This window comes from Castor canadensis, chromosome 2 (genome assembly GCF_047511655.1).
Source record: "Castor canadensis chromosome 2, mCasCan1.hap1v2, whole genome shotgun sequence".
In the NCBI taxonomy this organism is placed as follows: domain Eukaryota; kingdom Metazoa; phylum Chordata; class Mammalia; order Rodentia; family Castoridae; genus Castor; species Castor canadensis.
The window spans coordinates 173,398,464-173,532,677 of record NC_133387.1 but is presented as its reverse complement, the minus strand read 5'-3'; the positions used below and the strand labels follow the sequence as shown (position 1 = coordinate 173,532,677).

General features: G+C 39.7%; 4 protein-coding genes and 1 pseudogene across 9 annotated transcripts; 2 read left to right on the top strand and 3 right to left on the bottom strand.

Moving 5' to 3' along the window:
• The first annotated feature begins 31,790 nt into the window (after positions 1 to 31,790).
• LOC141421164 (small nucleolar RNA SNORA17) lies at positions 31,791 to 31,906 on the top strand (annotated as a pseudogene).
• A 16,421-nt stretch (positions 31,907 to 48,327) lies between these two features.
• Spa17 (sperm autoantigenic protein 17) lies at positions 48,328 to 60,766 on the bottom strand. Of its 2 annotated transcripts, none has more exons than XM_074056933.1 (5): positions 60,628 to 60,766; positions 59,333 to 59,534; positions 53,460 to 53,530; positions 50,983 to 51,069; positions 48,328 to 48,947 (listed from the first exon to the last, which is right to left on the bottom strand). In XM_074056933.1, exons 2-5 carry the CDS (start codon positions 59,505 to 59,507, stop codon positions 48,813 to 48,815), a joined length of 468 nt encoding a protein of 155 aa, XP_073913034.1. In that variant the 5' UTR covers positions 59,508 to 59,534; positions 60,628 to 60,766; the 3' UTR covers positions 48,328 to 48,812. The 2 variants fall into 2 exon arrangements, with proteins under 2 accessions (XP_073913034.1, XP_020013397.1); XM_020157808.2 differs by having other exon boundaries at positions 59,354 to 59,534.
• Positions 60,767 to 60,839: 73 nt separating this feature from the next.
• Siae (sialic acid acetylesterase) lies at positions 60,840 to 94,979 on the top strand. 2 transcript variants are annotated; one of them, XM_020157828.2, is made up of 10 exons: positions 60,840 to 60,966; positions 65,007 to 65,168; positions 72,776 to 72,951; positions 77,302 to 77,440; positions 80,936 to 81,113; positions 82,070 to 82,176; positions 82,753 to 82,886; positions 91,035 to 91,189; positions 92,168 to 92,363; positions 93,748 to 94,979. In XM_020157828.2, the coding sequence occupies exons 1-10, from the start codon at positions 60,903 to 60,905 to the stop codon at positions 93,964 to 93,966; spliced, it is 1,530 nt and encodes a 509-aa protein (XP_020013417.2). In that variant the 5' UTR covers positions 60,840 to 60,902; the 3' UTR covers positions 93,967 to 94,979. The 2 variants fall into 2 exon arrangements, with proteins under 2 accessions (XP_020013417.2, XP_020013418.2); XM_020157829.2 differs by lacking the exon at positions 65,007 to 65,168 and having other exon boundaries at positions 60,843 to 60,966.
• Tbrg1 (transforming growth factor beta regulator 1) lies at positions 88,465 to 108,002 on the bottom strand. Of its 4 annotated transcripts, none has more exons than XM_074066427.1 (10): positions 107,635 to 108,002; positions 105,576 to 105,646; positions 104,386 to 104,618; positions 103,363 to 103,499; positions 102,926 to 103,072; positions 100,268 to 100,365; positions 99,910 to 100,020; positions 98,985 to 99,127; positions 98,256 to 98,440; positions 88,465 to 88,604 (listed from the first exon to the last, which is right to left on the bottom strand). In XM_074066427.1, the coding sequence occupies exons 1-9, from the start codon at positions 107,782 to 107,784 to the stop codon at positions 98,298 to 98,300; spliced, it is 1,233 nt and encodes a 410-aa protein (XP_073922528.1). In that variant the 5' UTR covers positions 107,785 to 108,002; the 3' UTR covers positions 88,465 to 88,604; positions 98,256 to 98,297. The 4 variants fall into 4 exon arrangements, with proteins under 4 accessions (XP_073922528.1, XP_020013420.1, XP_020013419.1 ...); XM_020157831.2 differs by lacking the exon at positions 88,465 to 88,604 and adding an exon at positions 96,374 to 97,080; XM_020157830.2 differs by lacking the exon at positions 88,465 to 88,604 and having other exon boundaries at positions 98,087 to 98,440.
• A 3,422-nt stretch (positions 108,003 to 111,424) lies between these two features.
• Panx3 (pannexin 3) lies at positions 111,425 to 118,087 on the bottom strand. Its single transcript, XM_020157803.2, has 4 exons — positions 117,838 to 118,087; positions 116,351 to 116,493; positions 113,599 to 113,813; positions 111,425 to 112,263 (listed from the first exon to the last, which is right to left on the bottom strand). Exons 1-4 carry the CDS (start codon positions 118,016 to 118,018, stop codon positions 111,624 to 111,626), a joined length of 1,179 nt encoding a protein of 392 aa, XP_020013392.1. The 5' UTR covers positions 118,019 to 118,087; the 3' UTR covers positions 111,425 to 111,623.
• Positions 118,088 to 134,214: the final 16,127 nt, after the last annotated feature.

Here is a 134,214-nt window from a genome sequence, read left to right as displayed (position 1 = left end):
TCCCCACACTTCCACAACCTCTCTAGAGTCGCAAATATGGCTCCCTCTGACTTCCCTCCCCCTCAGTCCGCAAAGAAAATCTTCCCAAGAACGTGCGGCAGAGAAGTCCCCCATCGGTCCAGTTACCGAATGGAGAAAGCTGTTGGTATACAACCTGGTGATGGGCGCATACTGATACAAAAGCTCACAAGCCCCACACGTCCATAGAGATAATTCCCGGGGTTACGCGTGCCTTTCTTCCAACATACAGAGACTGCAGACACAGTCTGCAAAACAACTACACAGACCTTGTATGCACACCCTATGCAGATGCAGGTAAATGCAGATAGTTTGTGTTTTGGGAGCTGGCGTGTGTGTGTGTGTGTGTGTGTGTGTGCGCGCGCGCGCACACAATCACCCTACTCACGATGTCTGCATTACATGTCATTAGCTATATCTATCTAACCATTCATCATCTGTTTATCTATCTACTTATCTATGTATCTGCCCTGCACCAAATAAAATCATCTATACACGACACTTGTATGTATTTATATTTGAATACAGACTTGGAAGAAACACCCTTCCCCCTTCCCACTCCTTATACCAGACTCCCTAACCTTTTGATCCCCTATCTGAAGATAAGAATTAGCTCTTTGGAAGGAAAAAACCCCCAAAACAACAACAAACCCAATTCTAAACCCAAGTAGTGTAGGGAATTATTAATAATCAGGCCTTTGGGTCCATTGTGGGGAAGGATGTGGGTGGGCTTCGGGAGAGGCTGGGAAAGGGAGATACAGAAAGAGCATCTGGGAGGGTCAACTTGCCACTTTTGTGGTCACTGACCTCCCCTAGATTGTGAGGGTAGCAGAGCTGGCAGTGTGCCATGTTAGTGGCAGGTGAATCATCTCTGAGAAAACTATAAAAGTCCTTCTCAGCTAAGGTCCCAGAGGAGGGACAGCTGTTGTCCAGAGCAGAGGAAGGGACTGTGGCTCTGAGTGGAACAAAGGCCCCCAAAACAGCCCTGCAGTGGACCCACAGTCACTGGCCAGTCTTAGCATGGCTGTTACATGCTTCCTTTCCATTGAGTGTTTGGGCCACAGGCTTTCCTCACCAAAGGGAAAATGAGTGGGAGGGAAATGCCAGGGTCTACTCAGGATGGGGACAGGGTTAGCCAGCTTGGGGTCCCAAGCTGAGCTGGAGGCTGGCTGGGTTCCAGAGCTTGGGGTGTAAGGGTGTCTCTCCCATCATGTTTGGGACCCACCCACCCCTGTAACTGAAAATCTGTTCCCCAATCTGTCTCTGGCACATCTTCCATCCCCCACCTCCACCAAATAGCAAGATGTCCTGGGAACTAAGGCCTTTGCCTGGATCATGGACACATCTGGAGCCTTAGGTTGAGCCAATTTCCCTTGGGCTTTAACTCCAGAATCCATAAGAAAGAGGGAAGAAGGAAATCGAGGGACAAAGAGGATTCAGGCCTGGACTTTGCTCTTTTCCCTTCCCAAATTAGAGCTGAGGAATTCGGGATTTGGTGAGTTTGCAGTAAAGTCTCCCAAGTTGCTAGGCAACATCCCTCTGCAGGCTGTGCTGCCTCTGGGCCCTTCTTCCTGCTGGTCAGAGCTGAAAGGGGGGAGTGGTGGTACTTTACCACACCCTCCCTATACCCCCACACAGGCAGCACTGCCTTTCCCTCTTCTGAAAGACACCTTTGTGTGAGGTGAGGGTGTCTATGAACACTGGTGGACCCATGGGAGAACAAATACAGCAATTGTCAGTTCAGTCTGCAAAACAACCATTTACAACAGCCCACTTGAAGCACCCACGCAGAACTGGCCACAGTGCTTGCCCTGGGGGATGAGCAGGTTCTGAGGTGAGGAAACGACAGAGAAGAAGGCAAAGACCGGAATACAACAAACTCAAATACGCAGAGGTAAATGACGCATATGCATAGACACACATACAAAGGTGCATACTCAATCACTGCCCATACAGCCGCAGAGACACGCTCTGAGAAGACTGTTACACAGTGATGACTCCTCATGTTGGCTCCTCTTACTGCCTGAGAGCCAGAGCATACACTAAACCTGTTAAGAGATCACTCTTTTGGACTAGGTGGTTGGACTTTGTCAGCAAATTGAGCTGGTGGGATTCTGAGCCTGTGACTTATATAGATGAGCTAGGAAAAAGGTCCAGTACAGTATGATATCCCCAAGTCTGGCTCTGCAGGGCTCTGGTCTTTGACATATTGATGCCAGGTAATGCTACCCATGGTATCCTGCCAGCCTTAGCCAGCAGGTCAACTTTAGTTCCCTTTTAACCAGCTGAGTTTGGGCCCTATAGTCTTCCTTGACTCTTCCAATTTCAAAAACTCTCCTGCACATTTGCTAATCCCCTCAGCTACTGAAGGCTACAGGGCTGGAAAGGAAAAGAGCTCCGAAAGGAATGGGTTAGGAAGGGAGCTGGGGCATGTCAGGACGTGGGCTGGAGCCAGCAGAGAGGGCGGAGGTAAAGACTAGAAGCCAAGGCAGGCAGAAGAGGCAGAAGGTTAGACAAATGAGAGGATAAAAGATGGATTAGTGGTCCAATACAGATCTGTCTTGGGACAGATGGAAGGGGATTTGGAAAGGGTTGGTCCTAGTACATAGAAAGAAAAGCCATGGCATGTGACAGTGTATTTGCCAATACTTGTGGCTTCCCCTCCGAGGAGTGGGCACTCTCTGAACATAACATCCCAGCTCAAGCCCACAGAGGACTCCATTATGAGAAAGGGTGGTAAAGTGGGAGGCTTGTGCTTTTGGCGGAGCTGATCTGGGGGCTTCTTAGGTCAGGCTTTTACCCATTTGAGTGGAGGGAGTGGGGGTAGCAGGAAATTCAGTTTTCTCTGCAAATATTTCAGCTTTTCTGTAGTAGTATTTTTAGCAACCTGGTTGGCAGAGGAGGAGCCTGGGTACATTTTTAAAGGGGCCTGTGCCAGACTGGAGGGCTCTTTCCATCCTCACCCTACATGTCAGAAAGGAGAAGGGGAGAAAGCACATAGCTTAAAGAGTGCATTCAAACTTAAAAATCAAGTCTACTGGGCAGTAGGTGACCAATAAGTAATCTTTATCGATGGTGATTATCAGTCATTATGAGCATCATTACTGTTGGCAGATTATCAAGAATAAATATTTCTTGGACTTCTGCTGTGTGCTGAGTGCTATAGGGACACAATATAAAAGGATTGATATACTATGCAGTTGACTCTGCATATCCACAAGTCTGCATCTGTAGATTCAGTCAACTGTAAATTGAAAATATTCAGAGAAAAATGACACCTGGATTGAACATGTGTAGACTTTCTTTCTTGCAATTATTCCATAACACAGTATAACATCTATTTACATAGCATTTACATTGAATTAAGTATCATAAATAAGCTAGAGAAGATGTAAAGTATACAGGAGGATGTACGTAGGTTATATGCAAATATTATGCCATTTTATATAAGTGACTTGATCATCTGCAGATTTTGGTAACAGCTCAGGGTCCTGGAACCAGTCCCTCATGGACTGGTTCTTCAGTCTGTACTTGGCAAGACAGACTGAAGAACCAACAAAACTGAGTGAATACTAAGCTAAATTAGGGATGAAAGGGATTTATTTAATCCATTATTTAATATGATGCTTTAAAGGTCTGTGTGAGGACATATTAGTATTTGAATCCCCTTTTTTTTCTAAGGAGGAAACTGAGGTCTATACAGCTTTAAGTGACCTGTTATCTGTATGTTATTTGTCCTCAGTGAAATTTAGAAGCAGGATTCTGACTTTGAATTGTTACCTCTCTAAAATATCCCTAGCATTTGTCCTGGGCTTGATGTGATGGGCCACTTGGTAACAAATTAGTCATGGTCTCTTTTCTCTTTTTTTTTATAGTCTGATGAAAAAGGTACATATGTATATGTGTGTAGAAAATAAAAGTAATGAATGATAGGTGCCAGATAAATGATGCAGACAGTCGGGCACTGCTGGTCATGCCTGTAATCCTAGCTACTGAAGAGGCAGAGATCAGGAGAATCATGGTTCGAAGCCAGCCTGGGCAAATAGTTTGTGAGACCCTATCTAGAAAAAAACCCTTTACAAGACAAAGACTGACATAGTAGCTCAAGGTGTAGGCCCTGAGTTCAAGCTCCAGTATCACACACACACACACACACACACACACACACACACACACACAAATGCAGACAGTAAATGTCATAGGAGGGGAGGTGTGGGAAAAATGACTAGATGATCACAAAGGTTTTCTAGAGAAGAATGGCTTAAAGCATGACAGGATTCAGATAAGTGTAAGGGGCCAAGAATGGACAGAAGGACATTGGAGGCAGGGGCCATGCAGTACATTTGGTATCACTATGAGCTCATGCCACTCCAATCCAGAGGAGCCCTGAAGACGGCAATCCTGATCTCCTTCTTGCACACAAGATTCTGTGTTTAAAGCTGGGTACCCTGACTCCATCTATGCTGACATATTGGAACACATTAGGACCATGAGGTATACACCGAATGGTGCTCATGGCCATGGTGCTCAGCCCTTCTGTTCCTAAGAGCTCTGAAATGTACTGCTCTTTGGTCCTGTATGTGTGCCAGGTGTCTGCTTTCTTTCCCTCCACTCCCATTTTTTCTGAGTCTCAGTGTGGTGCAAAGTCCTAGATGTGGTTTGTTTCTTGTTCTTATATTGCCCAAAACATCAGATTATTCCATGCCTCTTTCCTTCCCTCAGTTTGTCTCTGCCCTTACCTCATGAGTAATGGCTCATTATGGCTGAGCAGGATGTATACTTGCTGGGCCTGCACACGTGCCTAAAACATTAGACCAACACGAGCATTTTTATAACAAGGTAATAAGCACTTAAATAATATTTGAATAGCAAACTCTAGAACCAACCTAATAGTAACTACCTCAGTTTGTGTCCAGGGAAATATCTGTTTTTATCAATTTTTACAAAAAGATTTACCTGAAGTATAATTTTTACCTTATTCCTTAGCCCATTTAAGGACCTTTGCTCTTTTTGTGGCTCAGCTGGACAGCCACACGAAAAAGTTCCTAGTTCAACTGGCAATATGTGTCTGGCTATCCAAGAGAGGCTCAGGCCATTGTCTTGTTTTTTACCTCAGGGAAGAAAGGGTGGGGACTCTTACCAGGAGATGGAGACTCTCTTAGAGTCATCCAGAGTGAGCATCTCTTGGCCTGTGTGTATGTGGTCAGTATCCCAGCCCCACACTTCTCCATGACCATGTTCTCTGAGAGTGTACAGTGGTCATTCTGATCTGACACACTGGTCAATGGCTATACACGTCACTTGGCATCTAGAGTTTATTACTTTGTATTAATACTTTTTAGAAATATTTTTTATTTTACTCAGACTTGTGCAAAAGTAAATAAAGCATTATGTAATGAACCCCGCTGTGCCCAACATTCATATTCAATGATTTTCAAGTTATCACCAAACTTGTTTAATCTATATCTCTTATGATTCTCTCATTAGCATTTTATTCATAATATTTAAGTATGTGTCTGAAATATAAAGATGTATTGGTCTTTATTTTTATAGCATATACTCATTAGTCTAGAAATTCTGTGGAAAGAAATGAGAATCTGGGGACCCAATGTACAGCATGTTGACATTTGCTAAGACAGTGGCTCTTAAGTGTGCTCCACACACTTACATGAAAAACGGTAACAGTAGCCGGGTGCTGGTGGCTTATGCCTATACTCTTAGATACTTATGAGGCTGATAGTGGAAGGACTGTTCAGTTCAAGGATAGCCCAGGCAAATACTTCACCAAACCTCATCTCCAAAAGAACCAGAGCAAAATGGGCTGGAGGTATGGCTCAAACAGTAGACTGCCTGCTTTGCAAGCATGAAGCCCTGAATTCAAACCCCAGTCCCACAAAAAAAAAAAAAAAAGAAGAAGGTAACTTTGTTGGGCTGGGGACTTGGGGACATGGCTCAAGTGGTACAACACCTGTGTGAGGCTAATTTCAAATTCCACTACTGAAAGAAAAAAATCTAACTGCATCTGGTGATATATGTGTTAATTAATTTTATTATCATAATAATCATTTTGCAATGTGATTATGTGTCAAATCATCACATTATACACCTCAAATATATACAATTTTTATTTGTCAACTATACCTCAATAAAGTTAGGCAAAATTTAAAATATTACAAAAAGGAATGAGAGTAGCCTTAGACACTGTTTGGGACATAGTAGATACTTGATAAATATTATTTGAGTAATTGAGTAAATATATGTCAAAGGGAAGTAAAGAGTAAAGAAAGTACATATTGCAGTGGGCCATGATTCTGTTAGGGGCCTAGTATGTCTTCAGCAAGAACTTAGAAGATAGGCCTTGTAGAAGGTGACAGCTTTTCACCTCTATGAGATCTGGTCTCAGGGCTTCCATTCAGAGAAGCTGAGACATAAAGATGTATTTCTCACAAGTCCATGCTGAGGTGGCCTCTTCTTGGGAGCAGCATGGAAGATAGAACAAACATGTCAAGGCCTGAAAGCCAGGAAGGAGCCTGGTCTGTTCCAGCTTAATGTTATTCTGTATTTCAGTTTTGACACTTCCTTCCTTTAGCTTGGTAAAGCAGCAGTTACTAACATATAAACTTATGTTAGTCTCATAAATCTAATCTATGAGAGGGGGGTGTCCAAGGTAGAGTTACACACTAGGTTCTGGGCAAGAGAGGCCAAGGTGAGGCAGCCAGATTGGTGGCCGTAGGCCATAGGTCTTAGTCACAAGAGGAAGCTGTCTCTCTTAGGCTTTGTGGTCCTGGTGCCCTGTCCCATTTGGAGATTCCCTTTCTAGTGCTAATCTTGGAGAGTTTTATTTTTATTTAAAAAATGCAGGACATTTCTTTCATGGCCTGGACATTGTTGGTTCCACTATCTCTTGAATAAGTTCATATATTAATGGCTTCTGCCTACCAGGGCAAGCCAGTTGCCTATTGGGTGGATAAAGACCAGCTATGGCTACCATTTATAAGGAATTAAGTGTCTAGTATGTATCACTTTCTTTAAACCAATCCACATCAGCTACCTGGCTGGAGATAGTGTTAATACTGTCTACTGAATTTTTATATGAGCTTCTCATAGTAAAAGTGTTGATAAGGAAAGGCCCTTATCCTTGAACTTCAGAGTAGGCATTGACAGAACTGTGCCCACTGATTGCCATCCAATAGGGCCATGATACAGGTGAGCAGATCAGAGCTCAGTCATTGTAGGGCCTAGATAGCAGGTCATCTGTAAGAGAAGCTTCCTCAAGAGTACCACTCAGCATGAAAGACATTTCACACACTGCTGGGATCAGATCATGACAGGAATTTAGTTACTTGGGAAAATGTCTTCCCCTATGCAAAAATGAGAACAATTTTATCCAAATAAAATCTAAGTTTGAGAGGAGATGTTTGTGCTACTTGACTTTTTTGGTTTTGTTTTATTTTCTGTCAAACTGAAATCCTGAAAAGTAAAGGATTATTAACCTCAGGCTTTTGTTATTCTGTAGTTTGGGTGCAACATTAAAGTTTAAGGAAGTATGTAATAATGGTTGTGTGTGTTGATATATTTGTGTTACTTTTGCTTTGCCTTCATCGGTTGTGTGTTGATGTAGGGTGAGAGGAAGGAGAGCTGGAACTTGACCTGATATTGGATTAGGTTGTTAGTGAAAATGTTTTTGCTCCTTAGAGAGAAGGCATGCTAGGCAAACCCATACTGCTTTTTGATTCCAAGGCATCGAGCTATTTCAGTAATCTTTCTATAGGTGTTCTGTGTTTATATGGACCCAGCAGACAAGAGTCAAAGTTCTGTGCTGTAGACACAACCCTATATAGTAGATGCTTTTCAAACAAGGAAGAGTATAAAGCTTCATCCTTGCAGAAGCTTTATAACACTTCCTGTTCTATTGGAAACATGGAACATTATGATTGCTACAAACACATCAGATCATGACAACAGGAAAGTGCCACATTTGGGATAGTATATGGGAATGTGTAGAACTTAAACTGTCATGCAGATGCTGTTGCTTACACAGACAATAACTATGCATTCTTTTTTTTTTTTTGGTTGCTAACATAACTGCAATTTTGTGGGTCAGTTGTGGGCCTAGATGTGATAATGGGTCACAGTCTAAGTCTGTTTCCACTTATTCACCTTTTATCACATTTAAGGCTGGTCACAAAACCCAGATATGACCAATGACCAGATTTCTGCTGAGAATTCTGGAAAAACTTGACTTCCAGAGAGGAGTGGGCAGATGAAGCTGGTATTGCCCTTCTTTTTTGCCTTGAGTACAGATCTGAAATCTGTGACCATGAAATAAAACATCAGCATGCTAAAGTCACGAGAACAAACCCCCACCTTACATATTTAAGCCACTGTCATTCAGGGTTTCTGTAAGACTTACATGAATGGAGTCCTAATATGCCATAATAATATGAAATGTTTTAGTGCATCAGATCAATGTATCTATCATTTTGACAAGATGGGGACCACATGTGCAAGTTGTTTCCAGGGATTCTTTGATGACAGATTCTAAAAAGTTCTAAGTAGGGACAGCTAGTAATTCAGATATGAGTTTATTCAATCTCATTCAGCCTTGAATTCCTAATTGATTGTTCTAGTTTTGCATTGCTTAATTGAAGGAACCAGTCATGCTCAAAGGCTTTGTCCTCCTAGTTGTCCTATGTCTAGAGTATGGGCTTGTTGTAACTAGAATTACTGACAATTAAGGGAAAATTCCTTTAAAAGAAAGATGAGGATTTGATGGGCTTGGGCATTTTACTTCTAGCCAAATGACAGAGCTGTATTAGATTTTAAAAAGTGATAGGTGAGGGTTGGGGATGTAACTTAGTGACAGAGCACCTGCTTAGCATGCACAAGACCCTTGGTTTGATCTCCAGAATGCAAAACAATACAAAATAAAACAAAAAGCCCCAGTGGGTGGTAGACTCTTAATTCCTTATAAATGGCAATGACAGGCTAGTCTTCATCAACCCAAATGGCTACTGGCTTGGCCTGGTAGGCAGAGGTTATTAATGTATGAACTTACTCAAGGAGCTGACCACCTAATGAGTAAATGTCCCTCCTCTTTAAGTAAAAATAAAGCTATCAAAGGTTAGTTTTGGGAGAAGACTGATTAAAGACAGAGCAGATGCCCATTTAGAGTCCCCTTAAACCTTTGGAACTTTCTCTGGGGATGGCTGTTCTCCTCCATCATTCCTGCTGACAGTACATGGTAGTCCATATGTAGTTGCCAATCTAGCTATTTGATATTTTGAAAGATTAATTAGAAACCCTTAGGACAAGGACTGTGTACTCATTCTTTGGCTAATGTAGGCGTGCTTTTCTCCCTTAAAATGGGCATTACTTTTTAACTACCAGATGGGAATGACTTGTACCCATCAAACAGAACCCTCTGGGTCATGGGAAAGACATATCTTCCTCCTCTTTTTATTGTACATCATTTTATCATTATAAGCCAGTACACACACACACACACACACACACACACACACACACACACACGCTTCTGAATTTATCTTAAAGATTCCACAAGTTTGGAAGGTCTCAAACCATTTTCCGGGGAGCAGTTCCTGTGCCAAGTATTTATTATGAGCATTTATTATGTGCCATCTGTTTTATACTAAGTGCATCTCGTGCTGCATGCATCAAGACTCTTGGTTGGAAGGGACAGAAACCTGACTTACATTAGCATAAGCATTGATTCACTGGAAGGGCAGAGGTAGAGCTTTAGGTATAACCAGATCCAGGAATGCAAAATCTTATTAAGACTTCTTTTTATCTCATCTCTGCTTTCTTCTGCATAATGCTGTCACCCCCATGACACAGGCCACTCTGAACTTAAACCATTGTAGCCTTGGGACCAAAGAGGAAATTTAACTCCTCAATCTCAATTTCATTTACAATGATTTAAAAATTCCCAGGGGAGGTCTCTGAAATCCAGACTTGGGTCAATCCAGACTTTGCACCAATCCTTGTGGCAAAGGAGAAGTATTATAAGTAACTTAGCTATGACACAATCATGTGATCAACTAGATTGTATGACTGGCAGTGTTCCCTAGGATCATTTGCTTAGAGTGGGAGAGGAAGAGTTCTACAAAAGAAAGTGGGGGTGGGGTTGGATAGGTTGATTAAAGAATATATGTCCATCCCAGGATATTATGTCATGTCATGCTCACCCTAATGCAATGAAGCAAATACTATTTATAGGTAAAGACCATGTAGGGAAACAGAAAAGCTAAGTAGCTTGAATAAGTTTACACAGCAGGAAGGCAGTAAAGCTGAGATTCCACTCAAGTCTATTTAACTTCAGAGCTATTCCAACTATCTGGCACCCCTCTTGCTTTGATGAATTTCTCCTCAATCTATCTGTCTTAGTGTCATAAAATCATCAATACAGAACACTGTTTACACTTCAGGCAACCATCTTCAACCCCTCTGTTGCCACCCCACTCCACCTCCCAGGAAAAGCCATCTTAGCATTGAAGGCCCTTCAGTCTCCTGTTTCTTTATGGAGTACTTAAGCAAAAGAGGGAATTTATTAGTCCACTTACCTGGGTTGGCATGGCTGGACCCAGGGCTTAGAATCACTTTAGGTCTTTGAAACCCAACCCCATCTTTAAGCAGAACTTCTTTTAGAGACTCTTTGTGCTAGATATACCCTCAGATAGGACCTCTGCATGGAATAGGTAAGAAGGCTGTTAACCCCAATCCTGTAAAAGTAAAAGAGACCATCTCTCTATGTATCCATATATGAAATTTTGTGAAAGGGTTCTGAGTACCCCTTCCTGGACATTTGCTTCCCATCACTATGACTGAAATAGTTAATTATAGGGAGGAAAGTCTTATTATGTCTCATGGTTTCAGAGGTTCATAGCAGAAGCTCATGGTGGAGGAGACTTGTTCATCTTGTGGAGACACGAAAGGTCTGGGGCCACAACATCCCCTTCAAGGGCACACCCCCAGTGTTCTAACTTCTTCTCAGTAGGCTCTACCTTCCAAGATTCTTCAACCTTCCAGTAATACCACAGTCTGGTGACCAAGCCTTTAATACATGGGCCATTGGAGGATATTCAAGATCTAAACTACAGTGCTGACTAACACTCTAAGACCACATGGACTCAAAAGAGCATCCTGGAAAGGATGCTGGAAGTCAAAAACATTCCACATCCCAAGGCCTAATAAGGTGGACTCATTGGAGAGTTTAGAGTTGTGGTTAGTTCTCTCCTTCCTGGTGTCCCCTGGCACTTGGAAAGTGGTTTTTGAGCATTTATCATACTTCCTAACCTTTGTTCTTTTCCTCATGAGGCTGTGAATGCCTGCGGAACCAGGGTTTGACCTTTCATTTTGACACCATAGCATCTAGCATAGTATCTGACGTGTAGTAGAAACTCAATAAATATTTATTGAATGAATGAATATGATATACTGCTGTGGTTTATATGGTTTACAGTGCTATTCTTAAAAATACAAGCATTCTCCAAAGCTCTGGTGTGCATCATAATAATAAAAATTACCATTTCAAGGACATTGTGTGATTTACCCAGTAAGTTATAAATACTTTGTCAAATTTTTTAAAAATCTATGCACCTCATTTTGTGCTATGTCTTATAAAACTTGCACTTTATGGGTATAGAGGAGAGTGAGGGAGGTTGCAGGAATGGAGGATGCAGGCAATATGGAGCCCCTGGTCTCATAGAAAGATGAGATAACCACAGCCATGAGCAAATCTTGCCAAGATGGTAGATATTAGGTTTTTCCATTCAAGCTGATGCTCAGGTGCTTCTTGGGAGAAAGTCCGGTGTCTGTTTGGGGTCCTCAGGAGGAACTTGGGGACATATTCAGAGCAGATTTGGAGGAGCGAAAAGGAGAGGAGCTCAAAAAAATGACATGTGTGGAAAGGTTAAAGGCACTGCAATGACTCAGTTTGAAGAAGAGAAGGCTGGGAGGAAACTGAATCATTTTCTTCAAGACAAAGAAGGGCTCTGGTTGGGGGATGATGGCCAGATGTCCTCTTTTGCCTCTGCATGCAGAGCAAGGGGAAATGGGCTTAGACCGGAGGCAGGGCTAAGATTAGAGAGCAGGAAGAACTTGGCAGTGAAAGATGTTGTATAACCTACTTTTTGAGACAACTTGGGGACTGAGGAGACTCCCACACTCCTGGTCTGGGCCCAGTGGACACATACGCAGGGCTGATCTGGCTGGCTGCGAACGGAGGAGGAGGAGGTCCTGTGGCTGCATCTCTCTCCCGTGTCCTCGATTTCCCGTTGGAAGTTAAGTTCCCAAATTTTGGAGCTGGCAAGGCAGCACCTCCCCCACCCACCATGCACTGCATCAATGTTCCTGGGCTGGGTAATAATGCCTGTCATTTCCTCTTCCCGGGGGAGTGGGGCTGCAACCGCCCTGACAGCCCCGAGGGATTGAAGGCAACTAAAAATAGTGCATTAAATATAATCTGTTGAGGGGCACATTTGCATTGCTTTTCTTTCCCCATTGCCTGTGTCTTCATCCTTCCTAGTGTGCCAGGCCTGGGTCTAGCTCTGGGCACTGAAAATCAGGTTTTGGGCACCGGCTGTTCTCATTTTGCAGTGGAAGGGTTCACCATACAAGAGATCCAAGGGAGAAAATCCATTAATGATGTAGTTGAGGGTCCTCAGGTATTTCCTACTACTCTTCCCCACTTGTCTCTGGGCCTCTGGGTCCTTCAGGGCCCTTTGGTGTAGGGAGAGGAGCTGGAAGTGGGGGAGGCGGTGCTGAAAAGGAGAGCCAGCCAGGGCTTTGTTCTCCCATCAGCCACTTCCGTCTGCTACACAATCTCTCTGAGGTTAAATATTAATTAAGAGCAGAATGACAGTGAGAACTGAGCAGTGTCACTTTCTGTCCCAACATAAATGCTAATTTCCTCGCAGGTATAAAGTGATTTTTGGAGTGGGATTGGCAGCCTGGGGAGAATTGCTGGGGAGGGGGAAGGAAGCAAGGAGAGATGGGTGGTGCCAGTGGCCCTGCATCAGAACTGTTAAGATAGATGAGGCAAGAAAGATCTGAGCTGGTATTTGAGAAGAAAGGCAAGGGCTTATCAGATTACAGAGGACATGGTCACAGCACAATTCTAGGCTCTCCTTGTGTTAACAGTAGTAGTCTAAGAAGTTGGGGGTAGCTCTAGTTTCCCCAACTTCCCTAAGGCAGGGTTCTTTTTCTTCTTGTGTTTCCATGCAAAGTTTTTATGATTTTATTTAATTTAAAACAGCATATAAAGCAATAGGGATAAAACAAATCACATATATGGCCAATATTTGAAACCAAGTCCCTTCAAACTGGTCTATAGACCAGATATCCCAATGCAGCTGATGGGGTCTTGTGACACCTATGAGACTGTCTTAGCAAAGTCCAGAATACACCCAGATCACCTGTGTGTTCCAGGGTAAGGCAGGATTCTGAAACTGGAGTCTACACACTGCTTTCACAGCTCATCAACTCTGGAAATTTGCAAAACTGTTTGCATACACATAACCAGTTTTTTGGGATATGTAGAGAGTTAATGGAATTCTAGCAGGGCTACACCATGGCTCAAGATGACTGCCAGAGCCTTAGCTGAACAGCTATACTCTAGGCAGGCAGCGGAAAAAGATGGACAGTGGGGGAGGTAAATAAGTCCCTTTACTAATGAGCTTTCCCAGAAGTCCACTTCCATCTTATTGTTCCCACCTACCTGCAAAAGAGACTGGAAAATATGACCCTTTAACTCACTATGTTGCAGCTCCATATAAAAACAGTATTTTTGTTAATACGAAAAAAAAAGGGGTGGGGGAGAGAATGGTAGATGACTAGGAATTTCTGCTGCAGTCTCTAGCTCACAAAAGGTCAAAAACCTCTGATATAGGCAGGGAAGGGAGTTATTGGGAGGGTGTCTATGCCCATTGTCCAGAAAAAGCTGGAAATGAAGAAACTTAGCATTGAGATGCCTGCTTTGGTTTATGGAGTCCCATTAGCCACTTCTGATATCATAATTGGTCTTCAGGAGCTGGTTATCCTAAGTGAGGCTGGCTCCAAAGAGGGCCTGGACATTTGAAAGGAGACTGAAAAAGAGTTGCTTATTGCATTAAGGAACATGGCCTTGCAGGGGGTTTTCTGGTATGTGTCTAGAAACAGCTTTGTTTAGTCTCTGATAATTGTCTTCTTTCTGGCAGCACTTTGCTCCTCACAGCCTGGTGGCTGAGGAAAGGCTGCATCAGGAAAGATGCAAATGGGGAAGGATCTGGGATGTGTGTGTGTGTGTGTGTGTGTGTGTGTGTGTGTGTGTGTGTTTGTGTGATGTCCCCCACAGGCTCATGTGCTGAATGAGTAGTCTCCAGCTGATGGCATTATTTTAGGAAGTTCTGGAAGATTTAACAGTTGGGTCCTAGCTGGAGGAAGTAGGTCACTGGGAGTGGTTGCTTGGGGTTATTTTGTTCCTGTCCCTTTTCTGTCCCTTTCTCTGCTACTTGAGCATCATGAGATGAACTGCCCTGCTCTGCCATGCCCCCTCTGCCATGATGGATTGACATCTCTGGAACTATGAGCCAAAATAAATAATTCCTCCCTTTAAATTGCTTATGCCAGACATTATGTCACAGTGATGATAAAAGTAATTCAAGTATTTGGTCACACTGATCCAAAAGTAGCTAATAGAGAAAATTGGTACCAGAAGTGGGGTCATTGCTGTAATTAAACCTACCTGCCTCACCATGTGTTTCAGTGGCCTTCAGAACTGGTTTGTGGGAAGATTTAGGAAAGTTTGAAGATGCAGTCTAGAGAAGCCTTAGAATGTAAGCAGAGGTTAATAGACACTTCTGGTGGGAGCCCAGAAGACCAAAATGCCAACAAGAATATAGACAGTGAAGGCCAGGCTCATAAGTTATGAGATGGAAATGAGGACTCTATTGGGAATTTGACAAGAGGCCATGCATGTTGCTTTCTGGCAAAGAATTTGTCTACATTTTGTCCATGTCCCAAAACTTTGAGTAAAGCTGAATTTAAAAGTAATGGATTAATCTGGTGGAGGAAATTTCAAGACAGCCTAGAATTTAGGCTGTGGCATGGTTATTACAGGGTACTTTTAGCCAGATTTACAATGAGAATCAGGAACAATAAGTGGAACAGAAGGATTTGAAAAACATTCAATCTGGCCATAAAAGAAGTGAGTTGAAGGAAGGTATGTGTGTTGAAGAGATAAATTTCATTAAAAAGAAGCCAAGCACTTTGCACAGGGACAATAGGAAAGATGCCAGATCCCACAAATGGCAAACTCCAGGGTATGAAATTGTAAACTCTTGAAAGACTTTGCCCTTGATATGAGAGAGCCCCTGGGACATCCTGCTCACATAAGACCAACAAGGGAAGTGGTTCCCTAAGTTCTGCCATTCAGGCTCTCAGAGACTGCTGCTGCTGTGGTCCAAGGGGACTCAGCTACTGCTTGATCAGGTGGCAGATCTCAGTGTCCTCTATGTGATACTAGTTTTGTAGGCATGCAGAATTCAAGTGTTGTGGGGTCATGGAGGCTTCCACCCAGATTTCAAAGGAAAGCTTGGGAGGGAAGCAATATGTGGCAGGCTCAGAGACCCTGCAGGCAGCCTTCAGATGGCTATGCATGAAGTTGTGAGAAAGAAACCTAAACTTTGATGGAGAACCCAAGATGGGGAATGTGGGATGTCTGCCAAGGAAAGTAGCAGGCAGTGCGTGGAGCCAGCCCAAGAGAGAAGCCATGTGGGTTGCAGCTAGCAAGGCCATAGGGATGGGAATGCCCAAGTCCTTTGGAACTCACATCATAACAGCACACACTCTAGATGTAGGGTGTGGAACTATAGGATTTAATGTTTGTAATCCTAAATTTCTGTCTTGCTTTGGTCCCATTCCTCCTTCTATGTCCCTGTCCCTCTCCTTTGGAATGGAAATGTTCGCTCTATGCCATTGTATCTTGAAAGTATGCAACTTTGGTTTTGATTTTACTGGGGTTCACAGGTAAGAGTTTACCTTGAGTCTCTTTACTTTGAGAAGAGACCAAATTTGGACTTTTGAACAATGTTGGAATCATTAAGCCTTGGGGACACTTGGAGATGGGCTAAATTCATTTTGCATTATGAGATGGTCATGAGCCTTTGGGGGTCAGAGGTGGAGTATTATGGTTTGAATATGAAATTCCCGCCACAAGCTCCCTATTTTGAAGGCATGGTGCCCAGCTGGTGGCACTATTTTTAGAGGTTCTGTAAACTTCAGAAGATAGACTCTCACTGAAGGAAATAGGTCACTGGGGATGGGTACTGAGGGGTGTCTTGTCCCTGGCCTCTTTCTGTTTCTTTCTCTACTTCCTGGCTGTTGAATAGCTCTGGTCCACATGCTCTCACTGCTGTGATGTTTTGCCTCACCATGGGCCCAGAATCAGCAGAGCCAAGGGACCATGGACTAAACCTTATAAAATTGTGAGCCAAAATAAATAATTTCTTCCTTTCAGTAGTTCTCAGGTATTTTGGTCACAGCAATATAAAAGTAGCTAATACAGTGAGGAGGGATGAACTTGCTGGCCAACTTGGTTAGGATTAGGGGGATGCAGGCATATCTAGGTCTTTGTACCTGTTTCATCTGATTGGAATGGTCATCCCATAATGGACTCTAAATCCTTCTCCAAGAGTCTACCACATGGTACAATCTGATTTTCTTGCCCATCCTTTCTTCCTCTGGTCCTGCCAAGGTCTTTTTGCTATTCTGTGATCCTTGACTTTTTTTTCTTACTTCTGTCTCCTTGGTACATCTCTTCATTACGATATTCATCACATTGTTCAAAACAATAGGATTCCCTTCCACCACAGGGCTAGAGCCCCTTAGTGGTACAGAAGTTTTCATGACCACCTATGCCATACAGCTCTTAGTCAGGCTCCATACATGCTGGGTAGGGATGGGCAAGTTTTAAAAAGTATTAATAAAAAAAAGTATTAATGAGCACCTACTGTAAGTATGCATCTACTATGAGCAAGATACTGTAGATAAAAGAGGGGAGTTAATATTAAAAATGACTTAGACATTGGCTTCCACAAGTTCAGTCTAGTGTGGGAGACAGAAGACTATATTACTGATTTTATAAAAAGGTAATGGTGAAACTAGGCATGATGGTGCACCCAGGTAATTCCAACACTTGAGAGGCTGAGGCAGGAGGATTGTGAATTTGAGGCCAGCCTTGGGTATAGTGTGACCCTGTCTCAAACACTCCCCCCCAAAAAAAACCAAACAAACAAAAACACCAAAACAAAATAAACAAGCAAAAAGTAATGGTGATAAGGTGCAGGGATCTTTAGAGCAGGGGAGAGAAAAATTAATAGAAAGGATCTGGAAAGGTAACACCAATTTCTGCAAGGCCTTGTAGAAAAAGTCATGCACCTATCTTTAGGGCAGTGCCTGAGAGATAAGGAACAAGATAAAAGGAGAAAGCAGGACACCAGTGTTTGGGGTTGGGCAATCCACATGGGATCTTAAAATGTTCCTATTCTTTAATTTTGTTTGTGTGTGTGTATGTGTGTGTTGAGAGTACTGGGGTTTGAACTCAGGGCCCTGTGCTCACTAGGCAGGCTCTATACCCTTGAGACATGCCCTCACCCTTTTGGCTTAACCTATTTTTCAAACAGAGTCTTGTGTTTATGCCTGGACCACAATCCTCCTACTTATGCTTCCTGAGTAGCTGAGATGGCAGGTGCACCCCTCCATACTCAGCTTTTATTGGTTGAGATGAGAATGTGGTGCGCTCTTTGCCTGGGCTAGCGTGGAACTGGGATCTTCCTAAGCTCTGCCTCCTGAGTAGCTGTGATTACAGGTGAAGCCACTGCACCCAGTGTTTTGTTTTGAATGTAGAGAAAGTGGTGCGGTATATATGTTAGGCTGATTTTGAGGGTTGACCTTTGCTTTTCCTGGAAGAAGACCATCCTGTTGTGTTCCTGTGGAGCTTGATGGTGCTGGTGAAGGTGTTAGGATAGGGGGTGGGGGTATTGGTATTGCTCAGGGAAAAAGGCAAGAGGCTTGGTGGGGATGGAGTGTGGGGTGGTTGTCACTTTGGTTTCAGTGTTTGGGAGGCCTGCAGGAAGGAGGGCCCATGTTAGCTCTCCCCTCACCCTTTCCTTTTCCGTCTCTCTTAAAATACCCTGTGTTCTTGCAGCAGTGCGGCTGCTAATCTAAAATAAAAACAGCAGGAAATGCAAATGGTCAGGTTCTCCTAGCAACAGGATCCAACCCACACAGGGCGTGTGGAGCAGAGCAAAACTGTCCTGAGTCTGAGATGCAGGTGGCTGGGGTGAGGAACAAGTCTCCTCTTCCAGCTGAGCTCTTCTAACTTTTGGGAGGGACTGACTGGTAGGCTTTCACCTGCTGTGCATAAGCTGCCCTGGGCAGAAGACTGAATGTGGGAAAAAGGTGAAAGGGTAAAGGGCAGAGGAGAGAGAGCAGCCCCAGGGTGAGACTACTCCTAACTGCAGTAGCTGAGGGGTGTTTCTCAGAGAACCTACACTAAGGGGTCTAACATGATTCATGACTGTGAAGGGCCTAAGTTTGCATGTATGCTTCTATGGCCCACTGCAGTAAATCCATGGAGCTTTGTCATTCCCAAGGTTATGAAATGAAAGGAGATATAAGGTGGTTCAGAGTCCTAGGTAAAGGAATCAAAATCAGGAAACTGCAAAGACTCTTTGAAACATCTGGTTCAATCCCTGTTACAAATGAAGAAACTGAGGTCAAGAGAGGTAAGTGAATTTCCTAGGACACAGACCTAATTAGTGGTGGAGGTGGAATTAGAAAACAGGTATCCAGGCTGAGACATTTCATTTTAAGTAGAAGCTGCTGACATCCCTCCTCTGCTCACAGCTAGATAATTAGAAGCATGATAACCTTGCTGGACCCCTGGGGAAAAAAACTAGTTACCCTGGGCACTGCCAATAAGGTTAAAGACATATGAGAGACAAAATGGGGACCCCAGCAGGCTGCCATGCAAAAGTGAGCATCCGAAAGTGAGATACAGATAATTGTCACAGCCCCTGTGAATAGGAATTCCTTAGGAGTCTCTCTATGGGAAACAGGAGGAAAAATATCCCTGCATCAAGGTTATACAGCAGGAAACGAGATGGTGATGTAACTTGCTCAAGAGGATAGACCCAAGCATGGTTGAACTTGGAAGAAAATCCTGGAAAAGATCCCAGCTCCTTAGATTGCACAGAAATTCATGTACCCTAGATGGTGTAGATCCCTATTACATAAGCAACTCTTTCATTACTCACACCCTGGCTTGGTTCTGAAAGACTCCTACAACATCTCACCTAGAAAACACCATGAAGAAAAATGTTCTTAGTTCCAGCTGAGTACTGGAGACTCCTAAGGATTCCAGGGTAGTAAGCAGGGTGGATCAAAGCAACAGGTCACATTAAGTAAACTGGTGTGTTCAGAGCTCAATTATAGAACTTTAAGATTGTATATGATCTATACATATACATCTGCATACTTTACTTCCTTGTGGTCCCATGGTATCCCCAGAGTACTTACAGGGTCTTCAGCCCTAGGCTTCCCAGGTTGCCCTATCTTTTCTGGCTAAAGCCCCAATGGAGACATTCAGTTGTTGAATAGAAGAAGGAATGTGATCTTTGATATCTGCAGCCTGGGCTCAAATTTTAGCTTATCAACTGTGTGACCTTAGACAGTTTACTTAGCTTCTGAATATTAGATTCTTCTTCTGAAAAATGAGAGCAATTTTGTCTATTTCACAGATGCATGTGAAATGCTAGCACAGCCAGACATACAGCAGACACTCAACAAATACTAGTTTCTACACTTCTTACTTGTAGTTGCAGTTGCTTAGGGACCAGGTAGGAGTTTCAATTGCTATTGCCAAGGCAGGGAATGCTATTTTCCAGGTAGCCCAGGAGCTCAGAATGCAATTCTCCCACACAAAAATTACTTTACCATTATTATGACTAAATAGGTTTCTATGGGTTGGTTTGGGAATGTCATCTCTGTGTTTTCACCATCCTATCTCAGCACCTGGTGTAGTAAGCACTCAATAGTCTTTTGTTGAGTGGTGTTTATATGAGAAAGAACATTTTAAATGATAAATAATGAGCTGATAAAAGGATATCTGAAATGTAATAAGTTCCTAAGTTTGGTCTGCTTTGAGGATCTATTTGAGGTTAGGCCTAGAAAGACTGATTGGGGGCGGCCTAGGGAAGGTTCCTGATGTGCTGATGAGTCTACCATGTCATGTTGTGACCTATAACCCAGACCCTGAGGAGCTCTCTGGCTCAGTTAAGACAATGGCTGCAGGGATTCCTATAAATGCATTTTGAGATGTGTGTGTGTGTGTGTGTGTGTGTGTGTGTGTGTGTGTCTTTCTAGGAAATCTCTGAAGGGCTGGTAGGGTCAGTGAAGTAGATAGTTGGCCTTGGCCTTGGCAACTCTACTCTCTATTCCAATCTTTGAGCAGCACAGATGAAGGGCATATTCAATTGAAGTCTCTTCCAAGGAATTTGTTATTTTCATTAAGTTGTCAATATTCTCCATCTCTCTCTCTCACACACAGAACTATTAGTTTGGATTTTGATTCTGCCTTTTTAACTCCAATTTTGTTTCTCAACTGTGGATAATGCTGGCTTATTCATTGGTTTGTTGTAGCTGTAAAAATCAATGTCCCATTGCTGTGTCTGTAGATGGCTCAGCAAGGACCATGGCCTGCACATTGGATCTCTGGAAAATCCCAGAGGCATCCTATTTGTGGGTTTTGCATGTGAGGTTCCCAGGGAATCACAGCCCACTCCTCCTGAGAAGAGTACACTTCAGAGCTTCTCCCCAGGAGGGAGAAGTCCCAGAGCACCAGGGTTTAGAGCCTTTTCTTTTTGCTTCCCACAACAAACACATAGAATTGCAAATGGAATCAGAATTCTAGACTTCCTTCATGAGAAACTAAGTGGTTGGACTTAGATTTTTTTTTTTTTTTAGATATTTTTAATACTGGGGATTGAACCCAGAGTCTTTGCTTGCTAGGCAAGTGCTTTTTTCCTTTCTAAAATAAGGGTCTTTGCTCCCTGGAATCAGGCTGACTGATATCATTACCAGTGAAACTGGTGGAAAGGAAGAAAGTCATATTTCTTGTCATGGGTGGGAAATCAGGTCAGGCTCTGCAAAGGTATAGAAAACTCCCCCAGGCTGTGGAGAACATGTTCTGGTTTCTACCCAGAAAAACTAGAGGAAAACTGTGGCTGCCTACTACTGAGTATCAGGAGGAAAAGCAGAGATATTTTTAACATACGGAATATCAGTGAACAGAATGCTAAGGAACTAGAAAACTTATTCCAATAAATATGAAGCATATGCTCTGCCCAAAGCAAACCCAGCTCTTGCTATATACAAATTTCACAAAGAAAAGAAATGTCGGAAATTGCAAAGATATCTGACGGTAAGTGGGCTACTACCACTGGCTGCAGGAGACCTGGGAGGCTGCACAATGAATTGGGAAGACTGACTAGTGGGTTAGGGGGAATGGGAGTTTTGGCCATCTTGTTGTCTGGGTCTGGGCTTGTTCAGCGTTCACTGGCATCCTGGAGACACAGACTCCAGACAGACCTCCCTGCTAATGTCCCCAGTTTGTTATGTCAGTGTGTTCTTCACCAATAATCAGAACATCATCTTTACTCCCCGGAATCCTCAGAAATGCAAAATGCCTGTCTCCATGGCAGAGATCTCTGGGCTTAGCAAAAAAATGGCACTTTGGGTTTTATGTGACAGTTTCTTCCTCTTGCAACTAGGAAAGGCAATTTGTATTCATCTCATTAGCAAGGCTCTAGTAATTGGGGATATTAATTTTATTGCTAAACCTGACAAATATTTTACTCTTTCCTATATTGGGTAATTGCATCCCAACAGCCTCTGCTTTTGTGCTGCCAGATGGAAAGGATGTGTGTTTGCCATTTTCATTAATACAATTAGTACCTTAGCATCTCGCCTGCCCCCTCTCTAGCTGCACTCTCTCTGGGTCCTGGAGGAGGGAGAAGAGGAAGCAGGGGATCTGCTTGCCTGGGACCTAGGTTTAGGGGAGGTTGTGCAGAGGCGCTGGCAGGAGAGCTGCTGGGAACTGCTGCTAGCATAGTGCAGGAATGCTGCCAAGCGCTAAACCACAACAATCACACCACCACCGCCACCACTGAAAACTGTGTGGTTAGGGAGCAACAAATCATTATGCTGCATAAACTCCCCTGCACATCTCTGTCCTAGAGCGGCTCCCCACACAAAGCACACCACACATGTGTGGACGCCTCTGCCACCCTGCCTGCCCTGCAGGCCGATTGCTGACAATGCTGCTGCTAGAGCCACTTCCACCTCAGCCCACTCCCCACCCTCAGGCTTTTCTCCTCTAGCTCTGTGCTTCACAGAGAGATACTGGAAGCCTCCTTAGAAGGAGGATAGCTACTTGTTCCTCTCATTCGAATATAGGCACAAAAATCATGCTCTTGCTGCCCAGGCCTCCATGTTCCATTCAGATCACACCCTTCTCCATTTCCACTTAGCCCAGGCTCCTCAGCCAGTACAGAGGCACTCTTGATGGACTGATGCTCACTTCTGATACAGTTGCTCTCTCGAAGAGATGGAGGCAAGGGTAGAAGCTGTAATTGAGTCCTAGGCCAGAGGCCCAACTTCAAATGTTGAGATCCAACATGTCAGCTCTGGCCACTAGCACAAATATGCCAATTAAAGAGGGCAATAGTGGGGAGGGGACAGAGAAAGGAGATTTAGTAAGGTGGCACATTTGGGGAAGAGAGCAAATAAACATTTTAGCAGAATGGGTGACCTGTAATTCCAGACACTTGGGAGGTGGAGTTAGGAGGATTGTGGTTTCAGAACAGCCCTGGCAAAAAAAGTTAGTGTGACCCCCATCTCAAAGAAGAAGCTACATGGGAGGCTAAGGCGGCAGCCCTGGGGAAAAAACACAAGACTCTATCTGAAAAATAACTAAAGCAAAAAGGTCTGGGGGCATGACTCAAGTAGTAGACCAGGCCTTGTGTTCAAATTCCAGTTCGGGGTGTGTGTGTGTGTGTGTGTGTGTGTGGGGAATTAAACCCATCTTCAGGGTACTGACTATTGACATGAGCTTTAGGTTTAAATAGAGGAAGAACTGGGGGATGGGTGAGAGATATGTATAATTATGCAGTCTGGTTGATCATTATGTCAGTTCCAGTACTGCCAGGTGGACTAAAGTCATTAGTGCTTATGGGGACAATCTGGTTCCCTTGAGACATTGTTCTTGCTTGGGGGTGACCTCATCATGGGATGATTTGTCTGAGAAGCTCTGATGTTCCTGGTGACTGCAGATTTAGGACAATGACTGGAGACTTTCAGGCACCCTTCTGGGTGTTTGAAACAGGACATTGTAAAAAGCTGACTGCAGAATGCCTTAGTTACTCCTATCTTTGTGCCTTCGGCCTTGAAGGGTCATGAGATAAATTAGGTATGACCAGTTTTTAAACAAATACTCCTTGAATAATTAATATGCCTACATGTAGGAGCCTGACCCAAAGTTTAAGACAGGCGGCAGATTTTCGTTTAGGTTTAACTTGTAAACCTAAGTGAGGAGTCAGTGCTTTTTAGTAAGAGCGGGTTCTAAGTACCTGCTATAAAGCCATGAGGTAGCTTTATACGGATGGGGGACTTCAACTCAAGTGCTTAAATGGTGTCTCAGGATTTCTTTTTAATGGTTTGAAAAGTACAATTTGGTCCTGATTCTCTGGCTGTTTTCTGGGACTCCCCTGGTTCCTGTCTTGGCAGCTCCAGATGCTATAACAAATATATCATAGACTGGGTGGCTGAAGTTATTATTTATTTCCCACCATTCTGGAGGCTAAGAAGTTCAAGACCCAGGTGCTGGCTGGTCCAGTGTCCCTTGAGAAGAGATAGAGATAGAGATAGAGATAGAGATAGAGATAGAGATAGAGATAGAGATAGAGATAGAGATAGAGATAGAGATAGAGATAGAGACAGAGATAGAGATAGAGGGAGAAAGAGAGAGAGAGAGACAGAGAGAGAAGAGGGAGAGAGGAAGGAAACTACCTTTTTTGGTGGGAATAGAGTTTGAACTTAGGGCTTTGTGCTTGCAAAGCAGGTACTATACCACTGGACACCATGGGTCCATTTTGCTCTGGTTATTTTGGAGATGGGGATCTCACAAACTATTGCCCAGGCTGGCCTTGAACTGCAGTTTTTCTGATCTTAGCCTCCCAAGTAGCTAGGATTATAGGTGGGAGCCACCACATTCTGCTACTCTTCTCTTATAATGGCACCAATCATTATGACTGCACCTTCCAAAGGCCCCACCTTGAAATATTCCAGTGGGGAAAAGAGTTTCAACATAAGAAGTTTTTTGGTGGTGATGGGGACACACATTCAATACATAGCAGTTCTTATCTTTTCATAGCTGTCAGAAAGATGGGTACATGGTTCCTTTATTCCCAACCTTGCCATAGCCAGAGGTAAAGAAAAATTCAATAAGGCATCTTTTCCCATTCTATCCTTCCCCTCTTTCTGGCCTCTGAGAGCTGACTGGAGGACTGTTAGGGAGTGTTCTCGGAGAGAAGCTACCTCTAGGACAGTCAGAGCCTGCTCCTGGGAAGGAGACTGTCCTTTGAGGAACTGTGGTTGTTTTGGATTGGAAAATGTTTTAAAAGTTATTGATTTTGAATGTTTTCATCATAAAGAAATTAGAAATGTTTGAGGAGGTAGATATTTACCTTAATTTAAACCTTGTACAATGTTTACATGTATTGAAACATCACATGGTACCTTGTAAATACATATAATTATGTTTCTGTGTATAGATTAAAAATAAATTTAAAGAAAACTGTCTGCCATACCAACTCAACTGATCTCACACACTAAGCAGGGTCAGACCTTGTTAGTACTTGGATAGGAGACTGCCTGTGAATACTGAGTGCTGTAGGCTTTAAAAAATTTAAATAAAATAAACTATTCCTGAATATATCAGGTAAGAGTGGCCATAGCCACTATAACATGCAAATGTTTTATGCAAGGATGTAAGTTCTTTTTTCTCATTTTGAATCACCCAATATCATCTTAGCCACTGATGGTTGTTGGTGGCAATGACTTATTTTAAAACACTTAGACTATTTACACTGGGTTTGGAAACACTTGGATAGAAGCAAGCCCATGGTTCCTAATTCTGGTTGTGTTGCTAGAGGATAGGAAACTCTGTGCCTTATATGGCATTTTTAATTTAGACTGTGATTTTTGAAACAAAGCTATGTGGAAATACATGAGCCCTTTTATCTATTTTAGTTAACTAGAATGCACATACCTCTTCTTCCCAGCATATCATTCTGTACATCTTTTTTTTCCTCTAAGAAGTTTTCCTTCACCATAGCTGAGCAAAATAATCCTTGCAGAGAATGCACCACCTGCCCCATTCACTTACCACTTGGTCAGTGTTGTCTGGTACAGTTAAAAGTGGCAGAAGACTGTTCCTGGACCCGTGCCAAAGTCTTTTCTTATTCTAGACTCCACTCAAAACTGACAGCCTGATTGTGAGTTTCTTGAACAATGGGTAGGAGTAACAGTCACATGTGATACTTGTTGCTTCTGAAGTCCAAAGAGGCCTGCCAAGCCTTAGGCTTTTTTTTTTTTTTTGAGTAGGTGCAACCAATTGTTTTTTGTCATGAACTAGACCATTAGATCCTTCACTGATTGGGCAAACCTTTGAACTTTCTATCATGATATCAGTGTGATGTTCTGTAGAATTTGAGGCAACCAAGGTCTCTTCAAACTGTCTTAGGACAAAGAGGAATATTGACATAGGCTGAGGTAGAGTGTGAAGGTATGCTTCTGTTGCTGCTACAAGAAATCAAATTGCTTCTGATTATCTTTGGTGACAGGAATGGGAGGAAAAATAATTTGTTAGATTAATTGGTACATACTAGCTTCTAAGGGCTGCATTGTTTTACTTCACAAAGCTATCACATCAAGAACCAGCCATGAATGGCATCACTCATTCAGTGTGTGATAATCTACAGCCGTTCTCCAAGACCCTTTGGACTTTGCAAAAGCCAGGAGAAAAGCTAAATGGAGATGTGATTAGAATTATACCGTTGTCTCTATTCTAATAGTAAAATAAATTCTGTAATTCATCTAAAGTGGTAGATTTGATTTTGGGTTATTAGTTTGGTTTGGGAGAGTGGGTTATGGTAGGGCAGTTCTAGGAGATTCTACTTTCTACTTGGTACTCCCTTATAGCCATATTAGATCTCACTCTTATGAATTAGGGAATCAATATTTGGACTCTCCTAACTACTAAATTTATCTATTTCAGTATACTTTCTGAGTTTGGGAACCACAAAATGAACCCATGATCCCACTGGACTCAGACCAAAACCTCATCCAAGACCTCATTTTGGTCTTTGGACTCAGACCAAAATCCTCATCCATAAGGATACTTTCATTAGTGAATGAAGATGACATTTCAGGTTTTATGATCAGGACCAGTTCAATTTATTTCTTAATGCCTTGAAGAAGGGGGTGTCCTTTGACCCTCCAAGAGAGATATGGCCAGGGACTGGTTAATAAAAGTGTATGTAATAGATCCATTTTGGCATTCTTATGAAACCTTTAGCATTTAGACTTCTTCCTCTGTATGTTATGTGGTAGGGAAGTTCTGGCATCTCAGCTTTACTGAATGTAGTTTACTGTCAAGATTGACCAATTTAGCTTAAGGCTAATGTTGCTTCCCAAGTAAGTGCTCAAACCATGACATTAAATCCTAATTCTTCATTTCAATAAATTCAGTTTAATTAAGTCTTATGTAATACTCTTTTTTGGTCTAGCAACCTTAGAATCCACTTAAATACATGCTCCCCAGTCTCCTAATGATATATGTTATTGAAATTCTGTAACTCTTCTAGCATAAAGTCCATCTCATCTAGGACTAGTCTTGGGCTTTATAATCAGAGCTGTTTTGGCACAGCTAAAACTTTCTGTGGGTATGGAAGCAATTCTTCTTGTGGGTATGGAAGCAATGAGAGATTGGTGAGGAAAACCACATTTTATTGTAAGGAACTGCCACTTATTGAAAAGTTTTTATTCACTGGAAATGGGATTATAGTACATAAATCTCTTCCTAGAGAGTTTAGCATTTAAAATCTAGTCTTGTCCATGTCTGTATAACTATCTCCATCCAAATATCTCAGGGTCCTACTATGTTCCCATCTGTACTGTTTGTTTATTGTCAGAGACTGAAACTGAAGGATTGAATATGTAATTGGGTTTTTAACTCTGTAAGCATTAAATCATTTTCTAGACTTGGTCCTCATCCATATCAGTCCAATGACCAAAGAGGAAAGACTCCTTTAGAGCTATGCTTAGAGACTCTCTAATTTTCCATCAGATTCTGAGTTGGGGAGATGAGTATTCAAGGCAGTCAATATGTTTTTTTTCCTTGTTTACTCTCCTCAGAGCCATCAAAAGCAGTCAGCTGACTCTACAATCTTTATAATCACTATTGTCTCCATGGTGACTAAGTACCACAGTCACTTTATTTCTATTGCCCTTTACCTGAATTTATTCTTTGTTATCGCCAATGATAAGTTGTCATTGTAATTTCATCAAATGCTGTGTATTCCTAGTATTCCATTTTCTCCTAGTAGGGAGGTTGGTTGTGTGCTTCTTATATGAGCATGATAAAATATCAGAATATTATTTCAGGAGTCTTTTTTCTTGGTCCCCTCCTGATGTATATCCCTATGTCTTTCTTCAGCCAGGAAAGCAACATATAGCATAATCAAAGGAGGGTAACTGATGTAGATTTGCAGTGGATTCACATTTTGGTGAGTGCAAAACAAGCATGGCCAAGACATAAAAGAGTGGAGAAAGATTTATTACCTGTAGCAGGTAGGAAAACATGGGAGTTATTCCAAAACAATGCCTTCGTCAAACAAATGAAACATGGGGATTTTGCTTGGAGAGCAATAAGTACTCATTAGGTGTGGACATATTCCTGAACCTGCTCAGTTTAAGATCATAATTTAAGAAGATGGCAACCATATTTTTGTGTATGCTTAGGTCAAGGTCATGGGGTACATGTTTGAAAGGTTAAAAGTGTAGACAGGAATGCCTCTGGGCATGCTTAGTTTGTGTCAGAAAGTTTTAGCTGAAAATAATGGAAGGTACATTAATATAGGAGTTTGCCCTTAAGGTACCTGCCCCACTTAACTGCTAAACAATTCCTCTTTGAGACATTTTACTCCTCAGTCTTGAGGAGTTCAGGTGTAGAGGTTACTCTTCTGAAACCACTTCCAGATGGATGGGGGCATTGTATCTTCCCAGTTGGAGGAGTGAAACTGTCTGGACGCTAAATCAAGATAGGTCTTAGGGTCACCACAAGGAGTCTACACCACAGCTTGAGTTCCTTTCATAACTGTTTTGCCAAAACAGTTTTAAAGTACATCTAATTATGTCATAAACCATGAATAAAATCAGCAAAATTGATATTCTTAATTTATATATCCAGAAAATATAGACTTAAATCCAGGTCAAAACACACTTTAAGTACATAGGCCAACTAAAAGAATAAAACAAAAGGGATACTTATTGTTGTACTATATAATACAATTATGTTGAATGTGATTTTAAGCTTCTGGTTAAGACACAAAAGAGCATAAGCATTCAGAAGATTAAAGCAATAACAAACAGACAATCAGACCAACTAGGCAAGTAGGGCAAAAAGAGTCATTCAGAAGAAAGAAGATTTAGGTTTGCATACCTACTCAAGGCTGATATCACCTGCCTTAGACTGATTTATATTTTATTGGCAGTTCAATGTCCACATCAGGGTGTACTTTAGAACTAGTTTCTACCTGGAAAGGACCTTTCATACCACATTTGAAAAGGGCTGGATTGGATTGTCCTTTTGGGGGCAGCTCTGATGTGAATCAGGGCAACAGGTAGAAATTTTAACCAATTTTTATGAGCCTTGATGCTCTTTGGCCAAGGTAATCTTAAGGATAGGATTGGTTATTTTAGTTTTTATAGGTAACTGAGGTCTGCATGCTGTATGTAACCTCCATTCTTATTCATAGCATCTGTGAAATTCCACCAATTACCTTTGAAATAATTTATTTTTTTGGTGGGACCAGACAGGGCTTTCTGCTTGCAAAGCAGGCACTGTACCTGGTCCATTTTTGGTCTAGTTATTTTGGAGATGGGGTCTCATGAACTATTTGCCCCAACTGCCTCAAATCACGATCAAGTTCTCCTGATCTCAGCCTCCCAAGTATCTAGGATTACAGGTATGAGCCACTGGCACCCAGCCTTGGATCTACTTTTGGATAGCTTTGAGTAACCCAAACTTGGGGATCATTTCTTTTAAAAACCTTTTAATAATTTTTTGTACTTTTTTTGTTCTGTAAGGGAAGGTTTCTATTCATCCAGTAAAGGTGTATACAAAAACTAAGAGATATTTAACTCCTTCTTGGGCTGTTGGCATGACTGTAAAATCTATCAGTCAGTCTTCTCTTTCCACATTGCACCATGAGTATGGAGAAGGCACATTTGGAAGGTGTATATACAGTAAATGCCCTCACTTCCTAATGTTAGAATCTGAGTCAGGCTATTATCTCAGCTTTTGTGCTAAAACTCAGCAGGGGGAGAGAAGCTTTTTTGTTTCAGTGGTCTCATGGAGAGAGGCCACTGTATAATCAGCCCAACATTGACCATTAATTATAGAATTGCTGCTGTCAACAAATCATACTTTTTAGCATTTGGCAAGGATTTACTCTTAAGGTCTTTTTTGTTTGAATAATACCTGGTCTATGAGTTCCAAGCAGTCACATGGTAGAGGCTCTTGGGATAAGGCAGTAGAATGGGTGGATTAAGTGTCTGACACGGTTTTAGAGTCAGATGGGAGCACCTAGTAACTGGCACTGTAACATTCAGCTGTTCCGCAGTCAATGATGGCCTTTTGTCTCTAGAACATTGGAGCCTTGGTGTGGGGTCCATGCCACTAGTGGCTGTCCCATAGTTTAATGGATCTCTTTTTAAGAGAGGAATGGGCACTCAGGAACATACAGAACTGAGTGCTTTAAAACCTCTGACGTTAAGAAAGCATTTTGTTTCTCCTTTTCCTGATACTTCTCCTAGGTTATATTCTCTCTTGGACAGAGTACCCTTTTTAGTGGTCAGTGTAGAATATGTGACTCTAATATTGAGTAAGATTCAATATAAGGTAACCTAGAGCTCCTGGGAGCAAATCTGGATTGTTGGAAAGGGGGCTGTTCAGGAGACCCTTGGATCTGTAAATTCTCATCTTCTGTAAAAGAGAACTGAAAAGAATCAGGCTGGTTCCCTACCTTCCCTCTCTGAGGACAGTGTGAGCATTTCCTCTTCCAATGCTCCTCCTGCTTGCAGAATATACACTGATTTGGCCCCAGCTTTACTGGTAGCTGATAGGTCCTTTTGGGTCACCTGGAAGGTGACTGCCAAGAAGGCAGCTTGTTTTCTCAGTTTTTCTCCTCTCAGCTACATCTCTGTTGCTGAAAGCCTTACAGGCAATCTGTACCAGTAGATAAAGGTTAGTCTCTGAATCCACAGACAATTTAGGGAGTTTTTTTCCTGGATATCAGGAGCACTCTGAGATATGAAGTAGGTTTTCAGGACTATTTAGTTACCATCTTTAATAAATCTTTTTGACATGCTCAAACCTATAGTTTTGTCCTATCCTTTTTTGTCATTTTACCTTAAAACAAAATCTTATTATACATTTTTCTGCAACAATTCCATATAGTTATTTATTTTTTTTTACTAGAAATACATTCTCATAACTCTTTGCATTTCTTCCCACTACTTATTGGTTCCTTTCCATCTTGTTTTGATTCCTGCTTTAAATTTGTGTTTTGAAACAATACTTTAAGAAATCTCCAAATTAGACAAAATTATTCTTTTTAAAGGAACATTAAAGAACATATTTTACATGTTTCTTACAGTTTTTCTTATCAAAAAGATGCCTTAATTTTCTCTTATATTCTTTCTACATATTAATGGAAAAATTTAACTCTTAGTAACCTCAATTTGTAGTGAAGATCCAGGAAGGAAGTGTTTTGAACTCTTTGCCATGTCTCAACAAAAATTTAGGTCTACAACAGGTCATATTTATTAACAGACTCAAATATGTGTTATCTTTTTTATAAAATTTAAAAAGTTAAGAGAAAACTTAAATTTGTATTTAGTAATTGATTATTCAGTATTTTAACTTGCTTCAAAATAACTCAGCTACTTCATATCATAAAACTTTTAGATTTTAAATTACATAAAGACTACACTTAGACATGGGCATGATGGTATGTGTCTATAATCCCAGAATTTAGGAAGTTGAGGCAAAGAGGATTGTGAGGCCAGGCTGTGCTACATCGTGAGACCCTGTCTAAAAAGACAAACAAATAAAAACAAAAACAAAACAAACACCAGCCAGGTACCAGTGGTTCTTGTCTGTAATCCTATCTACTTGGGAGGCTGAGACCTGGAGGATTGTGGTTTGAGGCCATTTCGGGCAGATATTTGTGAGACCCCCCCCATATCTAAAAATAGCTAGAGCAAAAGTGTGCTGGAGGTGTGGCTAAAATGATAGTGTGCCTGCTTTGCAAGCACAAAGTCCCACCAACAAAACAAGACAAAATAAGAAACCAAAACCAAAACCAAAATCTGCCCCTAGAGGTGTTGCAGGTGTGGCTGCTGTGTCCCATTTGCGTCAGTAGGTGGCAGAGAGAAGAGAGGCTATTTCTACACTCTGAAACATGAAAACAAATAACCTGACAAACAGCAAAACCCCAAACAACAACAAAAAGACTGCACTTAGAAACACTTTTTATTTAAACTTACTTATTTTATTTACTTTTAATAGTTATTTCCAGACTTCCCATGAAAACAGATATAAGACAAGGATAGGAGTACTTTTACTTCTTTCCTTGCCAAGGGAAGATCCTAAAAGTTTATGTATTTGAAACATGGAAAGCAATGAACACTGTAACTTAAACATCTAACAGATAAGTATAATCCTGACTGGCTAGCAGTCGAGGCAAAAACATTTATTAACAATTTTGTATATACATTTACTTATATCTTACCAACAAATTTAAATTAACTTATTTGTTAAATATTTACTTAAATCACATGCACTAAAGGGCATTTGTGCTAATTTAAGAATTTTAATGTGAGCTGGGTGCTGGTGACTCAAGCCTGTAATTCTAGCTCCTTGGGAGGCAGAGATCTGGAAGAGCTCAGTTTGAAGCCAGCCAGGGCAAATAGTTCATGAGACCCTATCTCGAACATACCCAACACAAAAAGGGCTGGCAGAAAGGCTCAAATTGTAGAGCACCTGCCTAGCAATGTGAAGTCCAGAGTTCAAACCCCAGTCCCACCTAAAAAAAAAGTTGCAATATTAAATACAGTACTGCGGTTTGAACTCAGGGTCTCGAGCTTGCTAGGGCAAGTGATCTGTCACTTGAGTCACATCCTCAGCCACTAATTTAACAGTTTTAATTTATGTGTGCAGTCACTTATCTATAAGCCAATTCTATACTATGCAAACAATATATGAACATAAGCATACATGTAGACATAACATACAATACACACATGCATAAAAATACACAAAACCCCCAAAGATTTTATAGCTTTTATTTACATTCATCATTTGCCAGTTTTTTAAAAAAAGTTAGTCTATGGATCAGATTTTTTTCTCCACAGTCCCATGCAATCCTTAATCTTAAATCTACTTTTTTTCCAGAGGTCTCTCAGTTGAAACAAGATACTTTTTTTTTATATCTCAAAGATGCAGCACTTAAACATTATTGAAAAATGTTTAAAAACCCAGTGAAAGCAAAAAGTCAAAAGGTGAGGCTTATTTATGTAGACTTAAGTTAATATCTTTCCCTAATTTAAGAGCTAACCAGCAGAAAGGGAGACACTTTACAAATGGAAAAAAAATTTTGCTATGAATTTTAAAATGGTCAAATACAATGTTACAGTCATACTTTGGGGACTATCTAGGTAAATCCTTTTAATCTATTTTGTTTTTAATCAATAATCCTTCAATGAGAAAGGGAAAGAGTTCTTTTTATGCCCACCCAAACTCAGAAAGTCTCCTTTGACTTTCTGAAGCTTTCTCTTTCTGTTTTACCAGTAAACTCAGAGCCAGAGTGTATATATTATAGACTTTACTCTGCTGATGCTACTTAAGTTAGCCCCTCTTATCACCCTTTCTTATGTCAGAAAGAAATTAAGATGAAGAGCTCTATAATCTAAGAACTGGCTGCCCAGAGTGCTAGGAAGAAAACAAGAGGAGAGAAAGTTCTTAGATAAAAGAAAACAGAGGTTAAGAAAGAACTTGTAGATAACATGGTAACAGGACACATATGTTATCAAGCCAGACTGTGATGCCAGGAAGTTCATGCCAGGAAGTTCCTCACAGGGCCACTGGCTCACAGGTCCCTGTCAGGAGGCCCACCTTTGCAGTGGGGATTTCTCTCAGTCTTCCTAAAATGAGCCCCTAAGGGCTGGGGGGGCGAGGTGGGGAGCTGGAAAAACCAGTCAAAATGCAAACTATAATTTTTTACTGCATTGAAAATTTAAAATTATAAATCTGGGGGTTCTGGAGTATATATATATAGATTAACCAACCAACCAATCTAATAAACAACAAGAGACTCCACATTTCCCTCTGGAATTACTTTGTGCATGTCTATAAGAGAGAAAATAGAAAATGTTTTACTGACTGGCTGAATGGTTCAAGTGGACTGAGTTCAAACAAACAAACAAACAAAAAAAGGTAGGTGAGGGTAAGCTGTGCTGGTTAGTAGGCTAGGGACATCAGTATTTTCAACTTATAATGGGTCTGTAAGTTGAGGAGCATCTGTACTTGTGTTTGTTCTTATGTGCCATGAGAGAAACATGCCTCCTGGCAGGATGAATGGCATGGGAAGAGCGTGTTTCCCACCACCCACAGACCTACAGTGAGAAGCACTGCTGCTCTAGCTGCCAAAGTATAAAGTAAGGATGCCCAACTAATTCCAGCCTAACTTAGCCAAGCTCTAGTTGACTGTGGATCTATGAGAAAAACGTGGCTGTTTTGCAGCATCAGTGTCACAAAAGTTAACTGTACAGTGGAGCAAACAAAATCTTACCAGGTGGGACAGATGGTGGGCCTAAAGGATCAAAGGGATGCAGTCACTAGAACCTGGAGAGAGAAGCTATAGGGGAGGACTGTGCAGTAAGACTGTGGCCTTTGGTGGCAGATGCAGAGAGCCCCAGAAACCAGAGAGAGAGGCAAGGGGAATGATTGGTGTCACCTTGATCTCCTCTGTCCTCTGCTCTTCTGGAAACCTCCATCCTCAAACCTAGATGGCAAGGGACCCCACTGATGCAAGTCATTTAAGACCTCCTCTGGCACCTGAAGCAGGATAAAGCACTTGGGAGGGAAAATAGAAAATACCCAACACATTTGCATCTCTGAAAACGGCTTTCTTTACCCTCATACTTGTATGATAGTTTGGTAGAATACAGAATTCTAGGTTTGACATAATTCTTTCCAGAAATGTGGAGTTTCCAATGGAGCTATTGAGAAGTTTGCAGTTCTTCAGTTCTCTTTTCCTTTGTGTGTGAACTGCTGTTTGTAGCTCTGGAAAGTAGTAGAAAGTTCTTTTTATCCTAGTCAGGTTTCACTGGTTTTTACCATGGGCCTTGCAGTGCATCTACTTTTATTCTAGACACTCACAGGATCCTTTTCATGGGGAGTCCTATACCTTTTAGCTCTGGGACTATTTCTTAAATCATTTCATTAATAATTTATCTTCTGTCTATCTGTTCTCAAATTTCTAGTGTTTTTCTTTCATTTTTCTTTTTCTTTCCTTTTCCTCCTCCCCCTCCCCTGTTCTCCTTTTTCTTTTGGTGGTACTAGGGTTTTAACTCAAGTTTTCATCCTTAGGCAAGTGCTCTACTACTTGAGTCAAACCCACAGCTGTTTTTTCGTTAGTTATTTTTTAGATAGGGTCTCACACTTTTTCCCCAGGGCTGGCCTTAGACTTGCCTTGGATAGCAATCTTCTTACTTCTGCCTCTGGTTTAGCTGGGATTACAGATATGGCCCACCATGCCAGAATTCTTTGAGATAGGGATTCAATGACTGTAAACTTGGGCTGGCATTGAGCCACTATTCTCCTATCTCTGCCTCCCAAGTAGCTGGTATTACAAGAGTGAGCCACAGTGTTTGGCTTGTTATTTTTTTTTCTCCTCCCTTTTCCCCTCCCCTCCTCTCCCTCCCCTTCCCTTCCCTCTCTTCCCCCTTGCACCTCTTTTCCTTTTTCTTTTCTTTCTTTCTTTTTCTTTCTCTCTCTTTCTCTTTTCTTTCCCCCCTCCCTCCCTTCTTTTTCTTTTCCTTTCTTTCTTTCTTTCTCTCTACTTTTTCTCCTCCCACCCTCCCTCCCTTCTTTCTTTTCTTTCTTTCTTTCAGCAGTACTGGGGGTTGAATTCAGGGCCTCACACTTGTTAGGCAGGTACTCTACCACTTGAACAACATACTCAGCCCTTTCTGTATTGGTTATTTTTGAGATAGGGTCTTGCTTTATGCTTGGGCCAGTCTGAACTGAGATCCTCCCATTTGTACTTCCCTGGATAACTAGAATGACAGGTGCATGCCACTACACTCAGTTATTGGTTGAGATGGGTGTCTTGCAAACTTTTTGCTGGGACTGGCCTCAAACTGTAGTCCTCCCAGTCTCTGTCTCCCAAGTAGCTAGGATTATAGGCTTGAGCCACCATGCCTGACCCTTCCTTCCTTCCTTCCTTCCTTCCTTTCTTCCTTCCCTCCTTCCCTCCCTCCCTCCCTTCTCCTTCTCTCTCTCTCTCTTTTTCTCTCATTTCTGTCTTTCTTTTTGAGACATGTTCCCACCCTGTTGCCTAGGCTGATCTTTAACTCCTGGGCTCAAGGCTTCAGCCTTGTCAGTACCTGGGACTACTGGCATGTGTCCCTGTGATAATTTCTCCTTCTTTCTGTCTTTGGCTTTTTACTCTTCTTTCTGGGAGATTTTTCTCAGTTTTTTCTGCTAAAATGTTTCTATTGAGTTTTATTCTAATACCATTTGCAAATTGAGATATGCTTTGCATAATACAAAATTTGCCAGTGGCTTTAATATATTTACTATATTGTGCAACAAACACCAGTATCAAATTCCATTACCCTAAAAGGAAACTGTAATTTTTGGCAGTTAGCCAAATTTTCCCTATTTCCACCCCTGGCAATCACTAACCTATTTTTTTTTTTCTATGGGTTTACCTGGTCTGGATAACTCATACAAATGAAATGTCATATGTGGCCTTCTGTGTCTGGCTTCCTTCACTTAGCAGATGGTGTTTTAAGGTTCATCCATGTTTTAGCATGTATGGATACTTCATTCCTTTGTATGTTTGAATGATATTATATTTTATGGATATTCCATTTATTTATTTGCTCATCAGTTAATGAACATTTGGGTTGATTCCCTTTTTGGTTATTAAAAATAATGCTACCACTATCAGTGATAATATGCAAGTTTTGTATAACTTTTATCTTTTCACTTCTCTTGGGACACACTTAGAAGCAGAAATTCTGGGTCACATGTAATTCCTTGTTTAACTGTGAGAGGAACTGCCAAGCCACTGAGTTTTAAAATTCTGCTGGCAAGTTTTGTATTTCTAAGAGCTCTTTTAAAACATCTTCTGAGTGTTTCTTCTTTTAAAAAATTGAATGTAATATCTCTCCTCTCTCTTTGATGACATCAGCAATGGTTTTTGTTGTTCTTCTCTATGCATAGTGTGTCTACAAAGTTAATTTAAAAAAATCTCTGTTGCCTTTTGGCTGGAACCATCTCTTCCAACAATTTCACTGAAATGACAGACACAAAGGGAAAGAGGAGAGGCATCTGATTCATGTTCTCTAGGCCTTTTAAGAAATGTGGAGATGTTCTTTTGGCCACATACATATGGATCTACAGAGAAAGTGATAGTGTATATACCAAGGGAATGGGTATTGTTTAAAAAAAAAAGTGTCCTACAAATATGATCAAAGCAAAACTGGAGTTTACAGTAACCCTGCTGTTGGATTGTGACAGACTAACAAATTAAGCACAAGCTTCTAGTTAACATAATTTGGGTATGTGTAAGCACTCTAAGAGCCAAGATGGCTTCCTGAAATGCACAAAGGAAAATGAGAGAGAAGGAAGCCAAACAGAAAGGTACTTTGGTTCCACTGAAGCACCAGCCTGCAATTCCCCACCACCACCACCCAGCACACTGAACTGCTAGAATCTATTCCCTAATGAATTCATGTTATAAAAAGGTGGAAAAAAAAAATCCTCTGGTCTGTAAAAAAAAAAAAGAACAAAAACAACTTCTTTGTTAGAGGTTTCCCCCACATGTCTCAAAATCTTCAGCTGATCAACAGTGATTTTATGAGAGAGAGAGAGAGAGGGAGAGAGAGAGAGAGAGAGAGAGAACCAGAAAGCTTACTGGATCATGGTTTTGATCATGTCTGTAGTCTCTCATACACTTTGAGTTTCTAAGACATTTGATGGGATATTTGCTGAGAACTAATTCAGTTATCTTTCAGACAGATTTTCAGGGAAAGACCTTCCAGTTTCTCCTGTGGAAGGTCAGAATCTTTCTACAGGGGATGCTTGGGAGAGGGGGTTGGAAGTTGCTGTACTTATGATGCAGTATGCGCTTGGGTCATTTCATCCTCTTCTGTGGCATAGTATCTCTTTCCTCACAGAGTCTGGTATCTTCCAATTTAGATTATTGTATTCCCTCTGGACTATACATCTCCAGATTTCTTCGTGAGGAAGTGATATGGGAAAAGAAAACTAGGCATCTAACTGCTTCCCAAACAGTTTTTACTCATTTGTTTTAAGCCCTCCCCTCCTTTACTTCTAGTTCTACCTGATACTTGCTAATTCTGTGCCTTTTGTGAATTTTGTGATGTAAATTGGGTTGATGCCAAGCCTTCCTCATTGTGGGTTTGGGATTTGGGTTTCCCTGTTCTGCAAGACAAATCTGGTTTCCAGCTTCCATAACGTATTGATGTTTAATTTCTTGTTGCCCTAACCATACTTAGTTTTTAAAAATCATCATTCACTGTTGTTTTAATGGTGTTTCTGGAGGACACAGAATTAGGTGCATGTGTTCAAGTTTCCATCTTAATCTAGAAGTTTCTAAGTAAAAAGAATGATATTTTAATTCCCATTTGAATTAGTCACAATCTAATTAGGACTCAGAAATCATTGTACTAATTTTAATAGAATTTGTTATAAAGAATTATTAATCAAGTATAAATAATTGTAACATGTATGGAAGTCCTAGGTCTGAAAGGCCAAAGGGAAGAAATAGGACTTATTGAAAGATGTTTAGAGGAAGGAACTGCTGGAACTAAAACTCAGTCTTCTGAGGACCAGCACTGATGGGCTGGGGCTGGTGTCTCAGATGGACCTTGTGGGGCCAGCTGTGAGTGTTGGAAAATTGGATTCGACTGCTTCTGGACTGAATTGCTGCTCTGGGGTGAAAAAGCAGCAATGTTGGGCAACACTGACAGGCATAGGGCGCTAACAGGAAGGAAACAGGATCATGTGTCCCTCATCTTCTGGCCTTGAAGTCTCTGTCAAGGGTCCCTGTTGTCAGAGCTTAAAAGTGATCTGGTTGGCAAAGGAGACACGTGGTTGTAGAGCTTAGCCCCAGCATCACAAAGCCCACTACAAGGTGGCCTTGAAGTTGAGAGTCAATAACTTACGAACTGGTATAGTCCACCCTTTCAGGATTCATATGCATTCTACTAAACATCTTCAAACTTTTATACAACACACAACTAGGCTTATTTTTACCTTTTCACATTCTCCCCAAGATGAGGAGGCACAAAGTCCAAGCTGCAATTGTACTCACATGTGGACTCATATGTCTCACTATCTATTTCTGGGCTATATAATTACTGGTCAAATCAGTCACAGTCCCATCTGAATACTATGTTTCTAGACATTATCTTCTGATCACTGTTTTCCTCTTATGTTTCCCTTATCTGGTTCAGCATTTGGTTGAGCATATAAGAGAGGTGTTATATAGTGACCCACATAAATCCCAAAGGTACACATTATCATCAAGTTTATTAGCTACTATGCCATTTACATTCCCAAGAGCAGTACAAGCAAGTTCCAGTTCTTTCACCTCATCCACTTAGTTATTGACAGACTTTTTAATTTTGCCAATCTACAAATGATAAATTGTATCTCAGTATTATTGCATTTATATTATCTTTAGCAAGACTTAGCATCATCTTCTCATATGTTTATTGGACTTAGGTCTTGTGCTTATATTTTTTGCCCAGTTTTCTAATTTTTTCTTCTTACTGATTTGCAAAACTACCTCAATTTTTTTCTGAAACATATAGATATGGATAGAGGATAATATGAAAAATTCATGTTCCCCACCATCGAACTTCAGTAAGTTTCATTTTTTTAAAAAGAAATAAAGAGCTACATACATATATACTCATGATTCTTTAGCCTCCTACTCCCATCCTTTTGTCTTCTGTTCCTCCCCTACAATAATCACTATCATGAATTTAGTGTTTACTGTTCTCATGTAAAGTTTTTATACTGAGTAGGAGTTTGTATTCTGGATACTCTTCCTTTGTTAATTTTATGCATTTTGAATTGAAAATATCTCCTCTCTGTGCTGTGTTTTTCACCTTGCTTATGGTGGTTTTTGTTACATGAAAGTTTAAATTCTAATGTGATCATATTTATCAGATACTTCTTTTATGGTTTGTGTTTTTTGTGGTATATTTTAAAAATCCCTTTTCTACTCTTCCATACTCCTCTTGTGAATATATGTTTCATCATTTAGGGAATGTCTATACTCTCTTGAGGAAAAGACTATGACTTACATATCCCATCTTATCCTCTGCAATGTTAATTCTAGAGCCTCCCCACTGGTAGGTCTAAGAGATTGGTGGGCAGTAGCTTGCAGTACATCTGGCTCCAGTTGCTTCTCCTTTTAGCTGCTATCTTCTGTCCTTTCCTCTTTTTTCCCTTTTCTTTATATCTACATTTCTCTTTTCTGTTTTTTTTGCCCAGGACTTGTCAATTTAGAAGAATACAAGTTATAACTCTTTGTTACAGGTTATTGCAAACTATTAAAAATAAAAGGGATTAGTTTGCTCATATAAGTCCAAAGTTTTCAGCTTTAATTCAGCACATGGTAATATAATCACTGAGGAAATAGATATGAGCTCTTCCTTCTGGGTCAGCTTTATCTTAAGGCTTGTTCTCCATTGAAGCAGCATGATATTTTTATGTCTAATTCATGTTTTTTTTTTTTTCAGCCTTGATACTAGAAGCATTTGGCCTAGATAATATTTTGTGGTGACAGGTCTGACTTGAGCATTGTAGGATGGTAAGCAGCATGCTGGGCTTCTACCCATGGATACCAATAGCACTCTCTCTCCCTACCCTGAGCTGTGACAACTGAAAATATCTCCAGATATTGCTAGAGGTCTCCTGAACAAGGGTGGATTCACCCCTGATTGAGACCTACTATCTTAATCCATTTTTGGTTGCTATAACAGAACATTTGAGACTTGGTATAAAGAAGAGAGATTTAGCTCACAGCTCTGGAGACTCAAGTCCAAAATTGGATGACCATTTCTGCTCAGCTTCTAGTGAGGGCTTCATGCTGCTATGTGCATGGTGGAAATGTATGTGGAAAGAAAGAAACATGAGGGGCAGCCTTGCTTTATAACCACCTCTTCTTGTGGTAATTAATCCAGTTGTAAAAGAGAATTCATATACTCCCAAGAGACACCATTAATCTCTTCAGGAGGTCTATACTCCTAGATACAATGAATTCCTCTCCATTGAGGAGTTCAGCCTCAATATGAATTTTGGTGGGAACAAACTATATTCAAACTATACTAACTATTATCTTAGTTAGATGGGCCTAAATCACATGTCTAGTCCTTACACCATAAGAACCTGCTGAGGAGAAAGGTGCTGACTGGCTTAAGCCAACTGGGATTCATCTTTAACTTTTGTTCTATGTTAATGAATGGTATAAAGCAGAATGAAAATGTAGGTACTAATAGAAAGGGGAAGGTGGAAAGGATGCTGGATCACTAGATAATCTTATCTGAGGCTTAAAGTGTCCATTACCACTCTTCTCCCATTTTAATATCCAATAATCAACCCTGAGCTCCCATGATAAGTTTTTCTGTTCTCATTTTCTTGCCTCTTCTTGCTTCAGTTATGTATGCTGCAGCAGACTTAGAAATAACTATATCAAGGGTAAGAAAAGATAGTAAACTGTAGCATGGCATTAAATTTTTGAACATTTCAGGCACTCAACGATTGTTATTTGTCTGGGTTTCTTTGGACTGCCATAACAAAACGCCAGACTGGGGGAGCTTAACCAATAGAAATTTCTTTTCTTTCAGTTGTCGAGGCTGGCAGTCCGAGATCTGGGTGCCATCTTGCTTTCTGGTGAGGGTTCTCTTCTTGGCCTGCAGATGACCACCTTCTTACTATATGTTCACTTGTCCTTTCCTCAGTGTGTGTGTGTGTATGTGTGTTTGTGAAGAGAGGGAAAGGTGGAGGTAGAGAGCACTTTTTGGAATCTGCTCTTATAGAGCCACCTAGTGAGGCCACTTTCATAATCTCACTAAACCTAATTATTTCCCAAAGGTTCTATAGGACTTCAACACACAATTTTTTGGTGGAACACAACTGAATCTGTAGCTTTACTATTTGGAATCTTGGAAAAACTATAATTCATTTAGAGAAGAAATGTATATTTTTCTATTTTACATTAGCCCCCAATAAGTAGGTATCCCATCTTTGAGTTCATATGCAGATCACATTAGAGAAAGCAAATAGTTTTTAAATGTGCAGGCATGTCAGAGATTTGCAACCCAAGCTGATGTAGATCAGGCTTCCTGAGGATGGTTTCTGAGACCACATCTGAGTATAACTGGTTTTCCAGAGAGTCATTCAGAATAAACCATGTAAAGATGGTAGAGAAGCAGGACTGGATAGAGGATGAACTGCGACAGAGTTGCAACAGAGACATAGAAGTCCTGTGACTTACGGCTGAGATAGGCCTGCAGAGTTATCTCAGTTTGAGTCAAGGGGTCAGCCCTTGTACCATAGTATGAATAGTCATTAGATAGAGGCTGCCCCTAAGGTAGGTACAAATTAAGATGAAGAAGCTCCATGAGGGGCAGTTCCTTGAGAAGCAGCACCTTCAGTCCTGAAAGAGTGGCATTTGCCATATTATCCAAGCAATTCAAAAGCAAGTGACTTTAAACTCATTACTAACATTGCACTCAGTGATCACACCCCTACCAATGGCTTCTTACGTCTTCAGGCCAGTATACCTCCTATTGTTTCAAGGAGTTCAAAATCAAGTTTTGTTTTGTTTTTTCTGGTAGCTTCTAAAATAGGGTTTAATACCTATTTATCAAATAGGGCTCTACTTCTTATTAATCTAACTTCAGTGGTGTGTAGGATATCTTTAGTTCTTGGTCAGAAGCCTTCCATGACAGGAGTGTGTCTTCTTTAGGGGCAGAATGATGGCGAGGGCAGATTCTCTCACATCCCCATACATCTAACTTCCTTGGGGTAGTGCATTTATAATTTCCTGTGGTAACTTGCTGGTCTTGATATGTTGACAATCCTCATATAAGTTATATGGTAATGAGTATAATTGGTTCTTGAGATTATAGTTATAATAACATCACTACCTGGCAGGTTTTAATTTTTTGACTCTATGAAACAGAGGCTACTTGCTCCCAAGACTATATCATTCAGTAACATAATTTAGCATTCTGAAGTATTGTATCCTGCATGCATAGTCTCTTCTGAAAGCCTCATGGACATAAAAATTGTTATGTTATATTTTTATATAACATAAAATAGTTATATTTGTACAAACCACTTAAGATTGAAAATGAGCTTACCAACATCATAAATTGATACAAAATGGGACATCACTGTATGTTCATTACAGATATATAGGGGAGAGGAAATAGGAATAAAAGTGAAGAGAAAAAGTCCTAGTCTTATGTTTATAATTCATTTTTAGAAATATTCTCAAACCAAGAGAAGAGAATTAGACAAATAGTACCTAGTTTTTTTTTTACCTCCACCCCCAAAAAACCCACCAAACTAAACAAAAAACCAAGAACATGGGAATAATGTCATAGAGGAAAAATCAAGGTTTTAAAGAAAATGTGTTACCTGTTAAAATGTTTTCAAATGTTAGGAAGCTCAAGTTGTTTTGAGGTTCAGAGAGAAACTGCTGTATAAATTTTGAGAAATTAGGCAAATGAGTGTCTAGTTTGCTTTACAACAACAGAAGTGCATATTATACTATATTTAGAGACAGAATGACAGTGAGAATTCAGCTCTTTATCTTGGGTTCATCTCTGAATCACAGAGACAATGACCTAACTCCATAAAACAACAAAAAGCAGGTCTCACCAGACTATTCTGCATTTATATGTATTAAAAAAGGACTGTTTGGTGATTGTGACAGAAGACTCCAATTTCTATAGGTACAGTCTTCAGAATGCTTTATAAAAATTCAAGTTGACAAACTCACGCTTAGCTTCCTACAGAACAAAAATTTGCATGTATTTCTGAAACAGTTGAAGCACCCCTCCCACCATGATTTTTCATTTTTTCCTAACTCCAAATCTCTCTTTTGATTATCCTATTTTCATGGCACAACTCCAAGAAGCACCATTAGCAGTGAAATTTATGAGGCAAGTCTCCCAAATTTCCACATTCCCATCTCTTGTTAACCTTTCGAACACTGGTTTAATTTCTTCCTTTCATTTTTGATACTTCTCTAGCCTTTGGTTTTGACAATTTATTAAATAGCCCAGTGAGGGAGAATCCATATGGTAAGGTATTGTGGTATATATTTGTTGGTTGCCCTCCCAGTAGCCACTATTCTTTCTTCTTGAAAACATGACTCTATTTTCTACAGGGGATTTTAAACTTGTTGTACTTTCAGCCAGGCTTTTTTTGGGGGCAGAACTGACCTCCAACTCCAAAGGTATGTTCTGATGATGACAGGCACAAATCAGCATATCCCTTTCTCATGGCCTCAATGATTGATTCAGGGATACATGTATAATCCAATAAAAGCAAATTAAATATTTGTTGGGACTCTTCTCTCTTCTGTATAAATGACTAGAAATGATTCACCCTTTCCTTTTGCATGTAAAAAAGGCACTGAACAGTGAACAGAATAACAAATCTGTATCTTCATGAGGCCTGGATTCTACCAGGGGGAAGCAGGTAGCGAACCAGATATATTGGCTGGTGTTCAGAATCAAGGAGAAAAAAAGGAAGGGTAAGGAGAGTGTTATTTTTTTTTGGGGGGGGGGTGGAACTATTCTAGGAAGAGAGTTCCAGAGTGTCACTGTTCATTGAGTAAGGGCCCAAAGAATGAGACAATGTCTGGCAAAAAGCATTCCAGGCAGGGATGCAGGGAACAACATATACAAAATCCCTGAGGTGAAAGCATGCTTGGAACATCTGAGGACAAACTTTGAGGCCAGTGTGCCTAGAACCCAGTGAACAAGCAATATGGGTTTGGAGGTAACAGGAGGAAATATCTGCACAGGGTTTTGTAGACTATTATGAAGACTTTAGCTCTTACTCTTAGTGAAATGAGTGGCCAGTGGAGGTTTTAAGCAAAGGAGTGATATGAGATAGGACTTAAATTACAAGGATCCTCTGGTTGCTGTGTCGAAAAGGGGAAACGGGACATGATGGGTAATTTTGTTAATTTGAATGGATTATACAATGCTCAGATAGCTAATAAAACATATTTCTGGGAGTGATTACTACTTGAATTAATATATTGAGTAAAGATCTGTCTTCACCAGTGTGTGTGGGCTGACACTGAGGACCTCAATAAAACAAAAAGATGGGACGGGTGAAATTCTCTTTTGGAGCTGGGACAATTCATCTTCTGACCTCAGACATCAGACTCCTGGTTATCAGACTTCTCAGACTGTAGGATTTATACAAGAACACTCCTTGCTTCCTGGTTTCTTAAGCCTTTGGCCTTGGATGGAGAGGTACATCTTTGGCTCCCCTGGTTCTCATCCCTTCAGACTCAGATTGAATTATACCACTGTATTTCCTCATTCTCCTGTTTGCTGATGGCATATTGTGGGACTTCTCAGTCTCCATAATTGCAAAGCCAATTCCTTTAATAAATTCTCTCTTGTATATTTCTATATACCCCATTGGCTCTGTTCCTTTGGAAAACCCTAAGAGAGTGGAAACAAGGAAATTAGTTGTGACAGTTAGGAAGCTCTACATTTTTTAGTGGTTTTGTTGTCACAGTTCCATCATTTATTGTATGCTGGCATAAATAGGAGTTATGTCTAGACCTGATGTAGATCATGAGCTCTTGGACTTCAAAGTTCAATGGACCTTTTAGGAAGTTGGGAATGGGGTGAGTATATTTTACATGATGGAAGGATTGCATAATTATAACCAAGAGACCAGACTATGGTAGATTGCATTATTTGTCCCAATTTCTCCCTATCCTGAAGTAGTAGTATGCATACATGAGGCCTTTGCTATGTCTTCATGATGAGCAGTGGATTTCCTTATTCTCTGGGCTTTGGGCTTGGCCAGACAACTTTGATCAATGGGATGCCAGTTTAAGTGATAAGAGCAAGAAATCTTGGGCTATTTTCATGTTGGGTTTTCCTGCTTTTGCTTCTGTGACTAAAATGAGAAAAGCTTGTCCTGGGTCACATCCTTCAGCATGGGCTCCAAATAGGGGGCTCCAAATAGGGTACATGAAGTAAAGGCACTGCATTTGACCCTTCTTGGGCCCACAGCCTGAAGCAGAACTTCCCCAGTCAACCTGAAAACTCTCATCTTTAGAGCATATCTGAACCTAACCTTGTTGGAATCTAGCCTGCATCAGCTACTGACACAAAGACATGTGGGAAAAACATAATTATTTTAAATCACTGGCTTTGGGATGGGTTGTGCAGTAGTAATGTTGCAATAATGACCAATATAAAGGTTATTGCAATAATTCATGACAGAGCTAATGAGAACTAGGACCAAGGTGGTTAACAATGAGAGTGATGAAAAGTGCTCAGATGATGGATATATCTTTATAGATAGGGCCCACAAGTTTTGCTAGTAATTGTGTATGTGATGGGAGAAAAAGTTAGAAGTTCAGAATGAATCCGAGGGTTTTGGCCTGCACAAATGGAAGAAAAGAGTGGCCATTTTCTGGGAAACTCTGAGTTAATTTCAGAGTTGGGCAGCAGTATCAAGACCTATTGAAGGCATGTTTCTTTTGAGAAACCTATAGACATCCAAATAGGGGGGGTTATCTAGGTAGCTGGGTATACAAGTTTGGAGCTGGAGGGGAGAAAGTTCTGGGAGTAGTCAGAATGGAGATATTTTATAAAGTCATAATAGTAGATGAGATGGACAAGTGAGTAGTGAAAAGGGATCCAAGGACTGAGTCTGGGGCCCTTTAGTGTTTAGTGGTTGGTAAGTTGAAGAGCAAAGGAGATTGAAAAGCAGCAGCCAGGAGAGATAATGTAGAAAACTCATTAAGTGCTAATCAAACGTCATTTGTATGTTTTGTTATAATACTATATCCACGGCTCCCTACCTTTGCCTTTTTCTTTTCCTTCTTCACAGATATTATCATTAGATGTGTGTGTGTATTGACTATGTGGAAAGCACAACGTAATACAGAAGTACAGAAAAGCTAATGGGTAACTTCTTCCCCCTTTGTTATATGCTAATGAAAATCTTTTTTCTGTTCTGGTCTCTACTCTAGACAGGGAAGCCAAAGTCTTTGCCTTAATTTTTGGCTCCCTGATAACCCACTGAGTAGGATGGCTCTGTTCAAGAAGGGAAGCTGGGTGAGGGGGCATGGCTCAGGATGGTAGACTGCCTGCCTAACAAGCACAGGGCCCTGAGTTATAACCCCAGTACCATTAAAAAAAAAAAAAGCCATTGGAAGTTGGTGCTTTGAGCAGAATAGGGGAGTGAACACCTATGATCCTGAAGGAAAATTGACTTTTTCCCCACTAAGCCTGGAGGAGAGGGGTTAAGGATGGGAGGAAGGGGAGGAAGGAGTTTAGCTAGTGTGTATCTCTGCAGTAGCAGCAGGCCCTTGGAAGAAGACTGCTTGAGGTAAGTGGAGATTAGAGAATGAATTCTGCAACTTTTATAAGAGTTAGATAAGTGGTTTATGTTTGAGTGGAGAGGATCACTTGGGTGAATCTCTGTTGTAGAGTCTGATGATGGTCAGTGGCAGAGAAGGGCAATGAAAACACCTGAATCAAAACTGCTTTACAGAAAGTACATGTCTGAGTTTAAGGCAGAAATCTAAGTGTTTGGAGGATGGCACTTGTTATGGAGTAACATGAGGCTGGTTTGAAAAGCTCTGCAGGACTAAGCCACCCAGGCTTGTTACTAAGCTTTGGAAATAATGGCTGGGTTACTTTGAACTAAAGAGGTGTAATCCTAGAATCAAAACAGGGGACATCCATATGGTGAAGACAGAAATCAGAACCAGCCAGGGCATCACCTCTTTTGGACTCTATCATTATAGTAGAAAACAACAATGTTAATTAAATGGTAAGACTCCATTTTCTCCCCTCCTTATTAGGAAGCAAACTGCACTGATTGGTCTATTTCATGAATCCTCAGTTTCTTGAACAATCAAGAGTGGGGAGGTCTCAAAAATGAAAGTCTGAGTTTTCTAAAAATAAGGCACTTAGAGCTTGAATGGATCACTGAAAAAATAAGTGATGAAAGGTCTCAGTTTGTGAAAAACGTATTAACATTTACACGTTAAAGAGACTTCAGAACTTTTAGCTGAAAAAGAGAATATGATGCTATGACAGTTTTTTTTCCAAATATGATCTTGTTCTGTGTGGTATTGGAAAGCAAGACAATAAACTGTAAGCTGCATGAATAAAAGAACAAATATTCACTACTATAAATCCCACTATATGAATGGTGCTCAAGACATTTTCAATAAATGGTTGAATGCACATATAACAAACAAAAATGAATGGATAAAACTTATAAGGAGGCAGATTTTTACTTATCTAATAACTCAAGCTATTCAAAAATTAGAGGCTTGGAGTGTGGTTCCGTGATAGCAGTAGAGCACTTGCCAGTCTGCTCAAGGCTCTGGGTTTCACCCCAGCACTACTAATTTTTTTTTTAAATAGACTACCCTTGAAAGGAAATGAAAAATTTCATCACTAGAAGTGAAACAGGAGCTAAAGTATCACTTTTTTCAGGGATGTGACAGAATTTATTCATTATATAATGGTTAGACTACATAACCTCTGAGATCTCTGAAAACTCATACTCCAGTTCTATAGATGAATCAAAAGGTGCCTATTCATAGACTTGGGACCAGTATAAAGTATTCTCATGATCTCAGGGAAATTTTCAAGTGGTATGTTTCAATGGCATGTTTATTAAACAAATGCTCATGACAGATTTTCACAACAGCAACAATTGTTACTTCACAACATCAAATCTCACTGACTAAGAAAAAAAATGACAATCACAACAAGGTTAATGGGTTTGGATTATTTTTTCATGTTTTCTTGGAGTAAAACCAGTGTCCTCACTCGTTTTCCTCTCCTTTCTCAAGATTATCTGATTTCATTTTCTTTACCTCTTCTCTGGCCTTGTGTCCCCGGAAGGCTGACTGGATTTTGAGAGCAGCAAACTCCTCCTTTTCTTTCTCTTCCTCAGACTCCTTCATTGAAGGGAGAAAAGTCAAAGAGACTTCTTCAATATCCCATATTTTCCATGCCATAAAATTAACACATAAATTTAATCAATTCAAGGATGTGACTATCTGAGATCTGTTGCTTTCTGAGGGAATTTCATATATTGTCACATTGTTTATGTACCAAACAACAAATGCCAAAATGCAGGATTTTTGTTTTTGTCTTTTTTGGGAGTACTTAAGGCCTCATCCTTACTAGGCAGGCACTCTACCACTTGAGCCAGTCTGCCAGCCCTGTTTTGTGTTGGATATTTTTGAGATATGGTCTCATGAACTATTTCCCTGGGCTGGCTTCAAACCATGGTCCTCCTGAGCTCTGCCTCCTGAGTAGCTAAGATTACAGGAGTGAGCCACTGGTGCCTGGTTTGGTTCTCTTTTCTGTTATTAATTATTATATAACTCTGCCCATTCTTTTTTTAGTATTATCATATTCCATTGTAGTAATGTGCTTTGATTTATTCACTTAGTCTTCTATTTTATTTTTTTGTGGTACTGGGTTTGAAAATTCAGGTCCTCAAGCTTATTAGGCAGGTGCTCTACCACTTGAGCCATTCTACCAGCCCATTCACTCTCCTATTGATGGGCCTTTGGGGTTTTCTGTTCTCCCCCCAGTCCCCATAACAAATAGTGAGGCAAATTTAGTTCCTAAACTCTTAAATGTAAACAGAGTGGTATAAAAACTTCTGAGATGATGCCACAATATGAGCAATGAAGAAATGACACTCCCTTGCCTTCATCCCTGACTTCCCATTACATCTGATGCCATGTTAGGCTTACTGAGTTGTATTGATGTAATTTTGAAATAACTTGTAAATCTTATAGGGGAACAATGTGTGAGAAGTAAGATACTCCTTGAAGGGCATGTCCATTTTAGGTGTCAATTACTGGGTATCTAACTGGGATATTAGGGCATGAAAAGGAACTCGGAAGTTTGGCTTTCAACATTGTAGAGAGCAAGTTTTTCTTTCTCATCATGCCTGGTCCTCTGAGTCTGGACTTTGAAGAATATAGGTGGTGATAAGCTGATAAATGTTTAATAGCTGGCTCTCCGAAACAAACAAATAAACAGACAAAAAACCCAACTCCTGTCCACCTCCCCCAAAACAAGCTCTGATTTGTAGTACTTGCCATAGTCTTAATATCCCAAGTGGCTAACTTTAAGCTATTAAAATAATATTATTGTCCCAGCTGCTTGGGACAGGAAGACTGCTTGATCAGGAGGACTGGGATTCAAAGAGTACACCAGGCAAAAAATTAGCAGTTCCCATTTCAACAAATAAGCTGGATGTGGTGGTGCCTACCTGTAATTTCAGCTATGCCAGAGGCATAGGTAGAAGGATCATGATTTGATGCCAGCCCCCAGCAAAAACGAGATATCTGAAAAGTAACTAAAGCAAAAGAGGGCAGATGGCATGGCTCAAGTGGCAGAGTGCCTGCTTAGCAAGCATGAGGCCCTGAGCCAAAACCAAAAAACAAAAACCCAATGTTACTGAACACGGAGTTGGGGAGGAATGTGCACAGTCACCTCTTGAGTGCTGAGGTTTTTTACAGGGCCCACATGTGGAAGATGAGTAAGCCACATTGTGTAAAACCATTTTATTTGACTGTATTTCTCATTGCTTCTTCTTGGAACTTTTGCCCTTGGGTGGTAGTGACAAAAACAATTAGTGAAAAATTCTCAAAGTGGAAGATGAATCTGAAAGAACAAGACTGGGGCTCTGAGTTCTTCTGTCTGCCTTTCCTCAAGGGGAGATTTTCTGTCCATTGACAATATTAAAAAATTATATTTTATTTTAAAGGGAAGAATGAGGTTTTCTTAATAAGAAGCATGGGGCTGAAAATGACCTAGCAGTTAGTTTATCACTGATGTTAGTTATCTAGAAGGCAAAATTGTAATTTTAACAATATAGCTAATAGGCTGATTCACATTTGGCATACAATTTTAAATTGAGTGATGCCATTCATTGTAGAAATCCAGTAATATATGGAAAATATTACATACAAAGGCAGTAGCTGGTGTCTCTTCCTTTTTCACAGATTTTGGGGACATTTCTTGTTCAGGTTCATATTTCTTGGGTTGTTCTTGCTCCTAGAAAGAGGGGAGAGGGCCAAATAGGCAATGTTTTCAAAATAGCAAAATCTTGGATTAAATTGCTTAAGGGTAATCAGAAATTATGTTATTGAGAAGTAGGGGGAATTAATTATATATCTTTTAACAAAGAAAATATGTTGTAATAAGAAGCAATAAATCAAAACTCTGAAGGGAATATGTATAAACAAATCCGAAGACCAAGGAGTTAGCAAAAATATTTGCTCTTCTGCTTTTGGAATGTATATGCCATTGTTTTATATTAAAAACGATACTAAAAGTTGATAAGGTAATGAATCCTGAAGTATAAAAGAGATGCTAATAGTTTCTAAAATCATTATAAAATAAATGCCATTGTGTTCCATGGTATGAAGTAAGGTTGACTTTTTAATGAAATTTATGCATTAAAAAAACTAAGTCAATATTATGAAAGGGAGAAGGGGAGGGAGGTAAGAGAGGATAATGGGGGTTGGATATGATCAAAGTACATTATATGCATGTATGAAAATGTCCAAATGAAACTTATTATTTTGTATAATTTATATATATTAATATAAAAACTAAGTCAAGGAAGTAAGTTTTGCTGTAGAGAATGATTTAAATACAAAAAGAGACCAGCTCTGTCAATTTTGATAAGGCTATTCAAGTCTTCCTCTACAATAGAGGTATTGCTAATTCACCATGCATGGGAAGAGCTTCTTTAATTCAGAATGGAAACTTAAGGACATATAAGTCAATCAGATAGAGCCTTTAGAATTCAAAAAAAGAAAAATGCTGAAATTGCTGTGTGATACAAGGATGTAACATTTCAACACTGTCCCTTTGATTTCAATAAAACATTAATACAAATAAAACATGAACACAGAGAATCTAGTAAAAGAGAAATAAATAGAATAATCCCATATATGCAGGCACAAATGGATGAAACTTCATATTGGAACTCATGGAATAAGTGACAGCTACTTCTACAGGAGATTCCTCAAATCTACTGGAGAACATCATCAAAACCTGCATTTTGTTAATGCCTCTTAATTCTAATTTCTGTTGGTGCTTTGTATCTAATGGTATTATCACAGTTGTTTAGAGGTGTTCTAAAGTTGTTAGTGTTATTTTTTGAAATGGATCTCACTGTGTTGTCCTTGCAGGCCCTGGACCTCTGGGTCAAGCAATCTTCCTTCCTTAGCCTCGAGTAGCTGGGATTACAGGGGCATGCCACAGAGTATGTTCTCAAATTTTAATGTGCCTACAAATCACTGTGGGGATCTGTTTTGTGGACTAGGGTAGGGGCTGAGACTTTTAATTTCTGTCAAGGTCCTAGTTGATGACAATGATTCTAATCCCACATAGTTCCTCAACCAGTCTTCCTCATCTGAACTAGAGCACAGAATGTTTTGAGTGATGATTTTCTCACTTCTTCCAAGAGATGTGCAAAATTAAAATTACGTTAGATACTAAGGCAAGACACTGATTTCTTACATGCAATGGGTGCCTTCAATTTAGAGCTTAAGGTTTTAGAGGCTCCGTGGCTGAAAAAGGCGGTGTTTGAGAATATTGCTAATGAGAGAAATAGGTTCTGTCTCTGAAGGGATTAGTTTTACAGAGAAAACTCATACCATTACCATCTTTAACTCTAATTAGTCTTTTGGAACATGTAAATGATAACTAAATAACTGGACTAAGTGTTTTATGAAACATTCATTAACTCAAGAACTTGCTTTTGCTAAGCATTGTGATGCTCGATAAAATTTGGAGAATAAAAGGTGGAGTAACTATTCTATAACTTTCAAGGACCTTCTTGTTGGTCATCTTTAAACTTAAGCTAAGTACCTGTACTTAATTCAGACACTTAGAACTTCTCACTAGAAAAAGTAGCACAATTAAAATGTTTTAATAAGTTACTTGCAATGCCTCACAATTCTGGTGAGATCCTAATAATTTCTGTTTTGTAGACAGAAAAAATAGCTAAATCCAGTAGCTTCACAGTGTTGGAGCCAGCTTTGCCATTTTTCTGGGATTTACAGTATGTCTGGAATTTACCTTGGTTTCCCCACTCTGAGTCTGTAAGCAACTTCTGGTAGCTCTGCAATATTGCACACCTCCAGCCAGCCCCGCAATGTTTTCTGTAACTGTACCCACATTCTATAGGGAGGTAGGGGAGAAAATTATGTAACCAACTTGTTTTCCTATAACTGACCCATATACTGCAAAAAACCCCTGGTTACAGAACTCTCCCAGAGAGTATTTAACTGAGCCCCTGACACAGATTGGGGCTCAGGGCTTTGACAACTTATCTTCCCTGAGTCTGCTAGCATAATAAAATTCCTGCTTCCTGCAGAGTGGTCTCGGTGACTTTGTTTCCCCTGCGGTTTCCCGCAACAACAGGACTATACCTTGAATGCATGGTTGTTATAGAAGCGGTCTTCCACCTTAGCTCCCCATTCTGCTGGATCAAAGTTGGTTTCTAAATAATAAAAATATAATAATTTCAAACTTATTTTGAGTTCATTAAAATAAATCTAGAAGAGTAACACAAAACAAGTTTCTTGTTTCAAATCATGTGTTCTTTATTGACAGTTGAAAATCTTAGTGACATTGTACATAGCCTAGTGCTGCAGACATAATCAGTGACCACTAAATATATTAACACCAATTAAATAGTGGATGAGTCCTTAGAGATATTATAAAAGCACCAAAAAACATAATTTCTGCCTTCACAGAATTCTAATAAAATGGGGGAACAAATGTCAATATTTAAAAGTAAATACAGAAACTTACACACATGTATTAGTAAATACAGAAAAGTATACGACAATAAATGCTAAGTAATCAGAAAGTCTGGAAAATAAGGATGGGAGAGGAATTTTTATGAGGCATATTATATAGATCTTGACAGGAAGAAGTATTTTTAAGCAGAGTTTTTCTTCAACTTTTCATTATGAACAATTTCAAACAGACATTATATGCATATATGGAAATTTACAATTAAACACTCTTATGCAATTAATATATACTAATAAAAAAGAAATATTTCTAACTTAGAAAGTAGAGACTAGTGTAATAAATTCCCATGTGTATAGATTCTATTGTTATCAACTCATAATTTATCTTATTTTATCTAGACTTTCCCTGATTATTTTTCTACCCATTCTTCTGATTATTTTCAAGCCAAATTTTCAGGAGTCCTGTTATTTTATCTGCAAATATTTATATCAGCATGTATCTCTAAAATATAGCCTTTTAAAATATAACCATATCATTGTCACATGTAAAAAATACTAACAATATCAACTATCCAAAATTCCCCCATTGTCTAATATATCTCATTATCTTTTTATTGTTAATACACGTTAGATCTTCAAAATGGGCACAGTCTTTTGTTATGTCTTTTAAATCTCTTTTAGTGGAAAATCCCCACTCCCCATTTTTTCCCTTGTAATTTATTTGTTAATGAAATTGTGCCATTTTTCCTTTGGAATTTTCCAGTGTAGGTATTTCTGACTCTAGCTCCATGGTGACTTTTAAATAAGTCCCTTTGCCTTTGCATTTCCAGTAGATTGGTAGTTAGATCTGTAGTTAGATCTGATTTAGGTTTTTTTGGGGGAGAGGGGAAGAATACTTGATTGGAAGTGCTATGTAATCCTGTCAGCAGATAAATAATATCTAATTGTCTATTTTTAAATAATTTCCATGGAGCCCTTGATGATCACTGATTAATTTTAATGTTTTAACTTGATCATTACTTCTTTATTTTCTGGAGGACTCAATAAAGAAAACAGTAGCCCTCATTGAATAGTTACCCTGAAATATGGTTCTTAAAGAAAAGGGTTAAAGGTTTGATTCTTTCCCATTATTAGTATTCAGAAAAATCAGTTGGTTCTCTAGGATCCTCTCATGGTAACCAACGAGTGGTGGGTTCTGATTGTTTGTTTTTAGCATTATTAACTCGTGAGTATTTAACAAACTGGATGAATTCCAATCCATTGCATTTATTCTTCTTCTTGATGCTATTTGTCCAAAATTTGGTCAATGGGAGCTTATTCAGGGGTTCCGATGTTCCCGAGTCCCTTGCAAACAACCCTGGCAATCTTTGAGAGCTTCCTTGTTTTCTTATATGGAAATGTGGTCAGCCTCATCTTTGTCTTTGTGTCTAGTTCATGGAATTAGCTAGTTCTCCAAGAAGTCCTGTTTCCTGGGAAATGGTATTCAGAGATTACAATCTAGGGGCTAGATGCCCACTGATAGTGGGTTGGTCATTGTTTTGAGGCTTTTTAAATGTATCTTTCATTTTTAAAGAAAACATCATGAAGTTGCACTGATATTTTTCAATTCAAATTTAGGATAACATTAACCTAAAGGTTAAGTTAGAGGATTTTATTAACCACTTTCATTTTTCTTTTTCTTTTTTTTTCATTTTTCATTTTTATAATTGTATGTTTTTTTCTTAAACTAAAAATATTATTTCTAATAACGTTAGCATAATGGTTTCTTGTTTTATTCCATAACTAATTTCCAAGTAACTATAGTTAGTTAACTTTCTATTACTGTAACATATACCTGAAAAATCAACTTAAAAAGGGAAAAGACTTATTCTAGCTCAGAATTTTGAAGGTTTTGGTCCATGACCAATAGGACCTGTTGTTTGGGCAGAGTACATCATGACAGGAGTCGTGGTGGAGGAAACTGTTTACCTCATGCTGGAGTGTCAAAGAGAAGACCAGCATCCCACATTCCCAATAACCTCAAATATACCACTAGGCCCCACCTTTTAAAGGTTCCACCCATCTCCCACTGTACCAGGAACTCAGGACCAAGTCTTAAACACACGGGCCTTTGAAGGACATTTCAGATCCAAATTATAGAACCCTGTTATAATACAATAAACATTACTGAAAACAATTAAAAATTTTTAGTTCATTTTGTTTTTAGGATATATCCATTTAGGGATATATGTGAATATATATAAGTTACTGTTAAGTCACTTGAAATAATTCCTTTCTGTGTGTTTATGTTACCCAATCAATACTAGCTCATTTGTTTCACTTTGCTTTTAAATTAGGAATTACTTAACAATTTTAAATTAAATTTTATAACTATGCTAAATGTTAAAATGAATGCAAATTCACAATATATTCTATCATGTTCCTTTTATCCTGTTTTCTCCCCTAGAAGAAAATATGTATTTTTTAAAACAGCCCAGACCAGTCTGGAACTATGTAGCTTGATAAGATACAGCTATGTATTCATGTCGACCTCTTTTGTTAGACAAATGGTAGCATCCCAGGCATAGTTTCTCTCATTTTGTGTTTTTCACTAACTCTTAGAGATCTTCCTAGTGCTTTTTTTACAGCTGTTCACGTGCATTGTGTGAATGTACTTTCAGTTAATTAAATCAATCCCCACTATGGGGTTGGGATGTAGCTACATGGGAAGAGTGCTTTGCCCAGCATCGCTGAGGTCCTGGATTCGATTTTCAGCACAAAACAAAAATCCCTTTCATAGATATTTGGGTTGTTTCCACAAATGTTGCAGTGAAAAGCAGAGATGGAACATCTGGGTCTAAGGTTAAATAGCATTTTGGCAGATATTGCTGAATTCCTGTCTGTGATTTTGGATTACCAGTAATGTTTATGAGTGTTTACTTTCTCCAGCCTTTTCTATAGAATATGTTGGCAACTTCTCGCTTTTTGCCAACATGATGGAGGAATGGATCATGGAAGCTAATTGTAGTTCTTATTTGACTTATATTATTATGGGTTGGTTTGAGTAGACTTTTATATGTTAAGGGCCATTCACATTTATTTTGCTCAAAATTGTTTGTTGATATCTCTTGCCCATTTTTTCTATAGGGTTGTTGTTACTAGTGTGTTGTAACATTTTTACAAGCTCTTTTTTGGGTTTCTTAACCCACTGGATATAAATTGGAAATACATTTTCTTAGTTTGTCATTTGTATTTTTATGTTCCTTAGGGTGTAAGTTTACTTTGACATTGTCAATTCTATCAGTCTGTTTCCAAACAATGTCTGAAGTTTTGAAGCAATTAAAGTAATTTAGCTAGCATTTTTTCTTCTGTTATGTTATAGAGATTTCATCATATTTTCTCCTAGTATTTGTATAGTTCCTTTAAATTTTTATTTTCTCTTATTGTTGTGCTGGGTGGGGATACATTGTGGCATTTACAAAGGTTCTTACAATGTATCAAATATATCATATTTGAATTCACCCCCTCCACCATTCTCCTTCATCCCCCCTCCCTAAAATGTTTTTAATCTCCTATCTATTTGGAATTTATTCTGGCATATATTAAATTGATCCAGTTTTATTTTTCCATTTTTATCTCAGTATCTTTTAATAAGAAGTCTATTTTCCCCCTAGTGACCTGAGATACTACTTACATTATATGCTAACATAATTAAGACTAATAAACATATGAAATGGGCTAGGAATGTAGCTCAGTGGTAGAGCTCTTGCCTACCTTGCCCAAGGTGCTGAGTTTAATCCCCAGCACTGGAAAAAAAAAAAAAAAGTTACCTGTGAGGAAAGATGGCAAGGGAATTCTTGCATTGTGTGGGAGACTAGATTTCTTTTGTCTTTCTAAAGAGAGTAAATTCTGATGCTTGTATCAGCTGAGTAATTCATCTTTGGTTAACAAGGGTGGAAGTGAGTGTGGTTTTCAATTTTTCAAATGGTTTTACCCACTGTTTATCAGTTAAGAGAAATAGTATCCTGGGCTATTAATCTGAATCATCTATTGCTTTTATTACTATGATGTGGTAACAATGACTCAAATGTTTTTGTAATGGTATGTTTCTGAGTTCTAAAATTAAACAAATGACTAAAGACTTTTTTAACTCGGTGAATTTGTAAAATTAATGTTATAATAACAAAATTAGTGTTCATGACAAATGACCTCTTTTCCCAAAGGATTGCTTTTAATAGCCCTTTTCCCTAAATATGGTTTTGCCAAATATTTTCAGTGGAACTTAAAAGTTTCAGATTGTGCATTGTATTCACCGTAGCTGGATATGGGAAAGACCAACAATAGTCAGGAAACTGGTAGACATTTTGAGTTCTGCAAGGGCAGAACAAAACAGGCATTGGGGTGGAGCTGTTTGGGAGCTGTTGTAATTCAAGCCTTGTGCTAGTTTTTTTTTCCTCTCTAAAATGATTTACAATGGAATGTCTGTTTTCTTGTGGCTATTTTTAGTCACACTTAACCACCTGTTGGAATACTATAACCAAAAGTAAGGAGAATGGCATATAGAAAATGGTTGTTCTAGTTAGGAGTATGTTATTTATGCCTTATACTCAGTTCAAACAAAGTTATTTTTTACATTGATGAACTTTATAGAGAACTGTTGTATAAAGAATTGGTTTGTATTTGTAAATTTTGAAAATGTGTTCATTTCAACGTGCATCTCAAGGCCTTCTCAGTAAGATTTTTGGGAGTAAAAATTCTCAACAGAAAGTGGGTTTAAGTCTTGCTTATATTTTGTGAATAAAATGATCGAATGCTAAAAATATGACAGTAGGTTATTTACTTATTTTTGTGGTACCAGGAATTGAACTACATCTTCTAGGTAAGTCCTCTACCACTGAGCTACCTTCCTAGCCCAAGAGTAGGTTTTCAGTACAGATTTCAAGCTGTAATGATTTACTTTTGATCACTGGACGAGTCCTGATAGGCTGGGGAATTGTGGGAGCAAAGGAACTTACTTTGGATCTCAATCAAAGAACTACTGTTACTGTGGATCTTAGTTTCTGAACAGGATGGGCTTTGAATGTATAAAGAATATATACGTTCCCAAGCTGGTAGTCTTTTCAAAGTAGTTTGTCTCTTTATTGAAGAAGTTTCATATACCCCAGCAAATACCAATTTACTTAATCTAAGGAATGTTGAATTATTTTTATAACACTTACAATACTTTCAAATGAGACAAATCAAAATTGAAAGAAAACTGCAAATTATCTTTTCAGGAAGAACAATCAACTATTAGGAGTAATAAGAACAGTCTGTTATAAAGTGGAGAGATATACTGTACCATCTTTTGAAGGCCCCTTCCACACAGTGTGTGCACTGAAATACAATGGAGGAGGTCTGGAGAATAAACTTGAATAATGTGAAACTAAAAAAAAAGGCACATATTGTCTCAAATAGCAAGAACTGTCATTTGAAGCCACCTGCCTCATAAAGGCTTTCTGTAGAATGAAGATGGTCTTATGTTTTATCATAACCAAATGCTTAGTCTTTTATTTAAACAATACCTATTTTTTCAAAAAGCTTACTCTCTCTTTTCTCTAGAAGGTTTTCAAAATACGCTGCTGCAAAAGCTGGTATGTTTTCTGGTTGCTCCCTCAGAATCTCACGTGTCAGCCCTTCAAGAAGATTCCCAAATCCTTGTGGAATTCGGTAGTGGGTGTTGGAGAATGGAATCGACATCTTCTTGGGAAGAACTGCCTATGGTACCTAGAGATTCATTAAAAAGTACTGTCTTTAAATTTGTCTAATCATAATTATATTATCACAACTATGACAACAAATTACTTCCAAGAACCCATTTTCTGGACTTCAATTCTTTCTTTTTTCATTTCACATGACCCCAATCCAGTAATTTCTTCCACAGAATTTTGAATTCTCCATTAGGAACTAGATTACACAGATCCATTTAACTGGCTGAGTCAGTTAAAAAAAATTATAAAAGCACAAGAATCTTCACTATAACACTAAGTACTTTTTGTCTCTGTCCCTCTGTCTTCCTGGCCTTAAAAGGTGAGAGTAATTTTGCTATCCCACAAGTATTTAGACAGTCCAAAGCTAGTTTGACTGTATTGTCAATTGCTGAGCACACCCTGTTTAAAGTCTAAAACAAAACTTAAAAACTAGTCTTGGTGCTAGAAAATTAGCTTGAAGTTTCGCACTTTTTTTTTTTTTTCTCTCAGCTGCCACTTTGAAACATGACCTACTATGTCTTGAAGGACCTCTGTACTGTGCAATGGGGTTGAGGAGGGGAGGGAGAAGGTCATGGTTTTGAAACCCCAGCCTTCAAGTTTTGGGATTCTTATATATATTCTGGTTTTGTCGTGACCAGGCCTTCTCCTCCCGTCCTGGAATAATACAAGGGCTAAATTAAAGGTAACTGGCAAACAGCCGGTTGACTACTGAGCTGCGTTTGTGAGCATGTCAAGGAGCATGTCAAGGCCGAATAAAGGCGGGGGTCGTGGTAGGGCCCAGGCTGCGGCGATCTGTGGAGGGTCTTCTCTTTTTTCTTTCTTTCCGTTTTTTTTTTTTTTTTTTTTGAGTTAACAGGAGATGAGGTTCTGAATCATTCTAGAGTTGTAAAAAGGACTGGAGAGTCCCTGCTCCAAGCTGGGGAGTGAGGGCAGACGGAGGGGGAGGGTCAAACCATGGCGAGACGTCGAGGACCTAGGGTTCCAGACTGTCCTTGGTTCCCAATCTTCTCCAGGGTTCCCAGGGGTGTCGGGGATGTTGAGAGACTAGAGAGACGAAAGGAAAAGGCGAGGCCTCGGTGCTGGAGAGGAAGTAGGGGAAACCACCTCACCTCTACTTTCTCTCCGAGTTGGTGCCGATGGTTCCGCCTGTTTTTTCTCGTTGCTGGGTAACCGTTTTTTCAAAAGCGCAAACAAACTACGGAGGCCGAGAAGGAGAGGCGCGATTCGCCCTATGGACGCAGATGGTTTCAAGGACTAAAGGTCTCGGGGAGGGTGGGGCCGGTCCACAGGCCCCGCCCACCACAGTCACCGCCCCCGCCCCCGCCCCCGCCCCCGCCTAGGTGCTTCTCTGAGTCCAGCGCGTTGGCGGAAGATCCTCGCAAGCATGGCCCCGGGGGCTGTATTTGGGCTGCTGCTGCCATTACTCCTGTGGGCCGGCAGAAGTGCAGGTGAGCGGCCCGGCTCGGCCGAACCTCTGTCCGTCAAACTGCGCCGACTCACTGGTCCTACATGCGGTTCTGGATCTCGGCCAGCGCGCACGCTCTCAAGATCTGTGACCAATCGGGTCAGGAGCGATCTTCTCCTAACCAGTCCTGGCGTGCGGGTGTTTGCGGGGTGAGCCCGCTTTCTTCACTCCCACCCACCGTCCTTGACACACGGAGTGGGGGGCAGAGGGAAAGCTGGGTTTATCTGAGTGGGGAGCGCTACTGTGCCCAGACCCAGGCCCTCAGGGAAACTCAGAGGGAAGGGGGCGAAGCTAGTTAGATAATATTTGGAAACAGGTGCCTGAGTCATGCAGAGTATCTGCCCCCTCAGTGGTGCCCTTAGGGAGGGTTTGCATCAGGATGGGTTCCTTGAGGGAATTAAATTTTACTAGTTTAAGTGGTTATTAGGGCTAAGAAATACAACCCCCTCACTCGCTCAGAATAATTTAAGACTCAGCTTTGGTTTCTGGTGCAGTTTAGAGACATTGGTGGTGAGATAATATGCATGGAATTGAGGAAGGGTTGACTCCAGAGGCTGTTGTGCAGGATGGGGCCTACCTTTTGAATACCCTGAGCTAGGCACTGGGTCACAGCAAGGAGAGACCCGGAAGACAGACTCTGCCTGTTCATGCAAAGAAAAGTGATAATGGTGGACTTTTTGATTGTCTTCATCAAACTACTGAAAGAGTGGGGACCCCAAGATTCCTGTTAAGAAATGAAACTAGCAGCTGAGAACATAGCTTAGTGGTGGAATGCTTGCCTAGTATGCACGAGGCCCTGGATTTGATCCTCAGCACAGCAATAAATAAGAAAAGAAATGAAAGTTGAGGTGGGAGAATGGCACAACTGCTGCTATACCTAAGCACCAAACAGCTGCCCATAGATGGTTTTCAGAGTTTAACAAAAATGCCACTCTGCTTGCTGGGTCCATCATCAGAGGTGGTGAAAAAGCTAAAGAGGGGAGTAGAACCATTATTTTAGTAGTCTCTTTGGTACAGGCTATTAACTTTGTCAGTGTTTTTTGGTGTGTTTTTGGTGGGAATGGGATTTGAACTGAGGGCTTTGTGCTTTGAAAGCAGGTGCTCTATTGCTTGGACCATACCTCCAGTCCATTTTGCTCTGGTTATTTTGCAGATGGGATCTTGCTAATTGTTTGCTGGGGCTGGCCTAAAGCTGCAGTCCTCCCGATCTCATCCTTCCAAGTAGCTAGTGTTGTTGGAGTGAGCCACTGGTGCTGGACTTAGTATTTTATTTCCTCTGGATCATGTCATTACATTATCTTCATTAACACTGACTGTATTTTTCATTCATTCATTCATGCTCTAAAATTCCCTTCCTTCTTACTTGATTGAATACCCTAACATCTTTAAATTATCCCTACTCCTAGGGCTGGGCACAGTGGCTCAAGTGGTAAAACTGCTTAGCTAGCATGAAACCCTTAGTTTCAAACCCCAGTACTGCCAAAAAAAAAAGGTGTAAATTATTCCCATTCCTGCTCAGTTTATCATGTACTATTTGAGATGTAGCAAATTATATGTAACAACAACAACAAAACCCAGTGAAATGACCCAAGAGCTCACCACCCAGTTTGAGAACTATAACATTGTTTTATTGAGACTGCCAGTGTGTTCCTTAGTAAATCTGCCAAGTCCCCATCAGAGGTAACCACTGACCTAAGAATTTTGTTAGTCCCCTTGCTATGATGATCTCTTCCCACTTCACTCATTATTCTTCTCTGATGCAACTGAAGAGAGAAATTGAAGACCTTGAAAAATTCAAGTGCTAAATGTGTCTTGTATTTGACATAAATACTCACTTCTTTCTTTTATTCTTTTTTGCCCATTGCTCAATTCCTTGGTAATGTTCCACTGTCTAATCAGCTTGGAATTTGAGCTTTATAAGGACAGAGAATGTGTTTTTTTTTTTTTTTCTTTGATTATCATCCAGATGTAACTGTTGGAACGTGAAAATTACAGGTGGAATCAGGTGACTTGATTTCTAATCCTGTCATACATTACCTTGTGACTTCATGTGAGTCCAAGAAATTTAATGTCTGCAGTGTCATTAGCACTGTGACTACCACAGTAAGCTTCTAGTAGAATGTCAGCTCCCTGCCAGCAAGGATTTTTTTGTTTTTCCTCCACCCCCATTTAAAAATAGTTCTGGCACATAGTAGGTAGTAATAAAGAAATAGTTCTTGACTATGCAGTCTATTTTTGAAAATTACTTAATCTACTTGAGTCTTTGTCTCTTGAACAGTAATATGATTATACCCCTTGATCAGTAAGCAACATAAATCGATTATACCATAATCATAAAGATCCACCTCTAAAATTTTTTAGCCCAGCATAGAGTCATGCACTAGAGGTTTAGGTTCAGTAAGTATGTGTTGGCAAACACAGACTGGCTTGAAAAGGCATTTCCTGAGCCTATGGGCACTGGCTACACACACAAACATGCAGGCAGCAGCCATTGTTTTCACTCCATTCTTCCACTCCCACCCTCTCTCTACTTAGCTCTTATTTATGCCTTTGATTTTTGGGTTTTTTCCATATGAAGCACCTACCTGAGACAGGCCCTCCCACACATGTGCCTTTCCCTTCCCCCAGCAGGCTGCTAGCTTGCTTATGCAGTTCTGCGGTGTTGTGGTCTTAGAGTGTTTTGCTAGCTGTGCATGTCCAGCCTGGTAGGCCTTCTGATGATCTTTGATTGTTATGTATGGTTCATGATGAGAGAGAGCTAGTGAGACAGAGAGAGAGAGAGAGAGAGAGAGAGAGAGAGAGACAGAGAGAGAGAGAGACAGAGAACTACAGGTTTTTAGGGATTGGGTTGTTATTCCAAGAACAGTATAAATAGGGCACCAAGCTTGTAAGGAGACCCCATTAGCTGTACTGCACCTATAAGTATAGCCTAAGGAGCTCATTGTCATTTGAAGCTTCAGGAAGAGAAATGTCAACCTTATTAATTCTGAGTCTCTATCTTGCCTATCATTTTTATTTAAAACCCATTTAAAAAAACCCCTTAATTATAAATTATTTTCTTTTAGGGATTTTTTTGGCTTGTTTTGTTCAGACAGATTGGGACATATATTTATTATTTTCCTTGTTAAATTTTGATGAGGAGCTCAATGAGATCATTTGGATGGATGCTTGTTATTAAAAATGCTTTGATATAAGATGGAAGTTAAAAATAGGAAAGATCTCGTTAAAGTGAGTTCTTATTCAGTCTTGTTAGTGACTCTCTAGAATTGAATCTGCAGTTTCATGTGTGCCTCCTCTTTTCTTTTTGTATGATTTACATTGTGAAATGGATAAAATTGTGACAAAAGTCCTTTCCTCAGACATTTTCACCTTCTGTCTCTCACTGACTTTATTTTTGGGTCTTGATTTATCTGAATTTACCTGAGGAAGAAGGAGATTTGTTGCAGATATTCACAAATATGGTACATTGGGTCCTGAAAAAACTATAATAAGGGGATTATTTGAAGGCAATTACATTGATAAGTTGGACAGGGAGATTAAGAGGGGAAATATTAGAGAAGCTACGTTGGAGAGAGGCATGCTATTTCCTCCTTGCTGCTAGGAATAGGCATGGTTGTAGAAAGTCAGAGAAGGAAGGGATTGATTTCCCTCATAAACACCATCTGTGGAGGGCATGAAAGGTGCATTTGAACAATTTAGGGGGAGAAGATCAAGTGTTAGGGCCAAATCTGAGCATAGATCAAGACCTCTGAAAGGGAGAGAAGGAGGCCAAGGTACATTGGTTTCCTTGGGCTCTTTGAGGTCTCCATAGTCATCTTGTACTATGATGCATATGGTTGGAAACTATTCTTGGTATGTTGTTTACCTAATTAGGAGAAATAAGATCTAGGTTTAGAGGAGTAAAAGGACTGAGAATACTCCAATTGTTTTGTATAGACTGTATTTTCTTTGCTGTTTCACCAGATACACTTGGTGTTATATCTTCCTGATAATGCTCCTCTAAGTGTTTGCTACATTTTTTAGGTATCGGTTTTCGCTTTGCTTCATACATGAATAATTACATGGTGCTTCAGAAGGCGCCTGCTGGGGCAGTGATCTGGGGCTATGGTACACCTGGAGCCATAGTGACAGTGACCTTGTGCCAAGGTCAGGAAACCATCATGAAAAAAGTGGCCAGTGTGAAAGGTAAGGCAGCTCATCCTCTGTTCAGCTATTGTCTTCTTCTGCCACCTGCTGGATCATTTGAAAATGGATGCTTATGTTCCAGCCCATTCATCTATCCATCCATTTATAAAAGTTGTATGTGTAATTGAGTAATTACACATTACTGAGTGGTTACTGTGTGGTAGGCACTGAGGATACAACAAAGAATAATAAGGCTCAGTCAAAGTCACTGCTGCCAAGGAGCTCACTGAACAATACAAATAGACCCCCAGGCAGGTAGTAGTGTGATGAAAACCATGGTGGACATGTATGTGGAGTGTCATGGGATACAGGAGAGAAACATGAAGTGTAGATTGGATGGTATGGGAAAGTTTCCATAGAAAGTGACATTTGAGCTGAATCATATATAAAGGAGAAGCAGTATGGAGCTGTGACTAAGAACTTTGGCTCTGGATTCACGTCCTGATTGTCATTTAATGACTATATAAGCTTGAACATGTTATTAAACATCTCTGTGTCACAGTTTCTTCGTGTGTAAAGTGGAGATGGTCATAATACTTATTTACTGTGAGGATTATTGTGAGGATTAAATGAATTAACATATATAAAGTACTGGGAACAGTGCTTGGCACACAGTAAGTGCTCAGTGACTTTTACCAGTTATTATTGTTGCTATTATTTTTTCTTCAGTCACTGAAATATTTATTGAGTGCCTACTACGTGTCAGATAGCATATGAGGCCTCTATCTTAATGCTGCCTGTAGATTAGGGGAGAAGGCAGGAAAATAGTAATTATAGTTAGGTGTGATAAGTGCCACAATAAGGAAGGATGAGTTGTATGGGAGGGCTTAATAGGGTGGTAGGAATAATGAACTTAGTCTAAAGCTGATCTTAAAAGATAAGTAGGACAAACAGGTAGAGGGGAAAGCCTAGGCAAAGGCATGGGGGCTGGAGTGCACATGGATCACTGGAGAAATGCCAGGCAGATGGTTTGATCTGGAATGTAAGTGATTAGTGGTAGATGACAGGAGATAAGGTTGGGAAGATAGGGAGGCTTATTTGTCTTTGTTAAGGAATGTACATCTTTGATTAGTAGATTTTAAAGAATTAACTAGTTAAAATTTTTAGCATACACTAATAGTACCAGGTGGTTTCATTGTGGTAATTCCATAGATGTGTACAGTGTACTTTGAACAAGTTTCACCTCCTGTATTGTATTCCCTTAATCCCCTCCTTCCTTCCTCCCTTTTTCAAACAGTATTTGGTAAGTTTCATTATACTTATCTTCATATATGTATATATGTATAACATTTTCTGGAGCAATAGATTTTTAAGTAGAAAATCACATGGTAAGATGGGTATTTTAGAAATATCACTTTGGCAGCACTGTAGAAGATGGATTGGAGCTCATTCTAAGATAGGGGTAGTAGACCTTTTAGCAGGATCTTATGATATCCAGGCAAGACATGATTGAGGGCTGGACTTGAGAAATTGGTTATGAGGATGGATGTCAAGAAGGCGAGAATTAGCAGCTTCCATAAGCAGGGAGATCTTATAAAGGGGTCTTTGTCTAGAAGAGACAAAGATATAGAAGACAGTGTGTGGAGGAGGCAAAGGTGGAAGTCAGAGGATGCAGGAAGACATGCTCAGGGATGGGCCTTGATAGAGGTAGCGCTGGAGCTATGGGATGTAGAGGTGAGAGTGAGACAGGTGGAAGGCTAACTGGGGTGGTGGAGTTAATATACACATTGGTGGTTTGAAAATACATGCGATTGGCTCCTGAGAAGGGTTGTATTGTTAGCACTGTCAGTATACAGAACTGACTGTCCAGTCCAGAGTCATCTATGCCTTGGTGCTGTGTCTTCACAATTCAGTAAATTTCCATTCAGCAAGCATTTAAAAATACTATGTGCCAGGCATATATGCAAAGTAAGCACTTCTTGTTCTTGGGATATTAAGACTTTTGAAGGTAAGAATGTTATAGGTGAAACTATAACTAGCTGATAGAGACATGGTTCTGCTTTGACCTTAATGCCACAGGTGATGTGCAGTCTATCCTGAAAATGAATTTCAGGACTAGCAGTGCTTTCTGTTGATGTTGTGTTCCTATTAGAAATGAGTAGTATTGTGTGAAAATAGTGGTCTTCGCAGTGAATGACATTGATTTAGAAATCTAAAGAACTGCTGTGGTTTAAAAAGAAGAAAAGGAATTTCCTTGGTGCCGATAATGTTACAAATAAATATGCAGGAGACAGAGACTACCTAGTATTGTAGAAATAGATAAAAAAAGCACATGATATTCTATAGCATTTCAATTTTTAAGATTGTCCTTATGCATTATTTTTAGAGACTCTCCCCCCACCCCCCGCCACCCCATGCCTGTTTTAGGACGGATACTTGAGGTGGGCAGAGACAAGGCAAGAGGGTAGGTGGTAATGGGAAGGAATAAAAGGTAATCGTTAAGAGACGTGCTTCCTTTTTCCTTCACAGTGATCGTGAACCTGCTCATTTATCTCGAGTTCAATTTTATAAACATCTCTTAAGGGCTTCCTTCATATAAAACACTGAGCTAGAAACCCTAAGAAAAGTCAAAGAATACAAACAGTGCTCACCATCCAGAAGCTCAGTCTCTCATGCTGTGCTTTTGCTTTGAGTGGTTTAGGTTCGAGTAACGCTCCACTGTGAAGTGATAATGTTGTTTGGAGTTAAAATAGCCATCAGAATTTAAGAGAATCTAGTGATTTATGGACTGTTGATAATTTCACCGGAGAAGGGGTTGATGTTATTAGTGGTGGTAGTGGTAGATCTATTTATCAGACTTTCAAAATTTCTTGGTAGAGAAGGAAGATATTTTAGTTTATAAAAATCAGCACAGTTACATCATCAGTGGGCATCTTGCTTTGTCTCACGCACAAAGCAAAATGGATTAAGTATTTGGAATAAAGAAGGTAGACCTGTAAGAAAACTCATAGAGCACACCAGAAAATGTCTCTCAAAAGTGACACTACAAACTGAGTGTGATAGCACACACCTGTAACCCCAGCATCTGGGAGGCTGAGGCTGAAGCTGAGGCTGAGGCTGGATGGTTTGAGGTTCACTTGGGCTGGACTGACACTACAGAGGATATTGAATAGTTGCTTTTATTTTAGATTTTAATGAGGACTTAGATTTTCAGTTAGACTACCTCAATTTTCCACTCCAGCTGCTTCTGATAATATTTGTTATTACCTATAACCCCCTAGGGACCTAGAATGGAGTGGGATTTAGCAATGTAAAAGTTTTTGTACAGGGCTGGAAGGAATGGCTCAAATGATAGAGTGCCTGCCTAGCAAATGCGATGCCCTGAGTTCAAACCCCTATATCATCCCTCGCAAAAAAACGTTTTTCTCTAACAGTCTGATACTTAAACACTGTGGAAATTAAAACCTGAACAATGGTTTTGAATAGGCAGATACTGGGGTCAGTTCAAACAGTGTTGTCAAGTGATGTGTGATGATTCTGGCATAAGAACTAAAACCAGGGAGAGTAGGAATAGGATATAGAACCCCACTTTGATGTACATGGTAGGGGTGTGTGTATGCAGGTGATAAAGTTAGAGTATGTCTGTGTATTTGTCATTGGGATTGGAGTAAATAGATTCATTTTCTCTAACTTAGAAAAATGCTCCCTACCCGTTTGCAGTAGTAGCATGCATACTAGTTTTCCATGTTACATAACAAGTTACCACAGACATTGGTGATTACAACAGTGAACCTTCACTATCTCACAATTTCTGTAGGTCTGAAGTTTTCAGGTGGAGGAGTGACAAGGGAGTGTCTGCTTCCAAGTTACCTTAGGTTGCTGGCAGAGTTGGTTCCCTTGAGGGGATAGATCTCATGACAGTATCTCCGCTGCTTCAAATCTCTGACCTCTAGACTCTCTATTAAAGGTCTCACCTTATTAGGTCAGGCCTATTCGGAATAATCTTCCTTTTTATTTACTGCAAGCCAACTGATTAGGGGGCTTTAATCACATCTGCAGAACCCCTTGGCCTTTTCCACATAGCATAGTCAAATCACAGGAGTGACATCCCATCATTCCCTTTGCCGTTTTCTGTTGGTTGGAAGCAGATACAAGTTCTGTTTGCTCTTGAGAGGAGGGGATAGCACAAGGTGTGATTTTGGAGGTCACCCTAGGGTGTGTCTGCCATAGCATAGTATAGTTTAATTTGCATGAGCAATCTTACTGACCGAAAAGTAGTTACACTTTATTTCTTTCTCCTCCCTCCCTTCCTTCCTTCCTTTTTGCATTCAGGTATGGTGGTGGATTTGAATTTTAGGTTATAGAATAAATGTAGGTTGATAAAGGATGGTTTAGGCAGAATGATCTTCTTCGTCTTTAAGCTACCTCCAAAAGCCACTGAAACACTTTGCAGCTGGTAAAGTTTTGTGAGGAGAAATGAATAGGGCTGCTGCTTTCAGCATTAGGTTTTTTCCTTTTGGAAAGGTTATGAACAAGATTTTTTTGTTGTTGTTGTTATTGTTTTTTTCTCTTCTTGGCATCTGAGATTTTGGCACAATAACCTGCAAAATAACATCTGATGTGAATAGCAAAAAGAAAAAGCAAGAAGACACCTTATGACTGGTAATTTCTCTATACAGATTGTTTTATTTTTTTTCCCTTTGATTGTTTTCTCTTCCAATTGTGAGGTTGAAATTAATTAGGGAGATGCAGAGAAAATGGAGATAGAGTAAATTCTTTACTTATGTCCTTGGCTGGAATATGAAGATCATATGGACTACCAAATAGGTTGTTACCATGTAAAAACATTAAGTCCTAGTCACTTTGCATGGCTTTCTCATCAGTGTTGCCCAGGTCTGGTGTTTATCATTTACTTGATTAAGTGCCTGACATGTGATAAGCACTCTAAGTAACTGTATAATGAAGGAAGGAAATTAATTTTTCTGGATGGTAGAAGAGGGAATGCAAGGAAGCAGAGATTTGAATGTAATGAAAATGACAATTGATAGGAACCTGGGTCAGGATTGGTAAAAAAGGTTACAAGATAGCAAGTGATCTGTGTCTAGAAGGAGGAAGGAAAGCAACTATACTCATAAAGCCACAGAAGCAGAAGGAAGCCTGCTGAATGGAAGCCTGCACCCAGTGATGATGAGCTCTTTGTGGTTGGTGGCTTGTTTTCTATTTAGATTTAATCTACAGGACTGAAGAGTTTCTAAAAGCTCTTAACTGGTCTTCATTGGCTTGTGGCAAGCTCCCCTTCAACTAACCAGTTCTGAACTAGACTGGCCAAGGACTAGTCAACTCTCCTTGTGAAACATGGAAGCTTTTGCCTTAAGAATCCTACCCTTGCTTTTGGTCTAAAAAACATCTTTACAGGTGCTGGTCTCCTTTGTATATATACAATGCTCACATAGGAACAAATCCCATCACTTTGTGACCATTGGTAACCTCTGTAGTGTACCAGATTTCTCCTGCCTTGACAGGAAATTGACATCTCAGAACACTCATTATTGTGTCAGGGCTTATTTTTCTTTTATGTGGGAGAGGGAAAAGATTAGAAAGCAAAAGAACTTGAGGACTAGCTAGCACAGAAGGAAGTTCTCCAGGGTCTGAGGAAGTTAAAAGCAGGTTTATCTGGGAGGACAGTTGTTAAGAACAGGCTTGGGTCTTGAGGCTAGTTCTTTTCAGGCTCTAGTCCTGCTGGTAGCTTATTCTCTGGTTGTAGTAGGATGGTGGTGCCATGTTTTTCTTCCCCCCTTTACTTTCTTTTTATTATTGAGCAGAAGAGTTTTTCAGGAGTTTTGCTGAGGGTAGTTTTCTTTACCAGCTATGTGGTCTGTTAATTAGGGTAAACAACTAATTACAGCAATAACTAAGAATACATTGAATAGTAGTAGAAAGCTAAGAAATAGTCCTGCCTAAGTTTTCAGGGTGGGGTTGACCTCATCCCCATAAATGAATAATGCTGGTGACAGAAGGACAGAGCTTTAGTGAGATGTGTCAGTGCAGGAAGCCTGGAAAGACCTTGGCAAGACTGAATTAGGACAGATTGGAATGTCTGCCTGCTCAGAAGTGTGAGCCATATGGAGCACATCACACCTGTGCGACACAATCTGTACTAACTGCCCACTGTTTCCAAAACAGTGATTTTTCTGGTTTAGGTGAATTATACATTTAATATGTTGATGTCTACGTATTGGTTATAGATAAAACAATAGTGAACATTTGGTCCTGGGCTTAATTGAACTCCTTGAGGTAGAGTAACCAGCTTAGTTAGTTACATTTTTCAGAGGAGCAAACATGTCTTGGGGTTTTGGATATTTCCTCTAGGACTCTAAGCAATCCTTTATGCTTTAAGCTTGTACTAATCTCCTAGTGTACATCTGGGTATCTCATGCTTCTTCTTTTCTGGTTAGTGCTTTCTGATTAGAAAGAACTGTGCACACAGTGTCTAGCACCCAGTAGGCAGTTGGATGGTATTTTTATAATTACTGTTTCTCACAGGTTAGGTATAAGAACGTTAGGATGCGCTACTTCCCATTCTTACCATTCTTTCCCTTTGCATTTATATTGATTTGGTGACAGCAAATTATAACTCAGTTCATATTCTTTGAAACAATTTTTTCTGTGTTTTTCCACTTTCATTTTTCTACCTCTTTCATGTTGTTTGGGTCTCCTAGGCATCATTTTTGCTATTTTGGAGGCATTTTCCTTAAGTCTCTGAGTATGATGCTGCCAGTGGTGAACCTGTCTGTGGCTGAGAGGAATGAAGACGAAAGGGGTGGTTCCTAAGGAACAGGCTATGGATTTCTGAAATAGGGTCTTGTATAGCTTCTTATCTCCCTGAGTCCAAAAACCTTAAGTCTTGCAAATTACTCTGAAAGTAATTAATTGGACAAATGAAAATTTCTTTTTTTTTAAGAGAAATTAATTTATATTCCCCCTGTTACTTTTTGATGTGTCAATTTCTTCACATATCTGTTTGTTGGTAAGAGAACCCAGAACTACTGGTGATATTTTTTTAATTAAAAATTTTTATTAGTGTGCATTAATTGTACCAAGGGGTTTCATTGTGATGTTTCCATGCCCATTGTTAGTATTAATCCTTGTTAGCAACATGGGAGGGAGATGAGGATTGATAGACAAGGGGATTCAGAATAGTAAGGGGAAGATAAGATTCAGATTATAAATGATTTTCTCTAACCCGTGGTTATATTTGATTGGATGATTGCAAGTTAGTTTGGTGTTCTTTGTAAATCAGAAAGATTAAATTATGTTACTATTGACAGTTGGATAGTATAATGAGAATTCCTATTTTATGTTTTTTTTTTACTAAAACTTCCTTGAATTTTAATGTCTGTATTTTTGTCTATCCTAATTTAGGATTACAACTGGGTAACTTATTTTTCTTGTGAATACTTGAGTTAAAAATAAAGAGGGATTTATACGGATTAAGGATAAAAATGTGACTGCTCTTGTCAGCTCTATCCCCTTGTTTGAAATTTGGCCAATCTTAGTGAATACAGTTTATCACAGAGGCTGGGAATAGCCATAAATGAGTATGGTTGGACTTTTGATTTCATTTTGAGTGATTGATTAATTCCTTGGAGGCTTGTTGTTATTTTCAGTACCCTCTAATACTTGGATGGTGATACTGGATCCTATGAAGCCTGGTGGACCTTTTGAAGTGATGGCACAACAGACTTTGGGAACAATGAATTTCACCAAGAGAGTTCATGATGTTTTATTTGGAGATGTCTGGCTTTGCAGTGGGCAGAGTAATATGCAGATGACTGTTTTACAGGTAATTTGCAGATTTTAGCAACAATAAATAATATTGATGATAATGAAAAAGGAAGAGAAGGGAGAAAAAAGAAGGAAGACTTTCTAGTTATTAAGTATTTGTAATGTGCTATGAATGTACTTTTACATATTAAATAATTTGATTTAAAACCCTGAAGAGGGAAGTTATCGATTAATTGTCCGTTATTGATTGGCACTAATGTCTTTGTATTTTGGAAACTTTGATTTGTTTCCTTTAAGAGGTTAAGAACTTGGAAAAGTTACTGTTTTTCCTAGCTCTTTCTCCAAAACGGAGTTTCTCCTCCAGTTAATTTTTATTTTTTCACTCTCTACTCCTCCATCTTTGAGAAGTATTTAAATTTGAGGTTTAAAAAATCAATGTATACACATATGAATAAATATAAAAACAGTAATATAAAAAAAAATCTCTATTGCTAGACCATGATCTCAATTCAGTTCTCCTTTTGGAAAATTTATAAAATGAAATTCTTTCACATATTTTAGGATTTCTTGTTTTGCTTCTATTATAGCTTCTTTTCCTTTAAAAAAAAGAAAACTGTTACTAAATAATGCTACTAAAAAGATCCTACTCTGGACATACCTTCTTTACTTTATCATTAGTTTTCTGATTCAAAGTCTAAATTCTTGTCTTTATGTCTTTCTAACCAATATTTTGTTATTCTTACTTCCTGACTTACATACATATATGAAAGTTTTTTGAATAAAACGCTTATTAAATTGAACTTTGATTGGATTCTTGTAACATAAATGAATGGATACAAATTTGAAGTTTTATTGAGATAGAAAGCATGGTTTTGTATAGAAGTGGAATTGCTGTTAAATCATTAAGGAAAAGAGTACTTTGCCTAATGCTTTAATTGCAGTTCTGTGTTTGCACAGAAAGGCATGGACCATATCTGTTTGTATCTATATAGTCACTTTCTCAATAGCAGTCTTTGCCAAGGGATCCCATCCCATTTTCTGTCAGGCTAAATCAGATCTTGATTGTTAAGAGTAAACACATTCTTTCTGCCTAGAATTTACTCTCAAGCATCTTCTGTATTAAGCTAGGACTGTGAGCTTTGAGATGTAGGGGAACAGAAAAAAGATTCCATCTAAAACTTACAAGTGTTAATTTTTTATTTTTTGTCTTAAACCATGCAGTTAGATTGCAAGATAGCATTTTAGGTGCTGCTAGAAGCAAAAGCCAAGTTTTCTAGTCTCTTAACAGTCTGTAGAATCTTATTTTCTGATTAGTAGGATGTATTACATGTCTCTCCCTCTATTCCTTTTGCTCTTTTCCCACTACAGACTACCTCCCCCACCGCGCCCCTCCCCCCATTGCATCTATTTCTTTCTCCTTTGCTTCCCCATGCGACTTTTTGAGGAGGTAAGATTCACACTATAACCTACCACTCTTCACATTCAAAGAAGGAAATGGCAGATTGTATGCCCATCTTGTTGTTAGGGTAAAGTGGAATTTTAAAATTGAATGTTATTTATAACACTGAGTGAGATGTTTATAAATGGAGAAGAGTCTAAATGTTCATCTGTTGCCTCCTAAGTCAGGGTAGTTCTTAAGACTTGGATATTTCTAGTTAGACTCAGAAAAAGATGGCCAATGTCAGACAGGAAACCCATTTTTCAGTAGCCTGGCACTCCCCATATTCTTCCTTTACAAGCAGAGAAATTAAAAACCAGAGAAAAGGGCTGCTACCATATCCCAATAAAAGATTCATAACAGTTATGTTGGCTGGCTTATTTATAGTTATTACCTAAACTTTAGGACTGCTATATTATACTGTAGTAGAAGGCAAAATAACTTTACAGAATCCCAAAATTCTTTTACGTCAATAATTCAGTTTCTCTGTGACCTTCACCATATGCATGCATGTGCACACATACATTCACACGTGTGTACACACACACACACTCACACACACACTCACATGAGTGCCTTGCCCCCCCATGAAGACTCCCTGCCAAGATTCTCTGAGGAAATAGATTCTTGACGTGTCTTCATTAATTCAAGAATGTGGTATAAAGGTTACAAAATGAACACCGGTGAGCAGCTGCTTTGATGGCGAACTGTCTGGTCCCTAGAGAGACAGCGGTGCTCTCCCTCAGCCTCAGCAGCATTAATGACTTCAAATACCTTGGTATTCATTTACATTCTCATTTAAATACTTGGTAGAAAAATAATTACACTGAGGTGTTTGATGAGATGAAATCTGATCTCAGCAGATGGAGTAAGGCTTCCCCTTTCATCAGCAGGGAAACCAAGTGTCATTTAAATGAAAATCTTCCTGAAATCTCTTTATTCCTAAGTTTGCTGCCAATATCCCCCAAGGAAAAGCTTCCATCAAAATGGCCTAGTGATACTGGGAAAGGATAGCAATTTCAGAAGTAATTGTCATCAGGTACAGCAGGAATTTTTCCCACCCTGATTTTCGTTAACACTTTCTGTGGCTTTCAATTTCTGGCGTGAAATAATACACAAATGTGAGTTTGAAAATGGAAGCTTTCCAGCCAATGTTTTGGATTCAGTTCTATGTGCTGGTAACAATACAGAAGGTGCCAAATACCCTGACTCCATTGGCCTGGCAGTACTCTGCAGCGTTAGCAACGGGTCTAAAAGACAAGTAGCATATTCTCCCATATTGCCTCCCCAAGCTGGCATCTCATTGCCATGAGGCACTTGCATTCCCAGGCAGTACGGAAGCTAGTGTGGGTGGAGAGAATGAAAGCAGCTCCATTCCCTGTTTCCATGGAAGCAAGACACGGTGGTGCTTCGTGCTTAGTGCAGAACTGAATTTCAAGGGAGGCGACTTTTTTACAGGTACTTACTGCTGAAAAATAATTTCCCTGCCAGAAGATACTGTGAGTGCCTTAGCTTGTTCATACTCTTCAGTGTTTATTTTATATTTTACTTGCCAGGCAAGATCCTGAAGGAACTGGTCTGGATTTCCTATGGAATTTTCCTAAGACCATGTGTAATAGTCGTCCTGAATGTGGGAAGATCACATTCAGGTTGAAACAACCCAGAAAGCAGTTCAGGCTTTAGCTCCCATTGTGACCAAAGAGCCATTTTATTTGCATATGGCCTCCTCTTTGGCCACAGTAGGCATAGTGGCAAGTCAAAAGGTGATTTGAGTGGTAGCATATTTCAGTGAAATGCTCTGTGGGGGCACCCTGGCTGCTCCATCCTCTTTCTTCCACTGTGGCCTAGAGGGCCAGCTGTATTCTCTGTGGTGGGTGGGAGGGAAGGCAAGCCAGCTGCGCACTCTGTGGCTAGCAGCCAGGCCTCCCGTGCCTCTTGCTGTGGCACTGGACTCAGCTGGAGTGCCTGATCCCCCAGGCAAATGATGACTGGGCTTCCTAATGCTCCTGTTAGCCCTTTGTTTTGGAGAAGCTGGACTAGCCCAAGGGGATAGAGGGGACTCGAGTAAACCTGCAGACAAAAAGCAAACCAAGATATTGCCAATTTATTCAATTTAAAATAAAGAGAAAATAAGTAAGTTAAAAATCAGGGTGAAAGGAAATTTCATTTGTGCCTAAACTCATAGAGGAACATGACTTAATAGGACTAATGAGTAAGCTACTTGACATAGTGCACACGTTCTTGTTCAGAAGAACCCTAAGCCATCCCTGCCATACTCTTGGCAGCCAATGAGGGTTCATAAAGTGAGTTGGGAAAATGTGATATGTTTTTGGATGGATCCTCTTTTTGTTTAATTCCTTGGGACTGTTCTGGGCCCTGCACACCACCTTTCAGATCACCATACCTCCCATGCTTTTCTTTGGCGAGCTGCCAAGAACTGAGATGAGAAAATAAGCATTGTGAGCCAGGTTCCAGTGTATTTCATCCATCATTTTTCAGATGCATTTCTTTTGAATGCACCTCTCTTGGTGGTATGGATTACAGAAATCTATCTCCCCATGGGCTTTTGGGTTCCACAGAGGTTCTCTAAGCAGCAGTTTTTAAAGACATTAATTCTAAACCTTTATGTTATCAGATCCTTTCAGTGTAGAAGCCTTAGTTTCAGGATATCATAGTGATGCAGTATATAGTATATTTTAGCCTTCACACTGCACAGCTCCTCTAGTCTAATATATATCTGTTCTGGAAAAATCAGAGGTTTCATTGTCTGGGAACCCTCTTTGGGATCATGATGCATTATGCTCTGTGTTGGTCAGAGTGGATCTAGGTGCTTCAGTCCAGTCTTTTACTGGTTTTGTTTATTCATTTGATCTTAGTATATTGATGACTCAGAAAGCGGTCAGCAGGTTGGAAGTGTTTAGTAAGAGGTGGTAGCCTCTAGGTTAAGGCACATTTCAATTTCTCTTCTAGATCTTTAATGCTACACAGGAGCTGTCCAACACTGCTGCCTACCAGTCTGTCCGCATTTTGTCTGTCTCTCTTGTTCAGGCAGAGGAGGAGCTGGAAGATCTTGATGAGGTTGACTTGCAGTGGTCTAAGCCCACCTCAGGTGTGTGAGTACTTTAATGTATGCCATCTCTTAGGTAATTGGTTAGTGCATTAGGTAGACTCTGTAAGCCCCAATTTGGTTTATATCTATTGATTTTTACTGAACTGTTCTTTTATTCTTATTGATTTTTATCCCAATCCTGATGGTCACTACTTCACATTTCTTCCCAAGACTCCACCAGTGAGTCTTCTCCCTTGCGGTGAGGCAATGACTCTTCCACTTCAGTGAGAATATTGAGGCTGGTTAGCATGAGCCAGGCCAGTCACTCTTCATTACTGGAACCCTCTGTATTTTCTTCTCTTTTTTCCTTTGTTTCTGTTTCTGAGACAACTGCCTGGTGCACTTTCAGGGCTAATTCAGATGCCAACTTTTACTCCTTCAGGGCTTTCTTTTGTTCTTTAGGCTCTGTTCTTCCTCTGACTGGTATGGAATCTTTATTTCATGCTTTTTCAGTGTTAGGCTCTGTGCTAATCCCCAAGAACACGGTGACTAAGACAGACACACAGTCCCTGCCACAAGCTTAGCTTTTCTTTAATCCAAGCATACCAAAGCTAAACATAACAAACACCATTCTCATAAAGCTTTATCTTTCTTTTTTGCTCTGTTATACCTTCCTAGAATATCTTTTGTTTTCATTCTTTTCAGTGCCTTGCCATGAGCTCCCTCTTTAGTCCTTTGTAATCTGGCTTCTGTTTCCACCTCAACAATTTGTGCACCTTAACGTTACTACTCATTATAAACTCTGTGAACCTCTGTGGATTCAACATTCTGACCACCCCTTTTAGAAACTATGTATTCCTTCCCGCATTTTGGTGCTTCCTTTTCCTAGTTCTCCTCTGTTAGCTCCCGCCCTATTCTTTTTGTTCTTTAAATGTGGACCCTGTGTTTTTTTCTAGGCCCTTTTCTTTTTTGTCTGTACATACATTATCTCAGTTGCTCCTACATTTTCAAGTGTTAATGCATTCAGCAAATATCTAAATGCCCATTGTGCTCTGGGTACTGTTCTGAGTGCTGGGGGAGTAGCAGTAAATGAAATAGTTAAGAACACCTGACCTCATGATATTTACAGTACATGGTATGGGGGAAATACAGAAAATGAATAATTAGTGAATTACACACATACCAATGCTGTCTAATCTCCTCCTTCTTTTTTTTTTTGGAGGGGGTACTGGGGATTGAACCTAGTAGGCAAGCATTCTACCACTTGAGGTAGTGGTAGCTGCTGCTTCTTTTTTTATTGGTAAACATTTTTAATTAAAAACATTTTTAATGGTAAACATTTCAGGAAGGCAGAATTCTAGTTCAGTAGGATAGCAAACGTTCTCTGGAGTTGTAGGAAAATGAATTGAGTGCGAAGTAAGGAGTTCACATGTCCACAGGTGATCAAGGGTACCGCCTGAATGGCAGGGAAATTATGGGTGAGGTGACCTTTGTCAGCCTTTAAAAATATACACACATTGGCAATGTCTCCCCTCAACCACTAAAACCACCAAGATGGCTTCTTTACTTTGCACTTCACAATCTTAAAGAGGACTGAAAAAAGATGTGAGAAATACTTAGGAGTCCATTATACTCCTAATTTACATTGTCACCCTCGGATAAAATATGTCTCCAACTCTGTAATAATGATATCTGTACTTGGGAAAGGGTTTTCTGATTTTAAGGAGTCATATAATTACATTGGACCCACCTGGATGATGCAGGACACCCTTAACCCTAACTGTATTACACATGCAGTAACAAATTCACGGTTACAGCGATTAAGGTGTGCAAATTTCTGTGTGTCTGTTCTGACTACCACACATTCTCATTTTCAAGTGGTTTTCTATTTTCTATACTTCAACTTCTGGTTTCAGTTTCCTATCCAGCATTGACCTTCACCAGTCTCCTTTTATAATCTCTACTCTAGCCAAATACTTTCAGAATATTTTCTATTTGATGTGCCTTTTTACTTATTTTTTCATCTGTCTAGAATGCCATCTCTGCTCATTAAATTCCTATATATCTTTCATGGCCTCCTTACCTGTTTTCTTCCTTTATAGTTCCTTTTCCCTCCACCTACTAACCAGTAAACCTACCTTAAGCCAGCTACTCATAGCTACTTTACATCAGCCAAAACACATTTTCAGACTCTTCATTATGTATGGGGATACAGAGTGAATAAGATGAAGCTCCTACCTTCAGGTGCTAAGCGTTGTGATGGAGCTGTGTATTGGGGACTATGGAAGCACAGGGGAAGAAGTCAGCCCATATTAGGATTTTTATGTCTTCTCTCCATTTGTTTTTTTTTTCCTCTTTAGTGTTAAAACTCTTTAATACTTGTTTGTACCTCTTGAAGCATTTAACCATATTTTGCCATGTATTTTATTTGGCTTAATATTTATCATATTCTGTAAACTGTAAGGCCTATAAGGAGCGATTCAGTCTCTCTATTCCTCTTATCACTATATTCCAACCATTTAGTAGTTCAGGACACATAGTAGGTGCTCCACTCTAATTAATTTGAAATTGATTTGAATTTACAGTATTACACTATCAACTCTTAGAGTACCTGAATTGTACAGCATTGAATTTGAATCTTTGACAGTGATAAGCCAGAGTGACTTGGACTTAGTAGGTTTTTTAATAAATCTTGGGTTGAATTGATCCTATTAGTTGTGTGTATATGCATGCTCACCTCCTCCTCAACTTTCCTTTGACATGGAAATCACTTTCTCTTGCCTATGTTGGTTGCTGGGCAATCTGGATAAATGAGTTAGACTGCTAAAAGTTTAAACCCTGGTTTTGGTTTCTGTTGGTTTATTTTCTTGCCGGATTTCTCCTCACTTACATGTTCATGTCTTCATTACTAGAGCTATAAAATTGTGTATAAAACCCCCAGAAAAAAAATACACATTTTTTAAACCTACTTGGTTTTTCCCTTCCACAGAGCTAAGTCGGAGTGAGTGGTCAGGTAGGAAGAAAGGGGGAGAACAGGATAGAAAGGGATGTAATGGCCTTTGTGCCACTTACCTACTGAGGAAGACTTACGTTCCTAGATTCTGAGGAACCCAAGGGGCTGGGGAATCATGATGAAGCCTGCTTGCCTGGCTAGAGAGTTTTGGTTTCCTGATTATATAAGTGAATTATTTATACTCAGACTGAGAACAAAATAGTTACCATTTGCCTCTGTGCCAGGCTGAGAGCATTATTTCCTCATTATAGGAACAAGCATTTTGAACAACTGAAAAAAAAAAATTGAAGAAAGATAAAAAGGAAACTGTCACCAAGGCTATAGTTTTCCCCTTTGGAAAAGATTCTCCCTAGGGAAGGTTTGAAGGAAATGCTTGGTCTTGGTGCTATATTTGTCATTGCTTCTTGTCTTACATTTGAAAAGGCTCAGAAAGGAGAAGGGATGGCCCATGTCTACCCTTCTCACCTACACCCATCTAATAGTTGCAGTTTGTATTCATCTACTTTTACCCTGACTCTTCCTTTAATGATTTCTCTGAACAGAAAGCTTAGGCCATGGATATTTCACATACATGTCAGCAGTGTGCTGGCTCTATGGACGTTACCTGTATGACACCCTGCAATATCCCATTGGGCTGATCTCCTCCAGCTGGGGTGGGACACCCATTGAAGCCTGGTCATCAGGAAGGTCATTGGAAGCCTGTGGAATCTTTAAGAAAGGGTAAGAAAGCATTTTCTAGTCTAGGAGGAAACTTGCCAGTGAAGTATATAAGAGAGGGGATCATGGTCTCCTTTGGGGGAATTAAGTATATGTTGAATATTCAAATATATATTGATTGAATAAAAAACAAATATGTACTGAATGTGTGGAATTTATTAATGCATAGATAAGGTGTTGTTTTCACCATTATCAGCACTGTAGTCACCTGAGAATATGTCAAGAATATCCTTTTCCTTAGTAAAGGCAAAAGCTAATGCTGACTGACAGTCTTCTGTATGCCAGACACTGTTCTAAGCCTTTTATATATGTTAATTCGTCTAGTACTCACATTAACTCTTTAAAGTTTAGGTGCTATTAACATCTCATGGATAAAGTAAGTCTGATAGGACTACTAAGTGGGACAGTTTGGCTCAAATCCATATAAGTATTCTACAGAGAAATTTGGGAACATATCCAGACCTTTTTCTTTTTTACATGTGTTTTTTGACCAGTGATTCATTTCTGGGAACTTTTTAAAGGAAAGAATTGAGCATTAAGCATGTATGCAGTCAGTTAGCTATATGGAAGATATCATGTCATTGCTTATAAAGGCGAAAAATTTAAGCCAACTGAAGTTGCCCTCTGCTGAGTAGTAGTTAGGTAAATTTAATGCCTGCATGAGAGACTCACATTAAATCTCTCCTCCTTTCTGGGTTTAATCACCTTATCTGAAAACTGTCATGACCCACTCTGAACCCATGGTGCACATATCCTGGGAAGAACCTGGAGGTGAAATTCAGAGACTGTTCATAAGTTTTCAAGTGAAACAGAGAGGATCAGTTTACTTCTGTGTTGTTTTTCATCAGAACTTTGTCCCAAGTGAAAACAGGTAGAAGTCCAGTGAAGGTGGATAGATTGATCCTCATGTGATTGATCACTAGCTTTCTGGTAATACTTGTGCATCTTACTAATTTCAGGTCCGTTTCAGATTTTGGAGCTGGTCCCCAGGAACACTCTGTTCTTTGGAATGCCATGATCCATCCACTATGTAATATGACATTGAAAGGTGTGGTATGGTATCAGGGTAAGTTTTCCATTTGCTGTTTCTTCATTGTGTCAGTTGGTATTTATTGTATAATAAATCACCCTAGAAGTTAATGGCTTAAAAAAGCAATCATTTTACAGTTTTATTTAGCTCACTATTTTCTGGGTTAAGAGGGTAATTCTTTCTGGGTTGCTTCTGTTTATTTTGGCTGGGTTCTCTTATGTCTTTGGTCACCTGTTAGGTTGTCTGATAGGACCCAGGTACTGGAGGACCTACGTTGGCCTCTCAGGTTAATTGATTGGGGCTATCTGTGTGGCCCTATGGTTCTCAGGTGGCCTCTTCTTTCAGCAAGTTGGTTCGGCCTCCTTTTTCATTTACATAATAGTCTCAGGTTTCCAGGAGCATTGAGAGAGCCAAGCCTTATGCTAAAGCACTTTTTATGCCTCTGTTTGCATCATGTTTGCTGATGTCCCACTGGCCAGAGCAAATCACAAGGTCAGTCCTGAGAGACTGTGGGAAGACCACTATTTCAGGGTACGAATGGAGGGAGGGGAGTAATGTATACCATTTTTGAAGTTTACTCCAAATTCCTCTCCCAACTGTGACTGTTTTTAGGGGAGGCTAATAAGGATTATAACAGAGACCTGTACAATTGCACGTTCCCTGCACTCATTGAAGACTGGCGTCAAACCTTCCACCATGGCTCCCAGGGACAAACAGAATGTTTCTTCCCGTTTGGATTTGTCCAGGTGTGTGTTGAGAGAAGGTCTGTGGGCATTGGTGAGGGCATTACATCTTTTCCCTGGCATCCATATTCCTCTTTTCCTTCATAGTGTGCTAGTCTAGAATAGAGTGTAAGGCTTACTTCATTTGAGTTCACTGTTGGAATAAATCTTTTAAAAAAGTTAATAAGTAACTAATATTTCTTGTTAAAAAGGCATCACAGGTTCACTGAAAATATATAAAAAATAAGGAACCCCTCCTCCCAAAACCATTAAGAATTCTACAATCTAGAAAAAAGCAGACTTTTCTGCTCATGTATATTTGAAATAGAATCCATACCATTTTATATACCATATTTTGCATTTCCTCTTAATGTCATACTGTGAACACTTTTTCATGCTAATAAAGTATTAATTTTCAGTGCAATTTGTAAGAATTATAAAAATATTCTAAAGTATAGTGTATTATAATATATTTAATGAGTTCTTAACAGATAGGTTACCTACATTGGTTGAATATTTTGCTTTTATAAGCAATGGCACATTTATTTTCTTTGTAGCTAATTCTTTGTAGCTTCATTATTGCCACAAGATAAATTCCCAGAAATGAAATTGTAAAAGGCACACCTTTATTAGAGTGTTTGCCTGGCATGCATGAGGACCTGGGTTTGATATCTCCTACTGCAGAAAAAAAATGTACACTTTTATAAGGCTTTGTCCATGTCTGCAGTTTTCTGTAGGAATTTATAAATTTGTATAAGTACATACTTTTGCAACTTTTTGTAAGAATGTGTGCTTCCCAGGCTGAGGCAGGAGGATTGCAAGTTTAAGGCTAGCCTGGGCTACTTAGCAAGACCCTGACTCAAAAACAAAACAAAACAAAACAAAACAAAACTTCCCACATCCTCCCTAACTTGTTTTAATCCCTTCCACCCCCTAGAATGTACCATGCTGTCTTACTTCTAGGCATCACATATATACCTTGCCTGGCACAAATCTTCTCTTCCATACTTTCCTAGCTAGCTTTTAATCATCCCTTGGGTCTCAACCTAGATAGAGTTCTGTGATTGTCCAAAGTCTGGGTATTCCCTTCAGGTAATGTGTTTTCTTAGCACCCTCAGTGTTCTCTGTTTACTTTCATAGAGGTTGTATACATGGCTGTATCTTCCTGGATTACATTTGTATTCCTAGTACCTAGTTGGTTGGTATTCATTAAGCAAATGACTTACCACATGAAATGAAAAAATATGTCAAGAGAAATCATACTTTTGCTTAGAGGTAACTACTTAGAAAAATTCTGTTTTCAGCCTTGCATAAAAAGAATAGCCATATTTGTTCAAGCTTATAATTGCCTTGCCCCACCTGTTCATATGACCTTTCTAAGACAGAGTGGTAGTTTTAACTTTTCTGGAACACTGGAAATTAAAAAAGGGAGGTGTTATGCAAACACAGCTTGGCTTGCAGTGTGATGGCACAATAGGCTTTATATACTGCCATTTGTAGTCTGTATGGACATATATAGTTAAGACATTTGCCTCTGTGAGCCCCACAGATACTGATACCCTTTTTTCTGAGTAAATTTTTTTATTTAACACTTGCACACTAGCTAACAACAAAAGAGTTTTTTTTTAATAGGTCTTCTTTCAACTTTGAATGCCTGTATGATTATTTTCTTCATTCTTATATTTGTTTTGACTTTGAAATAAGGAGATTCTCAGTATTTTCAAAATAGCATCTCCCTGTCACCAGTTCTGTATTACTGTAGTATTTTTCCTCTCTTAGTTTGTGTACATGGTGATTTGAACATGACTTTGGCCAATTCACATGAAAAGTATGCATTGAATACTTATTATATGCCATGAACTGTGTGAGATGCTGGAAATAGGGCATATCAGAGAGACCCGGTTCTTTCTCTTATGCTTTGCAGTTTAGTAGAAGTCTCTTACCTCTAGCTTTGACTTTATCATCGTCAACAAAAATATGTTGGTAACATATAGAATACTGGAAATATAATTATATATTTATATAAGTATATTCCCTCAAAGGGAAATACCCAATATGATAACATAGTAGGTCAGACTCTGGGTCTGGAATTGGGCTGCAGGGATTTAAACTCATGCTGTGACCCTTCTTGAGATATATAACTTTGAACAAAGTACTGAACCTCTTTATTATTTTCAGTATTAAATGACTTAATCCATATAAAGACTAGATCATGCCAGATAATGTTAGTATTTGTCATTATTGAGAGAAATCAGCATGTCTGGAGGACAATTGGTCAGTTAGGAAAGATGAATTGGCTTCATAGAAGTGTTGAGTTTGAAAGATGGTTGCAATAGCAGGAGTACAGTTAGAAATATAGAAACTGAGCTCAGTGGAGAGACCAGGGCTAGATGAAGATCCAAGAGTTGGTGGTAGAGAAGTGGCCAGAAACATGAGAGAGAATGAAGGGGCTAAGGACTGTAATCTTTAGGGGGTATGCTTTTTAAAGGGGGCTTGGAGGGACAGACTGCAAACTGCAGTATGGTATTTGTAAAACCTGAATTTGGCTAGTTTTATATTGTTTGGCTGGTATATACCTTCATTTGCCACACTATTTTTACAAATCACTGTAGGGGACTGAACCATGCCTCACCACATCTCAGATTAGGAAAAACAAGCATTTCATTTGGGTATGGAGTATGCACTGGTGCCCCCAGGTGGCCAGTATGTTATGGTACAGTCAATGGAATAGTCCAATTACAGGGATTTTTCTGCAGCTACTCAGGAAGCAGAAAATATCTTCTACTTAAAGCTTCATTTGGCCACGTTTTTTAGGGATGATGCCAAATATTTCCCGGGCTATGTGAGTAATAAGACTGAGTGGAACTGTCTGTTTGTAATGCATCTCTTCTTATGGGGTCAGACATCGTGAAATGGAGTCAAAAGATAATTTGGGTGCTGGCCCAGACTGTGCACTAGTTTGTGGTCTTACTGTTAGGTCTGTTTTGAAAGAGAAAGAGTAGGTTGATGCCTTTCATTGGCTGTAACTAGGCCTAAGACTAAAATGCTACCTAAATCAAAGAACAGACTGATATAAACAGAAAAGAAAGAAAGGAAGAAACACTGGGACCACATGCATCCTAGTAATGGTGAAAAATTTTTCTGGGAGCCTCTGTCCTTCCCAGAAGTTGGAGTATATCAACTTTCAGTTTAGGTGAAATTAATCCTGTTAACTCACTGTGTATACAGAGACTGACTGCTTCATGAGTGGCTCCAGAAAGACTAGAAATCCATCAGGAAAATATGGAAAGGTCTCAATGGTAGTAAGGCAGTGCTTTGGCTGTAACATGAAACTAAGGGAACATTTCAATTCTCTTATTAAAATTCTCCTATGCAAATCAGCTTTAACATAGGAAATTATAAAAAGTACTGAAGCTTCACAATGGAATCTTAGGAAAACTAAAAATATGTTCTCATTGAGATACCCTACTTCTTCCACACAAACATTCAGATATTTTTTGTAATGAATATCTTTTCCAATTCTTTCACTTTCATCTTACTTGTAACTTTGAATCTTGAGTGAGTCTCTTTATTTTTATTTATTTATTTATTTATTTATTTTTGCAGTACTGTGCTTGAACTCAGGGCTGATACTTTGAGCCACTCCACCAGCCCCCCCCACTCCCTCTTTTTCTTTGATGTGTGTTAGGGATTTTTTTTTTCATTTTTCTTTTATTATTCATATGTGCATACAAGGCTTGGTTCATTTCTCCCCCCTGCCCCCACCCCCTCCCTTACCACCCACTCCGCCCCCTCCCTCTCCCCCCCCTCAATACCCAGCAGAAACTATTTTGCCCTTATTTCTAATTTTGTTGTAGAGAGAGTATAAGCAATAATAGGAAGGAACAAGGGTTTTTGCTGGTTGAGATAAGGATAGCTATACAGGGCATTGACTCACATTGATTTCCTGTGCGTGGGTGTTACCTTCTAGGTTAATTCTTTTTGATCTAACCTTTTCTCTAGTACCTGTTCCCCTTTTCCTATTGGCCTCAGTTGCTTTAAGTGTTAGGGATTTTTGAGATAGGGTCTCACAAACTATTTGCCTGGGTTGGTTTTGAACTGTGATCCTCCTGATCTCTGCCTCCTGAGTAGCTAAGATTACAGACATGAGCTACCAGTACCCAGCAAGTGATTCTCTTTAGATAGCATATAGTTAGATCATTTAAAAACCAAAAGAGAGTTACAATGGTAATCAACAGATAGAAGACTAAAATTTAAGTCTTAAGTCAGAAACTGTTAAAAGAGACAACAAATGACATAATAGGTTGATGAAAGGGAAAAGATATAACAATCACAAGCATATATGTCCTAAACAACAGTGCCCATAAGTATATTGTATTAGTAAGGCTTTTCATCTCTTTGACAAAATACCTGAGAAAACAACTTTAATGGAGAAAGGATTTATTTTGGCTTGTAGTTTCAGAGGTTACCATCATGGTAGGCTCACTGCATTGTTTCTGGGCCTGTGGTGTGGCAGAACATCTTGGTGGAAAGGTTAGGATTAAGATAAGTGGTGGAGCAGAGCTGTTCACTTCATGTAAGCCTTGAATTACTGTCTCCTAATTAGTCTTTCTTCCTGCTTATTCCCTATCTCCCTCTTTAGGGTATTCTCAATATATCAGTCAATGACCCTTTGAGATATGTCATATCAGAAGGCTCTAGTGGCCCCCAAGTGACTGAGGTCAAGAAGGCTATGCATGATCTGCTTACCCCACTTCTGCTGCACTGGCTACCTGTTTTTTTCTTTAAGCACATGAGGCATACTCCCATCCTAGGATCTGGCATTTTCTTTTCCTTCTGCCTAGAAAGTTTTTCCTCTACTTATAATTTTCTATTGTTGCATAACAAATTACTGCATCTTTGACAATTTAAATCCATACAACCACATTTATTATCTTAAAATTCCAGTGGTTGAGGAGTCTGGGCATGTATGGCTTGGCTGGTCCTTTGCTCAGGATTGCAGCAAAGGTGTCAGAGCTGGGATCTTCTCTGAGGCTTTTGGTATTCTCTTTCATGCTCATGTGGTTGTTGGCAGAATTAATTTCCTTGAATCTGTAGAACTCATGGCAGTTTACTTCTTGAAGGCTAGCACTTACCACTTGTCATCTGATACGTAACTTACTCATTTATCTTGTTTATTGATTATTTATCCCCACTAGAATGTAAGCATGGGAAGAAATTCTGTATTTTGTTTACTGTTCTTACCTTCTGGGCCATTGTTAGTAGCTGGTCAGTAAACATTTGAAAAGAGAATGAATAAATGAGCTGACTAGTATTACATGAGCTGTTGATCCTTCATGGGCTTTTTTTGGAACAGTATTATTTCCCAAATATTATGGTTCTACTTGATGAGATGCTCTAGATCTCAAGCAGACAATTCAGATGTGACATATTCCGAGCTGTATCCCTTCTCTTGTGCCCCATATCCAGTGGGCTCTCTGGATTTGTCAGTTTAGCTCATTTTTGAGCATTTACTATCTTTCTGGGTTAATCTGTGTGTGTTTGTGTGTCTAGAATATTGTGATGTCAGCTTTTTGCCACTGTAACAAATACCTGAGATAAGTTAACTTAAAAGGAGGAAAACTTTATTTGTTGCAGTTTTAGAGGTTTCACTGGCCACTTGGTCTTGTTTTGGGCCTGTGACAGCACAAGGACATCATGGCAGGAGTGTAGGGCAGAGGAGGCCTGTTCACCTCATGGAGGCTGGGAAGCAAAGAGAGAAAAGATGAGTTGAGGTCCCATTATCCTCTTTAAGGTCATACCTCTAATGACCTAACTTTTTCCTAGTAGGCCCCACCTCATAAATGTTCCACCACTCCCAATAGCAGCACAAGCTGGGGGCCATGCCTTTAACATGTGCACCTTTGGGGACATTCAAGATCTAAACTATAACAAATATTATAGTAGCTTCTTGACCACCAAGTCTCTCTTGCATGATCACTACATTCATAGTTTAAAATAATCCCTTTATCATGTCAGTAATTTCAGTAGCTCTCTGTTATTGAGATGAAATCCATGTAAGATTAGCTATTTTTTTTTGTGATGGTAAACATAAGTTTTTATTTATTTTTATTACTCATATGTACATACAATGCTTGGGTCATTTCTCCTTTCTCCCCCCACCCCTCCCTTACCACCCACCCTGCCCCCTCACTCTCTCCCCCTCCCCCTCAATACCCAGAAGAAACTATTTTGCCCTTACAAGATTAGCTATTTTAAAGGGTTTAATTCAGTGGCATTTTAGTACACTCAGTGTTATGCGACTACCACCTCTATAGTGGTTCCCTTTTGCTTATAGACTAAAGTAGCAACTCCATTCACACACTTGCCTCGTTACCCTTCCAACCTTGTTTTTCTATCTCAAATTTCCCATTCCAGGTATATTACACTCAGTCTCAAAACAGTCATTCTCCTTCTTTCCTTCAAAGGTTATATGTGGAGAATGAGTAGGGCTACTTGTGGGGACATCTCATATTTTCTGTGCCCATCCAGCTTTTTTTTTTTTTTACATATTACAAAGCCAAATTTTCCTATAATGTTTGTCTACTCGTAGTGTATACTCAAATTGCTATGCCACCAATTAAGCATTCAACTCATACTACTTTATAGTATATCATTGTTTATTAACATTTCATATGTTTTTTATTTCTTATGTTCAGGTCTAGCTTCCCAGCAAAGCTGTAAAGTACTTGTACCAGCTAACTTCTGCTTTGTGACAAACCACCTCCAAATTTCATTGCTTATAATCTTATTATTATAGCTCATATATTTGGGGGAGCTGAGAATTGTTTTATCTTGGCTAATCTCTGGTGGGCTTTTTAAGATCTCTGTGGCTAAAACGGACCCCTGCTCCAGTTGGGCCTTGGCCATATGGCTTATCTAGCCAACTGTGTTCCACAGCCTTCATCCTTCTCCTGAGAGCAGTAGCCCAGCCCAACCATGTCTTTTTCTTGGTGATGGCAGAGGTATAGAAGTTTAAGTAAAACCAGGCAACAAGGTCTCTTAAAGCATAGGCTAGGAATGGACACACTGTATTTTCGGTTTCCATCTGTCAGCCAAAGCAAACTATGTGGTTGAGCTCAGAAACAAGGGGTAGGGAAATGCACTTCCTCTTAATGGGAGGAACTGCAAAGCCATATGGGCAAGAGGTTGTGGATATAGGAATGAAGAATTGGGGTCTTTGGTGCAATTTTCCTCACACTTAAGGGCAGATCCTTTTCTGCCCTGGTTGGGCCTAGACCTGTGCTGTATACAAATGTATGTTAGCTATTACTTTGTAATAATCTATCCCAAATTTAGTAACTTAAACCATTAGCTATTTTTAGCTAGGCTCCATGGCTTACGCCTGTGATCCTAGCTACTTGGAGGCTGAGATCGAGAAGATCAAGGCTTGAGGCTAGCCCAGGCAAATAGTTTGAGAGAACCCATCTCTAAGATAATCAGAGCAAAATGGACTGGAGGTGTAGCTCAAGCAGTAGAGCACCTGCTTTGCAAAGCTCAAAGCCCTGAGTTCAAAACCTCAGTCCCACAATAAAAATTAGCTGTTTTATCTGTTCAAGATTCCATGGGTTGGTCAGGTAGAGCTCAGCTGGGATGGCTTATCTCTGCTCTGGGTTTGCTTGTGGTTGCAGTTTGAGTAGAGGATTTAGAAATCATAGGATTGGCCTCTCAGCTGGGATCAATGGAAGGCTGGAGCCTCTCATCATGATCTTTCAGTTTCCAAGGCCACCTCTATACCATCTCTCCAGGAGAGTAACTAGAATTTTTTTTTTCTTCACAGCCAGTGCATGATGTCCAAGAGAATGCTAAAAGCCAAGGCCTCTAGGGAAAAAAGACTCAGAATCTGCATATTAATTCTGCTGTATTCTCTTGGTTAGCAAATTACAGGGCAGGCCTAGATTCAAAGGGAGAAAAATTCTATTAAGTGTGCAAGTTGCATTGTGGAAGAGCACACGGGATGATAGGGACTGTTGCGTCCATCTTTGGAAAGGCTCTGTACAACACTAAGATGCTCAGTAATACTAGTTGGATGAGCATTTGGACAAACCAATGAAGTAGAAGCAGAGTCCGCCAATGAAAAACATACTAGTGCAGGATTCTGATGCAATAAAATAACATTATTTTTACTTTTAGTTGTCTTCATTTTTGACCGGTTACTCAGATGATGGATTTCCTGAGATCCGTTGGCATCAAACAGCAGACTTTGGCTTTGTCCCCAACCCAAAGATGCCTAATACTTTCATGGCTGTTGCTATGGATCTCTGTGATAGGGACTCACCTTTTGGCAGGTATGGTTGCTTCTTGGGTTTTGCTTGACTAGTGCCATGTTCTTTGTCTATAGTTCCTTATTCTGATGTTCACTTGTGAGGGGATGGATTGGACTAAGGATTGGAGTTTATTAGCATATGTGTGTGTGTGTGTGTGTGTGTGTGTGTGTGTATACATAAAATCTATGAGGGGATGTGCTGCAGTAACAAAAAACCCCTAAACATCAGTGCCTTGACATAGCAAAAATGTATTACATGCTCACCCTCCACATCCAAAGGTCAACAGAAACTTTGCTTATTGCAGTCTTTCATAGACCCACAACAACAGACTCCAAGTTGATCTGCCTTTCACAGTTACCTTAAAGTCTCATACAGGCAATCAAGTGCTTTCACCTGGAAGCAATACAAGTTGCTTCTGCTCACACTGCATCAGCTAAACCAATTATACGACCATGACCAGCTTCAGGGAGAGCAGGGCGTGGAATTCTGTCATGGACTGAGGAGAGGATGGAATTTTTGTGAAAAGCTCCAAATGAATATCACACACCAGCTACAGGATGCAAGAGGATTTCAAATACGAAATGGAGCCCAGTACAAAGTTCAGATTATAGTAGGAACTTGATAATATTTATTGAATGAACAAATAAAAGCTAGAGGGGACCCAAATGATGAACATCTGATCCAGATGAAACACATGACATTTAGTGGTTGGGAATAATAGTGCTGTATGTTAGCTCTCCTAGGTTGGTTCCAATGGTTCTGCTCTTTCTCTCCCTCCCTTTACTTCTTTCCAAGTGCTTTATTGCTTCAAGGTTTCCAAACCAATTGAAGGCCTAGCGCCTCAACTAGAGTTATTATTTGCCATTTCATAAGGTGATCACTTGCCACTGATCACCGAGTTCAGGCAACTTTATCCTTATCTTCTTAAAGAGTGCTTTATACAGCTTCTAAAACGTGGTTATTGTTGACCTCATGAAGTTCTCCTTTTTTACCCTGTAGCATCCACCCTCGAGATAAACAGACTGTGGCCTACCGATTGCACTTGGGGGCCCGTGCTGTGGCTTATGGTGAAAAGAATTTGACCTTTCAAGGACCACTGCCTGAGAAGATACAGCTCTTTGCTCACAAAGGGCTACTCAGCCTCACATATTCCCAGCAAATCCAGGTGCAGAGGCGGGACAACAAGATATTCGAGGTGAGAAGAATAGCAGGGAAAAAAAGGAATTCATCCTGTGGTGGGAGTCAGTCACTCCCCACTGAGGCCCTTCTCTGTCATTATAACATGCGTGTGAGGCAGGTCTCTGGTTGGTTGGAGCAAGAGGGGTGAGCAGAATTCATTCATTCTTAGAGACAAGTTTGACAGGACAGTCAGTTAAGGAAGGAAAACGAGCCTCTATTAGATAATCCTTTTGTATTCCCTTCCTGCTCCTATCCAGGACAATGCCATCTTTGCCAAGGGATTAAATGTTGAAAAAGTTTATGGATTGCCAAGGTTGTATATTGAAAAATCATTGCTCAGAATATTCCCCTCATAATTTTGTTACATTATGCTAGATTCTGACATTGACATTGAGTTTAGTGTCTCCTTTAAAAGTTTAAACTTGGTGATTTGTAACTCAGTACAAATTAATGTAATGGGACTTCTTTCTTCTAATACCTAGCAAGGATCATTCTGTTGTGGAATTGAGGCTATGGGTTAAAGAAGTTAATTAGAAGTCTCCTTAGTTGAGGGTGGAGGGTCAAGGCTTTCCTAGATGGAATGTTTAAGAGATTGTCTTTGGGAATCTTGAGGCAATTAAGCTGGGAGAAGGTGTGTGAAAAGAGGACACTGGAGGAGATGAGAAAATATTAAAGACAAATTTCATACAGTAATTTATCTAAGGCTGCAGCCTCTCCAAAATCCTAACTGCAGAATCCCCTGCCTCAGGTGCCTGGTCAATGCTTGACCCACTTGGTGTCTTTCCATATTGGGTTTAAGATGAATTGAGACTCCCAAGGAGGCTCTGCATTCTGAGTTCTCTTTGCGACCTGCTGGCTGGCTGTTCATCATGGTTGGGGTCAGGACAGAATTTAACCTTTCGGTCCTAGGTAATCTATGTTGCCTTCTCTGGATTGTTCTCTGACTTGAGAAAGGCACAGTACCCATAGTTCTTTGTGCCTCTTCCATACTGCACAACCCCTGTGGTAGTGCCAGAGAGCTGCAGCTGGGCTGTTCTGCTAACTCACATTCCTGCCTGCTTGCCATTTGCCAGGAGGGACTATTGGAAGAATGTTCAGGGTGCTTCCTTTATTGATTTACATTATTTAAACACATGAACATTTATTTTGGGGCTGGTTTTGAATTCAGAGCCTCATAAATGCTAAACACATACTCTACCACTGAGCCCACATGAACACTTATTAACTTGTAGCTTTGTCAACCAGACCCAACCTCATCTAGGTGCTGGTTATTGTAGGAAATGGGTTATTGGCTAAGAGTGACCTCTTTCTTCTCTTCTAGTGTGTCTGAAAGAGCATTCCCCAGTTTCTTGGTGTACCTTTCTGACCTGACCATTTCTGTTTTCTGATTCTCTTGTTAGATTTCATGTTGCAGTGACCATCAATGCAAGTGGCTTCCAGCTCCCATGAACACTTTCTCCACCCATAACTTGACCTTGGATATAAATTCTTGTCTTGGCACTGTGGTTGCTCTTCGCTATGCCTGGACTACATGGCCTTGTGAATATAAGCAGTGTCCCCTATACCACCCTAGCAGTACCCTGCCAGCTCCTCCCTTCATTGCTTTTGCTACATACTAGGTTCCTGGACATGAGAGTTTTCCTACATCATAGTTAAAGTACTATCTGGTCTTAGACACAAAGGTGAGTACTTTAGATTTTGACATTTAGGAGTTTAAGTAATGACAACTCTTGCTTTTAAAGAAATCAATAGAAATGAATAGCCCCCAGCTAGTACATGGCTGGGTCTATATTCTGAGAGGGCTAGCAGGCAACTTGAAATACTTGCCTTTCTCCCTCGGCTCTGCCTCTGTACAGGACTAATTTTAATTTGGACCTGAATGTCATTCATTTCTCTCATATTATTGGGAGTGAAATGTCTAACATTTTTGCCTATTTTCATCCAGAACTGTGGAATCTCAGGGTTTGAAGAAATTTAAAGGCCATGAAGGCTGGCTAGTATTTCGTGTAGTCTTTATCATCTCTGACAAGTGGTTACTGAATCTCTGTTAAGAAGTTTCCAAATTGTTCTTTATGTGTACTCAGCTCTTTTGAAATCTCAATGAACTCTATTCCATGACAGTTTTTCAGGGACTTGAAGACAGACCTATATGTATTCTCTTTAGGCCCCAAATGATTCTGTTCTTTCCATCTAAATAATAACTTTAATATTTAAAACAAACCAATCTGTGTAAGGGATATTGGGAGGTGCTAAGGATTTGCCTTAAGGAATAAAGAGAAAGGGCCAGGTGGTAATAACCCAGTGCAGGCATTCAAGTAACAGTAACAGGAAGGGTGGGGGAATCATAGGCTTAGGAAAACATGTAAGTAGAGGTAGGTAACTGAGGCTAACAAGTCATTCAATCTGTCAGGCTCTTCAAAGGTAAAAGGTTTAATTAGGGCTTATCCACAGAGAAGAAAAAAGCCTGAAAATAAAGCTACATGACTTACAGAAAAATAATGCAGGTGAGACAAAGGTGAGAGGCTTTTATGTATACTATTGAGAATAATGGTTTATAGACTGATTAAAAATAACTGATGACTCTTGAAAATTGTTTCTATTTGAAGCTTAAAATAAAAGTATTATGATTATTGATGTGTATGTATTTATATCCAGTAAAAACTGTTAGGAACAGACTTATAACTTGTTCTTGAAGTATGGCAAAGGAATAAGAATGTCATTTTGGGTATCTTTCATATCTTTAATGTGAAAACTGAGAACTAAAGCAATAAGCATCACTCTCTCTGCATCAGTCTTCCAAGGGGTTCTGGTTTCATTCCACTATCAAGTTTATTTGATACAAAAATCTGAGGACCTTCTATTATATAATTAGCCCTAATGCTCATACTTTGACCTCTTATGCATCAGGCCCTATGGAACCACAAATTTAGTTAACAGTTTGACTTCTGAGAAAAAGTAAATCTACCTGTCTTCCAAGCCTCTCCGGTAGGCTGAGGTACACATGTGGCCCTGGGCTGTTCTAAAGTAGAAGCAGCAAAAGGTGGTCAAGAACTGCAAGCACAAGGTCTTTCAATACCCAGTAACCTCATACTCAGTGTAAAAACTTTGGTTTAGGTAGTAGATATATTAATGAAGTCATGTATAAGTAAATTTGTTCTTAGTGGTTGAATGATTTAAAACACTCTGGGAATTATATTTCCCCAAATGAAAAGAACTTTTTACTGTTTGGCAGTGAAATAATTGCTCTAGAAAACTTGGTCTAAAGAAAAACATAAGCATGTAAAAGTTACCCCCAAAATCATCAATAAGGGAGAAACATTACTTTGGTGAACATTCACTTTTGGGTTATATAATATTATGCAGTATATAAAATTTGTAATTTTTGGACTTATTTTATTAAAATAATTTTCTTATGTAAGTAAAATACAGACTTGGAATGTTTCAGTTTGTGGAAACCCCTTACTTTTATTTAGCCAATTCCTTACTGATGACATATTGTCTTTTTACAAATTTCTATTATCAAGTGAAAACTGCAATGAATGTGACATATAAACATCATACTTTGCTGGGTGCTGGTGGGTTACCCTGTACTTGGGAGGCAGAGATCAGGAGGATCAAAGTTTAAGGCCAGTCCAGCCAACTAGCTTTTGAGACCAAATCTCCAAAATAGCCAGAGCAAAATGGATTGGAGGTGTGGCTCAAGCAGTACCTGCTTTGCAAGTGTGAAGCCCTGAGTTCAAATACCAGTCCCACCAAAAAAAAAAAAAACAACAAAAAAAACAAAACAAAACATTCTTCACTTGTCCAGTTATTTCTTAGGTTCCTTAACATGAAATGACAGGTTAAAAGACAAATATACATTTAAAATGTTGGTATCTACATCTTCATTCTTCCACAAGATTAAATAATTTACATTCCCACCGATAAAATTCTTTTTTCCCTCACTCTTAATTGGCAATGGATGTTGTCAAAAAACCTTTAACAATGTGATGGATGAAAAGATATTTTAAGTATATCATCAAGGCAGTATTTTTCAAGTTTTTTTTTTTTAAATCGACACAGTGAAAATGTTTGGTATTCACATATTCCATACATATGTATGCATATATATTTTATATAAACATATACTATAGTTAAAACCAGTTTCAACCTTTCTTTGTGATATACTCTGTCATAATTGTTATAATTTTAAAAGGTGTGGGTTTGACTCAAGTTTGTAAGTAAAGAGCTGCAATTTATAGTTTGAAAAACAGTTCTAGTAAACTTGTATTAGTCCATTAAAAAATTTATCCTAAAATAAGGTTCTCTTTTAATATGTGCTTTACTCAGGCTATAATATTTTTATATAATAAAAGCAGCATGCTCCAGAAACTTACGCAGAGAAGATAAAAATACACTTAAAACATGAATTTCTTTGAATAATCTTCCTATCCGACTTGCTGTTATCCACGTTTTATGTTGTTTCTTTTGCATTATAATGTTGTAGAAACTTTCAAAAAGACTAATACCAGTTTCATAGTTGCTGAGGGTGGTGTGCTGTAAGCATTGCTCCTTCTGATCTCTCCCTCTGCTGGTCAGATTTATTACTGTAAAATGCTAATCTCTTTTACGTTGTCTTCAGTTGGCAGTTATGAATTGTAGCACAGAACAATTCATTATCACCACTTCTTTCCTATTCTTCTACTTCTGATCCTTTTGTCCCCTCTCCATCCATTACAACCAGCCATCGGCACCTGGTGGATGGGGAGCGAAGGCATCACACAAGGTAGGGTGGAGTTGCACTGACTGGGATTAGGTGATGCAATAAGCCCCCACTTTAGTGCCTTATCTTTTTGTTTTTGGCAGCACTGGGGCTTGAACTCAGGGCCTCACACTTGCTAGGTAGGCACTCGTACTGATTGAGCCACTCTACCAGCCCAGAGCCCCCACCTTTATGTTACCTATACTCAGGGTCCAAAGAATTCAGCAGGATAGCATGCATAGTTAGTTATTACATATTAACATGAAATAATGGGTGAGTCTTGTGTTATCATGTGGTTTCAACACACTAAGGTAAAGCACAGTCTCCAATAAGGAACCAAGGGCATGCAGTATGGTTAAAGAGCATTTTTTTTTATCCCTTTGAAGCATGTATGAAATGTGATTAAAAAAAAAAAGTGAATAGTGTACTATGATTGGATTTTCCATCTTGAGTGTAAACATGAGGATTTGTTCTGATGATATTGATATGAAAGTAAAGCAGGAGCCTCAGTTGCAAGGGCTAGAGGACTTGGTAGTCCTTGAACTAGGACAGGGTTATCTCCCTCCTAAGTTAGCAGCTGCTGTAGATTCAATGTGTTAAATTATAAGTTAAATCCTAATCATCCATTATGATGGTGTTAGGAGTTGAAGCCTTAGGGAGCTGTTTAGGTTGTAAGGACTCTGTATGAGATCAGTGCCCTTATAAAAGGAACCCTAGAGAGCTTCGTTACCTCTTCCACCATGTGAGATTATAGCAAGGCAGCTGCCTATGAATGAGTAAGTAGGCCCATTGACTGTTAGCACCTTGAACTTGGACTTCCCAACCTCCAGAACTGTGAGAAATAAATTTGTTAATAAGCCACCCAGTCTATGGTATTTTGTTACAGTAGCCCAAATGGACTAAAGCAGGTTTATAAAGGACTAAAGTGTACTCTACATCAGGCAGAGCTAAGCAAAAAAAAAAATTATAACCTGATTACAAGCATATGAAAATAGCAGAATGGTTAAGAGAAATTTATTACTAAAAATAAAGTAACTGAAGTTTTTCCCAGGGTAAACTGTCACCATGGGAACTCCCATGAGGAAATGTGTTAAAATCTTCAGTCCCGATATGCTGTCTTCTTCCATACACTGTTAAGTTTTAGTTTAAGTTAAAAAAAAAAAAAACCTTATTGTGATGAAAATGAAGTGGGATCTGATCCCTTCTTGTTTAGTCTTCACATTGAACTGGGCTACACTGTGATGGAGACTTCAGGTGCTGCAGGTGAGTGTCTATTAAGGGTTCGCTTGTCAGGAACTCAGGCTGGTAAGACACAAAGGCTGCAGGCTGCAGCTCGGGCAGGTCCAAGGATCCTGGAGGAAAATAATTCCTTAAGTTCTACTGCTTTAGTGTTTAGTTGAGATACATACCCAGCTTATTAATTCCTTAATATCCTTGGTCAGCCCAATTCTTCCTTTGGTTGATAAAACAGGACAGATTTACACACACATGTTATAAAAACCCTAACATGCCTGAAAACCTGATTATTATTCCCATTTATGAGAAGGAATCCAGGCAATGTAGGCAGATCCAAAGTCACAACTTCTCTTTGACTTTATCTTCCCATTTTCCACTTAGGTCTTACTTACTTAGGTTAGTGAATGAGATGTTGCAATTTCTTGTGGTGCCCTGCCTTTATGAGTATCAAAAATGTTCACCATGACTTCTGGGGGTAACCTGGGAACCCAAGCAGGCCATATGTCCTCCTCTGACTCAACACTTTCCATGGCTGAGTCACTGAAAATCTGCATCATTTATTTCCTGAATATCTGATATCTGGGGCACACATCAATGTGTAAGGAGGGTACGATACCCTAAAAATGGTCAATTTTCGAACAAGGCAAAGTTAAAAGATACCTGGAAGAATGGGATCATTATGATCTTCATCAAAAGTCTGTCTCTGAAAGGCTTCAAAGCTCAGAGCTGCATCATTCTCTGCTAGTCCCTGTGGTAGCTGCCCCTCTCCAGGTTTGCATGCATCAAATTTCACCCACTGGTAACTACAGGATCAAAGGAAATCATACTCAAGAGTTGTCTGCTAGCCAATAATCAGTCCTATCTCCAAAGGACTCAGGTTATTTTTTCATTAGGTCTTTCTCATATATACCTAAAACACATTTTTAGCTAAGGAAAAAAAACAAAAACATAAAAACAAACTAAAAGAAAATAAGCAAACCTCTTTAATGACACATTATTTTGCTAGACTCCCCTTATCCTTTTGCTATCATTGCACAAACAGAAAAATGGTACAGGTAGAGCATTGCTAATCTGAAAATCCAAAATACTCCAAAATCCAAAATTTTCTGAGCACCCACATTAAGGCCACAAATGGAAAATTCCACACTTGACCTCATTTGGTGGGTCACAGTTAAAATGCAGGTGTACTAAAAGCATTGTATAAAACTACCTTTGGGATATATATATATATATAAGGTGCATATTAAACATAAATGAATTTCCTGTTCAGACTTGAGTCTCATCCCCCAGCTATCTCATTATGTATATGTAAATATTCTAAAATCCAAAAATGAAATCTGAAGCACTTCTAGTCCCAAGCATTTTAGATTAAAAAATACTCAACCTGTAATACAGCACACTGGATTCCTGGCTCCTCCTCACTTGTCTAGAGGACTAAAAGGGTTAATGTTGAGGCACAATGCAAGTCTGTCTTGGCAGAGTAGCTCAATAAAGGCATGACTAGGCAAAGGAGTAACTGCCAGTTTAAGTCTCTGGTCAGCTGACCACTGAGCTTGTACAACAGGATGGATTTACCCACACTTACTTCACACATTCTCGAGCTCCTGGACAACTCTGGATCAGGTTGTGGATGGTTGGATGGGAAAACCCAAAAAAGTCAGCTCCAGTTGGAAACAAGTTAGGCATTATTTTCCCCCTAAACAGGAGAGGGAGAATTTTAGCTTGAGAGCTTAGAGGAAGATAAAGACAGGTTTAAGAATGGAATGGTGGTATGAACATACAGGATAAGCTTTCTTGGCTTAGATACTCTGGAGACTTTAGCTGCTAAGATGTCTGAAAAGATACAGGATAAGTTTCTATAAAACCCACTAAAAGGGAAAAGGTCTCACTGTACCAACAGTGATTTTTTTTTTAGCATGTCCTTAAACTGTTGGTCTACTTACGTTGTAGCACTGATGGCCCTGAGCAATTCTGCATGGCAAGCATCTACAGAAGAGCTGACGATGGTATTCTGGGGGTCATCTTCAGGAACAATTTCAAACTGAGAATGACAAAGGGACAGTTAGATAAATCTGCAAAGGAGAAGAAGTAGAGAGTCATACTACTACTATAAATATTTCCTGTAATTATTAGTGGATTTGTCTGAGGGGACTACAGGAGGCGGGAGAGGGAAAGACAATATTAGTGAAAAATACTGAAACATTTCATCTATGTATGAAAACAATATAATGTACTGTAAGCTGTTGAATAATAGAGGAGCAGGGAGACAGAGAAAAAGTAATAGGGGGAGGCAATCTGATTAAAGTATAATATATACATGTCTGAAACAACAAGGCAAAACCCCCTTGGGAATATCAATATAAATCTTAAAAAGTGAAGGACAAGAAGATAAAAACAGGTGCTTTCTAGGGTTGGGTTCCAGTGGGAGAGGAAGAGGATAAGGAAAAGGTGAAGGAGGGTGAATATGGTGGATTTATTTTGTATATGTATGTATTTAATTTGTTCCACACCTTTCCATACCCTTTCTTATCCTTAAATACAAATGGTATAATAAAAACAAATGAGATCACTCTGCATATATGTTGTTCACAGTTACACATTTCTCTAAGCAATATAAGATGCCCTAGAAGTATTCTGGCTCAATATATTAAAATTGTTGCTATTGTTGAGTTGTCCTCCAAAAGACTACCAATTTTTACTCTTACTAAGTACTTGTTTTCCTATACCTTGGTCAAGACTGGATATTATCAAACTCTGATATTTGCTTATGAGCAAAAATAAGATCTGATTTTTTAAAATCTTGTTTTATAGCAGCACTTTATCTGGATATCAGTCCCTTGGTTTATATTCTTTTCCTGTTTGTTGCTTGAGTGTTAGCTCTGATTATGTTGTCTTTTGTCATTTAGAAGTGTTTAAATTTCTGATAGTCAAATATATTACTATTTTCATTTATGGTTTCTATGTTTTATGTTTTGCTAAAGAAACCCTTTTCACCTTACCCTAGATTATAGAAGGTTCTTCTACATTTTCCTCTAACATACTTAGAACATAAAATATTCTGTAAGGTGAAAATAAAGTAAGTATTATATTGGCACCTGTCAACAAACAGATCAATGAAATAAAATCATCTCAAACAGACCCAAGTCTTACATGTATTTTGTTTACACACTAAAGTCTAAAGTTACTTGATGTTGAGGTGGCAAAAATTCAAGGTAAATTCCTATTTTATAATATATCTAAAAATAATGTCCTGTTAGGTTAGTGAATTAACAACAAACAAAACACCTCATACTCTTTTTTCAAAAATGGTTTAGTATTTTGTCTTTCGGAGGAAGGAAGAATCATCGTTGTCAATTTCCATTAAAATTTGATCAGGTTTTTGATTGCTTTGCATTGCATTTACAGATATGTTATGGCATACTGGTACAACAGTGAGTCTATTTGAGCACTTTCTGCAGAACACTGCTGTATGACCAACGTCACCGGAACTCCCAGTCACGTTGACAGTGCTCTAACTGACATCAGTGATACAGTATTTCCCACATGCTTCAGTTAGGCTCAGAGTTTTCCCAGCTTCTTCTCAAAGATTCCTTAACCTTGCCTCTACTTACTTCCATCCAATTTTCTATACTGATCTGTAACTTCACTAGATACTGGAGCTTGGAATTCTGAAAATTTTTTCCCCAAGAATGGACATGACAGATAAGGAAAACAAACTGCCCCACATCTTAGCACCAAGGATGAAGGGAGGTATTTAATAAGAGTATGATTTGGGACTCCCAGGTCCTTAAGTGTACATGCAGCCAAAAGTTAATATGCAGTTTTTTTGCTTTCTCCATTTTGATCCAACCTGAAATGGCAGCATATCAAACTAATCTGTGTATTTGGGCCTGTACTTAACATAAGCAGGCTTGATCAACTAGATAGCATTTGTTGTCCTTAATGCACAGAAACTAAAGCAGATACCTTAAAAGCAACTGAGGCCAATAGGAAAAGGGGCCAGGAACTAGACAAAAGGTTAGATCAAAAAGAATTAACCTAGAAGGTAACACACACGCACAGGAAATTAATGTGAGTCAACTCCCTGTATAGCTATCCTTATCTCAACCAGCAAAAACCCTTGTTCCTTCCTATTATTGCTTATACTCTCTCTTCAACAAAATTAGAGATAAGGGCAAAATAGTTTCTGCCGGGTATAGAGGGGGTGGGGGGGAGAGGGAGGGGGCGGAGTGGGTGGTAAGGGAGGGGGTGGGGGTAGGGGGAAGAAATGACCCAAGCCTTGTATGCACATATGAATAAAAAAATAAAAAAAAAAGCCTTACATAGTTACAATATGAACAACAGAAGTAGCATGGTTCAAAGGAAAGGCATCAGTCTGAGCATTAGACACATACAGATTCATATCCTAGCTCAACTGCTTATTAGTGGAGGTGTGACTTAGGGTCAGTCGCTTTTTCTTCATCTTGGGGTTACCTAAATATAAATTATACAGTATCCATCTCATAAGATGTCAGAATATGTAATAACACATTTTAAGTGTCTGAAGGTTCTCAAGAACAAAGAACAAGAAAACCAGTGGTTATAACTGAATGAGTGAGTACCTGAGGTTGCACACCACCGTCCTTGATCTGACAGGTATACAGACAATTTTGGTCTGGGCATTTCATGCTGGCACAAACTCGAGTACTGCAGTAACCCACAGGGTAGATGGCATTTTCATCATGGAAGCCAGGTCGGTCGGTGATGATCTATAAAAAGATTCCCCCACCCTGGGATTGAGGTCACTGAAGGATTTAGTAGTCCAGTTTATTTTGGTAGCCTTTAGAACCACTTTGGGGCTGCAAAGTAACTGAAATCACATATAGAGTGCGCCAGCTGTGGAGGAGACAGAGGCTTACCTGGTTTCATAGGAAGTGGAGGTTTTCTGGGGTTGGTATGGATCAGCAAGGGGTAGTGCTAATGGGAAAAGGAGGGACGGGTCAACCCCATTCCCATAGTTCCCTGGTTCTCCTCTCTGTATGCCGCTGGTCTCACTCACCTCCCCCAGGCTATATACTGTTAGACCCCCTAGTCCGATGGGGAACACAGGCCGTCCTGAGGGATCCAGGGCAATGGGCTGAACCAGCTTGCGAGCACCTCCCTCCATTTTCTTTTTCTTGGATGTTTTCTTCAGAACTGAAACGCAAATCTGGGGTCACCCACTTTAGGCCCTTCCCAATGCCAAGGGGAAGGGAAAAACTTACACATGACTGCTAAGGGCAATAAGCCAATCTTGGTTTTATATATAGATGCTCCTCGAATTATGATAGGCTACATACCGATAAGCCTTGCCTAGGCTGAAAGTGCAAATAATATGCCTAATTTGCTAAACATCATAGCCTAGTGACACAGTACACTGTACAGTCTTGTTTTTCATCCCCACCCCAAGTGATCATGCAGCTCACTGGGAACTGTGGCTTGCTGCCACTGGCCAGCATTGAAATAGAGTATCATACTGCATATCACTCTCTCAGTAAAAGATCAAAACTCAAAGTACGGTTTCTACTGAATGCATATTGCTTTTACACCATTGTAAAGTTGAAACATTCTAAGTCAGGGGCCATCTGTATTCACTGGATGAATACACAGGACTTTCCCCTAAAGTCCTGAGTATCTTTCTAACCTGCCCATCAGCAGTAGCCAATTTTAGTAATTAATGCTTAGGTACTAAAAGTCTTATATTTTTAAGTCCTCTTCAATTGTAAGATGAGAAATTTCCCAAACTAGTAGTGTGCTCAAAAAGCTACCTAGCCCATTTCCCTGCTTCAAGGAAAGACCAAAGTTAATGCAACTCAAGAGTTAGGGAAGGGGGACAGATGAAGACTCAGTCTTCTTCCTTCACATTTAATCAGATCTAACCACCCAAAGTGGCTCTAATAAGACACATGATTCTCAAGGAACTTTATAAGACTTATACGAGCCTTCAAGTGCACATGTGGTCATATGTGTCTACCAATTAGTACTAATTTTTGTCATCAGTAGTTGAGCCACAGGAAATTGATAAACTGTCTCCCAAAAGTACCTTCCAATTTGTTGTTCTCTTTGCCTTTTTCTTTTTTCTCCTTCTTGGACTTCTTCCCAAATGGTTCCTCAGCTCCAGTGCTGGGGCCAGAAATGGATCCAGCTCCCTGAATAGTTCCCACTGAGCTGGCCACACCGTAAGTCAGGGGCAAACTGGAGCTGTGGGAAGGAGCTGCAGCTTGTACTTCCCCTTCAGTTAAAGCCTGAAGTTGGAGGAGCTTCTTTAGCAAGTACCTGAAGTTGGAAAGGAAAGGGAGCAAAGGCATGAACTTTCATTTTGTCTCAATTCGATATATCACCAAGTACTGGGAAAAGGCAGAATTATATGCAAAGATTATCAGACATAAAAATAAAGCCCCAGACACAGTAAAGCCCCAGAGGACAATGAATATTTCAAGAAACCAAGGTTAGGATTATAGCTTATCTCTCTTGTATCTGGAGGGCTCTTGTACCTTGGTTGGAAGGTGTGAGGTGCCTGAAGGGCGTGTATCATGAATTAGGTATAATATACCCATTGTGCTTTCTGTAGAGTTGTGCAGATTGAGTATTTGTACAATGAGAAACAGTTTCTTTCATTCCTTGACTTTTATAACTGGGAAGTTATAATAAGATTACTTATCAGAGGCTGGGTATGGTGGCTCAAGCCTATAATTCTAGTTACTTGGGAGGCAGAGATCAGGAGGATTTTTGATTTGAGGTCAGCCTGGGCAAAAAGTTCATGAGATTTCCATTTCAATGAATGGATGGGCACAATGGTATGCGCCTGTCATTCCCGCTACACAGGTAAGCACAAATAGGAGAACTGAGGTCCAGGGAAGCCTGAGCATAAAGCGAGACACTATATTAAAAATAAAGAATGCAAAAAGGGCTGGCAGAGTGGCTAAAGTAGTAGAGTACCTGCTTAGTAAGCACGAGGACCTGAGTTTAACCCTGAGTACTGCCAAAAAGCAAACAAAAAAAACAAAAAAGAAAGAAAATTATTAATTAAATATAGCAAGAAGGGCTTTGCCAGAAAGATGACATATCATTATGGTCTGATGTGACTTTGGTATGTGGGAACCAATATCACAGACTGTGAATTTCTCTGTACTTGTTCAAGTGGCCAAGAGGTTGTGCAATGCACAAGAATCCCACTGGAGAAAAATCCCCATAGCATTAGTGTTAATGAAACACAAAATGAAACTAGCTCACCTTCTCTCTTCTTTTGCTTTAAGAAATTTTTCCTCAAGACGAGCAATTTCATCACAAATAGCAGCATTTTCCTTTAAGAAAAATTTTGAACATAATCATATAAAGTGTATAAAAGATCAAGGACTATGCTTGGGGGGATCCATTAAACCAAAAAAGTCTGTGTCTCTGGGTAAGAAGGAAGAGCTATTCTACACTGCAGTCAAGTTATAAGTAAATCTGTGGGAGAGGTGGTCAGGTTTTAGCATAGGCAGGATAATTACATAATTATCTGAGAGAACTTTGAGTAAAAAAGAGGCACTTTTAATGCTTATGCCAGAACAGTATGTATATTACGGTTCTGTCTTGGGCAAATCAAGGTGTATGGTTGCCCTAATTAGTGTAGCCTTTGGCAAAGAAAAAGGCCTATTATTGAAATATGAGGGCTGTTCATGCCCAAGAGCCTTGACTCTTGAGAGACAAAGACAACCTAGCCCCAAAGCATCCCATATTAATACTTTAGAAAAAGTGGATGCAACAAAATTAAATCTTGTGTGAAAAATTCTTAAATTTTATAATTTACTTGTATATATTCAAGTGTAACTTTCTTTACTGATGATTCAATCTCTCTCCTAAAAACCAATACTGAAGGAAATGCTCCACTTCAAACTGAACTTCCAAAACAATGTACTTTTTGTAGTTGTTGGTTTTTATTTTGGCTATACTAGGGTTGAATTCAGGGCCTCATACTAACTAGGCACATGCTCTACCATTTGAGCCACGGCTCCATTCCTTTTCTGCTTTATTTTTCTATAATGTCTTGTGTTTTTGCCCAGGGCTGGCCTTAGACTGCTCTTCCTACCTATGCTCCCCATGTAGCTGGGATTACAGCTGCACCATCACACCCGATTTGTTGGCTGACATGGCAGGGGAGAGGGGTGGAGTCTCACTAACTTTTTGCCAGGCTTGGTCTTGAACTGAGATCCTCCCAATCAGCTGCTATTACAGGTCTGAGTGACAGGCCCAGCCCTCAATTTCCCTTTGTTTTTTTTTTTCACAAAACCGCTTCATGTACTTAAAGGAACCAATATTCTTAAATATTCTTGGAACAACAGACTCCAAGCTTTAGATCCTTTTCACATGTAGGGGATAAAAGAGAACAAGACGTCAAGTCTTCCTAATTCTACTTTTCCTGTTTTTCTACAGTGCATATAACAAGTGCTGAGTAAGTATTTTTGGAACTAGTATTTTAATTTCCAAACCTTTCCGTATCTAAAAATGCTGAGATGCTCAAGTTTTTGGCAGAAAGAGGAGGAAGACTATATTGATTCTGTTGTGGGAAGGAACTTGAGGACTCCATCTCTATTTCCAAGTATTGAGGCAAGCCAAAATATTGTAACACAAAGTTACAGTTGACAAGCACTTAGTGCAGTCAATAAACCCTTTGTCCCTACAATAAAAGACGGGGGGGGGGGCGTTGTTGTCATTGAGTGGACACAAACACGCTCGAGGCTCTGGGTTCCATTCGTAGAATGGCAAAAAAAAAAAAAAAAGGCAGAAATACCTGGAAGACTCATCAAAGGTGGTTATGTGAACCTGCTTTAAGCAAGGGCTCCGTTATGGGGTTGAAGGGAGCTTGGGAAACAGGCTGTGCAGTGGAAACAGTAAACTATAAGCAGGGTATCTAATCGGAGTCAAGAATTCTGACACAGCGCCTTGAACAAATCACCTTTTAGGTTTCGGTGTTCTCACTTTTAAAACCCCCAGATTACCTCGAAAATCAAACGCATTTCTGAGTTTTGCAGTGATAACGGTAACGACTAAAGTTTATTGGCCAGACCTGCGAGGCACCAAGCACTTTACTTTTCTCATTTGATCTTTTGCGAGGTAGTTACCAGCTCTCATTTACAGGGGAGGAAAGAGGATTAGCGAAATTATAACTTGTTCAAGAACACAGGACTAAGAAGCAGTAACGTATACTGAAATTCTAACACCGAATTAACACGGTCACTCTGGGAAGGGGAAGATCTCGCGAGGCAGCAGAGTCTCCGGCAGAGGCCGGCTGAGCGGCGGTCACACTCACAAACACCGTGGCCTTGGCCGCTTTGCGCAGCCGCAAGTACTTCAGTCGGTACTTCTCGTTCTGGCTCTTCTTCGGGAGCTTTTTCATCCTGGCCTTGCTGGATGGCAGCGGGGGCCGCGGCGAGGAGGCGAGGCCGCCCAGCAGGCTCATGGTGCGGCCCCACTACGGGGGCTCCAGAACGCGGCCGACATCGGTCCCGAGAGCGAGGGGCGGGCCGGAGCGCCGGCTTTGTCCGGAATCCCGCCTTTAGGAAACTAGCTCTTCAGGACGTCCCCAAGACGAACAACAGGACCGGAAAGCCTGCCTCTATACCTGGTGCTAGAGCTTCCCGGTACTTCCTCGTGTAAGCGCCGCCGGAAGTTACGTAACGACGCTGGCCGCGTGTAACTTCCGGGGGTGGGGGAGAAGGGTGGTGTTGGCCTCGCTGGGTGTGAGCCTCGCTGAGTCTTGGAGTGGGAGCGGAGGAGAGAATCTCCGATTTGGGGAAGAGTGTGGGAGGTGGTTAGGGGAAGGGGCGGTGGCAGGAAAGTACAGTGACTGGAGTCTAGGTGCTCTGCAGAGGGCTATTGTTGAGCTGAGCTAACAAACATCTTGCCAACGCGAGTTCTCGTTCGCGTCCCCTGCAGGCCACTGCGTTTCAACACCCGTTTTTCACACTTCCTACAAACAGGTCCTGGAGATACTTGAGTGCAAGTGCTGGCACTGTTTCATTTCTTTATGCAGCTCGCAGAAAAGTTTTTACCCTCTACTATGAACTTCTAAGACCTTAGTGAATATGATAAAAAGTCCTTGGCTCTTTCAAAGCTTAAAATCTTGTAGGGAAGATGGAAGATTTAGCAAGAAGTTTTAACAAAATTGGCACAGAGTTGGCACTCAGTAGGTGTTTTCCTAATGAAACCAAAAATGCATTTCTGTACACATACGTATACTTTAATGGTCCTAACTTTATAACCAAGATCAATCTAAAAATCACCAAGTAAGGACAGACAAATCTTCAGGGTGTAAAATTGGTAAGTGCTCGGGGCTGGATAGCAGGCTTACATTCTTCTTTCAACAGGGCCAGTAGCTAGTTGATTGAGCCTCATTCTCAGTTGTTACCCTCCCCCCCCAAAAAAAAAAACCACCAAAATGTAAGTAAGGAAGTGGATGAGATTTCTAAACTGTGAAGTATTGTACTTATATGTAATTACTGTTAAATATTCAAAACGTAGGCTTCTAGAGTTGTGTATGGAAATTCAGAAAAATATGTTGCATAGTTAATAAGTTCACTGAAATTACTTGAAAAAAAATCTTTAAACCCTAATATAAATAATTTGTGGTCAAAATTCAGAAAAGGTAGTTTAGAATTAATGACCCAGATACTTCATTTCTGAAAAATTTAAAAACAGTGACAAAGGTCTTGGCAAAATGGTTTTTTAACACAGAGTCAAAGCTTATAGAAATGTTTTAATGATCATCCACTATGTAAACTGCCTTTGTTGGACTTGACTGGATTTTAACGATGCAGCTTTTTAGAGTGCCCTTTGCTTTCACAGACATACTTAAGGCAGCCATGTAGATTCAGGCTTGGAAGCTGCCAGGATTATTTCACCTCACAAAATACCCTACTCATACTTTTGATATATAGACTGGCACTTTACCTTGGAACCTGAAAATAGTCTCTGTAATAAGAAGAGACTTTCTAAGAAGAAAGAAAATTCTTACTTGCTAATTGCCTGATTTATTGTCCAGGCTGTGGAATCTGACTTTATTTGTATTATTCATCTACATTATCATATATAGGTGGGAGAGAAACTGCCATTCTTTGTTTTAGTCTGCAGGCTGCTGTGGCCAATGGACTTCAGTGGAGTAAACATATGTTTACTGTTGTTCTTCATTAGAAGCATTTTTAAATAATTATGAAATTTTTTCTCACACATTTTAGAAATTTAGAAAATATAGTGAAAGGAAGATTTTTGTTTTTAAAAGCCCATGAGATTGGGGTATAACTCAGTGGTAGAGCATTTGAGTGAAAGGCTCTGGGTTTAATTCCCAATACCACCTCCAAAAAAAAAAAAAAAAAAAAAAAGAAAAGGAAAAAAATTATTCTGGAGGCTCTATCATGTTCAGGTTCAAATTTTGGTTTCCAACACCAGGAAAAACAAAAACAAAAACAAAAAACTCATATTGCTGCCACTTGGAGTGAATCACTTTCATGTTAGTATGTATTTGATATTTTTATGCATTTTTGTGTAGGTTAGGTCATACTGAATGTAATGTTTCCTTTTTGCTCATTTACCATTGTCATCATTTTATAGTGTTATGAGTTCTTCATAAATATAATAATGCCTTATTAGTATTGTTGTTATGTTACTTTCTTTGGCATAATTATTTCCATGTTGTTTGATTTTTTGGTCAATTGCTGTGTACATAGCCTTTCCATATAGGATTATATAGAAGCTGGGTCTGCATGCTTTAAGAAAATGTGATGCTAGTAAATAGTCATTCCTTCACTAATTTGTACAGAAGGATATTTATTTAGTGCCGATTGTGACAAAACTTTTAGGACATTTAATTCAAAAAGGAAAGAGAAGTAAATTGGCAACATTAGTACAGTTTAATAAGTTTATTTCACAGGTAAGTTTTGTTTGCTATGGCATCACTCAGCTAGGGAAGGAGTGAGGAAGTAGGAAGTTTTCTTGAATGAAATATGCCTGAATGCACTCTGAAGAGGAGGTAATGTTTGGTCCAGTGAGGAACTGAGGAGAGCTGCCAGATACGGAAACAGCATATTCAAAGGTTCAGCATCATGAGAAACATGAGAACTGTAAATAGTTTATTAGAGACTGAAGTAGTGGACAGGGTTTAGATCATGAAAAGACTTGTTTACCAACTGAAGAGTTGGACTTTTATTGATGACAATAGGTAGTCATTGATGAGCATCTATATTATCAGCTCTTTGCTTGATTTAGGCGAATTTATCTGAATTTGTCAGAAGCAATATGGCTTTTCTACTACCTATTTCAAGAGTGGTCTAAATGCCCTATGCAAAAATTCTTTAAAGAAGTATACAATTAGAGATGGCATGGTACTGTGGGGTGAGCATAGTCTTTGGAATTCGAATAAGACTTCATTAAAATCCAGGCGTAGGATTGAGAGTTAGGACAAAGGATGGGGTGATGAATCAGAGAAGAAAGAAGGGGCTCAGTAGCACTTCACTGTTTAGCCTGTTTAGTTCTAAATAGTTGCTTTGCAGTGATTGGCTCTAAGTGAAGGTATACTGTCCTCTGAGGTATTAAAAGCGTACCTGGGCACATTAAGAGTTACAAAGGAGTTCACGGCCCATAATCCTAGCCCTTGGTGCAATAAATCATTGGGTTAGATGATTAAAAGTATGTTGGACACCTTAAGACTTTACTCATGGCTATACATGGCCCTTGCCTCTGTCCTTAAACCCCAAGAGCATATGACAAGGCTAAGCCATTATTGTCACTTGGCTCACTTTGCAGGTTGCAGAGTGCCTGACAAGAATGATGACTTCCACAAAGCAAAGATGGGCAAATTCCTAGGATTTCAAGCCACACCGAGGGTTTCCAGGGGGTTCACAATTTTATTAATCTTTACTAGATTGCTCTACTTGCTCTTTGTGGTGAGCCAAGCATGCACCCTAGAAGGGGAATGGGTGAATACTGCAAGAACTTGCCTCCACAAATAGCCTTTATAATCTTATTTCCTTGTAGAATGTTTAGACTTTACTTTTTATTTTCACTTTTATTTATTTTACTCATAGAATGCTCTAGACCTAATTTTTAAGTTCTTTGACTCTTCAGTTCCAACTTTCACATTTACTTCCATGTCTTGATTCTGTCTTCTTACAAATACAGGATATATAACTTAACTGAATCCAAGCTGAGCAAATTTAAAGTGGGTATTTTTTTTTTTGCATGGTTTGTGAAAGTGAGAGACTTTTACTTTCTAAAAAATTTCCCACTACATGGTCTCTTTCTTAACTATATGTGTTCATCACATAAACCTTGGGTGAGATGTTTAGGTTTTGAGGGTTCTAAGCCAGCCAGTAAAGTCATGAAATCAACCACTGTGTCAATATTGTGCTTCTGGGTAGTTGTGTCCTTCAACACACATAAAACACTCAACCAGCTAAAAGAGATGAGTTCAGAGATGTTGGCTCGGAGGAAAAGAAGAATCACATTGAGGTCATTGATGGGGCATCCCAGCATCTTTCTACTGAGGAGATCAAAAGCAGGGAGCATCTCATAGATGGATAGGAGTCGTTTGTCCCACCGACATAGCCGTGTGAGGTTGTATATTATCAGTGGAACCAATAGGGTGTATATTGCTGCACTGGAGAGGCTTACAATCTGGAAAACAGACAGGGAGGTCAACCTGCATGTGATCAGATCAGGAACATGGGTTTCATCATGTAGCAACTCTGTCTTGATGGAGCAGCTGAATTGTTTTTGGAAGAAGACATCCAGATGGAAGTGACCAAGGTACAAGTAAGTGGCTGAGGTGAAGAGGAGCAAGAGGGAGTTCCTCAGAAGATAGGTTGCCACTAGTGAATGTGAGCGCTGCTTGCATGCCAGGTACCGCTCTAGCAAGGGAAATTCAAAGTATCGTTCTTTCCGTGCCCTGTGCAGGGGAAGAAAGGAGGCAAGGTTAGGAAGTGCCATTCAGAACTACACCACAACAATCATGTAGGAAAGTCAACAGATCTATGTATCCAACATGACATTCTTGGTATACATGAACATCTGCCTTCCCCAAGCATAACAAACATGCTAAAAAGTCTTTGTTGAGAACTCTGGTGTTGAGGAACAGGTAAGTCAGTTTCTATGAAGAAGCTTAGTGTATGACTTGTGGGGAATGGGATGGTAAGACATGCATATAAGAAATAAAATGAACATTTGATTTGTTGTTAAGTTGATGGATTCAACCTATAATAGTTGTGAATGTTAGCAGATGGAGTCATAGTGTGGGTTGGAGTGTTCAAAACCTTTATAGAGAATATTGGCTTAAAGCTGGGCTTTAAAAACGTGGGGAGGAACTTTTTTTGAGAGAATTTAGTATATGCATAAACATGAGACAATATGATTTCAGATCTTGGCTCAACTATCCTCTTAGTGGGGCCCACACTGGCTGCTGTATTTAAAATGGTACTACTCTTTATCCCTCAGTTTTTCAGGCCTCCTTCCCCTTTGTTAATTTCTATTTTCTTTACACAACTCATCATCTCCTAATGTACATTTTACTTATGTGTTCTTCTTATTGTTGTCTTTTCCCTCAAGAGAATGTAAGTCCCATGTGGATAGGTATAGCTTTGTTGCCCCCACCTCCTGTCCCCAAACATGAATGTACCTGAAGCAACCAGCATAGTGCCTGGTACTCAGATAGATAACCAACTAAATAAATTGATTTCTTCATAGGAAAAGAGGAGACTGCTTGGATAGAGTGGAAGGTTTCTGACATTTGTTATAGTTTGAATATATCTTATCCAAAATTCTTGGGACCAGAAGTGTTTCAGATTTTGGAATTTTTTTTATTTTTGAATATTTGCATTATTCACAATAGCCAAAACATAGAAGCAACCCATGTATCCGTCTACGGATAACTGGATAAAGTAAATGTCCTATGCATACAATGGATATTGTTGGAAAAATATTTGTGAGAATTTGTATGGTTTTGGTAGGCATGGGGAACCTAATTGAGGTTTCTGAGCAGGAAAATAGTATACAGAAGTGGTATTTTAAGAGGTTAATCCTCATGGCTCAGTGTGTTCATCTGCAAACTAGACATAGAGTCCTTTATCTTCTATCTTTACAGGGATTATAGTTCATGAGATGATGGATTGAGTGCTTTGTTCTCTTGAGAAGGATGGCATATACCATAATTTAAAGATTACTATGCATGGATATCATTTTAATGCTCAATGAAGACCTTCTGAAAAAGGTGGAAGAGACAACTCACTTCTCCAGCTCATCCCAGAAGACATGAGGGTCAGAGCTCTTTTGCCGAATCTTCAACATGTGCTGCACTAGGCGGATGGAGCGATTGTAGGATTTGTCCAGTTCACTGATGATGAACAGCAGATCTGAGCTGAGGGCTGGCACAGCTGCATACTGCCATAGCAGCACTGGCAGGTACATGATCACTGCCAGGGCCAGTAAGGAGTAGGGGAGGGCCTGCAAGGCAAGAGTAGATTGAGAAGGAAGCCCAGGGTGTTGGGCCTTAAATGACAGCTCTGAGTGAGGGGCTCACCTCTTCCCAGTTGCTGCCTCAGAAGGGAAGTCATTGTGGGGAGTGGGCTACTTAAGGTTCTCTTCCACTGTGGAAGGCCCTGTAGAGAAGGGGCATGTTCTCCAGATCTAAGGTCTGTGTTTTCCTGATCTGTCGTCTGTCTAGGGCCATAGGAGAAGAAAAAGAGCAAGAGTGAAAGAGAAGGAGGTGGGGGGTGTGCAGAGAGATAACTCCTTAAATGTATAGGCTGAGTAGCCTGAGATGCTGACCAAGAGCAGTTCTGACATCCCATTTCTTCCATGTAGCCCTCCCTGAGTTCTCTGATGCATCCTGGTCTTTTCTTGGCAATGCCAAAGTACACAAGCCTTGCATCCCCAGCTACATTATTGGCTACCTGAGATGAGGGACAGAGATGGGTTGAATTGTGTTTGCTTCTCACCCCACCCCAAGTATGTGGAAGTCTTAATCCTTAGTATCTGAGAATGAAGTTAAATATGGTCCAAATAACTAATTATATTACTTAATTTAAAATGAGGTTATATGAAATAGGGTGGGCTTTTAATCCATGATGACTCATGTCCTAAACACACATGTACCCATTCACATGCACACACGTGTCCACATGTGCCATGTAAAGGGTATAGACATGCAAACATGAAAAACACAAGGGTGATGTGTCTGCACACTAAAGAGAAAAGCCTGGAAGATCTGTCCCTTGCAGTCCTCAGAGGAATTAACCCTGCTGTTAACCTTGATATTGAACTTCTGGCTTCTGGAACTGTGAGATGATACATTTTGGTTGTTTAAGACACCCAGTTTGTGGTGCGTTCTTATGGAGGCCCTGGAAAACTAATTTAGGGGCTTTTCACATCACCCCACTATTTTGCTCTTAATAATACAGTCTCTACTTGTAAAGGCTTTTTAATGCTACATTTCTGCTAGGCACTTAATGTGCATTATTTCATTTGATTTTTACAGGGACACTATTGGGTAGGTATGATTAGTGTCCCTGTTTTACAGATAAATTAACTGAAACATGGAATGGTTAATACCTGTAAAGGATTACACATCCAATATGTGGGGACAGCTGGACCTGAGTGATTTGGGAGCTTATTCCTTTAATAAATACTTGACCTATAGCTTTTTCTAAACCAGAGATGCTTTGTTCTTTTAGAGAGTTTGAAGAAAAGAGGAGGGAACATATTTGATTGCTTCTGGGTAGGGAGAAAAGCATGTGTGTGTGTGTGTGTGTTTTGAACTAAAAAAGATAGGATAAGTGAACTAGGCCACAAGTGAAAATTAGAATCTTTTCACTCTTGTTGAAGAAATAACGGGCAAATTATTTGTATGATAAACGCTTTACTCCTACAGAGTGCTTCTGTAGGTTTGAGGTGGAGCCAGAGATTCTGGGTTTAGAGAGCAAGCTGGTGATCAGGCATTTTGACCCTTTCCTAATGTGTGAATCTCCTCTGTGAGCTCTTAAACTTGTAACCATCTAGGTCCTGCCTGGTCTGCCAGTGACATAGGCCTGATGGACTCTTTCCATGAAGTTTCTGGTTTTATCTGGGTCCTAGAACTATGGTATTTTGAGGCCTTATGAATGATCATCCCTAGAAAATGCCACAAGTGACTTCTGATCAAACATAGTGAGTTGAACAGACATATTACCACTATTGCCTTATAAAACTCCACTAGGATGACAATAAAGGCTGAAAAGGACATAATCTTCTAAGGACAGGGAGAACAGGAGAAGAGATAGAGCAAAAAAAGTTGAAAGCTAGGAGAGCAGCTGCCTGATAGAAGATATTGGGGTGTGGGGGTGGTGAGGAGTTGAGGCAGAGACAAGCAAGCTATTTGCACCTCAGAACCAGAAATCCTCAGGAATCAGTAATATGGAGGACCTCAGAAACAGGAAAACAGGCTGAAAACAGGAAAACTGTAATGTGATGCATTGAAGCAATCACCTCCTCACATTCCCCTGTCCCCCACAGAGGCTTGAGATTTATTCTCTGGAGAGCTGAAACTAGATTAAGCTGTACTTCAGTTCACTGAGGTCAGGGAAACCATCATGAGATGAGGACTGGCTGAATGAATACTGAATGGTGAGACTCAAGCTGAGTCCCAGAGGGCTGGCAGCCAAGCTTAATACAAACTGCACCCTACCCCTCCTCACATATGAAGGATTGAATGATCCTCTCAGAGAAAACTGACCAGTTCAAGAGAAACAACTATAGATACTGATACTTGAGGTTTTCCCCAGTGAAATAGACCAAAGGGATCACCTTCAACTAAGGCTGTCTGTTGACAAGCCTTACAGGCACAAAACTTCCAGTGAAAGGAAACTGGGCAACCATAGATCAGTAGGCATTTGAGGAACATGTAAATCATGAACGTCAGCATCCCAAATGAATGAGGTAGAGGTCAGGGAAGGAGGTGAGAGGGAGTACCATGAAGCTGGCCTGATAGTTTCTGTCTGCTTTACCTTGTGGGGCCAGAGAGATTTTATCTTGTATTCGCCAGCCTCATTTTGTTCATGGTGAACCAGTGAGTCCCAACAGGAACTATCCACATATGCAGCCTGCCGGACACTGAAGTTACTGGGAGAGAAGCAGCTGATTGGAGACCCTGGAACAGGAATACAGCTTTGACACAGCTCTGAGTTGGTGTGAACCTAAGGGTCCATTATCTATGTCATCTGTGTGTTACTTCCATGGCTGCCAATTTCTGTGTCTAGCAGGTACTGTCTTCTTCCCGTGTCTCAGTTTTCTGAGCTTGGCACTGCTTTGTCATGGGAGATCAGGGCAGAATGGGATAGCATCCCCTGTTTGGCCTATGGTACCAATGTGCTGACTTGGTTCTTTTAGGTCTGGCAGTCCTTTATTCTCAGAATGCCCTTGGACTACCACACAGGCAGCTAGCCTGCACTGCTACAGTTTGACAGTGACATCTCCTTCCTGAGAGAGCTGATTTTTTTTATTCTAAAATGTAGACCATTAATTGCCTGGACTTTTGAGCCCAACTCTAGAGAAAGGGTTGTTATTCCAGAAATGGAGGGAACGGGGCATAAAGGAGAATGATGGAGGGAGGTGAATTCAACTGTGATATACTATAAGAACTCTTGTAAATATCACAATTACCCCCAGTAAAACAATAATACGATAATAGAAAAGAAAAAAAATAAAGAGAAAGTGTAGGCAAGTAGTCCTGGAAGGAAAGCAGGCTTAGATGAGTCTGTGGCTTTTCTGTTTTCTCATCAGTCTCTGGAAAGAGGCAGAGCTTGGAAGTAATAGCTTTCCCCTTGAAGATGAAGAGACAATGGGAGGTTGGACACCTCATTGGGAAACATAGTAAGCTAATGGGTACAGCCAGAAAAGAAAGCCACAAGTCTCAGATCTTAGGAAGTACACATTCAATAGACATAGTGACCTTCCGAGTTAATCCAGCACCAAAAGCACTGCGTACATGTGGGTATTAAGGTCTATGTTGTGGCTGGAGTTTGTGGAGAAGAAGCAGTGTTTTTTTTTTTTTTTTTTTAACACTTCTGAATAAGGTTCTATTAGAGACTTAATGTATGTTCTTAAATCAGTAACCCTGGAGGTGGGGGTGGGAAGAGGGCTCAGGGAAAATAAGAGATTCGTTCACAGTATGGACAGGTCTGGAAAAGATTATGGAGTCTCAAACTCTTATCTATATAAAAGCCAAAATAAAAGTTTAATTATTGAAACAACAAAATATGTGAATATTGAAATTTCAACTAATTATTTTTTATTCTAAAAATTCAGAGGTGACTTTTAAAACAATTTGGTGCTTCTGCTTTGCTGGTGCCCTAAATTCATGCATGATTTCCCCCCTTGGGTAATCCAACCCAGCGCAAAACCATGAAACCTAGTCAATGTAGGAGTGATCTCATTTTAGAGGTCATGCAAAGAGTGAAGTGGGGTCTCTCACTGGGTTTCTGAAGCAACTTACCAGAGGAGAATTCCTGGGCAAATGCCAGGGACATCAGCAACAAGGGGAAACCCACAGCAACGAACTTGACTATCTGGTCCAGGGGCAGTTCCAGGCGAAGTCCTTTGAGGCGGGAGCCCCTCCGGTCAGGCAGCAGGGCATCAGAGAGCATATACTCTGCCGCTGTGTGTGCAAGTGACATGTTGCTGCTGAGCTTGGGAGCACAGAGTTGGTAGGGGATGTCCTGAGGTGGTGGAGTGTGGAGATGACAGCTTCAGGCAGCTGAATATGAGCAGATAGCACTGAGCCCCAGCCTCGTGGATGTCTGTGCTAGGAGAAGGCGATGGTTCTGTAAATAACTGCCCAGGCCCTGAGCCAGGCACTCCGGTAATTAGAGGAGGCGTAGCCTTAGTGATCCTTGCTGGAGGAGGGTCGGGCTTCATATGTGGCTGGTGCCAGGCTGTTCTCTCTGGATGGTCTCTGAGCAGATGTAGTCCTGTGGCTTTATGTTGCCCTCTCATTAATAAAGTATTTTCAGTGGGGTGGTAAAGAGAAGGAGGACTGTGGTGTCAGGTTCCCCATGTAATTGGTGTGGAATTTGGGTAGGGTTGCTTAAATGTGTTGAAGGTCCTCATTTTGTGGTTTGGGGTGGGAATGGAGCCCCCAGGACTCAGCTAGAATTGCTGTTCCTATAAAGTAGTCTTTGTCCCACTGATGAGTTTTGATTTGGGCTCAGGCTCTTTCCCAGAAACTACTCTGTATTTGATGTTAAATTTCCTTCCCTGACTCTGGTCTCTTCCAGAACATTTCAACCACGTATTTACAATTTCTTTGTAGTCTTCTAGAAAGTTGGAGTATACATGGTGGTATTGAGTGGTGGAAAGAGTACGACCTTTGAGATTTGGAGTGAAGATTTCTCCTTTGGAGTTGTGCAGTGCTCAGCTTTTAATTGCATGATTTCAGGCAAGTCACTTTGTCTCAGTTTTCTCATTTATCAAGTGGTAGTATGTTAGAATCTTATAAAATTGTGGTGATTGATTAAGAGTATCATATGTGAAGGTGTTTTGTAGACCATAAAGTGTGTAAGGCAAGTCCAATACTTTGGATAAGTACCCCCCAAAGGCTCATGTGTTAAAGATTTGTCTGTGGCTCTGTTGGGAGGTGGTGGAACATTTAAGAGGTAGGGCCTAGTGAAAGGAGGTTAGGTCACTGGGGGTATGCCTTTGAAGGGGATATTGGTACCTACCACCCCTTCCTGTCTCTCTTTTGCTTCCTGACTGCCATAAAGTGAACAGTTTTTTTTCCCCATGTCTGTCCACCATGAAGTACTGTGCTGCCACAGGACCAAAGCAGCAGAGCCAAGTAACTATGGACAGGAACTGCTGAAACCATGAGCTAAATAAATCTTTCTTCCTTCTTTTTCAAGTGCTGGGAATCAAATCCAGGACCTTGGGCATGCTAGACAGACACTGTACCACTGGACTATACCCTTAGAGCAACCTTTCTTCCTTTTATGTTGATTATCTCAGGTATTTTTTTGTCACAGTGACAAAAAGCTGACTAACACAGCAAGTGTCAGCTCAGTCCAATTTGGTGAGATTGGATGAGAGAATAGAGCACACTTGTCTGTAGTATTGCCCTTAAACTTTGAAATAAAGATCTTTAATTTGCCTTCATTCTATACCCTTTTGTGTCCTTCCTATGAGGCAGGAAGTCCATGAGCTAAGGGGATGCGCCCATCCTGTGCCTGTGTAGAACCTGTGTACTATCTCAACTGTTCTTCTAGCAACCCTTTGTAATTTCTGCCCAGATGGCCTGAGCCTATTTCTAGGACCTATGCTGGCCTTTTCTTCAGGTGCATCCTCTCCAGGGAAGATTGTGCTACTGATACATGCTCTCAGATCTAAGGAATGGCTGGATGTGAAGTATTGGATGAAATTTAAAAGTTTTGGTATATGCGTATGTGGAATTGTGAAGCTCTGTTTTGGGATGTGGGACTTAGCTGGGTTGGGAAGACATAGGGATTGGGTCAGGGGCCTGGGATAGTGTGGAGATTCCAAATTTGAACCTGGCATTTCTGATAATTAGGAAGAGTGTATGTGTGTGTGTGTATGTGTGTGTGTGTGTGTGTGTGTGTATTTGAAGGTAGGCAGACAGAACATTTTATTTAACAATTTGTTAGCTTGTTTTAAATCTTTTAATTTTTTAGATATATTGTTTGTGAGGCTCTATTTGAACTTCTGTGCCCACAAATTTTTGGGCTGGGCCTGTGTCTCTCTTCATCCCGCAGAATAGAGGCCAACTCTGGTTCAGAGCTTCTCTGTGTGTGCTTACTGGAGTGATCCAGGCATGGGAACAGCAGAAGGGATCCTTTATCTCTATTCTGCTTTACCCTCTCTACACTCTCATTTTTCTATCAACTATGTGGGATTTTTTTCTAAGTTTTTATTGTTGGTTTGCATGCATATGTATTCTTTTGCTCTATAAAAATACTTACATATTTTTTGAAGTATAATATGCATACATAGTATAATATACATAAGTGTAAATTTTTATCTTATTAAGAAAGAGAACATTATTCATACCCCAGAAACCACCTCTGTGCTTCTTAGATTTTTATTTATTTATTTAATTTTAATTTTTATTTTATTCATATGTGCATACAATGTTTGGGTCATTTCTCCCCCCTTTCCTCCATACCCTCCCTTAACCCCTATCCCCTCCCTCTCCCCCCATATCCCCTTGCTGCCCAACAGAAACTATTTTGCCCTTATCTCTAATTTTGTTGAAGAGAGAGTATAAGCAATAATAGGAAGGACCAAGGGTTTTTGCTAGTTGAGATAAGGATAGCTATACAGGGAATTGACTTGCATTGATTTCCTGTACAAAACTTCTAAGTTAATTCTTCTTGAACTAACCTTTTCTCTAGTTCCTGGTCCCCCTCTCCTATTGGCCTCAGTTGCCCCAAAGTATCTGCTTTAGTTTCTTTGCATTGAGGGCAACAAATGCTATCTAGTTTCTTAGGTGTCTTACCTATCCTCATACCGCCCTTGTGGGCTCTCGCCTCATTATGTGATCAAAGTCCAATCCCTTTGTTGTGTTTGCCCTTGATCTAATGTCCACATATGAGGGAGAACATACGATTTTTGGTCTTTTGGGCCAGGCTAACCTCACTCAGAATGATGTTCTCCAATTCCATCCATTTACCAGCGAATGATAACATTTCGTTTTTCTTCATGGCTGCATAAAATTCCATTGTGTATAGATACCACATTTTCTTAATCCATTCGTCAGTGCTGGGGCATCTTGGCTGTTTCCATAACTTGGCTATTGTGAATAGTGCAATAAACATGGGTGTGCAGGTGCCACTGGTGTAACCTGTGTCACAGTCTTTTGGGTATATCCCCAAGAGTGGTATTGCTGGATCAAATGGTAGATCAATGTTTAGCTTTTTAAGTAGTGTCCAAACTTTTTTCCAGAGTGGTTGTACTAGTTTACATTCCCACCAACAGTGTAAGAGGGCTCCTTTTTTCCCACATCCTCGCCAACACTTGTTGGTGGTGGTATTGCTAATGATGGCTATTCTAACAGGGGTGAGGTGGAATCTTAGTGTGGTTTTAATTTGCATTTCCTTTATTGCTAGAGATGGTGAGCATTTTTTCATGTGTTTTTTGGCCATTTGAATTTCTTCTTTTGAGAAAGTTCTGTTTAGTTCACTTGCCCATTTCTTTATTGGTTCATTAGTTTTGGAAGAATTTAGTTTTTTAAGTTCCCTATATATTCTGGTTATCAGTCCTTTGTCTGATTTGTAGCTGGAAAATATTTTCTCCCACTATGTGGGTGTTCTCTTCAGTTTAGAGACCATTTCTTTTTTTGAGCAGAAGCTTTTTAGTTTTATGAAGTCCCATTTATCTATGCTATCTCTTAGTTGCTGTGCTGCTGGGGTTCCATTGAGAAAGTTCTTACCTATACCTACTAACTCCAGAGTATTTCCTACTCTTTTCTGTGTCAACTTTAGAGTTTGTGGTCTGATATTAAGATCTTTGTATCTGAATATCTGTTTTCTTCATTTCCCTCAGATTCCTGTACTAATTTTTTGCTGTGGGGAAACTGGTTTCTCTGTTTTTTTTGTCTTCCTGTCATTGCCCTTGGTGTTGTTATTGTCCCTGTACTGTGTGCAATTAAGTATTTTCTAGCTTGTAATAATAACAATGGTGATATTTAGAATGGAATGGTGAGAGGAGAGGTAAAGCAAAGAAGTTAAAGAAAGAGGGAAAAACAATTAAACAAACAAAAAAAACCAAAACAAACAATCAAAAAATGTTTCAAAGATATAAACAGGGAGAGATAGTGTACTAATAAACAATAAGCTGAACAGGCATTAGAGAGACAGAGAGAGGATTGAGAAAAGAAAATCTCCAAGTTCAAATGCAATAAAATTTCAGTCTTGATAATTTTGGTGTTAGTCCCTCAGCCTCCAATCCTGGAGATGGTGTCTCAGAAGTACTTCTGTTGTTGTCTCATCAAAGGGGAAATAATCCAAAAAAACAAAAACAAAACAGAAGGAAAAAAAAAAAACAACACAAAGTGTCCCAAGTTCAAATGCAATACAGTTTCAGTAACTTTTTCAGCCTGCAGGTATAGTTCGGTTGTTGTCTCATCAAAGGTAGGGAGAAATAAAAAGAGTCTGGAGACAGTTCTGTGAATGTCTATCTGAGGCTGTGGCTCACCTGCCCACTGCTGTCAGCCTGCTGTTGCTGGAGTCTTTATTTATGCAGGTCTCAGGGGTGAGCTTAACACTCACCTGGCCCCGCAGGCTTTGATTACTCAGAGTTCTCCTGGGCGTGATGCCACTGCTACAAGCTTTCCCCTTTCCAAGCACACTGGGGGAGGTGACACTGCACCCGCTTTATCAGGCCAGCATATTTATTTATAGTTCACATGGGAAGTGGGTCTTCCCCCCTCTCCTGTGGAGTTTTCCTCCCACTGCCACTTTTACAAGCTTTCCCGCTCCTGGTTGCTGGGCATGTGCCGTTGCTCCTGCTTTCTCTGGCCAGTTTGTTTATTTACAATTCTGTGAGGGATTGCCCCTTCCCCCTCTTCGGCATTCAGAGTGCCCCACCCTCTTTACTACATGTCTTTTTGTTGTTATTGCTTATTATCAATTTTTTTTCTTTTTTCCCTGGGTGTGGGTCAGTCAGTCCAGGGGGCTATGCTGATTTGGCCCAGGGTTGTCTGTGGGAGTACCGTGTACCACTTAGCTCACCTTGTGGTCTGCGTCTTCCCAAGCTGTCTGGATTCTGGCATCTGGCAGTGCGTGAGCCCTTCTGGTTTCTCCATTTAACGTGAGGTGGAGATGCTATGCGTGGGCTAGGGGTGTGGAGGAGTCAAAGTTTTGCCTCATCTTGGTGTTTTTTCCTGTAAGGTGTATCTCCAGCATCTCTCCAAGATTTTACTTTAGGAGGCACACTTTCTGCTTCCTTCCTCTAGCTGCCATCTTGGAATCCTCTCCTCTGTGCTTCTTTTGAATAACTATCATTTCCCAAAAGGTAGTTGTTATTGTAACTTTTAATAGCATATATTATCTTGCAAATTAATATATTATACAAATGGGATCATCTGCATGTACTTTTTTATATGGACTTCTTTTGCTGTACATTGTATTTATCCATTTTCTTTAAAATATTTTTGGAATTCATCCATTCTCTTGGATTTATCAGACATTTATCCCATGTTATTTTATAGACCTATAGCACTTTGCTTATTTGTTCACCAATTGATGGACATTTGGGTTTATAGGTACTGGCTATTATAAAATAATGTTGCTGTGCATGTTCTAATATGTATTATATGTTGAAAATGTGCAGGGACTTAATTTGGGTATACACTGAGGATAGAAATTTCTGGGTCATAAACCATTCATATGTTCATCTTTATACTTTTTCAATTGATTATATCAATTTATACTTCCACCAATAGCTTATGAGAATCTTGGTTGCTCCACATCTTTGCCATTACTTTTTTCCAATTAAACTCATTTAAAGGCCATTTTGGGATGTGTGTAGAAGCAGTACACTACAGAATCTCTTTGTTGACTAATGAAGTTGGCTACTTTGGCTAGTTGAATCTCTTATTTCATGCAGTGTATGTGTAAGTCTTTTGCCTATTTTTCTGTTGGCTTGTCTATCTTTTGCTTATTGATTTGTAGGAATCCTTTAAAAATACTGGAGATAAGACCATTTCTAGAAATGTGCTTTATTTGTATCTTTTCCCACTCAATTGGTTTTTTTATTTCTTTTTTTTTGATGACTTGACATTCTAGTTTTAATTTAGTCAATATGTTATTTTCTTTTTTGTTTATAGATAGTGCTTTTCGTATTCTGTTTAAGAAGCCTTTAGTTATTCCAATATCGTAAATACTTTTTTTCATAAGTGTTCTCAAAGATATTTTTGCTTTGTATTTCTCATTTGGACCTACAGTCCATCTAGAATTTTTATAAGTTAATTATCTCAGGTATTTGTTATCATAATAGAAAGTTGACCACAGCCTTCTTCCTTTTCATGTCTAGCAATTCTGCATTACATGCTGACATTATGTATAAAAGCCATAAGAGGGGCTAGAGCCATAGCTCAAGTGGTAGAGTGCTTGCCTAGCAATCACAAGGTCCTGAGTTCAAACTCCAGTACCACCAAAATAAAAATGCTTTAATAAAAAAATCCTTAAGAGCCATCCGTGCTCTAGATAATGCTCTTTTACCAAAGATGATTTTTGATTCTTTTGTTTTGTATATAGAGTAAGTTGCTGGTCACAATCCAGTCAGGAACTAAACATGGTTAGACCTGTGTTGGAGTTTTAGTAAGATACAGTCTACATTTAGTTTTCCCTGTTCTGGAGCTCGACCTTTCCAGGTTTTTAATTGAAAGCCTATTGGGCCTTTGTCCCTTAACCTCTGAAAGACTGAGAAGTTCTGTTGTTCTCTTTGGAGGATTTCCATTTAACTCCTTAGCCTCAAAATCGGGCAAATGTTTTGAAGGAAAGACTGGGTCTGTGAGTTTGTATTAGTGAGTTTAATGCTGGTCCCTCTTGGGGTCTCCTTGTTTTCTAAGTGTCAAAGAGTGTAGGAGATTTCACTTTGTGTTTTAGAGGCTTTTGTTCTAGTCCTCAGTTCACACATTCTCACACTCAGGAAATTTCCTATGGGGAAATTTGGCCATCTGTTTGAAGTTCCTCAAGTTTCCAACTGTCACTCCACCCCTGAAATAACTATTGAAAGCTTTGCAGGCTCATTTTCCCCACTAGGTGTCCTCTGCTTGGGCCAATGCCAATGGCCCAAGTGAAGTTTTCTCTAGGGTAAAAATTCCTGGAGGTCATCATCTTACCTCAGAATGCTTGCAACTTGTTTGGAATTTCAATTAGTGTTGTCCTCATTTCTCTCCCATAGCTTCCTGATAGCCATAAAACAATGTTTGTAATTACTATAGCTCTTTCTATTTGTTGCTCTGGGAGCATTCCCCTGCCCCAACATATTGCACTTTACTTAAAAGTCTGTGTGTTGCAATTTTAACATACATAAATGATGTTCTCTTTTATATCTCATTCTTTTTCCTTAAAAAATTCATCATTACCCCTCTTCTAAAGTCAATCCATGTTTCTGTGTCTGCAGCTAATCTGCTGTTTCTACTGGTGCAGCATACTTTACCTACTTGTCTATTGATGGGCACCCATTTTGCTTCTACTCTTTATAACACAAATAACATACCTTTCCCCTATGGTCTCATAAATGAATTTGTTTGGTATACATATCCAGGACTAGAACTTCTAGGTCCTCTAAGACTACTGGCCTAAAATAATATTTCCTTATATTAATTAACATTTCTTTTGAAAACTAATGAGTTTGAGTATCTTCTCAAATGTGCATGAAATGTGTATCAGATTAGTTTAAAACTTAACAATTTTGAACAGTTAACATTTATTAGTTCCCAATTTCTACAGGTTAGGAGTTTGGTAGCAGCTTAGCTGGGCTGCCATGCTCAGTGTTACTCACAAGTGATTGGCTGTTCATCTGAAGACTTGACTGGGGTTGTAAACCAGATGGCTCACTCACATGGCATTTGGCAGAAGGCCTCAGTGTGACAGGAGGCCTCACTTCCTTACCAAGTGGCTGTTCTGTTGGATTGACTGAATGTTCCATTACATGGCACCTGGCCTTTTCATAAGAGAACAAGTCAAGCCAGGCACTGGTGACTCACACCTGTAATCCTAGGTAATCAGGAGGCAGAGATCAGGAGGATTGCAGTTCGAAGCCAGCCTGGACAAATAGTTCCATGAGACTCTATCTTGAAAAAAAACCCTTCACAAAAAAGGGCTGGTGGAGTGGCTCAAGGTGTAGGCCCTGAGTTCAAGCCCCAGTACCACAAAAAGCAAGAAAACAATTCAAGAGAGCAAGGCAGAAACATGAGTGTTTCATACCTGTAGAAAAATCCCAGAGCTGCCACTGAAGACTTTGGACTTATCCTTTGTGAACCTGGTGAAGAAGATGCCCTTTTTAGCAAAAAAAGGGCTGTTAATCTAGTGATCACAATGTTGAACCAACTCCAAAAGAACATTGTGATATCAACATCATACATACTAGTCCCTGAGAGAAGTAATGCCTGATGAATAACTCAGAATAAGATGGTTTTAATATGCAACACAATGTCTATTGTTGAACTTGTCAACCTCATTACAAATACTTCAACTACCAGTAGGGAGCTGTCTTGATGACAGCAATATCGGTCAGCATGTAACAGTCAGCCATGACAAATACAAGGAAGAAGCAGAGCTATGATGTGCTGTTCCTCAATCAAAGTTGTGTTCTTCTATAATACAAAGCTCATTATATTTTATGATTAATAAAAGAATAGTTTCAGAGATCCACAAAATATCAATTTCTGATGAAGCAGTACATGGGGATGTATGAGGCTAAGAGTTAAGAAAAAAAAGTGATGAAAACCATACTCCACTCTATGGTTCTCTGTTACCTCCTGAAATGAGGAGGACCTGGAACCCAGGCTGGCTTATTCCCTGAGAATGAAATCCTTCACTAAAGAGTAATTTTCTGCTGCTATTCTCTCTAAAGTTGGAGGCGGTGATAAGGCCAGGTATAGGCATTGCTCCCACTGAACTGTTCCCTGTGTTTTACTCCTGGAACTACTACTACTACTGTTTTCCAGGTGCCAGGCTAGTCATGGAGTATTCTTGATCCAGAGACCAGGATGGTTAGAAGAAATGGGAAATACCTGTAGTTTTCACTGCCTGAGCCATTTCATATACTGAGATAATTTTTTGTCTTATTTCTTGGTTTTGTACATGTGTTTTGCTTCAGTAATCTAACCTTTCTTCTCATATAGGCAATCCCATAATATCCATCAGAAAATGATAAAGTGAATGTTATCCCGAATCTAGGAAGTGCAGCATAGTGCAATTACAGTTATTGTACTTATGGAGTGACAAGTCACGTCCTTATATATCAAATGAAGACAACAATAATGCATTTTATGTAAGCATTAAATGCAATAATGTGCATGAAAGTATTTTTTTTTTCAAGTGCTCAGTTGCCATAGATATGTGAGGTATCCTCAGGCATCTGGAAGTTATTCTTGATTTTTTTCCCCCCAAACTTGAAGTTTTAAGACCTAACACAGCATCTGTCCTTTCACTTTGGGAGATTAGTTAGCAACTAAGTCAGAGGGAAGCACAGACGGCAACATGATGTGGTGGTTCCTGAGAAACCATTCCAAAGAGGAGTACAAGGCTGCAGGTACAGATAGGGGCAGGGTGTGTGCTTAGCATGCATAAGGCCCTGGGTTTTACCCCCAGTGCCAAAACACTAAAAGCCAAATACCAAATAAAAATGAAAAAACCCCAAAAGAGTATAATGTGCACCCAGCCAAGCCATGCATATCAATACTGATGGAACTGGCTAATTTAATTTTGATCACACAGATGTATAAGTTTTAAGGAAACTTTTTTCTAGGCCCTTCATGTGCCATGTCTGTGGTGCAGTTGCAACATCACCAAAGAAGAAGGAAAAGAATAAATAAGAAATAATTGTACAAACTTACAAGATCATGTATGTTATCCTAGTTACGTATTTCTGAAAATTGTATTCATCTTTGTGGGTATATGAAAAAAAAATGAAAAGAAATAGGATCTAGTACTTTGTGTATTTATGCAAATAAGTAGGTTTGCTTTGAATATGAAATCAGATCCAACAAATTGGGAGTTGGCATGAAGCCATGGAATTGCTGAAAAACCATCATCTGTGACCAGACAGGGCACAGTGTTCTGTTGGAGAATGTTCAGATTATGTTGATCAAGAATTTTGTAGCTAAAAGAGTTGGGTAAATTATGTTTGGAATATAATTTCTCCTCAGTAAAATAAGGGAACTAAAAAAAAAGGATGGGATCTATTATTGCTTCTCTGTGCTCAGAGGAGCTTGGGAAAATTCACGTTAGCTCAGGATTCAAAGGAAGTGGAAGTAGAAATAGAAAACAGCACTCTCAGAGGTGGAACAAAAAATGATTTGATTACAGAACTCAATCCCTCTCCTTTGTATGTCCTTTATTTTGGGGTCCTAAGAAGTCTGTCTGTCCTTGAGGTCTTCCTTCCTTGTCACCTTTGTTTCCCTGAAAAGCTCAACAACTCTCATTGCTTCATCATTTTTATGCTTTGATTCTCAAATCACTATGTATTGATTTTGCACTTTTCGAGTTGACCTATGGTCAAAGTAGAAAAGCTTACAGTGGATGGTAATTACACATTGATGCAAAAGATTGTGGAGAAATCTTGAGGCATTTAAAACATTTTAAGGCAGGTTAAAGTTTGGTTTTTAAAAAGAAATTTCTTTTAAAACTATAAACCTCTTAGAAAAAAACTCACTGAGATAAGTTTTTATGACCTTGGATTTGGCAGCAAAAGCATAAGCAACAAAACTAAAAATAAATAAAGTCAACGTAGACATTTCTTCAAAGAAAACATATGAATTGCTAACAAGCACATGAAAAAATGATCAATATCATTAGCTACCAGGGAATTACAGATTAAACCCACAATGAGACACCATTTCACTGCTTCACATCCAGTAGTTTGATAATGAAGATGGACAATGACAAATGTGGTGAGGGTGTGGAGAAATTAGCACTTTTTAATTTTTTTAAAAACTAGCTTTATTGAGTTATGCTTCACATATACAATTCACTGATTTTAGTATGTTCACAGAGTTGTGCAACCATCACCACAATTTTAGAGCACTTTTGTCACCCAAGAAAGAAACTGTCACCACTAGCAGTCATTCTTAATTTTTTCCCACTATACCCCTATCTGTTTCCTCCCACCTCCACCCCCAGACTATCACTTACTTACTTTCTGTCTCTCTCTGTGTCCCATTCTGGATTCACCCCTCTCCTATCCAACTGTAATTATACAGACTTTGACTAACATCTTTATACCCCTCCTCTCCACCCTAACCACCAAGACTTTTGCAACCACTGTTCTATTTTCTCATTTTATAAGATCAGCCTTTTTAGGTTCTATGTATAAATGTAACAATTCTCTTTCTGTGCTTGGCTCCCTTAACATAAGGTCCTTTAAGTTCACCCATGTTGTTGCAAATGCCAGGATTTTGTTCTTATTTTTTATTACTGAATAGTATTCCATTGTGTATATTCCACATTTTCTTTATGGACACCTAAGTTGATTACATGTTTTAGCTATTGTGAATAGTGCTGCAATAAACATGGGTGTGCAGATACTCCTTCCACATACTGATTTCATTTCCATTGAATACATATACCCAGTAGAGGGATTGCTGATCATGTGGTACTGCTGTTTTTAGTACTGTGAACAACCTCTATGCTAGTTTCTATAATGGCTATACTACTAATTTATATTCCTGTCAACAGTGTGTGATGGTTAAACTCTTGTACATTGCTGGTGGGAATGTACAATGGTGGAATCACTGTGGAAAAACTTAGTAGTTACTCAACAGGTTAGATACAATGATACCATGTGACCTAAAATAAAATACAGTCATAGATGTTATTGTATCTTATAAGCATTTAAAAATTACAAAAGCAATATATGTGCATGTAAAATGGTAAAATATAGGTAAGCAAAAATGAGAAATTAAGACCACCATATTTCTTCTATCTAGTGATTATTATCCTTAACTACTTAATCTGTTCTTCCAGATATTTTCCCATGTATTCATATGAATTATTTCCCTAAAATGAGATCTTATTATACATATACTGCTCATAATTATTTTTAGTGCTAATACATGGTTTCACTTATCTCTCTTTTACCCATCTGATAACAATACCTGCTCTATGTTCTCTTTTCTTAGGTTTAAGAAAGAGTCTCTAAGATCAGGTTGTAGTAATAAGGACAAGAAAATTCATGTCACATCGTAAGTGTTATACCTTAAGCTGTGGTGCCAGAAATGGCAGTATTTATACATAACCCTTTGAGTTGAATGTTACTATCCTCATGTTAAGAGATTTGAAGTTCATAGAAAGGTCAAACAAATTTACCACTCTCAGGTACCTAGGAAGGAGCAGATCCGTAGTGTGTACTGATTCCAAAGTTTTTTGTGTGGATATTTTGCAGGACCATGTTACTTGCTCTTCAGCTGAGCTGTATCTGAGAACGAAAGTGGGGGGGCGATGCTTCTGGAGCCACACCAGCAAAAATGGCAGAGCAGGAAACTCTAAAAGTCCTCCCTCCATCCACAAAGATAACAAATGAACTGGCAAAAAGTTTCACAAATATCTTTGTTAGGACTCTGAGTTCTAATAAAAATCATGTAGCAACTAGGAGAACACATAGTTAAGGAAATGAAACTGAGTCTCAGTAAGAGAGTTTTGTGGCATTTTAACTTATCCTGCATGCCTCTCCTTTTCCTAGCTCATTGGCACCAGCCTTGAAGACAGCAGCCCACATTCCTGGCACAAGGACCCAGTGTGCAGGGAGCATAAGAGGCTTTATTTTTGAGGATATTGAAGTTTTTAAATTGTAGGAACTCAAGGTGAACAACTTGATTATTTTTTGTTTCTGCTCAAGTTTACATTTTATTTTGTCATGTTTACATTTTCCTCATTTAATTGCCACATAGTATCATTTTTGTTCTTCTATACACTTTAATCAAAATCCTCTAAGTATATATTTAATTGACACATAGTAACTATGCCATTGTGTGGCATTTCAATACATGAGTACAGTGTATAATAATCAGAGTAGGGATACCTGAGGTATCTGTCACCTCAGACATAATATTTCTTTATGATGTGGACGTTCAACATCTTCTGTGTTAGCAATTTCAGAACATTCAATTAATTGTTGTCAACCTTAGTCATTCTACTGTGCCATAACACATTAGTTTTACTACCTCACTAATTATGTCTCTGTATCCATTAACATGTAACTCTTTAGCACAATGATTGCTACGGTAAGCAATTTAACATATCCATTATTCTGTATAGTTATCTTTTTTTGGGTAAGAACACCTGAACTCTTCTTTCCAGTGGAATTTCCAGTATACAGTACACTATTAACTGTAGTTCTCTTGCTGTACATTATTTTCCTAGATTTACTCATCCTCCATCACTACAAGTTTATATACTTTGGCCTACATTTTCCTGCTGCAGTTTCCTCCCTCCTCTGCTAACCACTGTTCTATTCTCTATTTCTTTGTATTCAGCCTTTGCTCTTAGATCCCACATATAAGAGAGAGTGTGTACATCTTGCTTTTTTTCTGCATCTTGCTGATTTCACTTAGCATAATGTCCTCTGGGCTCATGTTCCCCCATGCTTTTGCACATGGCAGGATCTCCTTTTTAAAAGCACAATAATACTCTGTTGTGAATTTTATTCAATACACACACACCTATATATTGTTATGCATGTATATATGCAGTATATAATATATAATTTCTTTACTCAATCATCCATCTATAGATATTTAAAAAAATTAAGGTTGCTAGTTTTGGCCTTTCTAGTGACTCTCTGGTAGAAGCTCAAAGAGTTTGCCTGGAACTCTCCCAGGGCTGAGGTGCCTTTGTGGGTTGTGGGATGGGAGTATGCGGTGTGGGTGGGGGGCTTGTTGAAAGTATTTAAAGAAAAATACATTAGTTGCAGCCGAAGCAAGGGATAGCAACCAGGGCAAGCAACCAGGGCAAGCCAAAAAGCCTGAGAGGAGATTCTAGAGAATGAATTGCTTTGGGAAATAAGGTCTTTGAAAATCTTCCATTCAGTCATGGGAATCTAGAAGGCCACCTGCTTGCCTATGGCTGGACACTGCTTGGAAGAGACCTGAAAATGTCCTAAGCTCTCACCTTTGGTGACTTTTCCATAGTATCATTTATAATAGCCTAAAAGTGGAAACAATTCAGATGACCATCAATTGATGAATGAATGAATAAAATGTAGTATATCCATACAATGGAATGTTATTTAGCCATAAAATGGAATAAAGTACTGATATATGCTACAACATGGATGAATCCTTAGACATTTTGCTAAGCGAGAGAAATCAAGTCAATTGTTTAAACCATTTAGATGAAACATCCAGAATAGGCACACCTGTAAGAGACAGACAACAGGCTAGTGTTTTCCAAGGACTGGAAGTGGGAGAGAAGGGAGTGACTGTTGAATAGGTAGAGGATTTCTTTCTTTCTTTTTTTTTTTTTTGTGATGATACTAGTGATTGAATGCAGGGCCTTGCACTTGCCAGACAAGCACTCTCCCACTTGGACCATGACCCCATCCTTTCTCTTTTAGTTTGTTTTTTCAGAGAGGGTCTTGAGATTTTGCCTAGGCTGGCCTAAACTGTGATCATCCTGTCTCTGGCTCCCAAGTAGCTGGGATTACAGATGTGTACCACCATGCCTAGCCTAGGTACAGGGTTTCTTTGTAGGCGTGATTCTGGAAGTAAATAGCATTGATGTTTGGCAGCATTGTGAAAGCCTCTGTATGTAAACTTTAAAATGTTTAAAATGGCGGTTTTTGCATCACATGAATTTTATCTCAGTGTGAATAAAAAAACACGAAAAGGATGCTCTAATAATTTTGAAAGGCATTTGAAATGAAGCCTCCATGGCAACAGTCTCTGTGGTGACATCAACTCAGAGGAACTTTCACTGGTGTTGCATTATCTAGACAAGAATCCTCTGAGGTTCTTAGAGAAAAGTGAACTTTTAATGAATCCCTAAGGATTTTCTCTTGATTTGCAAGGAGAATCTGCCTTATGGGACTTATTTGAAGTTTGACATGATGAATTGTTTTCTGTATTTGTAACTTTTGTGCACTGGGATTGAGAATAGGGATTACAATTTATTAATGACTCTGAAGGATATGGCAACACTGTAAGTAAAGAATCTATAAATGAGGCACTGTTTCTACTGCTGAGCCTCAGTTGGATGTGGATCACAGAGAAAAATAAGCAATCATAAGTGTGTAAATATACTCATAAGTGTAAAGAGACCTTGCTGGAAAAAACATGAATCTTGGCTTCTGTGTTATGATTCCATTACTTCTTCCATGAGAAGTTCCAGCTTTTAACTCTGTCCCAAAACACAGATACCCATGTGTTAACTGAAATTTGAATTTCTCCAAGAAGAGATTGCTTTACTAAAAGCCTGTCCTATTAAGATATGTAATTCTTAACATAAATATAATACTAATATAATATAAATTCATAATACAAAATATGAAGGAATGTGGAACTCAGGTGGCCACATACCAGCTTGATTAGTTCTTGAAGAAGTGAGTTTTATCAGATTCCTTCCTGAAACCCATTACACAATGAATAAAATTTATTTACTTTTTCTTGGCATTTATTAATTGTCCAAAATAATGGGTTTCATTATGACATTTCATACATGTTTGTAATGTACTTCTTTTTGCCATCTCATTACCCTCTCTGGTTTCCCCTTCCCCTGCCTCCTGGTTCCCTTCCTCTTCCCCAGGAGTCCCCCTTCTACTTTCATGTCTTTTGTAAAAAATCTAGATTCTACATATGAGAGAAAACGTGATATTTGTCTTTCTGAGTTTGGCTTCTTTTGTTTAATATGTTTATCTCCAGTTCCATCCATTTTCTTGCAAAGGATATGATTTTGTTCTTCTTTATGACTGAATTATACTCCACTGTGTGTATATATCAATTGAATGGAAGTTAGAGAAGCCAGGGCTGGGTGTCTGGCGAATAAAGGTAACTGAAACACCAAATTCTGAGTTCACAATTACCTTAATTATATGCCTTTTGATTTTCTAAAATGCTCAGAAAGATCTTTTGCTCCTCTAAGCTCTCAGATGTCCAGAATTTTCTCCCCTGTGAGCTGGTACATTGTGTGAAAGCATG

Bases quoted from the DNA above. Each gene is read 5' to 3' on its own strand.
- Panx3 (XM_020157803.2), bottom strand. From the start codon at position 118,018: ATGTCACTTGCACACACAGCGGCAGAGTATATGCTCTCTGATGCCCTG. The intron at 113,814-116,350 runs GTAAAGCAGACA...CTTGCCTTGCAG, and splicing joins AATCTCTCTGGCCCCACAAG to GCCCTCCCCTACTCCTTACT. The intron at 112,264-113,598 runs GTGAGTTGTCTC...TCCCCTGCACAG, and splicing joins TTCTGGGATGAGCTGGAGAA to GGCACGGAAAGAACGATACT.
- Siae (XM_020157828.2), top strand. From the start codon at position 60,903: ATGGCCCCGGGGGCTGTATTTGGGCTGCTGCTGCCATTACTCCTGTGG. The intron at 60,967-65,006 runs GTGAGCGGCCCG...TACATTTTTTAG, and splicing joins GTGGGCCGGCAGAAGTGCAG to GTATCGGTTTTCGCTTTGCT. The intron at 72,952-77,301 runs GTAATTTGCAGA...TTTCTCTTCTAG, and splicing joins TGCAGATGACTGTTTTACAG to ATCTTTAATGCTACACAGGA.
- Spa17 (XM_074056933.1), bottom strand. From the start codon at position 59,507: ATGTCGATTCCATTCTCCAACACCCACTACCGAATTCCACAAGGATTT. The intron at 53,531-59,332 runs GTATTGTTTAAA...TTTATTATTTAG, and splicing joins TAAGCTTTTTGAAAAAATAG to AAACCAACTTTGATCCAGCA. The intron at 51,070-53,459 runs GTATAGTCCTGT...CCCTCTTTCTAG, and splicing joins ATAACAACCATGCATTCAAG to GAGCAAGAACAACCCAAGAA.
- Tbrg1 (XM_074066427.1), bottom strand. From the start codon at position 107,784: ATGAGCCTGCTGGGCGGCCTCGCCTCCTCGCCGCGGCCCCCGCTGCCA. The intron at 103,500-104,385 runs GTACTTTTGGGA...TTTGCGTTTCAG, and splicing joins AGAGAACAACAAATTGGAAG to TTCTGAAGAAAACATCCAAG. The intron at 103,073-103,362 runs GTGAGTGAGACC...ATCTTTTTATAG, and splicing joins CAGTATATAGCCTGGGGGAG to ATCATCACCGACCGACCTGG.